The sequence below is a fragment of the Eurytemora carolleeae genome, unplaced genomic scaffold (genome assembly GCF_000591075.1).
Source record: "Eurytemora carolleeae unplaced genomic scaffold, Eaff_2.0 scaffold606, whole genome shotgun sequence".
NCBI lineage: Eukaryota > Metazoa > Arthropoda > Copepoda > Calanoida > Temoridae > Eurytemora > Eurytemora carolleeae.
The window spans coordinates 1-126,793 of NW_019396513.1; the positions used below are offsets into that span (position 1 = coordinate 1).

Sequence of the window (126,793 nt, forward strand, 5' to 3'; positions counted from 1 at the left end):
CAATTTATTGTTTGAGGCAGAAGGTCTTATCAAGATTTGGGAATTTCTAAATTTATTAGATTTATTGTAACCTTTCCTGATTTCTTTTATGTGAGAGTACAAGTATGAAGGCCATTCCACAACTACTTTCTTCGATGCGGCCCTAAGAGCTTTTTCGATCGAGATTTTTTTGTCTTTGTCAAGTATGTCATTTCAATATTAGATTTATTTAAGATCTTAACATACTACATTCACAACATGAAAATTTTAGAAATAAAAAATAAAAAATAAAACAAAGGATGGAGTTTGTAAATGCTAGAAATGAGTGGAAAATGCAAATCAAACCCAATTAAAACCAATAATTTGATATACATCATGATATTTTTCTAGGGGGGGGTCATGAAAAAAATTTTTACCCCCCTACCTGAAAAGTGGATTTTTTATTCCTAAAAGAAAAAAACTTACAAAACTCAGAATTTTCTAAGAGAAAAATGTGTGTAAAAATGTGTGATCAATGTTTGTTTTCAGATGAAAATGTTATTCTTAAAGTTGGCTTTGATTCCTCTCATCTTTCAGCCGGCAACCAGCAAACTAATTCGTGAGTGAACAAAATCTAATTTTTAAGCAAATAAATTTTGATGTCTTGCCTCTTATCGTTTTAAGATTATTTGGCACTTACTAACAATAGATAAGGTTCAGTAACTATATAAGAATATCAAGAAATAAAAAAACTAAAATAAACTGTAATAGTAAAAGTGGCATTTTGAATTGAAAGATTAGGGTAAAGAGCAGAAAGTGGAAAACTATTTAAATTCAGAAAAAACTTTCTTTTACATTATACAATTACAATATATTTTCTAAAAAATCCTAATTGATCAGTCAACTGTATGGTCGGCAACATTACAGTTTAACTAACAGACTGTCTGTGCAGTGTTTAAAGATGTTTTTATTTTTGCCATGAATGGTATTTTACAAAAGTACAATATGTGGAAATAAAATAATTTTTCTTATAAGTGGGTTTAGATGCTCATAAATTGGATAAAACTGAACTAAACTAAATTTTATCATGCCTATACACACAATTAATAAATTGAACAAGTAGTAGGATACATGAGATACATTTATGTAAAACTCTCAATTTCATTTTTTAACAAACCGAATTACCATCACTTTAAGTACCCTAACATAATAATTTTTGTTGCATTAAATAATGCATTTTAGACCCAGAACAATACTAAATATCAGTAAAAATAAATTAATTTTAATAAGGTAGAAAAAAGTTAAACAATTTTAAGGTCACAACATTCTACTTAAATTTATGATTTTGAATGCATATTTTACATTTATAGATTTTAAATTACATGTACAAAGTTAGTTCAATATTTATTAAATAAAAAAGTCAAATTTAATTAACTTATAAATGTTTTTTATTCTTCAAGAAACAAGGTTTAAAGTAAGATATTCAGATTTTAAGGTACAAGAAAAGTAGATCTTGAACTAGAAAAACTCATCAAAAAATCTCTACATCTTTCCATAGACCTTGATATTTAAGACTTAAGAATTATGTTAATTAAATGCTAAACCATCTGACTTCAAATACTATATGCTATGCTTGGTAGTTGAACTGAGTATGAAGTATTGTAAACAAATTCTTTAGGATTCATTTGAGACATGTAAAACTATTCTATGATGAATACTCTATTTTACTTTAATTTTCGTTGTCATCATTTATTAATTTAAAAAAACCAATTCTGAAAACATATCCACCCAAAAATATGATTTGAAAAGTCGACTTTTTGATCAAACTCAATTATTATACATTGTAGAAATGCTTTTATGTCTTTAATGAATCCTAAAGGTCCACAATACTGGGTACTCAGTTCAACTACCATACATAGCCGGTCACTCCCTTTAAACACTAATCAAAACTATGCTTAAATGAAACACATAAAAAAACAAATAATGTTAAAGAATTCTCCTAGCAATAGTTAAAATACATCTGAAGTTGCAGCCATCTTTTGCAAATAATAAATAAATACAAACAGTATTGTCGGGATCGATTCCTATTTAAGATCTGCTGACCAGGATATAAACAGTGATGTGTGCTATAAGAGGTTACTAGACGAGCCTGCGCGCTGCATAGAGAGCACGGAAGAATGAAGCCCCAGTTACCAATGAATGCTTCCAAAGAAAAGACTATATAAGATGTCAAATTGTAACTTATTAATTATCATAATCTATTTATCCAGTTTCCAAACATATGTTATTGTATTCTGAGAAAACATTAACTTTTCTTCCTTATTTTATGTGCCTCTTTAGGCGCATTCTTGTTTGTTAAAAGCTAAACTGTTTTTGGTAGCAAATGATAATAATTAATCCTCATTTTTAATCCATTTAGAGCTTATTTCCAGAATTAGATTTCTCAGCTCATTTGCAAAGAAATCCACAAATTAATTTAGTTGTCTTTTCTTAGGCCCAATTCAGGTCTATTCTATAAATTTGCCTTTTTTCAATATAGGCTGGTACTGACTGTTTAGAATCCCTGAGTTAAGTAAGATGCTTTCATATTTCCAAGCATAAAATGAATTATCTAATTTGTGCTCTTAACTCTACTCAAAGATTTGTGCTGTGTAAAATGTGACATGAAGAATATTTTCTAAAATACTCCCAAAATGTTCAACCTCCACTATATTCACTGTTTATTGATAATCTAAATTGTTTCTATGACAAAAAAGGGAATGCAGTACAATTACATACAATGCAGTAAAATTACATACAATGCTGTACAATTACATAAAATGCAGTAAAATTACATACAATGCAGTACAATTATACACAATGCAGTACACTTTACAATTATATACAATGCTTTCAAATTACATACAATACAGTACAATTACCATCAATGCAGTACAATAAATACAATGCAGTACAATTATTTACAATGCAGTACAATTACATTCAATGCAGTACAATTACATACAATGCAGTACAATTAAATACTATGCTGTACAATTACATAAAATTCAGTACAATTACAGACAATGCAGTACAATTATACACAATGCAGTACACTTTACAATTATATACAATGCTTTCAAATTACATACAATACAGTACAATTACCATCAATGCAGTATAATAAATACAATGCAGTACAATTACTTACAATGCAGTACAATTATTTACAATGTAGTACAATTACTTAAAATGCAGTACTGTTGCATACAATGCTGTACAATTTCATAAAAAGCAGGAAAATTGCAAATGTACTAAGCAGGACAATTACATACAATTCCTACATAAAGTAGAATACAATTAATAACAATTCAGTACAATTACATAAGACGCAGTACAATTTCACTCAATTCAGAACAATTAAAAACACTGCAGTACAATTACATACGATGTTGAACATTAAGCATTCTATACCATCTTGATGAAAGTAAGCATAACATTTCTTTGTTTTCAGCAACGGTGACTGTGCTTAGCACTGACAAGGGTGATAAAAGTTTTTTGATTGATGGGGACTGGACTACTAGTTCTTTTTGGAGATCCAGAAACTCTTATGAGTAAGTTTGAAGGAACTGTAAGCACAAGTTCAAGTGCTCTCTCATCGAAGGATGAGAATGCCAGATTAAGAACTTCACCCTTGAAAAATCAGATCAATAATGTGGAAAATATTGTTGACATATTGGGTTAAAAGTGTTTAATTCCTCCATTATTTCTTATATGGAAGAAAGTCGCAAGCTGCTTTTTCAGAGTAACTGCAAAAAATAGACAGAAGTATAGCTATCTAATCCATACTTGATCAGACGACTTCACTTTCGAGGGTACTTTTTTTATACTTTTTACTAGATCTTAATCAAAGTGAATTTAAATTTGATATAATCTGTATGCAAGAAGTTTGGTAGGGTTTCCATCGTAATAGATTATTCTCTTACGGGTAATTACGTGCAGTTACGCGTAATAATTTTCATTTCGTGTAATTTCGCAGGATTACGCGTAATTGGGGAAATATCCATTTCGCGAAATTACGGCGTAATTTCACGTAATTTCTACAACGGAACTTCGTGAAATTTTGTAATGATTAGGCGTAATAAGCAAAACTATAATTACGGGTAATTACGGCCTAATTTCACCTAATTTCACGAAATTTTGTATTAATTACGCGTAATTAGCGAAACTTCAATTTCGCGTAATTTCTACAAAGTAATTTTGCGAAATTTTGCAATAATTATGTCTATGAAATTTTGAAGTTTTAACTTTTAATTTAAATAAAACAACTAACTTACAAAGGAAAATAATGTCAAGCAAGTTGAATCAGAATTTCAGCCAATACTATGTTGATGTAATTTTCACGTTCGACAACTAAAAAGTTAAACAAAGGGCCAACAATTTATTTTTATCAAAAAATACATAATCTATAAAATTTTTGATTTTCAACGACTTTTTAATATTTCAACCTACTTTCTCAAGTTTACCTTGCTTGTTTGAAAAAAAATGTCAATAAAATCGTCAAAATATGTTTGACATGCTTGTAGCGGGCATATCCTTGAGTACATACTGTGTCACTATAATTATTTCTGAGAATTAATATGTACTTTATTTATTACGGAATTGTTTCGTATCACGTAATTTCGCGTAATTACGCCTTAATTACGCGAAACTAGACTTTCTTTCATAAACGTAATAAACATGTAATTACGCGTAATGCTCCTGCGTAAGTGAAAGAAAGTGTTACGCGTAACATAATTACGACTGGAAACCCTAAAGTTTGGTCTTTACCTAAATATTTCAAGTCAAATATACCTGAATCAAAAGGATATTTTGAGTTCCTTTGTAGGGGAAGGGGTAGGCTGTTGGGTAAAAAATCAACATGATTTTTAGGTCTTAGAAAATATATCTGTCTTTGAGGAAAGAGTTTTTGAATCTATCTTTTTAAAAGTCGAAGTTTCTTCAAAGAAATTTTGAATTATTGGTAATGTATATAGACCTCCTATCTCTGATATCATTAAGTTTACTGAAATTATGGAATCTATATTTAAAAAAATGAAAAAATTCTACTTATTTTAACAATTCTACCCCGGTTAAATCAAATTTTACACATTTTCGATCTAATTATACAATTTGTTTATCTTATTATATAAATTCCTCACTGTTTGGTAAAATTCTAAACCTTTTGAGAAACAAATTTGTTAGAATTCTCCATCATTATCATGTTGATTTGAAAAGCTTCTGGACATGATGTGATCGGTGAACAACTGACCACTATCTGATTTTATTTTTATGAAATTTACATATTTGTTTAGTTTCTGTAACTGATGCGAAAAACAACCTGTTTTCAATAAATAAAATTGTCTTTTGACTAGAGGTTTTCTTATGTTTAGGTGGGCTCAATTGACATACAGCTCTCCTGTCACAGTTAGATGGATCTATATGCTGGGAACTAATGAGGGTCAAAGCAGTCAAAGCTTCCCTAAATTGAAATATATGGTTTCCGGATCTTGGTCTAGCTGGACAGGTAATCCCCTCTTGATTTGTCAAATGAAATAAAAACTCAATAAATAGAGTAAAAAAAGAAACAGCAAAGCTATTCTTTGACTTTTATTTCTTCTTCAAAATGATAAACTATTATGTATTAACTATAGTGTATTTTATACTGTTAAGCTCAGTTTTGATTCCATAATATAACAGAATTAAAAAAATATCAAATCCCAACAGTCAAAAGGAAAAAAGTTCTTGAAAATTGTAAAATCTGTAGGTTAAGAGCAAAAGTAACTCTGTAAAAATATTTAATGCATAAAAGTTCTAAATACACATTTTTCCAGCAGTACATTGTTCATTGTACGTAGTAGTTTATATCACTTAAGTCTCAATTTAACCCCTGATTATTCTACAAATTATTTTTTTTTAATTCTTGCATAACTTCTGAACCTAGAAAATAAGTTCTAGCATTTTTTGCTTGTTTTTGTTGTATTCAGAATAGATCTTTACAGATATTAAGACGATACACAAAAATTCGACCAAAATTTGAGACCCTCTTCACTTTTTTATTAAGTTAATGTTTACCTGATTTTCATTCAATAAAATATGTCTAAAGTAATTACTTTTTATGTAATTAACATTGTTATTAATTTTTAACTTTATTAATTTATTTATTTTTAATTGTTTTTATGAAACAAATTCTTTGATACATGTATTAAATGCAGAATGCAGATAATCATTTTTCCAATCTTCTTGTTTCCTGGCTGTCCTGTTTTGCTCATTCAATTAGCTGCATACCCCCGCCCNCTCTTGAGTTTCTGTATTTATTCCAGTTATTTTTGATATCAGCCATCTATGCAAATGTATTGCTGACATTTTTGTAATTAGAACTTCCCTTTGTCAGCTGCATTGCATGTATCAGTGTCTTGCAGTAATTTAGAAAGGAATAAGACCTCCTAGCCTTAACTGCATTCGGCTAGGTTCAAGGTGATTTGGGTGTACCCTCTAGGAAAGGAACACCCTATGAAACCAATGATGATCTCTCTCAGAAAGTTTTGATTAACATTCCACCGCAAAGCAGTTTCAGAGTTCCACTATATCTGCTCGTGAAGTAGGATAAGGTTGGAATTTAGGAGGTAGATGGATGAGGATGGGGGTGTAAAGGTAACAGGTATGAGAAATACCATAGTCCTCACTTTTAACGTATACTCCCATGTGGTCAGATTTTGAAAAGAAAAAATAACTTGCAAAGCATGCTGTCCCTTCGCTTTAAAACATGGGGAGTGTGTCCTTTACCTATCATTGTCAGATGTCTGCCATGAGTAATCCAGTTTCCATTGTGAGGAGAGTGAAAAACCAGTTATGGTATTTGATTTAAAGTCTTGAAGGCTCTGTTCACCCTTAAAACCTGTACTTCATCCCTGATGTTTTGAGTTTCTGTATACCTTCTGTATTCATCTTTATTACTATATCTTGTTCAGGATTAGTCACGCTTTCCACTCGGTTGTGGAGAGAAGTGTCCTTGCTATCTAGACTTCTATACAAGTACAATGCACATAGCGCCCTTTCTCTCAACAGACTTAGAAAGCTCTGCTAACATCCTTCCTCTGGGAGATTCGGATACACACTGACATTGTAAAATTATTGTTTTAGTAAATTGTGGCAGCTTTTTTGCACTGTTGTTATTTTGTCATATATCATTGAATCATAAAATAATGATGATCCCAGAAGAAAATCTGCCCTACTTTTTTATGCATGGTGACACAGGTCTCCTAACTTCAGGTTTAATTGGAACTTGATCTTTTTAAATCTAAATATTTAATCATGGTTTATAAAATTCGAATTACAATTTAAAAAAAGCATGTATTAATCACATTATGACTTTTTACTATTTATTTCACTTGAAGTCGTCTGCCGTAGCTTGTAGACATTGGTTATTTTTTTAGAGTGCAAATGAATAAGTTGACAACTAGCTCTCATAACATCCTTTTGGGGGAAGCAAGTAAAAAATTCACCAATTTTTACTGTAGATTTTGTTGGACACAAAAAACAGTTTTTATCCTGACAATACCCGAATATTGGATTGATTAAATTAGGTGGAGGAATGGGTGGTTTATGATCAGATTCTTGTTCTTCCTTATCAAGCTTAAATTCGGGTTCAGTCAGGAAGAGTGTACCAGGAGTAGGAACATGTATGTCTGGCGTGCAACCTCCATCCAACTGGGGATTAAGTTCCAAATATTTCACTACAGGGTGTCCCACATCAAATTAGACCATGTCAATGGGTCCAAATTACAATTTGAGGGACAAATCAGAAAATTTAAGAAGAATGAATCATTTTGAAAAATTTAATAAGGCTAACAGAAATTATTTTTTTACGCGAAAAGATATTTTCAAGATTAAATAATTCTCCTGGCTACACTTCACAACGTCTAACAACTTGTATGGTAATTGAGACTTAATTAATATTGCTACGCCACGACTAGCCTTAGTAGAGTTGATGTATGTATCATAGGATCCATATTTATTGAATTCTAACCTTTTTCTAAGAATATTTCCCCCTTCCTGACCTAGCCTAACGTCTTGAAGTAAAATTATCTCTACCTTCTTATCTAATATGGATTCTAATTTTTGGTCAAATCTATTAAGGTTGTTATTCAACTGAAAACGTGTTGATAGGTTCAAAGAATTGACGTTCTGTGATAGAAAACGTATACCATTTAGATCCTTAAATACCGTCATTACTGGAATGCTGAGTACTGTGTCGAGTATTACTAAATATATAGGTAGTAATGCGTGAGTAAAGAGTGAGAGCGCTTTTGATAAAAGGAAGTGGAAAGTGAATTTTTAAAAGAATTTTAAATTTTTCATTGATTATGTTTGAGTAAAGCGGATAAAAGCATACAAGTTTGAGGTTTAATAATTGAGGAGGATCAGAAAAGACACAAGCAGTCTGATCCTCAACGATTATTTGAAAAGATAAATAATTAAATTGTTTCATAGTTTTAAAAGCTTCAAAAAATGTTGGAGAGAGTATACTGTTAAGTTTAATATAATGTCGACCGAGGTCTCTTAAGGTTTCACTTATACTGAGATGTAATTTTAAACGTGTTTCAGTCTGTACCGTGACAGAACTGGTTCCTGGAGAGTGCAGTACGTGTATGTTCATGGAATTTTCCCGCGTACACAACGTATGCAGAAAGGAAAATATACCCTGAAGTGTGGCCGGAGCTGATGGAGAGATTGGCGCAGACGTACAAGAATCTTGGACATTTTTAATCCAGCGAGAGTCAAGGGACATAAGGTGGACGAATAGAATTACCATCAACAGTATGATGTTAAAGAATAATCTGATGGATGTTACTATTAGACTGTTTTTAACAATAAATTTTTTGAGAACCTTTTTTTCATCGACTTGTTTTTCTGTTTGACAAGACATTTTATTTTTAAATATTGAAATCGTTAATATATTTGGTGGGGATTTTACTAATTTGATCTTGCTTTGGTAAATTTTAAGAATTGATTCTTTACTTATTCCAAGTGCAAAAAAAATGAAATAATTGGATTTTTTCATAGAATTAAAGCCAATGATTTTTAATTTGTATAATGTATGTAACATTATGCTTGTGATTCTCCGAGTCCATCGAATCTATTCCTGGTTGGTGTAGTAGCTCTAGATGTTCCTGGTTGTGGTACCAAAGGTACACCATTCTTTGCTGGTTGGAATGAGTTACTCAGAGGGTCAATATTACTACTAGGGATGTTCTTATAATATTCTTTGGCATCAACGAAATTAAACAAGACATCTTCAAGGGTGGATTTACAACATTTATTAAAACTAGATGCAGGGTGTCCCATGAAACATAATGCAGTCAATATTAAACCGGAGTTATCCAAAATTTATTAAATAAAACCAAAACTGTCTAAATCTGAACAATATTCTTAATATCTCCAGTAATGTTGAAAGCAGAAAAAAGGCAGGCCATATTGTGGAAATGTCAGATCTAAGAATTTTTGTGATTATTAATCCTAGAATTTTATTCCTAAAACTAGGTTGACAAATAAATGCTGTTAATTATTTTCTAGATCAAAATGACATGCAAGTCCTCATGTTTCATAAGACAACCTGTATTAGAAATAATAACATCTAATTAAAAGTTTGCAAAGCAATTATGTAGTGCTCACACAGTGCTCCGTACATCTTTGCAACCTTGGGGTGCAAATTATGTATGGATTAAAATTAGTTTGTGAAAGAGAATCCATTCTTTTGGGATTTTTCTATAAAAAAGGAGATACGTAACAAAATCTTGATTTTATCTTTATTTTAAATCTTTATTTAAACTATTTAATAAATAATTGAACAAGTTTCAAAGTGTCGTAGACGTACCTTTTATACTATTAACTATGAGTTAATTTGGATCAAATCATTTAAGTTTAAAATATCAAAGATTTACACCATCAGATTGCAAAGATACAGGGATAGAGAAAATTTAAGTTTTGTTGCATAAGATCAGTTCCTTTCCAACAATATGTCTTGTTTTTATATGTTTTTATATGATGGAAGTTTCTGAATTGTATTATCTGACAAGATTAGATTTTTCAACCGCACAAAATGTGTTCACATAGAAGCCAATTTTTAAATTTAAATTAAAAATTTTTAAATAAAACTTTTATTTGAACTGAAAACATTTTGATGTTTTGCGTATGATCATTTCTGCATAGCGGAGGCTCGGTCTGCCTAGCAAATCTGGGAGGCTGGGGTTCCCTCCCTCGACAGACAATTCATATTCATATTCATATATTCATATATTTATTCAACTACAAAGCATGAGATATTACAAATAAGCAATCACAATTTGCTATGCAGTTTGGACCCGCCTAACCAGGGTTGGTTGTTTTGAGTGGTTGGCCCGAAGTTAATTAACGATACTGAATATAATTTGTTACACATATCAAGATATGTTTTTGGATAGGTAAGGAGTTAATTCATGTGTTAAATCCAGAATTTCATTTCTCGGCCATATTCTAAACTGAAACAGTTTCAATTGAACAAATAGTTCCATATCTCATCAAGTGTACAAAGAAGGGGGTATTTTTCAGTGGAAGAGGGAAGCATGTTAAGTGATGGGGGATATATATTTATTAGGAGGAAAAAAAAACTAATATCACGGGGGGTGAGGAAGGAGGGGAGGGGGGGCCCTGTGTTGTCGTGAGAGGAATTTATTAGTAAACGAAAAAAATAAATTATTTAGTGTAGTGAGGGGAGAGAAGGAAGGACCCTGTAAATTAGATAGAGAAGGAGAAGGTAAAACTTTTGCGACATCACTAGTTCGACTTTGTGACCGTGTAGATATGTCCTCTAGTGTTGATTTTACGTAGATACATATAATAATATTTAAACATTTATGTTCTTTTCAAAACTTCACTAATAAGAAGAGTTTTGATTTAAAAAATATAAAACGTGAAGTTGTGTTTATGCAGGGGGGGGGGGGCAATATATATTTAAAATAGGGAGGATTTGGTTGCGGAGAAAAATATATAATTTAAAAATCTGGCATGCAATCTTAAACTTTAATTCAACGAAGTAAATTGTAGAAACGCTTTTATCAGATTAAATAAAAAGTAAGATTTATAATCTTAAACTGTGAATTTAATCTAAAATTTTCAAAACAAGATTTTTTTGCGAACTTCAACCTCATCTTATATTTTAAAGTACAGTGAAAAATACAATAAATAGTAAGTTGTTGTAAACTGTATTAAAGGGAGTGTTAGCGAAAAATGAAAGGGGGTAAAGGCTTAATGCGATAAAAAAAAACGCTTTTGATCGCTACTAACCTTACTTCTATCTGTTGCGTCTATAAGGAGAAAAATGTTAAAGACGTCTCATAACGAAAAACTAAAATTGCAACATAATACAACTTAGACTGTAAAAAATCAATTTAATTTCAAACAAATCATTCAGATATTACAACCTATAGTCATCGATTATCTTTCGCTACATTTGTATATAGTTTATACTTTAACATATTTTATTTTTTTAGAAAACGTTTCAACGGATTTCGAAAAATGTGAGTGGTGCGCGGCATTCTTAGATAATTGCGCAAGCGACAAGAGAAATAATCAAATACAAAACAAATTAATTAAAAAATATTATAGAATATAAACTATATACAAATGTGGCGAAAGATAATCGATGACTATAGGTTGTAATATCTGAATGATTTGTTTTAAATTAAATTGATTTTTTTACGGTTTAAGTCATATGTTGCAATTTTCTGAATTTGTATGGGCGCTAAGTCATTCAGTATGAGACGTCTTTAACAATTTTCTCCTTATAGACCCAACAGATAGAAGTAAGATTATTAACGATTAAAAGCGTTTTTTATCGCATTAAGCCTATACCTCCTTTAATTTTTCGCGAACACTCCCTTTAATATGTACGCCTACCGTTTTAAACGCAGTTAGTGGTTAATGAGACCCGTAAACTGTATTAATATGTACGCCTACCGTTTTAGACGCAGTTAGAGGTACAATGAGACCCGTGAACTGTATTAATATGTACGCCTACTGTTTTAGACGCAGTTAGAGGTACAATGAGACCCGTAAACTGTATTAATATGTACGCCTACCGTTTTAGACACAGTTAGAGGTACAATGAGACCCATAAACTGAATTAATATGTACGCCTACCGTTTTATAGACGCAGTTAGAGGTACAATGAGACCCGTAAACTGTATTAATATGTACGGCTACCGTTTTAGACGCAGTTAGAGGTACAATGAGACCNATAATAATTAAAATAATTATAATAATAATTATAATAATAATAATAAAAATAATCATAATAATCATAATAATAATGATAATGATAATAACAACAGATATTGTAAACATGTCTTGTTATTCCTGAGAACTGTGCTAGGACCAAAGCAAATTATGATGTATATTTACATATGTTTGGAAGAATTGATTTTAACAATTGAATTCAACATAATATTTGAAGCCTCCATTGTATAAATATTTACTGGCAAGTATTCAGAGTTTCTTCATGTTTTCTTCTTTATTATTTTTATCATTTGAAAAGTATAAATAGCGAAGCCATATGAATCTATCTTCAATGATATTTTTAAATTTCCAAAAATAATTCGAAACATGAAACGTATTTTAATCTTAGAAGAGTTGATGATTTTTGTGGTTTATCTTTCTAGTAAGTTTATAGGCTTCATCAAAAGTATGACGGCATTCAGATTGCAGAGGTTAGACTATACTAACGAACCCTGGCAAAATAGAAATCTGAGTCTTGGACTGAATTTTTAATTTTTTAATTAAATTTGGTAGGCACCAATGAGTACATATGGTTGAACGAATCTTAGAAGCTTAATTTTTTGAGTCTACATTTGTACATTTGTGCAATTTTCAAAAATCTCGGAAATAAAAAATAAAAAGAAATCATATTTATTAGTATTGCCAAACTTTAGATTTAATAACAAAACTTGAGGGTTTTGTAGAAAATTATCAATATTTTGCAAACATGAACTCAAGTTTTGTAGAAAATTATCAATATTTTGCTAACATGAAATCAAGTTTTGTATAAAAGTTGCACTTGATTCATGAAACGTGAGATAGTGTATGATTTCTTGAAACTCAACTGTATATATGGCAAATATATCATGGCAAATATCTTTTAATTAACGTCTTATGGAAAATGTATTATATCAAATGTACTATGGCAAATGTATTATAGCAAATATCTTATGGTTAATGTCTTATGGAAAATGTATTATAGCAAATGTACTATGGCAAATGTATTATAGCAAATATCTTATGGTTAAAGTCTTATGGAAAATGTATTATGGGAATTTCTTATCGGAAATGTATCATATCAAATGTATTAAAGCAAATGTACTGTAGCAAATGTATTGTAGCAAATGTATTATGGCAGATATATTTTGGCAAATGCATTATATCAAATGTACTATGGCAAATGTATTATAGCAAATATATAATAGCGAATGTAGTGTAGCACATGTAGTATAGCAGTTGTATTATAGCACATGAATTATGACAAATGTATTATGATAAATGTATTAAAACAAATGTAGTATAAAAAATGTATTATAGCAAATGTATTATGATAATTGTATTAAAGAAAATGGGTCATATAAAATGTACTATAGAAAATGTATTATAGAAAATGTTTTATAGCAAATGTAGTATAGAAAATGTGTTATATGAAATGTACTATAGCAAATGTATTATAGCAAATGTTTTATAGCAAATATAGTATAGAAATCTGTTATATTAAATGTACTATAGCAAATGTATTATAGCAAATGTTTTATAGCAAATGTAGTATAGAAAATCTGTTATATTAAATGTGCTGTAGGAAATGTATGAGAGCAAATGTTCTTTAGCAAATGTAGTATGGAAAATGTTATATAAAATGTACTATAGCAAATATATTATAACAAATGTTCTCTAGCAAATGTAGTATAGAAAATGTAGTATTGTAAATGATACAGCTAGCTGTACGTGTGTAGTCTCTCATGTACAGAACAACGTCCGACTATTATTTCCTTTATCTCCAATTTTACTAAAACACATAAATTTTTCAATAATTGATCAAATTTTTCTAAAATTTCTATTCTCTGATAAATATATAGGTTTAACTGTCATCATATTTCAAAGTTATTTAACGAAACATACCTTTAAACTGTTGAAAACATTAAAAAAAATGCGAATGTTTAGAATTATTTTTCTTAAATAAGATTAATCTGGAGATGTAGATCAATAATTGATATCGAGATATAGATCAATAATTGATCCCGAGATGTAGATCAATAATTGATCTCGAGATGTAGATCAATAATTAATCTCGAGATGGAGGTCAATAATTGATTTCGAGATGTAGATCAATAATTGATATCGAGATATAGATCAATAATTGATCCCGAGATGTAGATCAATAATTGATCTCGAGATGTAGATCAATAATTGATCTCGAGATGGAGATCAATAATTGATTTCGAGATGTAGATCAATAATTGATCTCGAAATTCATTACACAAAAGTTCTGACGCTCTACGTAAATAAATAATTTTTCAATCATAAACATAAATAAATTTAAATTAAGAGGTATTTATTAAATCTGTTTTACTATTCATGTACCACAATATAGCACTAATAGCACTAGTTTACTCAATAGTACATCAATATTTATACACTTTTGTACAAACAAAAATTAAATTATTACATAATTTTTGTATTTTTTGTATTTCAAAATATATTTAAGGATTTAAAACTATTTTTTTAACATTGATATGTTCAATCCCTTAGTCTTCATATAAATTAAACGCTTTAAATTTAGATAATTTCCTAAAAATCATATTTCAAGAAAACATAGCTGTAGTAAACAAACGACCTTAGAATTTTAAATTGAAATTACATTAAGAATGATTTAAAACATTAAAACAAAGTTAATTCAATGTATTTTCTACTCTCTTTACACTTGTTGATATGATGAATACTATTTTAAAATCTTTAATTGGAAAAAAGAGGCAGCATGGGGTTTCCTGCATTAAAGGGACTGACGTCATAGTTTCAAGTCTCAACATTTAACTTGAAGTGTTTTATACCCGATTCACAACGGTACACTTTAGCTTTAATCTAAGTAATAATTAATAAAGTATTCCTGTTTTTAGCTTTCATTTTCAGTTCTCTGTGGTGGTAGCAACATACACATTGAAGAAAAGCGGGAAAACTTTAATCTCTTTTAGAACGAAAAACGACAATATCTTCATCATTGTTAATAAATGTTACTGTTGTGAATATAACGGCAGTTCCTTTAAACTTAATGAATTCAAGTAGTGAATACAAAATTTTAATTTCAAAATATTCCATCATATTTAAAGATTACTTTAAAATAAGCTTAAAATATCTGTTTGAAATTGTGTAAAACAATCTAATGTTAGAATATCAAAAAAGATTTTCTCAAACAAATTTAAAAATTAGTGGAATTAAATTTATTTTTCCACTTCTCTTCGATTTATTATTATCTTAGCACAAGTTTTATTGAAAATATTTTGGCGAGCTGACTTGCATGAATTAGGATAATAATTATGATATTAAGGATTTTATTTAATTTTAATTAATTTTAGAAAGTCTTTATCTTATAACAGAGCACCCTCTAAATTACAAAAGTTTATTTCATTAACGTGAACATAAACGTGGATAGATCCCAACTAATATACTAATTGATTGATATGGTTTAAGCACTAAACTATCATATTATTGGCTCAACTACCACCACACAGCTAATAATAAAAATATAATTTGAATTAACTAAAAATTTGTTTTATACATTTTTAATCTTTGTATCTTTACAACCTTATATACCCTTGAAAATTAAAAGTTTGACTTTTTGATCTAAGATAGCATCAATAGCTAATTTGACATATCAAAGCTAGGTTTGAGATATCAGTTAATAAAGGAAGTCTTTGCAACAAACACTAATTTTCTAATCCCTAATCCCAATGTCGGAGAACTTAGATATTTCAAACTATTTATTCTGTTATGATAAAATAATCTAAGTCTAAAATAGCTAACGCTTAGACCATCTGGTTGCAAAAATATAGGAATTGCATAATTCAAGTTTATGGCTAAGACTTAATTCATTTCATGAATAGCCAGTTATAGATTCAAAAAGTAATTTATTACACGGTTACCCACAAAGGATGCGACTTCAGAGAATTCTGTACGAAATAAGTCAATATTTTCTTACTTACATTTGTGTTTTCTGTAACTGTAACTTTAATATTATTATTTTCTTACAAAAAATCATAGAAGACTATCTATATATCTTCATATTTAAAGTTTTTTAGGTCAAAACTGAAGTCTCATCTTTGTGTGTAACCCTGTAGATACTTCTATATCAGCTCTGTGGTATAAGTATAGCCTAGAAAGCAAGTGAGGCAAAATCATATCTTCCTATAAAAGCTCTATGGTTAGATTAGTCTAGAAAGCAAGTGAGGCAAAGGAATATTTCGTCAATGATGCGAAGTTTTTCTTTTGGAACCAGGATAGGGTTCAGTCTCACTTTCCTGTGTTCAGGGGAACCTGGAGAACCTGGAGAACCAGAGACTAGCAGGCTAGAAGAGGAATCTTTTCGGGAACTTCTACACAACCAACACACTTTATTAGAAAAAAAACTCAAAGGGACTGTTAAGGTAAAATGAAGTGGGATACAGACTGAAGCCTAAATTTTAGGAGTTTTATAAGAATTTCCCGAGAGAGGGACATCAGATAGAACTAATATTGGTCGCGATCAACTCCAAAAATGTTTTGGCTTTAGTCTATCTGCCCTTTTATTTTACCTTAACAGTCCCTTTAAAGAGAAATTAAAAGTAATTTAAAGTGGTTCTACTGTTTTAGATAGGAAAGTCCGATTAACAATGGTACCCTTTAAATCTTAGTCTTTGAAAAGTGATGGAGTAATCCCTGTTTTTCCTTCGCAAAATTAACAATTTGTATAGCGTTTACAGTCCCTTTAAAATATTGCTTCTAACCAATATTTTTGAGTGGCATCATCAAATTTATAATAATAAATTTTTGATCAAAATAGGAAAATAAGATTATTTTCTTTATAAAGGAACTGAGTTTCTGTCACAAACTCTGATTTTCTAATAACTAATATATCTTTGCAACCTATAAATGTCTTAAACCTTTGATATTTCAACCTATAAATTTTGTTAGATTAAGTATAAGATTGAAATATTAAAGATTTACACCAAAAGTTACAAAGATATAAGGATTAGAAAATTTTTGTTTGTGCCAAAGTCTCAATTCCTTTGTTTTTAAAATAATAAAAGATAAAAATATTTTATGTACAGTAATTTTTATTTATATGTAAATTTTGTATTGAGTTCTACTTAATGAAATTAACACACGCAATAGTAATTATGCAGTATTAAAGTGAAAGTGGTACATAAGGGGGGTGTTACGCGAGCCATGTCGCGTCTCTGGAGTCTATGAAATGCCCCTGCTCAATGGGGAAAATTTGTTCACCCCTGCAATGAGAGAGCGGTCTGTACAGATGTTTCTGGAAGGAGTTGAATACGGAGACCGGTTTTATTCGTATATTTTGATTTTACTGCGCAGGCGCAGTTTTGTGTCTTGGACAGATTTCATATTCAAAAACGTTTTTCTAGTGTATCGTCGATTAGTAAAAATCTGCTAGTATTTTGTGCTGAAACCCTGGGAATGACTGTGGTAAATATGTTTTTTAAATGTTCTTTTCGTTATATTCAATCTCCATGAGAAATTAGTCTAAAAGTATTAAGAAAATCTTTTATATTGGATATACATGAGAAAATGTCTTTTTGAAGTATAAATAGTTTTCTGTATTAAATAGATGTATAATAAATATTGGGCAGTTCATGGTTTTTTAATGCTGAGGGGTATATTGTTTGTTCATATGCCCTTTTCCTTGAAATTTTTCCATGAAATTAACGTATGTCATTTTTTGTACCTGACTGAAGCTGGGAACCTGTAAATAAAGTTCACGCCTATCCCTGTGTTTTATTCAACATGAGGAAAAGAGAACAACGGGGTGCTTACGGTTCGGTTCCAAGGAGTTCGACACGGTACTATATCTTTATACAAACTAGGGCAACGCCCGTTGCGAAACAGGGGGGAGAGGCACAAAGACACTTTCAGAAATTCTTTCCTTCAATTTGTATGTGTATCTAATAGTTTAAAATATTAAATTTACATTCTTTTATTAATCCATTTTCTTAGGAGAGTCCGATCATTTTTACATCGGTAATTATTTGAATTCTATACATTTAAAAAATCTATAATCAATGATTATTTTCTATTCTTCTAATCTTTTCATTAAATCAATAAAGAACAAAACCAATTCTACAATGTTCAATAGTTCTAATATGAGGAGGGTAAAAAACAATAAATGGGTTAATTTGCTTCAAGAGACAAGTTTGGAGAATATATAGAGTATACAGTATACACTACGCACAAGGAGAAGGAGAATATAGAGAGTATACACTCAACTACACATAAGGAGAAGGAGAATATAGAGAGTATACACTCAACTACACATAAGGAGAAGGAGAATATAGAGAGTATACACTCAACTACACACAAGGAGAAGGAGAATATAGAGAGTATACACTCAACTACACATAAGGAGAAGGAGAATATAGAGAGTATACACTCAACTACACACAAGGAGAAGTAAAATATAGAGAGTATACACTCAACTACACACAAGGAGAAGGAGAATATAGAGAGTATACACTCAACTACACACAAAAGAAGGAGAATATAGAGAGTATACACTCAACTACACATAAGGAGAAGGAGAATATAGAGAGTATACACTCAACTACACACAAGGAGAATGAGAATATAGAGAGTATACGCTCAACTACACACAAGGAGACGGAGAATATAGAGAGTACACACTCAACTACACACAAGGAGAAGGAGAATATAGAGAGTATACACTTAACTACACACAAGGAGAAGGAGAATATAGAGAGTATACACTCAACTACACACAAGGAGAAGGAGAATATAGAGAGTACACACTCAACTACACACAAGGAGAAGGAGAATATAGAGAGTACACACTCAACTACACACAAGGAGACGGAGAATATAGAGAGTACACACTCAACTACACACAAAAGAAGGAGAATATAGAGTATACACTCAACTACACACAAGGAGAAGGAGAATATAGAGAGTACACGCTCAACTACACATAAGGAGAAGGAGAATATAGAGAGTATACACTCAACTACACACAAGGAGAAGGTCAAAATGACATAACGGGTGCGACTTTGCACGTGACACAGAAGCTTTTGATAATTTTACATATTCTTATATTCTTATATTCTTATATTCTTATATACTTATATTCTTATATTCTTATATTCTTATATTCTTATATTCTTATATTTTTATATTCTTATATTCTTATATTCTTATATTCTCATATTCTTATATTCTTATCTATTTTTGTTTTATGAATATTGAGAGGATTGACTAAGCCTGGAATAGGTTTAAAGGAAGGTTTTCAAGGATTTTCTCTGATTTAAGACTTGTTCAAGCCAACTTAGTAAAATACCAGGGTTTAACTTAATATACTTTTCTGTTCTTTTAAACTGTGGTACAGGAGTTTCAACTGGAATATAATCAAAATGAAAAATATCTCTATAGAACTGTACACGTAATTTTTATAGGACTGTACACAGATTTTCAGATGACTTTCCATTTTAAGGGAGGATGTATAATTTAAACCCTATCCCTTTAAAATTTATCTAAGATAAATTGAGGAGATATCGTAGTTTTACCAACTTAAAAGAGTGGAACTCAGTTGATTTTCTCATTCACAGAAATAAAATCAAAATTAAAATTGATCCATATCTAGCCAGAAAATCGAGGATGTCTCATTCATTATTAATCAGACAAATGTTAAAAGTATGATTGTGAAGGAATCAGGAGGTCACTTAAAATTAAGACTATGGAGCTAACCTTTAGCTTATTGCTTAATGTAGGAAGGGTTCATAGATAAATAAATAAACATAGATAGCTTATGTACACAAAATCACCAAGAATTGTACAGTCCGCGAACTCATACTTCTAGGGGTCAAAGTGTATAACTTCAATGATAAGCGGGGTGGTTTGGTGTTTTAATGGATTTCATAATAGAGTGTAAAATAACTCCGGGAATGGAACTATTTGAACAACAATATTTCACTGAGCAATAAATCATATTGACGAGAACTAAAGAAGGACATGAGAAGGACTAAACTAACTTAAATTTCTCTCTACAGAACTCATGTACACCACAAGTACTCAATGACATAAGAACAGCCAATGTTCACAACCGACCTAGGTAATCTATATAATAGGAATATCTTTAAAACATCTTTGTACATTTAGATCTTTCAAGATGAAAAATGTCGTCTAATACGCAATCTATTTTTATCTATGGTTGGGTGGATAATCTGTCTAAAGAACGATCGAATAAAACTTTCTTTTTTTGTTTCGTTTGTCGTTTTTTAGAAAAAAAACTATGGGCTTTAACGAAAGAACAATTCGTGTTGAATTCAAAAACAAAAAAACAAAACAATTGGTTTGTAAAAACGATCGTTTTTGAAAACATTGAAAACGGTCCATTGCTTTGTACAGGTAATCTATTAAAGTTATCATGTCCTGAAGGTTAACTATATAATCGTAGGATTTACAATGAAAAATTATTAACAAAGCTAAAGTTATTACAAGAGAAAGGATCCTTAGTACCATGGACGCCTAGAATATGAATATGATGTCTTTATATACAATTGAAGTATAATGAGCCACTAAGGTCTGTTTATACAGGGTTACCCATAAAAGATGAGACTCTAACTACTACCTAATACTTGAAGACTGTAACGATCTAAAGTCAGATTTAAACAATTTTACTTTATAATTTGACAAAGAAAGAAACAAGCTAAAAGTTGCAGAGAACTGAGAATGTTAGAAAAGGAGGAATTCCATGAATTAATCTCTTGTCTAATCTTTTATGAGTAAACCTGTATTGTACATTGTCCCAATTTATGTGCATTTACAATACCTTGTAAATTGTTCCACTGAGCACTGTATGTATAAATCATATATATTTATAATACCCTTTACTGTATTCAGGGAGTGTCTTGCATTACACCAGCTGAAATGAAGCCTTTCAGTGTCCTAAATCCTACACTTAGTCATTCAGGATACTAATATATCCTGTATTTAATCATCCAGGATACTAATATATCCTGTATTTAGTCATTCAGGATACTAATATATCCTGTATTTAGTCATTCAGGATACTAATATATCCTATACTTAGTCATCCAGGATACTAATATATCCTGTATTTAGTTATTCAGGATACTAATATATCCTGTATTTAGTCATTCAGGATACTAATATATCCTATACTTAGTCATCCAGGATACTAATACATCCTTAAACTTAGTCATCCAGGATGCTAATATATCATAACTTTTCCAGCATATATACTAAACTAATATATACTTTGCAGCGTTTATGCTAATATATCATATTTAGTAGCTTATATACTAATATATTATATGCTTATAGTCTTCCAGAATATTAATATGTCACATACTTATCAGCTTATATACTAATATTTCATATATTTAGCAGCTTATATATTTGGATTAAGGAACTCGGTAGAACCACGGGATTATTGTTAGTTTAAAATTTTAAGACAAGTGGAATTACTTTTTATAAGAAAGTTTAGTTACAGGGATAGCTGGGTTCCAAAGCTAGTACATCATATATTAAAAGCTAGATATATACAAAATAGCTTGGAAACCCAGCTTTGCCTGGTAACTAAATTTCTTTATAGAGTCCAACCCACCCTTGACTAAGAACTACTTCTAAACCAAGCTAAGCCCTTTATAACATTACTGTGGTTTATTTATTTATGAGCTTACTAATTTATTGTATATTTAAGGGCTGTATATCAAAATATCATATATCCAATTCATAATTGATAATATGATAATATGTAACATTGTAGAATGGATAAAGATGCGTGAGCTACTTGCTAATATTCTAAATATTGTAGTGGATGAAATCCCCGAAAGAGGATTATAATATCTGCAAATCAGTAGCGTCGGATCCTGGAACCAGAGAAGACCTACTCATCTTCCTCTCCTTTATACACTGGTTATTTATCATGTATTTACATTTAGAAGTAATAAATGTACTTCTAAAGTGGTGACCCCAGACATCAATGAACCATGGCCGAAAACACAGCTTTCTGGTCAGAAACAGCTCAAGAATTAAACGAGGCTGACAATCTCAAGCTTTTACTACTTAATCACAAATTCACTATTCCTTCATCCTAAAATTAGCTTCTCCTGGACTTAATAAGCTAAACCTTAGCTATCAGGAGCTAATCAGCAAAACAGCTACTTTTGGAGCTATCAAGCAACTCAGCTATCCATCTTTAACCTACTCGTAGATATTCTTGAAGCCTGTTCTCTACAAGGTTGATCATGACGTGAGGAGGGGGGCAGATCAGAAATTCACAAACAACTATCTATCATCATCAAAACTCCTTCTACTTCTTTTCCGTAAACACTTACAAGGAGATAAGTATCAGTCTCGACTCCCTCCAAGGACTTAAGGGGGACTTCTGTAGTGGATGAAATCCCCAAAAGAGGATTATAATATCTGCAAATCAATAGTGTCGGATCCTGGAACCAGAGAAGACCTACTCATCTTCCTCCTTTTATACACTCGTTATTTATCATGTATTTATGTATCATGTATTATTGTAGAAGCAATTAATGTACTTCTAAAATATTTTATTTATGTGTATAATTTTTTATATATTTAGGTTTTTTTATCTACTGATACTCAAATTGATTGAATTCAAAGTTTTATTTTGACAGTTTTCAATTTTGAAATTTCTAGGAACAGACTACATTTTTGAATAAAAATAGAATTCAACGTTCCTGCATAAACTCAATAAATTTTGATTTTCCAGTTTTTTTTGTAAAATATCATGTTATACAGAAAATCATTTATTAAAATAATTTCTTTTTTTATAGATATTTAAGCAAAATAAAAAATGTTTAAACTTCCTTCCGTCGTACTTCAAATCATAAACTTCAAAGAAAACATGATTGTCTAAGTTTTTTTAATATTCGATATGCACTCTTAGTAATTTTTGTCTTTAATTTAAACTTCCTTAAATTAATATTAATAATAAAGTGTGTTGCTTGAATGCCACGTATGACTCCTGCCTAAAATTCTTAAATCGTCGTCTTCGTTTCTGTTTCGTCTGTGGTTGTCGAGGCGAAGACATCAAGTATCTGAAATTTTTCAATCAATCATGTCTTTATTATGTTATATTAGCAAAGAAGTTAAATAAAAATTATATTCATGTTTTTAAAAACGTTCGCACAAATAGTAAACATCAAACTGACTTAAAGGGACTGTGAGCGTAATTTCTAGTGAACCTCCAGCGCTTTCGAAGATTAAATTTAAATCCAACAACTTGATCAGTCAAAGGTTTTAAGAAAGCCATTGTGAATCCACGCAAATCTGCCCCTTTAGAAAAAGTAAGTTCAGCCCATATGAAGCATAAAGTCTGACCGCGTCAACCTTGTTGCACCGGCAAGTCCTGTCCATAGAGCTAAGTACGGTACAAACTGGGAACGGAAAGGTTGACCCGGCTTGGAAATTCAAATGTACCACGGCTGCCCGTGAATCATACATTGTCATCTTTGTAAGGAAAGTCACTCGAAAATCCGCTTACTGTCCCTTTAAAGAAAAAGAGAAAAATGAGAAAGATGTTTCTTGAGGGAAACCGAAAATAACGGAATAACTTGAGAAGTGTAGTGTATGCCAATCTTAATCTACTAGACATGTAAAGTATGAGATAAGTACTTTTCTTTTCAGTATAATATTGAAACATCATCATATTGTCAACACAAAGAAGTCTCTTTACATAATTTACAGTTTCTGAATAATTCAGAGGAAAGAAATAATATATTTAAAATAAAAACTTCATTAATTCGAATGTAAAAAGCAGAATTGTTGTTGTTCTAAAAAAGTCCACAACAAGAAAAACTAAAGTGTAAATAAAGTTTTTTTTTATAATTTTAAGAGACTCCCCAAAAACTGCAAGGTCTTACAATTCCTGAAATAATTTTCCCACTAGCTTACTTCTTATACATTATCCAAATTTTGACTATAAATAGTAGATAAAATTCTGTGTGAAGCAAAACCAATCGTGAGGCTTAAAAATAATTTGCATAGAGTAATAAATGCAAACTTTTAGAGGAAAAAATTTTGAAGTACAGAAACTTTTTAAAACCTTATGAAGCCTACCAAAAAAATAAAATTTCTAATTTTTTACTATTACCAAGGGTTCCCTAAGCCAATATTACCTACAAAGCATCCAGATCGAAGGCAAAATTGGTCGAGAGAATCAGGGGTTAAGTAAAATTTTAATATTTTCCGAACAAAGTAGGTGTCCATAATTTCATGGTCTTAAAAGATGAACATGCGCAACTTCGCAGAGTGGGAGGTTAATTTACTTATTTTTCTCCTGGGACGTTAGGTACAGGGGATATTAGTTCCAAAACTAACACTTGGCTCATTTCTAAAACTGGGTGTTAGAAATGGGCCAAATCTGTAAAGTTCTATTTTTCAAAAGTATATATCTTTAAATCCAGGTCGAGTGGAACAAAATTACACCATATATTTGTAAAAATAATGGCTAAGACTATACATTGAAACAATAAATGTCAATTTTAAACTAATAATAAGTTGAGAGAATTAGTTTTTGTTGATTCTTGATTTCATTTTCGAACATATCCCTATTTTGAAACAATTACCGGATTTCAGCTAATGCGACATTAGCTTTTTCGGAACATATCCTGGTTTTGAGACAATTACCGGAATTTCATATCAATGTCAATTTTCAAGCATTTACGCACTTATTAAACAAAACAAGATGTTTTGATAAGGTAAAATCAGTGGCGTAAATAAGGGGGGTTATTGGGGTTATTTAAAAAAAAAATTCGGCGCGCTTCGCGCGCCAAATTAAAAATATTTACCCCCCCCTACAGAATCCTTATATCCGCCCCTGGGTAAAATATAAACAAAATAGAAAATAAAAACAAACTGTTCTTTTATAATTTAAAAATCATTACAGCATTGAGAAATCAAAATATTAATATCATTTATTCTTACAATATAGATTTAACTAGAAATGCGGGAAACTGCTTATTTAAAATGCTTGAAAATAAATCATCCATATTCTCTAATTTAACAGATAAAATGTGAAAACTTAGATTCTAGAAATAATTCAGAGGTTAATTTAGTCTTCATAAGATATTTTTTGTTTTCAGAGATTCATTTTTGTAAGTTATGAACGTGAGTTTTGTTTTGAATTGTGGATTATACTCAAAAACGGAAAAGTGGGTTTTGTATCAAAAACGCGACAATGTTTCAAATTCAGGATATGTTCGAAAATGGAAAACCTAACATTGTCTTGAAAACGGTCAAGAGCTTTAATATAAGAATTAAGAACTCCTATTATAATTTTGATTTTAAAGAAAGTTTAAGATTGATAATTATTGTACTAGTCATGTTTAATAAAATGTTAGTTATAGTTTTTAATATCGAATTTTACTCTGAATATATGGGACGGGATCCCAAAAACCCAGTCTTTCAATTTGTGCCCATTTCTAGAACTCAGTGTTAGAAATGGGCAAAGTGTTAGTTTTGGAACTAATGTCCCCTGAAGTAACCTAACATCCCACTATTTGGGGAATCAAGGGCCGGTAATGTTGGTCAAAAGGCAGTTAGAAAGAATACTATTTATATTTCATAGTACCTTAATTGTGTTAGGTGATCTGGCAGTTTACCCTGACCCTGCAGGGTGGTTAGTATACTTTCTTCTTCACTAGATGGTAGTAAACCCTTTCCAACAACACACTTTTCAAACTCATCAGCTGACAGTGTAAGGAAGCGGACTAGGTACTGGGCACCATTTAAAGATGAGGCACCGTTAACCTTAGCCCAGCCAAGCAGGGCATTCACAATATCTATTTCAGATTTCACACGCAAGGTGTCTCTACTTACAATCATATTAACAACACTAATGTCAAGTTTTTTAAACTGTTCACTGCCAAACACTTGTTTAGCATTTCTATCTACAAACCTGAGACAACTTGACATAAGTTCATGACAGCTGTCACTACAGCTGTCTGTTGAACTGCTGTTAAAAGCTGGCTTTGACTGATCACTGGATTTTACTAAGGCACTGGATTGGGAAGCAAGTAAAGGGCGTCTAGAGGGAGAAGAATATGGAGAAATAAACCTAGTCTCAGCTGAGTCCGGCGGGACTTTTTCCTTAGCGGGAGCTTTTGTTATTGTTGGAGCTTCAAGCTCCCGCTCCCGACACAGCTGACATGCTTGAAGGAGCAGCAGAGAAGATTGATATGAGAGTTGTGAGGAGAGGAGAGGGGTAGCAGCAGCAACGAGGTCGGGAACATTGTATCTAGTTTACATTTCAAATATAATTCTTCACGTCTTTTCTCAAATTTCTCATTTAAGGATTTTTAGAAAATCTAAACATTCCTGCAATTGTCTTTAAAGATCTCTATCTCTGCAGTCTTGGGCCGAATTCAATGAATTTGAACTAGATCGCTGAAGTACCAATACAACTGATCAAATCTTTAACTAAGCGATTCAGAGTTCAGGTGTTATGAGGATTTGAATCGGTGATTCAAAAGTTTAATCGCCAGTTGGTAGTTAAGCAACTTCAAGGATATTATTGATTCAAAGGAATTTAGACATTGTCCTCAAATCCAATTTTCTAATTCCCATATCTTTGCAACCTGATGGTGTAAACCTTTTTTATTTTAAACTTTTTAATCCAACAAAATTTATAGTTTGAAATATATCTAAGGTCTCTGACATTTTGCTGCAAAGATTTAAAGATCAAACAATGGAATTAGCTGGCACGGAACGAAACCTTATTTAAGTTTATTATTTACACAACTTGAAACTTGGGAAATTAAAGGAATTAAATGAAAATTATTAATTAACAAAAAAAAACATTTTTTTCCTGAGAACTAAATCTCTGTTTTCAAAAGTTCACTAACTTGGAAAGGCTTAGTTTCATTCTTGTTATCAGCTTAGTTGATTATTTTCTACTGGGGGTTCTCTATAAAACTGACTTGCAAATTTATGCATCATGAGAAAAAAAAAGAAATTGCCAAAACTTAAAATGATGTTTCTTTCTGTCCCTTTTAAGTGGTATAATAATTAATTAGATTTAAAATAGATTTAATATATATTATCCAGTAAACATCCATATCAACCCAGATTATGAATATTTATAAAAACAAATTAGCTAATATCAAGGTCACTAGGAAGCCCTGCAAGTGACAGTTAATTTCCATATTTAGACGCTAGTGAAAAATTGTTCAAAAAAAATTCAAAAGGATAATTTTCTTGTAGCTCTCTTCTTAATAAAACGTAAAATTTTTAGTTGATTGAAGAACACAAAGTCGTCTTTGGCCTTAGAAATTGTTTGCGGCATTCTTTTAGGAATATAAATTATTTCGTTCAGAATGCGCGCAACCTGTTTCTAAGTCTTCAATCAATTAAGCTTATTCCGATTTATTTAGAATGGGAATGTATAAAAACGTTCCAAGGTACATTTTTTAAGACAATTGAATCTGATGATTCCTTTTTCTCACTTTAGGGCCCTGGTCACGTGGATTTAACGGTTCTGTCAATATTCCAGAAAGCTGTGACTTTTGATCACAATTTGACCTCTTAAACGTAATTTTTAGCCTTTTATCTTTTATACTTTTTTGTCAGCATATACGTTTTGAATGAAAAGTATAAAACAAAAAAATCATAAGTTTAAAGATTGTTTAATCATAAACCAAAACGCGTATGATTTAAAATAGAAGAAACCGACTGCCTCTCACACTGGTTAGTCTGATGTGTGGTATATCTTTTAAAACTACACATGATGAATGACCTGTTAGCTTCATTTTATGTTCATAAAACTTTATGAACAAAAATTCAAATAAAAAGAATAATAAATTTTCAAGAGTAAACTGTTGAATTATATTTGAAGTTCCTGTGTCCGGCCCGAAAGGCAGCAAAGGCAGATTCAAAGTTTTCAAGGTGAAGATTGTTGGAGAGGAATCTAAAAAAGTGTTTTTTGAAAACGAGTTTCCATAACACCGAATAGGCATGAAAGGAATTGAGTCTTTGTCACAAACTCATATTTTCTAATCCCTTTATCTTTGTTGTAGACCTTTGATATTTCAAACTACAATTTCTGTCAGATTAAATAATCTAAGTTTTAAAAACACCTTTACACCTTTAAGCTGCAAAGATGAAGGAATTAGAAAATTTAGAATTGTGACAAAAACTCAATTCCTTTATTCAACTTGTAGCATGATTTCTTAGTAAAGATTTGTTACATATATATGTCTGCAAGGTTCAGGGTTAACTGATTTTTTGAATTTCCAAAATGGAGGATCATATTTATCAAATTTATGAAAATCCCTAAGAGCACCCCCCCCCCCCCACCTCTAAAAACACACACTCTGTGTCTAGAAGAGAAAGAATAAAATGTTGAACACATTTAATTAAGAGTTTTGGCAAGAGAACACTGATTCCCACCAGGAATATTTGTAGGATATATTACACGACAATATATTCTCAATTTTTTTATGAAACTATTGTGTAATTTATCATTCTTCCTTATTTCATCTTGAATTTCATAATGAACGTGATATAAAGTTAAATTAGCACGTTTGCTATAAAGTTTTGATTGGTTCCCGGATTTTCTTCAATTAGGAAATTAGGATATTTCCAAAATATTTTTTTTTTTTTAATTGAAATGAAAATAAAATTGAAATCAACTTTATTATTTTGACTTCAGATTTTTTTCAAAGCTTATTTAACCTAGAAATAGCCATTGAAATAGGGCAACTACACAAGCGTTTCATAAAATTACCCATAACACTGATATTTTGTCCCGTACTAAAGCCCGGGACAAAATTAAATCTGAAAAGGCTTGAACCTTATCGATAAAGAGAAAATTTCTGTCCAAAAACTTTATATCACTGCGAACCAAAATAACAGTGTTATAAATAGCTATTCTTTTTAGTGTAAAATATATTTTCTAATGTAACAGTATTTTATTTGCATAAATTGCACGTCGCAATGAATTTAGCTCTAAAAGGTGTTCAGAGCTTAAAATTTTAGAATTGTGGATATCGAGATTAATGCTTGATCTCCTCTTTTTCTTAATCTCCAGATTAAATAATGCTAGCTTGTTATCCTCTTGTTATCAATCTCCAGATTAATTAACCGATCGGGATTAAGGACATTTCATTCTAAAGTTTTCAGCTCTGTATATTTTTTTAAAAACCAAAATGTTATCTAGTTTCGCGGATTTTTCGGGTTTAAATTGAGGTTTCAAATATTTTTGATAATACAAATTTTGATGAGACAACTGACAAACTTTTATATTATGTTGTTATGTGTTTGAAAAACATAATTGGGCGTTATTGGTTCTGTTGTTTTTATGTTTAAAAGTATAAAAAGTATAAAAAGATGTCTGCAGTAAAGAAATTAAATGCTCTGAAAGCAGTGCTCCCATGGTTTAAACAAGACATAAAACAAAATAATTCCGTGAATTTGGATTTTCTCCAAAGGCAGAGATTTCACGAGAATCATCAACATTTATCCGATTTCTACAGAACTTTATCTGTATTCCTTGTTTAGTGAAGGTTTTAGATATACAACAGTTGGGAGGGGGNGGGGCTTTTTTATTTTATTTGCAGGATAGCTCAGTATTTTTGTGACTCCCAGTACAAAACAGTTTTATCTTAATTGAACAAGAAACGTAGTTACTAATTACCCTATAATTATAAAAAAAATGTAAGAAAAAAATTTGCAACAACAACAAAATATGCAATCTGTGTTAGAAGTTTATCTGGAAATATGCAAATATTACCGTGCAATATTGGTTTGGATAGCGCTTATAGTCGATATACACAATTCGTCAACTTTTTAATTGAAGAAGTTTTTAGACGATTTACTGAAATTGAATTAAAATTAATGCTATGGATGACCCGACTAATGACTGACTGCCATTTTAATATTATTTACTTCCAACATGATTTTCAAACTGAACATAAATATAGATCGAATATTAGTTGACATTTAAAAAATAAAACTATTTTTAATTCTATATTTAATAGATGAAATTTGCTAATGCATTTATTATTATTTTTCAAATGGTTGATAACGTTTAATTTTATTTTCTACATGACAATACTGAATAAAATGTTATCAGCATCAGTAATAATAAATAATCGTAACCAAGACACTTCACAGAGACGACTGTATACAAATTTACTAATTTTAAAGGGACCGTTCACTTATTTGGGTAATTTTAGGGTAAACTAAACAGTCTATTCGCTGTTGATTGGTAATAGTCTTACTTTTCAAAGACAAAGATTCCATATAACTCTCAAACTTCAGAATTATGATTCCTGCACCCTTATCACAAGGTTTTACAGTGATCACCCGGTTTCTCTGAAGACTGATCAACTCTTTAAGAGCTTTTAATTCTCCAGGAGGTAGGTTAGGTCTGATTTTATTTCTATTCTCTGGGTCTAGGATTTCTGATAAAATATAATAAATTTAGATGTTATTGGGCTGCTGTTACTGAAAAAAAAACAATCAAATGTGTTTATAGAGAGAGACCGTCCCTTTCCGCTAAAATTCTGAACGAAAAATCGGCGTTTTCTCCGGCCACAGTTGTTTTTGAAAAGTAAGACTATTACCAATCAACAGCGAATAGACTGTTTAGTTTACCCTAAAATTACTCAAATAAGTGAACGGTCCCTTTAAGTTTAAGGACGTCGACTTTAATTATTGGGTAATTGTCTGTATCATGTTTGGTTTTAGGACCAAAGTTTTTGTGTCTCAATAATTATAATCTTAAAGGGACTGTAAACGTAGTTTTAAATGAGCCTCATTCAAAAATAACAGTGCCCGATTCACAACGATACCCTTGAAACGTTCATCTGATCAGTAATGCGGAAGATATTGTTGTTTGACTAACTTAATAAGTTTTTAATTCTGATAGTTCATATACATGTTTCTGCAGTAGAAATGCGCAAATCACTTTTGTTAAGAAACCCAACAGAAAATAATCAATTTCCAAAGTTATAAATTAACATGGATAACTAATTCATGGAGGTTACTTTAAATTTCGGATACAGTCCCTTTATGATGTGAAAATATTACCGTAAAACAATCTCAAAACTGACACAGCCTGTCATTTTTAGCACGCACTCAAATCATGTTTCTGAAATATAAAAGCTAAATTATTAAAATAAACACTGTTAGAAAAGAAAACTATTGTATCCATAATATCTTACTGTGGAAAATATTTCTAACTTGAGAACTTTTTTGAAATTACAAACTGAATATTAGGATAAATATCACAAAGTTTTAATGTTTTGATTTTATTAAAATTGTAAAAATTAAAATATTCGGAAGACTACTGTTACATCAAATAAATGTTACACAGTAAATAATAATGGTCATACAAATACTAACGTTTAAAGCTTTAATAAATTCCTGTTTTCCTCTGGCTTTTACTCAGAGGGCTGAAGCAACGTCTTCTAAATTTAAATTTTGCTGTTTTTTTTTGTAGAAAAGTCAAAACAATGGAACCTGCACTTTTTAGAATAGAACCTCACATGACTACAAGAATTGTTAATCATAAATGTTCCCTCTAAAAATACTTATTTCAAAAATTTGTTTCTGAAAATACACTTATTAACAAGAAAATCTAACATTTCTTGTTAAAATATTTGTTAAAAAAGGGTCAGCTAAAGTTAAAATTAAAAACAATAATTTGTATCCAAAAAAAAAACGCGCAATGTGTTCTGGAACAAAAGTCTAGAATTGAATCCGTTTCTTACTCTTATTTGAACCCCCGCTCCCTAAATCATTTTCAATTTGACAAAACATTTTCATTCGAAAAAAAATGGAGGATATATAGAATTAAGAAGATGAGATGTTCAATGTATAAGATGGAAGATTAAAGAATATGAATAATTCATGTTCTTTAGATTAATTCAATCTGAATATGTTTCGAATATATTTGCCCGATATTCAAAATATGCATATTAAAAACATTTAGATATTAAATTAAATAGATAAATGATTTGGCATAAAACAATATTGTAAATTGTGACTAAGTTTTCTTTTTCAACAATTTCATCGAATTTTCTCTTTTTCCTTTCCTTCGTGTAGTCTGTGTTCTAAATTAATTCATTTGTTTGCTCACCAAACAAAGGTATTGAAAAATAAATTTTATTTTCTAGCAGCTCCTTCCAATCCTTTCAGCTAGGCTTGATGAGATGGGGGAAGGCGGGAAGGGGGAAGGGGATGCAGGGGAGATTGGAAAATCTAGAGTCTGTATACTAGGGATATAAGTTCTTCAAACAACAAGAATCAAACAAACAAAACCTATTAGAATCTAGAGTCTGTATACTAGGTATACAAGTTCTTCTAACAACAAGAATCAAACAAACAAAACCTATTAGAGTCTAGAGTCTGTATACTAGGTATACAAGTTCTTCAAACAACAAGAATCAAACAAACAAAAGTTGGTGATTGAACACATGTAAATAGGTATTGCTTTAGCCTACGTAACGTACTGCAGCATGGGTAGGATCAAGGTACTAATGCAAGGAAAGTTAATTGTGGTTTTGTTTACTCTGCGTACATATTGAAATCAGTTTTCTCTAGGCTGAATTTGTAACTTAAGAATAAATGCATCAGGGTTCGTCTAGTATCCGAGGAGGTAAAAAGCATTTAATTTTGATAATTTTGATAATTCATGCAATAGTTTCCTATAACCAGAATATTTCATAGATTATTTTTGTGAAAATGGATTCCATGTCAGGCTGTGACATCCGTCTTGTGCTTACTTCTCCGCCCAAAGTCAGTACACTGCAGTACAAAAAATGCGTACATTTCTGAAATAACTTTCCTTACATTAGTACCTTGGATATGGAAACAAGAAATGTAAGAAATTTGAATGTCTTAATATTGTACAAAAAAAGTTTAGCATGTAAAAGAAACAAGAGAAATTACAAAGTGGCGACGTAATATTTATGTAAAGTAGTAATAACTCCGAGTCTGTTTGTCTGTCTGTCTGTTTGTCTGTTTGTTTGCATGTCCGAGCCTACCTATAAAACTTATGAACTCGGTATAACCACGGGAATGTTCTTTGATTAAACATTAAAGAAGAGTGGGACGACTTTTAAAGAGAAAAATTAGTTTTCAGACAAATGTGGGTTTCCAAGCCAGTATATAATATTTCTTATTGATTTTTTCCGCTTATTACTTATTAATGTATAATATTATTAATCATAAAAAGAAATATTACTTATTAATCTAGTTTATATAATATAAAAATAAATATTCTTTCTTTCTCAAGGAATTATATTCAGGTGTGGAATAATATATCGGTTTTTTTCTTTTTTGCAATATATCTTGCATTCATAAAACCTTTAATTCTTGCTTTTATCTACGAAAAGTTTTTATCGTATATTATCAAAAAATTTCGTACAATAACTTTAATTGATCTGTAAATATTTAAAAAAGAGATATTTCAGTGAAAATGTTACAATCCTGGCCGGCTTATCATAAATTATCCTTTTTCATCCCGACCCTAATCCTTTTAACTATAAAACCGTCTCAGGTATCGAATTAAATTTTGGGTCAAATTGGTTCAGCCGTTTTTACTGTTATTGGAATTTAGATAATTCTAGGCTTTTAGGGCGCTTCTCGCCCATCTTCTATTTCAACTTTTAACTGTGGCTTTATCTGTATAAAACAAAAACAAAAAAGTTTGCGGATTTCATTATATTTTTTTCGCGCATTTTCAAAATCTTACAAAAATAAAAAACTTTTAAACACAAATTTTTAAAATTTTGATCATTCATAAACCTTCCCTAGATGTCCCACAACAAATTTGGGCCCGATCGGTTCAGCCGTTTTGACATTTATTGGATACAAACAGACAGACAAACAGACAAACAGACAAACAGACAAGCCAAATTTATATATAGATGATAAGCACTTTTTAATAGATTAATGTATAGCAACACTAACAAAATATCATAAAGATCTTTTAATTAATACCAACCAACCGTCCTGCCTCAATAAACGTTGATTACAAACAGAAGAGTTTACTTGAAAGACTGATTAATGACTATAATGAAACCAAGAATAGAACTTCTCTTCAGGATAGATCTAGAATGATGCTACCCACAATACAGATATTGCATTTTCATTGAAACCTGAAAGATACCAAAGTCACTCTAAAACTGGCCAGAGAGAGAAGGTAGAATTATGTAACATATCTGGTACGACATTGTGACCTCTTAGCTCCTCTATGTTTTCGTTTAATACAAAGCTATAATAAAATCTAATTTATCCGGTTACATGTTAAAAATTTAAAACATTTTTATTCTCCCCAATATCTCTTAAATACGATTATTTTTCTCTTTACGCATAAAAATAAAAAGAAAGAATTTAGATATAAATTCAACATATTGTAATGAAATATTGTTTTGCCAAGATGAAAACCTTTCAACAGTGGTTGTATAATTCTAAACAGTTGCTGATATTGAACCCTAAACCCGTAATTCTAAACATTTTCTGATATTGAACGCTAAACCCGTAATTCTAAACATTTGCTGATATTGAAGGCTAAACCCGTAATTCTAAACATTTGCTGATATTGAACACTAAACCTGTAATTCTAAACATTTGCTGATATTGAACGCTAAACTTGTAATTTTAAACATTTGCTGATATTGAACGCTAAACCTATAATTCTAAACATTTGCTGATATTGAACACTAAACCCGTAATTCTAAACATTTGCTGATATTAAACGTTAAACTTGTAATTCTTAACATTTGCTAATATTGAATGCTAAACCTATAATTCTAAACATTTACTGATATTGAACGCTTAACTTAAAATTTTAAACATTTGCTGATATTGAACGCTAAACCTGTAATTCTAAACATTTGCTGATGTTGAACGCTAAACTTGTAATTTTAAACATTTCCTGATATTGAACGCTAAACCCGTAATTCAAAACATTTGCTGATATTGAACGCTAAACCCGTAATTCCAAACATTTGCTGATATTGAACGCTAAACCCGTAATTCTAAACAGTTGCTGATATTGAACGCTAAACCCGTAATTCTAAACATTTGCTGATATTGAACACTAAACCTGTAATTCTAAACATTTTCTGATATTGAACGCTAAACCTGTAATTCCTAAACATTTGCTGATATTGAACGCTAAACCTGTAATTCTAAACATTTTCTGATATTGAACGCTAAACCTGTAATTCTAAACATTTGCTGATATTGAACGCTAAACCTTTAATTCTAAAAAAGAGCTAGCGCCAAATCTAGCGGACTGACGTAAAAAATTGTGTAACGTAAAATTTATTTATGTGCTTTCGAAGCTTAAAAACGGAGAGACACTTTTAAACAAATTTACAAAACTATAGATTTAGCATTTCTCTGAGTAGGCTGCACAAATATTATTGAATTAATTAAATATTTTTGGCACATCAATATCAATCTTTCTTAGCAAAGAAACCACAAATAATTCCTTTGATTAATTAAAAATGTTGGAATTTATCATCTCAGATATATCAGAACTAATGTAAATAACAATTAAAGTCAGATCTGTGACATTTAATGAAAAAGTTTAAAAAATAAAATAAAAGTCATGAAGGAAGTCCAACTAAAGAGTGGATGAACATTGTTTTATACAAAAAATAGAAAAACAAGAATAAAGAAATACTGACTTATAAGAGAAGATTATATAAAAACAAAAGTATTTTTCATAATCTTAAATAAAATAATGTAAAAACAATGTGAAAAGATAATACTGAATAAGTATTCAGAAAATGAAAAAAATAACAAGTCTAAAAATAGAATAGCATAAATATAAATCAGGGTGAGCTAGAAAAACGGGTACAAAAATATATTTCTGTTATGAAAAAAAATGTAAATATGTTAACAAAAAAATAAGTTTTTTATAAAATCTTTTTTTTTTGTCAAAAGCAAAGCAAAATTTTCCTATGTACGTAGTCACTACGTAGTCAGTACGTAAATAAATAAAATATTTATAGAAAAAAAATAAGATTTTTCTTGCCATTGTAAATATAATGAGAGAAAACAGAATTTAATTTTGACAAATTAAAATCTATTAATGTGTGTTCCCCATAGGAAGGACAGATATATCTCCACTCTACAAATTTTACACATTTTACATATTTTTTACGTTTTATTACACGTTTTGCACATTTTACACATTTTACACATTTTTCACATTTTACACATTTTACACGTTTTACACATTTTTCACATTTTACACATTTTACATATTTTACACATTCTACACATTTTGCACATTTTGCACATTTTACGTATTTTACACATTTTACACATTTGCACTCCAAACCCAGGAAAATAAATCTTTTGTTGATTTGAAAATCTGGTTTACTTATTCAGCAATTTTGCTTCTTTCATCTCTGATTCAGAATCTGGTTTAGGACAGTGTGAACCGAAATACAAAACTTTTAATGTAATTATTATTCCTTATGTCTTGTGTTTCATGTTGATAATGGACAAAATGAATATATTCTGATAATCTTTTCATTTACAAACATTGATTTATAATCATTTCAATTTATAATTACTTTTCCCGTTCATATATTTATCCTTGAATGTATCCTGCAAACCCGCAATATATTTAGATGTCGTCTTTGTTATAGCTAAGTATTTTGAAGAAAAAAAAACATATACTTTAAAGGGACAGTAAAGGAAAAATAAAAGTGGGTATAGGCTGAAAGCTAATCACTTTAGCTCTAGATCGCGACCCATGAAAGTTTTATCTGATGTTCCTGTCTCGAGAAATTGATATAAAACTGTGTTAAAATTATACGAAAACTCATATAAGTAAAATTTTGAAACTCTGAAACTTAAATCACGTGACCAGAACTATCACCAATGGCAGAACAGTATACTGGTCACGCGTCTCCGCCTGTATCACGTGACCACTTTACTGCACTGCCATTGGTGGAATTTCTGGTCAAGTAATACGGACGTAAAAATAATATTATGAATGAAATCTATTGAAAATAGAAATAACAAATATAAAAGTAAACCTAATTTACAATTAGCTTTCTCTGGGATATCATCGTTTTCAGATTGGTTGCTTATTTGCTGAATATGATCTGTTTAAACATACTACTTTTATACAAAATTGTTTATATATTAATTTTCGTATATATTTGACACAGTTTTATATCAATTACTCGAGACATGAACATCAGATATGACTTTCATGGGTCGCGATCAAGAGCTAAAGTGATTAGCTTTCAGCCTATACCCCCTTTCATTTTTCCTTTACTGTTCCTTTAATATCTTTTCTACACAAAAATACAACGGATACAAGAAAATCTAGATATACATATAAATATGTAGATTCTAACAGCAATTAATAAAAGATGTAGGGGCACCACAAGCCCGCCCAAGTATTGTTTTGGTATCTGATTCCTAAATAAGATTTCCGTTTTCCGTCATATTTTAGAACTTCAACAAACATTACTCTGACTCAGAGACTTCTTTCAAAATGAATTACCGAGTATCCCCCCCTCTCTTCATGATTAATGAGTTCCTGAATTAGAAACATGTGTTTTCACTAGATATTTAATTCCTCGGCTTAATGATGTTAATTAATTTAGGTAATTAGTAGAGACAGGAGAGCTTGGGATGAGCACACTTACTAGTTTTATATCTAGAAATTCGGACGCTTCTTATCCTTACAGTTTGATTAGAATCAATGTTTTTTGTACTGTAGTTCATTCCACAATCGCGCATTTCATTGTTTATATAAAAAAAAAAAATTACCATTTCTTTAATGACACATTTTTAGTTTTAGACAAGACTCTAGATTCTAAAGATGTTAATAATAAACATCCCTTGGGACTAAAGAGACTTGGTGCTAAAGAGAAATAAGAGAAATCTATCCTACACACGGTGGCTTGGGTCAATTCGAATTCGTACTGGACTGACTCCTTGTACCAACCTTACTGAATGTACCGACCCGACCCCATCCTATAATCGATCCCGTTTCAACTTTGATGTCGATGACGGACTTTTACTGTATGCTATTAGGCCTAATTGACCTAAACCCCACTATCTTAGAACCCCCTTTTCTAGTAATACAATAAATCCTGGGCAACCCTCCTTCCAGTAATAAGCTTAAGGTCTTACTGTTGTATTTATCCTTGACCATTTTCTCCTTCTAGAATAATAAACAATAACATTTAAAGATTTTCATGTTTTCGTTGGTGGATTTTTTCAATGTTAAAAAAATAACCATTTTTAAATATTGACCAGCCATAAATCAATCCATGTCAAGTTCACACAAAATATAAAATTAAAAATGTTTTCATCTCTGTTTAATATTTTTGATGCAAATTTGTATACTCTTATAACAAAAAATTTAATCCAATCGGCCACTCCTGAACTTCAAGTTTTAAAATGGTTAAATTTTTCCAAACTGTTTAAGTTAATTAAGTCTTTGTTTTGTTTTGAGAAAAGTGAACCTAGTCTAGTTGAGTCAACAGTGCCCAGTCTTATATTTGTTTATTTTAAAAATAGACAAACTGTAATCTTTATAATAAAACAAGAATAAGGTTGGATGAGAGGATGAACTAGGAAAGGTTGGATGAGAGGATGGTTGAATGAGAGGATGAACTAGGAAAGGATGAATGAGAGGATGAACTAGAACTAAGGATAGTCTGGTCTAATGAGAGAATGAACTAGAACTAAGGATAGTCTGGTATAATAGAGGATGAACTAGAACTAAGGATAGTCTGGTATAATGAGAGAATGAACTAGAACCAAGGATACTCTGGTTTAATAAGAGAATGAACTAGAACTAAGGATGGTCTGGTCTAATGAGAAGATAAGCTAGGAAAGGATGTATTAGAGGATGAACTAGAACTAAGGATTGTCTGCTCTGATGAGAGGATGAAGTATAACTGAGGATGGTCCGGCTCTGGCCTCTCTGGGACCAGGAACTCACCTCTATGTATAGTATTGTCTAGATATGTCCCATGAGCCAAAAAACCGTCTAGAATCTAAACTTCAGGTCATTATACACAAGGTCAAGTTTAACTTTTAATCAATTAAATGAAAAACAAGATAGAAATCTGAGATACCATTATTCAAATATTTTAGTCTTTACAATTCTCACAATTTTCCAATAGAATTAGTATTTAACCCTTTTCTTTTTCTCTTTTATCCTTCTCATTTTAAACCTCATCCTCCTGCAGTCCTGTAATTTAAACTATCGTACCATGAATTAAAAGTTTCTAGTACAGAAGAGAAGAGAAAGGTCTCTATAAACTATACTAGCTAATACCTGCTTTCTAGTATTAGACCTAAATATTCATTATTGACCTTCATCTTCATAACAAATTACAAGCTATTTACCTGTTTTCCATGGGTAGATTCTTTTTTCAAATCCTACAATTTTAGAGGTTTATTCGCTTTAACTTTTATTCGACACAAATAAACAGACATGATATCACTGATAATGGTTAAAATGATACAGTTGTGAATCCGACATGGCCCTCTATAAACGGAAGGTCCCTAGAAATTACGTCTGTATCCAAAAAAACATTGGAACAGCTGAACCGATCAGGCCCAATTTTTGTTGTGGCACTTCCAACGACTTAAGGGAAGGTTTATAAAAAGTAAAAAAAAGACGAAGAAAAAATGGCCTCTTGAAAAACAACAATTAAACGCTTAAATTATTTTTATAAAACTTCCTTATTTACCAACTCTCCTCTCATACATCTAAATAATTCAATTATTTCTTCTCGTTCAATGTTCTTTTATTTACTTTCTACCTTCGCAATTCAAAACTTCCTTTAGTTTTATCTAAAAACTTTAAACATTTTGTGTTTCTATTTCCCTTCTTTTCCTCTATTTTCTTATCCCGATTACACAACAAAGTATTGTTTACTATTTGTAAACTTGTACCAACTCTACACTCTACACTCTACACTTTACACTCTACACTCCACACTTTACACTCTACACTCTACACTCTACACTCTACACTCTACACTCCATGCACTCTACACTCTACACTCTACACACTAATCATCTAATTTAAAAAAAACTTTAAAATGCGTTTCTTTTTATTTTTTTTAACTTCTCAAAACTTTCTAGTCTTTACTTTTCAATCCACCATGCAATCTATTTAAGAATGCTAGTCCTTTCATTTTCTTATGCAAAGAAAACCTTTTTACCTTCCCCAACCTTCCCCTTCACCATATTTTTCTATATTAGATAAATACATATATATATTACAGATATATATTCGTATATATATAAAAATATATTGATAAATAATGGGCTAAGAATTAGAGAATAGTATACAGAGCCTAAATAAACAAGAGTATTGATAAACACGACAGGATTACATGGTAACCAAATACTAGTTCTTATCAGAACAATAACCAGGGATCAGCAGAACGATGTTAGGTACTTTCCAAAGGCATTTTCCCAAGCGGCAATTTCCCAAGGGTATTTTGCCAAATGGTAACTTCCCAAATGTGCAGTTTCTCAAGTGGCAACTTCGCAAGTCTGTCCTAGTCGCAGCGCTCGTCAGCAGCCTGTTCTAACCGCGGCGCTCGGCCCTCTAGCCCGTCCTAGCTGCAGTGCTCGTCCCCATTTCAGCCTGCGGTGCCTCAGAAGTTGTCGCTTGAGAAATAGCACATTTGGGGGAAGTTTCCACTTGGGAAATTGATACTTGGGAAGACGCCTTTTGGAAAGTACCTAAACCCCACTATTTGTTCGGTTATAATATTGCAGATCACAGCAGTAAGCACCGAAAGCTTAGTTTGGGGTGCAAAACTATTTTAGGCATGGTTAAAAATTAAAATGGTCCGAACATGGTCTAACATAGTTCTAACATGGTATAACTTAGTCCTAACATGGTCTAACATGGTCCTGACATGGTATAACATAGTCCTAACATGGTCTAACATAGTCCTAACATGGTCTAACATAGTTCTAACATGGTCTAACATAGTCCGAACATGGTCTAACATAGTCCTAACATGGTCTAATATAGTCCTAACATGGTCTAACATAGTCATAACATGGTCTAACATAGTTCTAGCGTGAACCTACTACCATGATTCTAACTGGTTATAAAATATTCCTATTATGAATAAAATATGGTCCTTATACAGTCCTAACATGGACCTACAATGGTCCTAATATTGTCTTACGATGGTCCTAACTGGATAAAATTTTCTATTATGGAAATAATATGGTCCTAACATGGTCCTAACATGGACCTACCATGGTCAGGGCTGGAGCTGGGCAATCCGTTCGTTGACGATTAGAAGATGAACGAAACGAACAGTAGAGCAGGTTTTTACCATTTAGAACAGAACTTTCAGTTCTGGGGGTTTAAGTTAGTTAATCATATTTCCGTTAGTTAACGGGTGATGGGGGTTTAAGTTAGTTAATCATATTTCCGTTTGTTAATGGGTGATGGGGTTTAAGTTAGTTAATCATATTTCCGTTTGTTAACGGGTGATGGGGTTTAAGTTAGTTAATCATAGTTCCGTTTGTTAATGGGTGATGGGGGTTTAAGTTAGTTAATCATATTTCCGTTAGTTAACGGGTGATGGGGTTTAAGTTAGTTAATCATATTTCCGTTAGTTAACGGGTGATGGGGTTTAAGTTAGTTAATCATATTTCCGTTAGTTAACGGGTGATGGGGTTTAAGTTAGTTAATCATATTTCCGTTAGTTAACGGGTGATGGGGTTTAAGTAAGTTAATCATATTTCCGTTTGTTAACGGGTGATGGGGTTTAAGTTAGTTAATCATATTTCCGTTAGTTAACGGGTGATGGGGTTTAAGTTAGTTAATCATATTTCCGTTAGTTAACGGGTGATGGGGGTTTAAGTTAGTTAATCATATTTCCGTTAGTTAACGGGTGATGGGGTTTAAGTTAGTTAATCATGTTTCCGTTAGTTAACGGGTGATGGGGTTTAAGTTAGTTAATCATATTTCCGTTTGTTAACGGGTGATGGGGTTTAAGTTAGTTAATCATATTTCCGTTAATTAACGGGTGATGGGGGTTTAAGTTAGTTAATCATATTTCCGTTAGTTAACGGGTAATGGGGGTTTAAGTTAGTCAATAAACTTCCTTCCGCTACCGCAGTGATAAACTTCCGGTTTATCACTGCGGTAGCGGTAAATGATACTTTAACTGCCTTCACGGTTAATGGTTGCTACTTAGATTTTTTATTAAATACTCAAGTTGGCACTCCTAAGCTGTGGAGTAGAATACTTATTCTTTGTCCACAATATCTCATTTGTTAACTAGATGAATAGCAATGCTTTTTCTGTTCGTGTAAAAAAAATATTCAGTTAATAGGCCTAACACAGTAATAACCAGAAAACTCTGGAATAGGAAGACGACTTTAAAACTCAAGTTGTGACTTTAAATAGTCCAATGAACATGAGACTAGGGTTTTTAATCGTTTTTGTAAACGATCGTTAAACGATCGTTTTTTGTTTCGTTTTCAAAAACGATCGTTTCGTTTTCAGAAAAAACGATCGTTTTTAAAAACGACCCACTCGTTTTGAACTTTTAGAAAACGAAAAGCGATCGCTTTTGAAAACGATCGTTTTTATTAAAACGATTTGCGATCGTTTTTTATACGATTGTTTTTAAAAAACGATCGTTTTTGAAAAAATGATCGTTTTTGAAATTTTTTTTATTGACAATTATGTTAACGATCGTTAACGAAGGATCGTCGTTAACGAAACGACGAACTTTATCAAAACGGTTGTTTTTGGAAAAAAATTACATGCAACTTTATTGAATGTCGTCTTACATGAAGTTTAACAGTTGTGGGAGAGTTAAAACGAAGGGTCGTCGTTAACGATCGTTAACGAAGGTCCGTCAATAACGATCGTTTTAAAAACGACCATTTTTAAAAAAACGAACTTTTTAAAAAACGATCGTTTTTAAAAACGATCGTTTCGTTTTCGATTTTTCGTCGTCGTTATCATAACGAAACGATCGTTTTTCTGAAAAATGAAAACGTTAACATCCATACATGAGACACAGTAATTGTGCAATTTTAACAGACCCATTTCACTAATCTAATAAAACTATTTGCATTGTAACAACATCAATTACACTTCAGTATGTCGTCTTCCTATTCCACAGTTTTCTGATCACTGTATCGTTGTATCAACCTTGTATAGTTCTAATCATGGTACCAACATAGTCCTAACATTATCCTGACTATTTGCAAAACAGTTTCTTTCAGTAATATTTCCTTTCTTCATTAGAAGCATTAGTACACAACTGTATTCATCAGCGATCCAGACTATTAGATTCTTAGGGACTTAGGATTACAGGGACCATTTAATATTTAAACTATTAGACTTTTAGGGACTGAGGATTACAGGGACCATTTAATATTTAAACTATTAATTTTCATGGACGTAGGATTACTGAACTATTAGATTTTCTGGGGCTAAGGATTACAGGGACTATTTAGTATTTAAACCAATAGATTTTCAGGGACTTTGGATTACAGGGACCATAGATCCAGACTATTAGATTTTCAGGGACTTAGGATTACAGGGACCATAGATCCAGACTATTAGATTTTCAGGGACTTTGGATTACAAGGACCATAGATCAAGACTATTAGATTTTCAGGGACTTTGGATTATATGGATCATAGATCTAGACTATTAGATTTTCAGGGACTTTGGATTATATGGACCATAGATCTAGACTATTAGATTTTCAGGGACTTTGGATTATAGGGACCATAGATCCAGACTATTAGATTTTCAGGGACTTTGGATTACAGGGACCCAAGATCCAGACTATTAGATTTTCAGGATCTTAGGATAACAAGGACCATTCAGTATGTAAACCATTAGATTTTCAGGGGCTTAGGATTACGTAGATCCAGACTTAAGATTTTTAGGTCCTAAGGAGTTTAAGGAATACATGGCTTGTAGATAATGATACTACGATCAAAATATTAAAGTACTTCTTAAAAAATTATCTGATTTTAATACTTTAAATAATAAAAAAGATTTTATAAGTACTAAGCTATAATTTAAGCTATATTAAAGCCGATCATGTGGTAAAATAACTTGCTATTGCAATAAGAAATCTTTGAAAGTAGAAAAATACCTCTTTGCGTTAATTAAAAATTCCTATATTTTAAAATCCATGACCTTCATAGTACACAGTACACAGTACACAGTACACAGTACACAGTACACAGTACACAGTACATAGTACACAGTACACAGTACACAGTACACAGTTCACAGTACACAGTACACAATACACATACATACACTATGCAAAATACCAAGGTATAGTACAGAAGCACCACACACGCTAGATAGTGGATACTCTACTAATGTGTTTAGGAAAAGTGGGAATCATTATTTTGTGTCGAATGGTAAAAGGGGGAGTGGTAGCTTATATATTTTTCCTTTAGAGGGGGGGGGGGAGGTTACATAGTCCATGATCGAGTATGATATCTGCATATTTATGGCTCTGAACATTTGCGTATTTTCTCTTCAGAAACAATGGAGAAATTACCAGAATTAAACACATTTTTAAACCAGAAAAATTAATTGTTGATCAGATTTAGGTTTCCATGATACCGTTGGGTCTTCTGGACCATGGGTAACTTTAATTTACGACAATAGTCCCTTGAAGTATTAAATAGCTAAATGTCTCCAGCATTAAATGTAAATAAACTGTTTTTGTGTCATAAATTCTAATTAGAAACTTGCTTAATTGAGGCATTTTATTTTGTTCTAAGCAATGTTTAACAAAACTTTATATTTAACTTGAAACTATCCAGTTCCTTCATTTCAAGTTGAAGTTGTATACAGGATACTATACTACAGGGTGGTATACTGGATACTGTACTACAGGGTGGTATACTGGATACTGTACTACAGGGTGGTATACAGGATACTATACTACAGGGTGGTATACAGGGTACTATACTACAGGGTGGTATACAGGATACTATACTACAGGGTGGTATACAGGGTACTATACTACAGGTTGGTATACTGGATACTATACTACAGGGTGGTATACAGGATACTATACTAACGGGTGGGTGGTATACAGGGTACTATACTACAGGGTGGTATACTGGATACTATTCTACAGGGTAGTATGCAGGATATTATACTACAGGGTGGTATACAGAATACTATTTATTCTACAGGGTGGTATACAGGATCCTATTCTGCAGGGTGGTGTACAGGATACTATTTTACAGGGTGGTAACAGGATACTTTACTACAGGGTGGTATACAGGATACTATACTACAGAGTGGTATACATGATACTATACTACAGGGCGGTATACAGGATATCATACTACAGGGTGGTATACTGGATACTATACTACAGGGTGGTATACAGGATACTATAATACAGGGTGGTATACAGGATACTGTACTACAGGGTGGTATACAGGATACTATACTACAGGGTGCTAATCAGGATACTATACTACAGGGTGGTATACAGGATACTATACTACAGGGTGGGTGCTAATACAGGATACTATACTACAGGGTGGTATACAGGATACTATACTACAGGGGGGTATACAGGATACTATACTACAGGGTGGTACACAGGATACAATACTACAGGGTGGTATACAGGATACTATACTACAGGTTGGTATACAGGATACTATACTACAGGGCCGGGTAGTATACAGGATATTATACTACAGGGTGGTATACAGGATACTGTACTACAGGGTGGTATACAGGATACTATACTACAGGTTGGTTATACAGGATACTATACTACAGGGTGGTATACAGGATACTATACTACAGGTTGGTATACAGGATACTATACTACAGGGGGGTATACAGGATACTATACTACAGGGTGGTGTACAGGATACTTTACTACAGGGTGGTATACAGGATACTGTACTACAGGGTGGTATACAGGATACTATACAACAGGATGGTATACAGGATACTATAATACAGAGTGGTATACAGGATACTGTACTACAGGGTGGTATAACAGAATACTATACTACAGGGTGGTATACAGGATACTGTACTACAGGGTGGTGTACTGGATACTATACTACAGGGTGGTATACAGGATACTATACTACAGGGTGGTATACAGGGTACTATACTACAGGGTGGTCTTAGTCACAGTGTGGTATACAGGGTACTATACTACAGGGTGGTATACATGATACTATACTACATGGTTGTGTTCAGGATACTATACTACAGGGTGCTAATCAGGATACTATACTACAGGGTGGTATACAGGATACTATACTACAGTGTGGTATACATGATACTATACTACAGGGTGCTAATCAGGATACTATACTACAGGGTGGTATACCGGATACTATACTACAGGGTGGTATACAGGATACTGTACTACATGGTGGTATACAGGATACTATACTACAGGGTGCTAATCAGGATACTATACTACAGGGTGGTATACAGGATACTATAATACAGTGTGGTATACATGATACTATACTACAGGGTGGTATACAGGATACTATACTACAGGGTGGTATACAGGATACTGTACTACTGGGTGGTCTTAGTCACAGTGTGGTATACATGATACTATACTACAGGGTGGTATACATGATACTATACTACATGGTTGTGTTCAGGATACTATACTACAGGGTGCTAATCAGGATACTATACTACAGGGTGGTATACAGGATACTATACTACAGTGTGGTATACATGATACTATACTACAGGGTGCTAATCAGGATACTATACTACAGGGTGGTATACAGGATACTATACTACAGGGTGGTATACAGGATACTATACTACAGTGTGGTATACATGATACTATACTACAGGGTGGTATATAGGATACTATTCTACAGGTTGGTATTAGTCACAGTGTGGTAAAAAGTACTTAAGTACTTCTGTACAGAATTGAATGGTATAAAAAATTGTCCTTGGAATAAAAATGAATAAAAGATTAGTTTGTTAAATACAATGCATTGAAATAAAACAAAAAACTATCTGCTAAGTGTCTGCATTGTCTACTGTATATTAATTATGAAAATAATAATAAATGTTATTTTACATTTGTACTTGATCGTTGCTGGGTTAGAAAATAAGGATTATTTAATATGATTTTTTTGGGGGTCAGTATTTATGAAGATCAGCTTTAAACCATGATAAAGATAGTTGGATATAAAATATAAAAATAAAAAATTATTTTGAAGGAACTGCAGACACAATTTCAAGTGACCCTAAGTGCACACAATTTAAACCTTTGACTGATATAACATGGTGATGCTATCCTTATATAATCCTTAGAATCGCTTGTAATTGGTGTTGATAATTCTTTGTTTTGAGAAATATTTTTTATTTTTGTCTTTGTTTGTAATGGTATGCTATGTTATATTTAAGAAATATTACTATGTTTTTTTTTGTTTGCAGGCTGTGTTATATTTAAGAAATATCATTTTGTTTTACTTTGATTGCAGGCTGTGCTATATTTAAGAAATATTATTTTGTTTTAAATTTGTTTGCAGGCTGTGTTATATTTAAGAGATATTATTTTGTTTTAACTTTGTTTACAGGCTGTGTTATATTTAAGAAATATTATTTTGTTTTACTTTGATTGCAGGCTGTGTTATATTTAATAAATATTATTTTGTTGTACTTTGATTGCAGGCTGTGCTATATTTAAGAAATATTATTTTGTTTTAAATTTGTTTGCTGGCTGTGTTATATTTAAGAAATATTATTTTGTTTTAACTTTGTTTGTAAACTGTGTTATATTTAAGAAATATTATTTGTTTTAACTTTGTTTGTAAACTGTGTTATATTTAAGAAATATTATTTGTTTTAACTTTGTTTGTAAACTGTGTTATATTTAAGAAATATTGTTTTGTTTTAACTTTGTTTGCAGGCTGTGTTATATTTAAGAAATATCATTTTGTTTTACTTTGATTGCAGGCTGTGTTATATTTAAGAAATATCATTTTGTTTTCTGAAAGTCACAGGGAATAAAGATTTTCACTCAATTTTTAAAAACCCGTATTGGACACATGACAATGGACATAGATTATTCTGGATTTTCGAAAAATATTTAAACTCATTTACGCGGAGTTTACGCTTTGTACTGTATGCAGTGTAAAACACGGAAAGGGTTGGGAAACGAAGACGCCACTCTATAAAATGCGGATCATTTTAAAAAACGTCTATAGTCCCTTTCAGTTGAACTAAAATCTGAAAGGAAATGTTCCCCATATTTAATGGTAAAGGGAATATATATACTGAAAAGGGACTGTACTCTGAATTAAATATTTAAAGGGAGTATGCACTATGTTGATGCATGTGTACTTAATATATCCTGCAACGTCTGATCAAGATAAATCTGTATTATACAAGAACACACGTTACACTGTATATATTCTTCATCTATCAACATTTGACAGGGGATTAGAGAGGGGAGAAAACCAGATTAGGGAGGGAAGAAAACTAGATTAGGATGTGGAGAAAACTAGATTAGGGAGGGGAGACAACTAGATTAGAAAGGGGAGAAAACTAGATTTGAAAGGGGGGAAAACTAGATTAGGAAGAAGAAAAAACTAGATAAGGAAGTGGAGAAAACTGGATAAGGGATGGGAGAAAGCTAGATTAGGAAGAGGAGAAAACTAGATTAGGAATAAGAGAAAACCATATTCGGGAGGGAAGGAGACTAGATTAGGAAGGGGATAAAACTAGATTAGGAAGGGAAGAAAACTAAATTAGAGAGGGGAGAAAAATAGATTAGGAAGGGGAGAAATCTAGATTAGGAAGGGGATAAAACTAGATTAGAAAGGGGAGAAAACTAGATTAGAAAGGGGAGAAAATTAGATTAGGAATGAGAGAAAACTATATAAGAGATGGGGAGAAAACTAGATTAGGAAGGGGAGAAAAATAGATTAGATTTGGGAGAAAACTAGATTAGGAAGGGGAGGAAACTAGATTAGGGAGAGGAGAAAACTAGATTAGGAAGGGGAGAAAACTAGATAAGGGAGAAAACTAGATTAGGAAGGGAGAAAACTAGATTAGGAAGTGGAGAAAACTGGATAAGGGATGGGAGAAAGCTAGATTAGGAAGAGGAGAAAACTAGATTAGGAATGAGAGAAAACCATATTCGGGAGGGAAGGAGACTAGATTAGGAAGGAAGAAAACTAAATTAGAGAGGGGAGAAAAATAGATTAGGAAGGGGAGAAAATTACATTATTTTTATAGCTGAAAAACCAAGTTGCTGAAATAACTTTTTTTTTAAATAGAAAATAATATTAATTATGCCCGAATCTTTCTTTCCCAAACCGAATACAATTTGAATGTTTTCAACTAAAGATTGTTATTTTACTCAAACTTTTCCTATCAACTTTTTACTTGGGTTTCACGATACATCTGTATGATAAAAGTCTAGATAGGAAAATGAATATGAATATAAGATAAAATAGAAAAGTTTGAAGACTTTCCTTCTATTGTATAAAATATCTTAAATATTACAAGGAACCAAGGAACATGTAATTCTACGGCATGGAGTAAATATAATGCCAGTGTTTTAAATTCTAGATTCTCCCTTCTTAAAGAGACTGTAAGCGTAATTGTAGATTCTACCTTCATAAAGGGACTGTAAACGTAATGGTAATTCTACCTCTTTAAAGGGCCTGTAAACGTAATTGTAGATTCTACCTTCTTAAAGGGAATGCAAATGTAATTGTAGATTCTACCTTCTCAAAGGGACTGTAAGCGTACAATTGTAGATTCTACCTTCTTAAAGGGACTGTAAGCGTAATTGTAGATTCTACCTTCTTAAAGAACCTGTAAACGTAATTGTAGATTCTACATTCTTAAAGGGACTGTAAGCGTAATTGTAGATTCTACCTTCTATAAAGGGCCTGTAAACGTAATTGTAGATTCTGTACCTTCTTAAAGGGACTGTACACGTAATTGTTGATTCTATCTGTAAGCTTAATTGTAGATTCTACCATCTTCAAGGGACTGTAAGTGTAATTGTAGATTCTACCTTCTTAAAGGGACTGTAAACGTAATTGTAGATTCTACCTTCTTAAAGTAACTGTAAACGACAATATCTTTCACATTATTGATCAGCTAAAGCTTTCAAGGGTACCGTTGTGAATCAAGCATCTTCCTCTTTTATGAAGGGTCACTTAAATTTGCGCTTATCAGTCCCTTTAAATTCCACATTATTGATTAAATTGAGGTTTGGGTACTGTTGTGAATCGGGTATGCTCTTCTTTAAGTGGAAAGTCTCTTAAAACCGACAACGACAGTGCCTTTAGATATATTAATCTCTGTACATTATGCTTTTCATTTTTTTTCTCTTTCAATTAAAGAATTTTCAAAACATTATATAAGGGGAAATATTTAATCCTGGTTAGCTTAGTCATTACACAATACACAGATAATGTAATTACTTATATAACATATAGATCTAGACTGCAATGAGAAGATACATCAATTTTTAAGACCGGGTCGAATTTTAAGTGTCGCAATGCATTGACCTTTAATTTTCATCCCTAACATAGTTTAGTAATTAAGAAGAAATGGGTAAAACTCTCATCAATTTCTGCTTGAAAGCGTGCAACCTTCGGATCACTGGGATTTGATAATTTGTTGAAATGAACAAAAAATATTAAACCCTTTCTTGAGATTTAAAAAAAGAGTTTATTTGTTGATAAATGCGTGAACGAAAATATTAGAATTTTTTTAGAAACATTAAAATATGTTGTTTATGCATAAGAGGCATTTTTTTGTCGAGTTTAGGAAAAATTAATTCTATTCAAACATTTTTCAAAGAATAGAATTAAAGTAAAATATTCTCTTTCATGTTAACTTTGAAGAATGTATTGAGTGTAAAGGGAGTAGAGGGCGGGGTAAATAAAAATGGTAAATGGTCGGAGATTGAAAAAGTACGTGGAAAAATCCTCATAAAGGGACTGAAGGCGTTATTTCAATTGGCCCTTTATTTATAAAGTGGAATGTATGATTCACAAGGATACAATTTAAGCTTTTGTCTGATCTAAGATGAGTGAGAAATCCTTATTTAACAGATTAAATTTATTATTTTCAAATGTGGTTTCTCTATTAAAGTAAATTGCGCATTTGCGCAACTCAAATAAAGGTTTAACTAGGGTACCATTGTTGTTTAGACATGCCACTCGATTATATAGAGGCACACTTCTAGTCCACAGTCTACGGGTCCCTTTAGACAAGATTATATAGAGGCTCACTTCTAGTCCACGGTCTACGGGTCCCTTTAAACAAGATTATATAGAGGCTCACTTCTAGTTAACGGTCTTCGGGTCCCTTTAAACAAGATTATATAATAGAGGCTCACTTCTAGTCCAAGGTCTACGGGTCCCTTTAAACAAGATTATATAGAGGCTCACTTCTAGTCCACGGTCTACGGGTCCCTTTAAACAAGATTATATAGAGGCTTACTTCTAGTCCACGGTCTACGGGTCCCTTTAAACAAGATTATATAGAGGCTCACTTCTAATCCACGGTCTACGGTCCCTTTAAACAAGATTATATAGAGGCTCACTTCTAGTCCATGGTCTACGGTCCCTTTAAACAAGATTATATAGAGGCTCACTTCTAGTCAACGGTCTATGGTCCCTTTAAACAAGAACTTCTGCAAAGAATGTCGTTGACATTTTTTCTTACTGCAATTGACACTAATTACTTTTCCAATTAATTAAAAACATTTTTATTTTGTAAAGTTTTCAAATGAATAAAAATGAAAAGTACAGGGTTACCCACAAAGGATGAGACTTCAGGGACGACTGTACGGAAATGTATACTGTCTGTTTCCTTATATTCATGATTCCCTGCAACTATACCTTTCTTTCTTTGCCAAATCATTAAATAAGTCGGCATTTACAGACCATGTTCAGCAGAAGATCTAGTATAAACTTGTAATCCTCATATGTGAAGAGTTTCAAGTCGTCTTTACAATCTCATCCTTTTCGGGAAACCCTGTGGCTTCTAATCGTATCGTAATCTTTTGGCGTAAAGGGGGGATTGTCTTGAAGGGAGGTAAGGTTGTGGAAGGGGAGATGGGAGGGGGGAGAATGGTTGTCTAGTAAGCAAGAGAAAGCTATCTGTTAGACAGGGTTGGGAGTAATGAGAGTGGGTATAGGAGTAATTCGTCCCATAGGAGTTTATCTTTTACATATTGTTTTATCCACCAACAATACTTAATCATACAGTTAGACATCGGCCAGGAGCTGACAACATTTTTCAGGAGCTGACAACATTATTCAGAAGCTGAGAACTTTATTTATGAGCTTATAACATTATTTAGGAGCGGAATATATCATTCATTAGCAGACAACTTTATTCAGGAGCTGATAACATTATTCAGAATTCTGAACGAAAAAATTGGTTTTTTCTCCGGCCACAGTTGTCTTTGAAAAGTAAGGCTAATACCAATTAACAGCTAATAGGCTGCTTCGTTTACCATGAAATTACCAAAATAAGTGAACGGTCCCTTATGAAATCGTAAAGATTGTATCTTCTTAAAAATGTTATATTGTTGTTTTAATATCTTATTTTCAGTTAAACTATCAACCAACCTATAACTGCCCTTTCTTCAAAGATGAAACCAAAGAGTTTTAAACTTGTCATAAGAGAATATTTTTAAAAGAATTTGTTAATGCCTATTTTATTCACCAAAACCATAGTTAGAAAATATCAAAGGTCTTCGACACCAGTTTGCAAAGTTGTAAGAATTTGAAAATATAATTTTAAGAAACTAATCAGTTCCTTTTATCAGATCCGTTTAATCTGTAATATTAATTCAAAGAGACATGACATTTACGAGTAAAAAACGTTAAAGCATTTTTTAATGATAAGATGATGAGTTATGGTGGGGATGGTGAGTTGATGATGCTAGGGCCTGGGGGGGAGCTGATGTTACTGAGGGGAGGGGGGGAGCTGATGTTGCTGAGGGGAGGGGGAGCTGATGATGCATAATTAATAAGACGAGACATTATCAGAATAGAATATAGATATTATACAGACTATTAACCATTTACTGTTTTTTAGGGAACCATACAATACATTGATGTACATTTCATGTCGGATTCAGGGATTTAATAATATATTTATTTGGTGAATTCATCAAATTTGAAAAATGTAGATTTTATATAAAAAGCAGAACAGAATTCTAATTCTTTAAAATTAGTTATTAAAATTTTAAAAATTACTTAAGAAAAATGTAAGAAAAGATTTAGTTTAATGTTTATATTTTCTAAAGCTTTTCAAATATGTTAATCTTAGATCGCATAGCTTCCGGCAATGTTGCTGGGTCAGCTCCAAACTTGGTCCACAGACGGGCTTGTACGACTAAATGTGTATTTGCAGAGGGGGAAGTTTAAACATTCTAGTACGTGCAAGTCGTTTTAAAATTATGAAGAAAATAAAACCTATAACCACGGGACAGAGTCAAATAAAAACTATAACCACGGGACAGAGTCAAATAAAAACTTTAACCACGGGACAGAGAGTTAAATAAAAACTTTAACCACGGGACAGAGTCAAATAAAAACTATAACCACGGGACAGAGTCAAATAAAAACTATAACCACGGGACAGAGTCAAATAAAAATATAGGGATGAGCTTTGTTTTATTTCTAATAAAAAACGAAAGTGCCAATCCCTAGAATCCCTAGAATCCCTGGAATCCCTAGAATCCTTAGAATCCCTAGAATCCCTAGAATCCCTAGAATCCCTAGAATCCCTAGAATCCCTAGAATCCCTAGAATCCCTAGGTTGATTATCTTTCAGTGTTTATCCATAAAGATGTCGCTTTCTGCCAAGCATCGGAACTTTTTGAAATACTTCACTCAACAGGCAACGCCCATATGAATTGGAAACAACCTTTTCTGAACAATGAAACCTAAAAATGTGGAAGTTGTGGAAGTCTAAAGATAAAATAACGTTTAATTGCTGTAATCCACACATAAAAATTATACAATGTTCATATTTACCAGTAAATAAATTACTAAGAAAAGTTTTTAAAATAAAAGATTTATGACTAAAATTTCACTTCTTTTTATGCATCAGAATTAGTAAATTCGACCAATAGTGAGTTATGCAAAGCTTTAATTGGGGAAACTAAAAAAAAACAGTCAATATTTGAAGTCTCTCGGTTTTCATGATGAGTCGAGTTTAAAATCAGCAAACCAAAACAAATCCTCCCTCCTCTCACCAACACAAACTACTGCAAATTAGACAAAAGGAGAAGGTAAAATTTATGCGACATTACTGCCATACTGCAGGTACTGCTAGCTGTGTGACCCCGTCGCTCCTCAAATCTTGATTTTACAATTAAGCATAAGAAAACCAAATGTATTCGGTTACATTTTCAAAATTAAGTACATTTTTTCTTCTCCTCAATAGCTCTTCAACACGAGACGTTTTAATAAAAAACATATAAAATTTTAATCTTACATTCTATTTACTTTAGTTTCACGTGATAAACTTACATTCTATTTACTTTAGTTTCACGTGATAAACTTACATTCTATTTACTTTAGTTTCACGTGATAAACTTACATTCTATTTACCTTAGTTTCACGTGATAAACTTACATTCTATTTACCTTAGTTTCACGTGATAAACTTACATTCTATTTACTTTAGTTTCACGTGATAAACTTACATTCTATTTACTTTAGTTTCACGTGATAAACTTTCTATTCCAGATAATATTGAAAATAAGGAATGATTTAGCATAATTCTATTTTCTAAAAGTCAGGTGCAAACTTAGATTCCAATTATTTTTAATGAGTTTGTAGAGAATATTTCTGTATTATTTGGAGGGAAGAGGGGCCACAGTGGTCTATGAGGGGGTTATCAAGGAGGCGAACACAGAGTGGTTCAAAAACATGGAAACATTGAAAAATGAACAAATCACATTCACTTTTGATATTCGAGTTTTCTAATCCTTATCTTCGCCACTGTATGTTGAAAACCTTTAATAGTACAAACCATGAATTCTGTAGATCGTTATTTTCTTTTGTGGTTTCTTTACAAAAGCGCATTTCTTCTGCAGGAAAACATATTTTAACCATACATAATTAAACACTTTAAACCTAGAAGAACGAAAATATCATTTACATTATAGATCAGATAAAGGTTTCAAGGGTACCGATGTGAATTGGGCATTGTCTTATAAGCATGGAGGTTTACGCGTACATTCCCTTTAGGTTACGCGATATTGCTTTCCTGAAGATAGAAACTGATATGTGGTCTAGCTCTTTCTTTCTTCTTGTTTATGCACATTTTTGACACACTCTTTTATTCTTTATGGACTTTAAAAAATCAGAGACGTTTTTAAAGTCATGATTTCTGTTGGAACCTGCATCATAAGTAAAAAAGCTGAGAAACTCAATTAAATTTGATAAAGTTCAACTTCAAATATAGAAATTCAATCAAAACATTTTTGAAAGAAGATAATTGGAAAGATTGATTTTGCTCTAAAATTTGTTGACTGGATTGATTGATTGATTGAATTAAAATTACTTCAAGTTTGGAAGTGAATAAAAACTTTAACCACGGGACAGAGTCAAATAAAAACTATAACCACGGGACAGAGTCAAATAAAAACTATAACCACGGGACAGAGTCAAATAAAGTCAGTCAATTTTTCAAATCAATCTTTATATGAGAAAATCTGCCAAACTACTAAAAATGTTTTTCTAAAACTATTTTAAAAAATATACTGTCTCTTCTCTGAAAGAGTTTTTCTTGAAATAATTTATAAATAACTAGGCTTTGAGGGAACTTCGCGCCCATTTTCTATTTAAATTGTGAACATGTTCTTTTTGTTTACATTTTAAAATTACAAAATTAAAAACCTTTAAAACACATTTTTTTTATTTTTTTATCATTCATAAACCTTCTCTGTGGTCACGTGATGTCCAACAAAAAAATTTGGGCCTGATCGGTTCAGCCGTTTTGACGTTTATTGGATACAAACAGAGAGACAGACAGAAAAACAAACAGACAAGCCAAATTTATATATAGATTTAAAATTTATAATTTTTCTTAATCCAGTTTTGCTACAATGAACAATATCCAAGAACGTCAACTTGTAACTTTGAATCTTCAACTTAAAGGGAGTTACCGGCTATGTAAGGTAGTTTAACTGAGAACGCAGTGTTGTGGAAAACTTCTTTAGGATTCATTTGAGACATATTTCACTTTTTAAAAGTCTGTAAATCCTGAGTTTGAGTGCAATTCGACGTTCAAAACTCCTGATTTGGGAGTGGATACGCTTTAATTAGTTTTTTTTAAATTATTAATTAACGACGACATAAAATGTAAAAAATATTCTACAATAAACTACAGACGTCATGTTTAGGAACATTTAGAGAAAATAAAAATTAATCTTATCATCGAAAATAAGTAATCTTGTTCAATTATTAGTTTCTATTATCTCTTTATTCTAGTTTCTCGTTATTCACAAAGATGTTCGCAGATTTTCTATGATTATTATTGAAAAGACGACATTTAAAGAATTTGAAGAAATCTGCGAATGAATTTAAAGAAAATTAGAAATTCAATATAATAATGAAAACGAATTAATTGATTTTAGCATTGATTTGTTGACAAATTTCTTTTGTGAAATATGTTCCTAGCCATCTAATTAGATTACTGTAAAATTTTTACTTTATTTTTCGTTGTCGTTATTTAATAATTAAAAAAAAACTAATTCTGAAAGCGTATCCACCCCCAAATCAGGAGTTTTGAACGTCGAATTTGCGCTCAAACTCAGGATTTACAGATCTTTAAAAAGTGAAATATGTCTCAAATGAATCCTAAAGAAGTTTTCGACAACACTGCATACTCAGTTCAATTTCCTTACATAGCCAGTCACTCCCTTTAAAGGGACTGTCAATGTAATTTCAAGTGCTTCTCCATTTAAAGAGGTGTTTGCCATCAAACGCTTTAATTATTTATTTGGAGAAGACATCTTATCTTCGTTTTTCGAGTCTGAAAAGTGTTTAATTATCAAAATTGCTTTCATTGGGTCTGATGAATAATCTTTAAATCGATTTTATAGAGAAACCACGGTCAAATATTTTCTATTTTATGGCGAAACCACGGTCGAATATTTTATATTTTATAAAGAAACCAAGGTCGAATATATTCTGTTTTATAGGGAAACCATCGTCGAATATATTCTATTTTATATTCTTGATCAGACAAAGCTTTCAAGGGTACTCAAATATGAATCTATAAATAAAGGGTCACTTAAAATTATGGCTACAGTCCCTTTAAGTTTAAAGCCAGACCATCATGATTTACCTATAACACTCTACATTATAGTCTACAGCAGGATTCAAGGAACCCTGAATAGAACATGTCTTGTCTAGTTAGAAACTATATTATTTTAATTGACGCGATCATTCTCAGATTGAGTTTATATGTTTTTCTTAATACCCCTCGGAGACTTTAGAAAGTTATGTTGTTTAGAAGGTGAATGGATAAATTAATTAAAATTGAATGGATTTGTGGAGACTCGGAGTTTGATTAAACTATCAACCTCAGGAGAACAAACTTTATTCTTATACAATACAGAAGGAATAGCTTAGAGGTTAGAGAAGGTTATATACTCCCGTTGGAGGGGGGGGGGGACTGGTGGACTCGGAGGAGGGGGAGGAGGAGAAATTTAAGTACTGCACGCGCGGCCGGCTGAATGTTACATTTTCATGTAAAACCTCTTTTAGATAGCAGATGAGCATTGATAGCAGTTGAGACTGGAGAGAAAACGTTTTGATAGCAAGTGAGGCCTAATAGCAAGTGAATTGATAGCAAATGATCGTGCTCCGACAGAAAGGAGAATAAGGGAGTAGATAGAAAGGAGAAGAAGGGAGAGGATAGAAAGGAGAAGGAGGGAGTGGATAGAAAGGAGAAGGAGGGAATGGATAGAAAGGAGAAGCAAGGAGTGGATAGAAAAGATAAAGGGGGAGTGGATAGAAAGGAGAAGCAGGGAGTGGATAGAAAGGATAAGGGGGGAGTGGATAGAAAGGGGAAGGAGGGAGTGGATAGAAAGTAGAAGGAGGGAATGGATAGAAAGGATAAGGAGGGAGTGGATAGAAAGGAGAAGGAGGGAGTGGATAGAAAGGAGAAGCAAGGAGTGGATAGAAAGGATAAGGGGGGAGTGGATAGAAAGGAGAAGCAGGGAGTGGATAGAAAGGATAAGGGGGGAGTGGATAGAAAGGGGAAGGAGGGAGTGGATAGAAAAAAGAAGGAGGGAGTGGATAGAAAGGAGAAGCAGGGAGTGGATAGAAAGGAGAAGCAGGGAGTGGATAGAAAGGAGAAAAAATAAGTTGAAAAGAATTGAATATAGAGGGAAAGGGGAAATGGTTGAAAGGATAATTAATCGAATTAAAAAGTTAATTGTTCTCCTAATCCAATTCTAACCTGTCTGTGTGAGTTGGAATACTTCTTGAATTCATTTTCAAATATTTCTATCACAGAAGTTCAGAATTTCCAATATTTCGATTTTTCTCGGAACAGATTTTAGGAAATGTCAAAGAGACACGAAAGATCAGTGTTGCAAACAATAAAATATTGTCTACAGTGTGTCCCAATAAACATCGGAATTAAGTAAAGACTTTTAGTTCGATCGTCAGAAGCAACTTTAAAAAACTATATTACTTTTTCAACTCTTAAAGTGTGGTCTGCGTGTTTTGTGCCTTTAATATTGACAATATGAAAATAAGATATCAAATAAAGAAGTCAAATCATAGTAATGTTAAACGTTTAAAGAAGATTAACTTTTTGAAATTGAAACCTGTTAAGGCCTTTAAAGATTTTTAATTCACTTTTTGGTCATTCGTTTACTTAAACAACTACGTCTCTATAGTGTTAAATTCTTTTTGCAATTATTTCTGGACGAAATGAAAAAAAAATTCTTCTATTCTCTATTTATCCGAGGTGTCCGAGGAGAAAGTTTTTGATTTAGTTTTGTTTGCCAGGGTATACACTTTGTTTGGCATCCACCATGCAATATCAGGGGACATTAGTTCCAAAACTAACACTTGGCCCATTTCTAACACAGAGTGTTAGGTTAGAAATGGGCACAAATTGAAAGACTGAGGTCTTGGGATAATAATTCCACTGGGAAGATTCAGATATCTATCTAGAGGGTTTATATTTCCACTGGAGGGTTTCAGATATCTTTCCAGGATTTTATAATTCCCTATAGTGGTAATATAAACCCCCTGAAAGATATCTGAATCCCTCCAGTGGAATTTAAAACCCCTAGGCAGGATATCTGAATCCCTCCAGTGGATTTATAAACCCCTAGGAAGGATAGTCTGAATCCCTCCAGTGGAATTATAAACCCCTAGGCAGGATATCTGAATCCCTTCAGTGGAATTATAAACCCCTAGGCTGGATATCTGAATCCCTCCAGTGGAATTATAAACCCCTTATTAAAGTTTAAAGTTGACATTTCTTGTTTCAATAAATAGTTTTATCCATTTCTTATAAATTATTTTCTTTGACTGGACTTGGATTTAAAGATATAAACGTTTGAAATAATAACCTTGCAGATTTGGTCCATTTCTAACACTCAGTGTTAGAAATTGGCCAAGCTTCAGTTTTGGAACTAATTTCCCCTGAATATACAACAGCAAGTTTGCAAATAGGTATAAGATGAGCATCGTTTTGTGAACGAACGAAATTGTTGAGATCGAACAAAAACGGTCGTTTTTTACTGAACGAACGAATTTTCCGAGAGATTTTGAAAAAAAAGATAGTTTTTTAAATTAAAAATCGATTTTACTTAACTATCGTACACTGAGAAAACAAACGAAATAGATAGAAAATAAACGATAATTTTGAGAATCAAAATAATTTTTTTAAACGAAATCGATTAAAAAACGAGCGAAATAGGTCATTCACGAATGATGAACGAACAGATTGTATTAAATCCGTCTAAGTTACATTAGTCCTTACAATACCTACCCGAACGTGGTTTATCAATAATTCTTCAAGCTGCTGATGGTCCTATGTACTGTAGGGCGGATACACACTTCATTAAAAAGAATTTAGTGTATCCGACCTACTGTAGGTCGGTAGAGCTTTCTTAAGTTGATTGCACTCTTCTGTAGGTCGGATGCACAATATTTGTAGGTCGGATGAACAACTCTTTTTAAGTTATCTTATTTTAAAGTTTTTTTCTTCAGAAAAATCCAATTTTCGCCATAAAAAACTTTAATTGATTGGTTCCGTTCAAAAATGCGCTTTTACTTAAGTCACAATATAAAAATATTAAATTTAGAGATGGCCCGCATTATACCAAAAGTCCTCAAATTTTCGAGATATCTGAGGAAAACTAAGAAAAGGACTTTTCATAAAAGGTCGGATAAATTTTCCCATTTTACTCCAAAACCCTGGGAGCAACTCCAAAATCCTGGGAGCAGCCACCCCTCCCTCGACGAAGTCGTCACTTAATTACTACGCTTTTTGTATAACCCTGTAATAAAGTGTTTAACTATGTATATATATATATTTATATATTAAACAACTATATTTTCTAAATATTGTTTTTTTCTCTCATAGTAAAATATAAATATAAATTCAGTATAAATATTTTAATCACATGGTTTATATCCCGACACGCATTAGAAAGTCGCCTTCCATGTGATTTTTGTTACATTTTCAGAGATTGTATTTTATTTCTACAATTAGTGCTTACTTTTTTCAAAAGAAATTGCAAAATTAAATCGTTTCTTTAAGTGTTGTTTTATATAAAAATTGTGTCTGATTTTTAACTTATAAATTGGATTACTCTTCGTAATTCTGATAAACAATGCTTTTCTGTTTCTGGGTTTCAGGTTTAGAATAGAAATCTTTATTTCGTAGAATAGGAGCCAGATCCCTCTCAAACCAACCAACAGCTACATCAACATCAACTTCATCACCGCTTCTGAAAACAAACAAATAACATCAATATCAACACAAACATTAACATTAGCATCCTCAACCTCAACCTCAACCTCAACCTCAACCTCAACCTCAACCTCAACCTCAACCTCAACCTCAACCTCAACCTCAACCTCAACCTCAACATCAACATCAACATCAACATCAACATCAACATCAACATCAACATCAACATCAACATCAACATCAACTCAACATCAACATCAACATCAACATCAACATCAACATCAACATCAACATCAACATCAACATCAACATCAACATCAACATCAACATCAACATCAACCTCAACCTCAACATCATTATCATCAGCATCATCATCAACATCGACATCAACATCATCATCATCATCAGCATCATCAAATTCATTATCAACATCAACATCAACAACAAAATCAACATCAACATGATTTCTGCTCTGCCCCGAACCTGTGAGCGTGTTCCAACAAAAGAGCAGAAATATAAGTGTGCGCCAGAGTAACTGCTAGATCTCGTCCGCACTGCTCCAAGATTTGAGGTTGCTCTGAGAGAAGTCGGAGCATCTTAGCCACTGTATCCTTTAGAAGCAGTCCAGGTTTACTCAACTTAGAATGCTCTTCTACCTAAAATAATATTTCTACAAATATAAGTTCCAGGAAAAAAAATAAGTTTTCTAATCCAATTTGTCTATAGTTTGTTATCCAGGATAAAAACATGTAGTTTATTATCCAGGATAAAAACATATAGTTTATTATCCAGGATAAAAACATATAGTTTATTATCCAGGATAAAAACATATAGTTTATTATCCAGGATAAAAACATATAGTTAATTATCCAGGATAAAAAACATATAGTTTATTATCCAGGATAAAAACATATAGTTTATTATCCAGGATAAAAAAACATATAGTTTATTATCCAGGATAAAAAACATATAGTTTATTATCCAGGATAAAAAAACATATAGTTTATTATCCAGGATAAAAAACATATAGCTCAATGGTGTCAGAGATGGAGAACTTTCCCAGATTTAGCGCGTTAAACTCAATTCAAAAGTTTTTTCAGTTGAGTTTAAGCTAAGCGCTTTCGCAATCAAAAGTTTTGTTCTCTAATGTCTAAGACATCTTGTACCCCCCCCCCCCCGCCCCCCCCTATTAATCTTCCGAGTAGAATAAAAACCCTTATTACCTTGTCTACTATATTATTAACCCGAGCACTGAATGCCCTGAGCACCTCCCCCCTTGTCTTGGTAATTGCCCGGACAACGTCCAAGCTCATCAAGCTTGAGGTCCCCTCCCAGATAGGCAGAACCTGGGCATCCCTAGATATATGTAACAAAGAATAATTTTGCCAATTACTTCTTGAAAACTTAAGCTAAAAACACGTGAACTATAATCATTTTTAGGGCTACAAACAACTTTAAGTGAAAATTGGTGCAACTTTTCATAGAAGCCAAGATCTAAGTGAATGACTGATATATAAATAAGTTAATTTAATATTGGTAGCGACTACAGAAATAAAAAAAAATATCACTGAAAACACATTAATAAACAGAGGCAGAATTTAAAGAATTTGAACCGCGGCTCAAATATGGTTGATTCCACCTAAAATTGTATTCAATGTTTCAAGATTTAATCCGGCGCTAAATTGAAACCGTTTTTTTGGCGGATTTTAGACACGGCTCAAATTCATTTAATTCGGACTCAGAACTAACATAAATTAAGCTAAATTAAATCAGCTGACTAACTGGGTCATCTTTACCTAAGCATAGACGGTAGACCTGTATCCTCTATATATCCCTGGCCCCCGAAACATTCAAGACCTGAACACTATCAGTCAACACACCAAAATAAAAAACAAGATCTTTAATGAGCTTGTAGCGACCCTCCGTTAATGGCTCTGGTATACCAGATGAACAATGATACCCTTTAAACCGTATCTGATCAAGGATACATGATATTTATATCCTTATTTTTCTATCTGGTTTTTCTGCTAAAGTGAATAAAGGATTCTAAAATAAAATACATCTTCGAAGTTACTTGGCTAGAGGTTTAAAGGGTACTCGGTACAGTTGTGTATCAGAAATGCCATTTTCTCTCAATAAAGGGTCAATTGAAATTGAACAGAACTCAACATCAATGAAATTTGCTTCCAGATAATAACCCGCCCTGAGTCCGAATTTAATGAATTTGAGCCGCGTCTCAAATCCGTCAAAAGCCGGTTTCAATTGAGCGCTGGCTTAAGACTTGAAACATTGAATACGATTTCAAGTGGAACAAACCATTTTTTAGCAGCGTCTCAAATTCAAGCCGCGGCTCAAATTCTTTAAATTCGTGCTCTGGGCAGATCAATAAAAATTTTTAAAAAAATGTTGAGATTTGATTGTAAAACCCCGATCTTGTTTTTAGTAATAAAAAATAAAATTATTTTACCTTCAGATATTACTGAAACTGCCATCTTCCCTGTATAGAACTTAGCAACCGGGGTCATTAAACGCATTAGGAGTAAATCCTTGAAATATTATTATATCATCATTAATTGTCAATGTTAACCTTGTTTTAAGGGACTGTAAATGAAATTTTAAGTTTCACTTACCGATTCACCACGGTACCCTTTAAACCTTTATCTAATTAATAATGTGGAGGATGTTTTTTTCGGTTTTAAAAAATTTAATTCTGATGATTCCTATCTTTTCCTGTCCTCCAACAGAAATGCGCAAGTCATTTCTGTAGAAAAAAAAACACAGTTAAAAGTAATTAGTTTTTCAAATTCTTAACATACCTGAGGCCGAATTTAAAGAATTTGAGCCGCGGCTTAATTATGGTTGGTTTCACTTAAAATTGTATCAAATGTTTCAAGATTTAAACCGGGTTTTGGCGGATTTAAGCCGCGACTTAAATTCTTTAAATTCGGTCTCTTATTGACAAAGGTTACCGTAGTGTATCGGGCATTGCCATATTTTCATGAAAGGTCACCAGAAATTACGCTAACGCTGAAAGTGGGCTGAATGTCACAAATAAACTTAAAGTTCAAAGCACACTTTCCAGTCGTCTTGCTACTGTCAAATTTCGTGGAACACTCTATATTAAAATCTCTGGATGCAAATATAAAACCTGATCGTTGATGGTATTTGTATCATGTTGACCCATCTGTCTAGCCAGGTCAAGCATCAGAATACAACAACCTCGTGTCTCAATCTTAAATACAGTGGGACCCGTAAAGCTGTGGAGTAAGAAGAAGTGGCCCAACAATCATAAAACACAGCAATAGACAATGTGCAGTGTGCACAGACCTTTTTCACTTAAAAAGTTGATTTTCATTCTACCATAGTAAAATTATTTGCTTTATAACAATATAGAAATCACATAAGATTGCTGAAATGTCTTACATTTCACAATTTTGTTTCGTTTCATTTACAAAGTTAATCAAGAGGAGAATCTTTATTAGTTATTGTTCATTAAATAACGAGATTTGTTTACAAAGGTTGCATCCACTTTCAGCATCTCAGTGTGGTCTGACAAATTTACTTTAAAAATCAAAATAATTCCACCTTCAGCCTTCATTATAGTTTCTTGATAAGCTACCTCCATTTTGCATAGTTAATGAATAGCATATCTTCATTCTGCCTAATTAATGGATTTCCTACCTCCTTTTTGCATAGTTAATGAATATTCTACCTCCATTCTGCATAGTTAATGAATATTCTGCATAGTTTGTGAATATCATCCTTCCATTCTGCATAGCTTCTGGATATTTTACCTACATTCTGCATAGTTTATGAACATCCCATTCTCCATAGATACTGGTTATCCTACCTCCATTCTACATAGTTTATAAATATCATATTCTGCATAGCTTTAGGGTATTCTACCTACATTCTACAAAGTTTATGAATATCCTACCTCCATTCCGCATAGTTTCTGGATATTCAATTTACATTCTGCATAGTTTCTGGACATCTTACCTCCATTCTGTACGGTGTTAGAATATCCTACCTCCATTCTGCAGAGTTTCGGGATATATTACCTCCATTCTGTAAAGTGTTTGAATATGTAGAGGAAGTGAGTCAATTCTGAAGATGTCAAAAATAGAAGCATTTTGAAATAATTGTTAGAATATTTAAATTTGTAATGTCAAGATTCCTAATCCAAAGCAAAAAGATCTAAATATAATACTATTGAACATTCCTAGCTCCGACTAAAAAATGAAATTATATTTCTGAACATCCCTAGCTCCGATTAAAAAATAAAATTATATTTATAAACATCCCTAGCTACGATTAAAAGATAAAATTATATTTATATACAATTTAACATCCCTACCTCCGATGAAAAAATAAAATCATAATATTTATATACAATTAAACATCCGATTAAAAAATAAAATTGTAATTCTGAGCATCCCTAGCTCCGATTAAAAAATGAAATTATGTTTATATACATTTAAACATCCCTAGCTCCAATTAAAAAATTAAATTGTATTTCTGAATTAATTAAAAAATTAATTAAAAAATGAAATTATATATCTGAACATCCCTAGCTCCGATAAAAAAATTAAATTATATTTCTCAACATCCCTGGCTCGAATAAAAAATGAAATCATATTTCTGAACATCCCTAGCTCCGATTAAAAAATGAAATTATATTTCTGAAAATCCCTAGCTCCGATTAAAAAATGAAATTATATTTCTGAACATCCCTAGCTCCAATTAAAAGATAAAATTATATTTATAAACAATTAAACATCCCAAGTTCCGATTAAAAAAAAATTATATTTATAAACAATTTAACATCCCTAACTACGATTAAAAGATAAAATTATATTTTTATACAATTAAACATGTCTAGCTCCGATTAAAAGATAAAACTATATTTATATACAATTAAACATCCCTAGCTCGAATAAAAAATGAAATTATATTTCTGAACATCCCTAGCTCCGATAAAAACATGAAATTATATTTCTGGACATCCCTAGCTCCGAAGGCAGTTCTCCTGGTTGCATAATCTCGAGCTAAGCTTAATATTTTCCTCATAGCTCCCACACTCGAGATAGTGTTATGTAATCTAAATTTTAAAATTTTAGATTTTCAAATAATTGAATGGAGGTGGTTTGTGTGGGGGGGATTAGTTATAAGCAAATATGTAGAATATAGTCAAAATACAGAATAAAAGAAGAAGAGTACTTATCTATCTGGACAACATCAACATAATTTCCTGTAAATTCACAATAGTTTAAATTTTTTAAAGCTTTTTTACATCAAAGATTTATTTAATGGAAAAAAAAGTCAAATTTTTTAACAGTAACACCCCCATCAACCTTCTTGAAAATATAACGTAAATACCATTTTTTTCTTTAACAAATTTTTCGGAATCATCATAAATAAGATTTACCTTATTTCGTTTGAAACTAATCAATCTTTGTTTAAAAAAAAACCTTTAAAAATTAACCCCCACCCCCTGAATGAATTTTAATGATATTGTTTTATAAATTCTACCAGTTTTTTTTTAATTAACCTAAACTTTCCTATTTAACTTTTATGCTATAGGAGTACCTTGTAACAGTGAGCATACTAGATATTGAAGCTATTCCACGTCCCTCCTCACTCACTAGCTCAGCAGTAGTTCCATCTGAAAGGGAGTGTTCACTTAATTTTTAATTAACCCTCTTCTTAAAGAGTGCCTTTACCGATACAAAGGTACCCATTCAAACAAAATTTATGAAAAAATCGTTGTTTTTCATAATTTCCAAATTTTAGTTTCTCAATACAAGTGACGGTATCTTTCTATCTTTCTCATAGCTTTCGGAAAAATGGTTAAAGGGAAGGCATTGTGAATCAGGCATGCAGCTCTGAAATTGGGGGTCATTTAAATTAATTTAGACATTTAATAAAAATAGTTAATCAATTGATATAGAACACGTGGAACGTTTTAATTTGTTCAATCTCAAATATTAGATGAATCTAAGCTTTGGAACCTTACATTATATTAAACTAATCTTTCTGAACATTTAAAATTGTTCCATTTTTAATGTTTAATTAATCAAATAAAACATTAAGAACATTTAAAAGTATTTGTTCCATCCTTTTTTTTAATTATCCATGAAGAATCGTTCTTAGAACTAGGGAACATGAAATAAAAAACTGACTTTATAGATAGAACTATAAAAAAAACTAAAAAGATCTGAAAAAACCTAATAAAAGTTCAGCTGTTGGAAGTTGTCTGGTTCCAAGTTTGTTCTTCATTTTCACAACCTAGAATATTGTATAGTACACACAGCAGAATATTTTATTATACTTTACAATAAAGATTTTTTTAACTTAACCAAATTGTATGTACTGCAAACATATTAAACATTACAATTATAATTCTTCGATCTTATTTCAAATTTTTATAAATATACTGAAATAAATTAATTTTTTTCTTTAGATTTAAATTTTTATTATTCAAAAATAATTTAAGGTTTAATGTTGCAATGTTAGGAATAATGTCTACATACTCGTTTTCAGTATTTAGGTTTTTTGTTAAAAAAGTGCATTTTCTGACTATTTAAGTATCTCATTTTTACAAGTTAAACGGAAAAGGAAACAAATTAAATTGATAGTTCTATTTAATTAAGACGTAATTTAGTTGTTGTTTATGCTATAAAGGGAATGACCGGCAATGTATGGTAGTCGAACTGAGAATGTAGTATTGTAGAGTAATTTTATAGGATTAATTTGAGACCTATCGGACGGTGCATATTTGTTCAGTAAGAGCATAAATTCAATCTTTAAAATACTCATAGATTGTCCATTTTGGAGGGATGATTTTGAGAATCTGTATTCTATAAATTAATAAATGACGACCACAAAAAATGTAACAAAAATTCGACAGTAAACTAATAAGTTGTTTAGGAACAGATTGAGAAAACAAAAATTAACTCTTATCATCGAAAATATGATAATCTTATGAGGAAAAAAATGTAATAATGGAAATTCTTAAACGAGATGAACTAATCTTGATGTATTCTTTAACGAAGGCCACAGGCCTGAGTTAAAGAATGCATCAAGATTAGTTCATCGAGTTTATATCATACTTGTGAGGTTCTATGGGCACATACCCAAGAAATTATAGTAAAAGATAATTCTGGTGAAATCCGACTATTTCAAGTTGGAACAGTTAACATTATGAAAGGTTGCAAATAAGTTTGTTAACACAAATTCGAAATATAAGGAAGACAATTTTACCGACTCAAATGCCGTCACCTATTCTCAAGACGTGTGTATCCATTTCCGCCATGAAGCACCCACATGTCACCCTCGCCCCTCTAAACATCCCATCCCCAGCCCTCAGTCAGGTTAGGAGAGTTGAGCTAGTAACAGCTCTGACACAGGGAGCCTCTTGACTCCTTTATGATGATGACGCAGATACTCAGCTAGCAGCAGATGTGTTTACCCGAAGGGTTACCAGTTTATCATGCGTTCCAGAGACAACATAATCGCTCAATCGGATCATGATAAATCCGCGATCTCTGCCTACTAGGTTGGATAAGCCCTGTTGTTCCAGTTCCTGTTGATCTGCTCCACCAACATGAAGCTCTACATCACTCCCATGAAGTACCCACAAATATTCATCATTAATTCCTTTGTTAATTTCTAAATCAACCAATTTTAACTCCGCCTTATGTGCAAATATTTCAAAACTTTCGTTTTTTTAAATAAATGTTAGAAATATCCATTATAGATCTCTTTATTTTACTATAGTGACTTTTAAAGTCAACAAAGTTGTATGCTCTTGTTCTGACTATCACTGTTTTTTATTTTTCAAATGTTAAAATGTTAAAAACCAATTTATAAGTAAAAATTGGTTCTTAATTTGAAAGTAATGCATGTGGTGCGATTGTTTCCTTAGTTTAGTCTGTTTGTTGATTTTGCTTGTTTTTTCAAGTTGATACTACCTTAGACACAGCATGTTGAATGTGCTCTGAGTTTTTTTAGATGGAGAGAAGGTATAGTAGTAGGTTGTCTGATGAAGATCTTTGTCTTTTATTTATGAAGCACGATTTATTGGTTTGTTTTCTTTGATATGGAGTGCTAAGACCCCAATAAAAGTTTGTGACACTAGTATTTCAATGATTAGTTTTTATAGAATTAACTTTTTTTTGGTTTTGATTGTGGTTTCACTTCATCATCTCGAGCTATGCGAGATATGGTGACGACTGACTCAGACTGAGATACTTTAGAACTAGTTTTAGCTGTGGGGTGGGGGACAAATCGACCTTTTCATTCTGTCTAATTTTTTAATAATTACAAATGAATTTGGAATTTTGGAGACCCTTTTTAATAAAAAGTGAAAAAAACAATTGATTGAAATTTTGAAGACATGACAACCTTTCCTTTTTTGAAAAGCTCTGACTGTACTATTACAAGTATGCAGAGATTTGTAAAATAGTCGGCAGTCTTTGAGACTCGGCAGTTGGATGAAAATGTCCAATGTAAGGCTTAAAGCATTGTCCATTTTTTGGAAAGGTCAGAATTTCAGAAAATGTTAATTATACACAGAACTAGGGTTGAGATTTAAATGAATATTACTGAATTAAGGTATATCAATACTTACAAAAACGAAAAAGGTAAGTGAGCATGATATTTAAGGTAAGTGAGCATGTTTTACTAAAGTATAAAAAGGTAAGTTTGCATGTTTTAATATAAAAGAAAAAGGTAATTGAGCATGTTGTTTTAAAGTATAAAAGGTAAGTTTGCATGTATTAATATAAAGGAAAAGGGTTAGTTTGCCCTGTGCATATTGTCAGTACAAAATAATTAAGTTAATATCAATATTGATCTATGTTGAAAAGATCAATATAAGGAGCGTGTAAGAATGAATATTCTTCAACTAGTGTAAGAATTTCCATTCGTTAATGCATGGAGCGTGTAAGAATATACATTCTTTCACGCTCTGACCATGTAATAATTTCCATTCTTACACGGTCTGAGCGTTAAAGAATGAAAATTCTACACCTACTGTGAAAGAATAAGCATTCTTAAACGTTAGAAAGCGAACAATACTAAAATTGTTCCTCCTGAACAGTGTAATAATGGGAATTCTTACATGATAGGTTTACTACTATGGAACCAAACAGATGTGATATAATAGTTAATCTTATTCAGTTATTAGTTTCTGTAATTTCTCATTGTTCACAAAGATTTCTGTAGATTTCCTGAAATTTTTTTTGAAAAGGTAAAGGTGACATTTAAAGAATTTGAAGAAATCTGTGAACAAATTTGTAAAGAATAAGAAATTCAATATAATGATGAAAAGGAGTGATTTTTAACTTTGATTTATTGACAAATTTCTATTGAGCAATATGTTCCTAAACATCCAATTATTTTACTTAAGAATTTTTGTTTCATTATTCGTCGTTGTTATTGAATAATTAAAAAAAATGATTCTCAAAATCATTTCTCCGGAATGGACATTGGACAATGAAGGAGGGTTTAAAAAATTGAATTTGCACTCTTGTTAATCAACTATGCACCGTAAAAACGTCTGATAAGTCTCAAATGAATCCTAAAGAATTTCTTTACAAAACAACATTCTCAGTTTAACTTCAATTGCCAGTTGCTCCCTTTAATAAGCATAGGTTAATAGTGCAGGTTTTGCAGAAGTGTTTATACAGAAGTACTGAAAGTAGAGAGCTTCTAAGGTTTGTTTGGTTTGTATCCCCTCACATATTTACAGAAATGCTGTAAGTAAACGTTAAATTTGTCATATCTATTATTTAACTAGCTGAAGAGCCCGGCGTTGCCCGTGAATTTTTTTTCCCAGGGCATGTGTTTCCTTAAAAAATTTCAGTCAATTTATACCAGCCGTTTGGCCAGCTATAGCTAACATATAAATAAATATATTTGAACGAAGAGCTTTATTATATAGAAGATTTCATTTATTTTACTAATTAACATTTATTTTGTTACCTGAATATTGTTCAGTTGTCCATCATCATTTCTTAATTTTAGGTAGAACATACTTAATCCCCTGCTACCTTTAGTAGCACCATCCTTAAACATTATTTAGGTAGAACATACTTAATCCCCTGCTACCTTTAGTAGCACCATCCTTAAAAATTATTTAAGTAGAACATACTAAATCCCCTGCTACCTTTAGTAGCACCATCCTTAAACATTATTTAGGTAGAACATACTTAATCTCCTGCCACCTTTAGTAACACCATCCTTAAACATTATTTAGGTAGAACATACTTAATCTCCTGCTACCTCTAGTAGCAACATCCTTAAACATTATTTAGGTATAACATACTTAATCTCCTGCTACCTTTAGTAACACCATCCTTAAACATTATTTAGGTAGAACATACTTAATTTCCTGCTACCTCTAGTAGCACCATCTTTAAACATTATTTAGGTAGAACATACTTAATCTCCTGCTACCTCTGGTAGCACCATTCTTAAAAATTATTTTGTTAGAACATACTTAATCCCCTGCCACCTTTTGTAGCACTATCCTTAAACATTATTTAGGTAGAACGTACTTAATCCCCTGCTACCTCTAGTAGCACCATCCTTAAACATTATTTAGGTAGAACCAAATAGATTATCAAGTACAATAGGTGGCAACAGAGAAATGAACCAATTATACACGACGTCATAAGTGTGAAATATAACAAGAAAATAAATTTTCTCACATTAGTTGACATGTTTTTCAAGATTTAATATAAAAGTGCAAAAATAGAAAATAAAGAATACATTTAATTGCATTTATTTTACTGTAACATAAGCCACTTTATTCTAAAATTATCACTATTATTAATAATTTTGTTGGATACAAAAAGTGAATTGGCACTTAAGACGTCAGAATACTGTTGTACTGAGAGTGTACACATTCTACGTTGCCATCTATTGTACTAGAATCTATTTGGGTAGAACATGCTTAATCCCCTGCTACCTTTAGTAGTACAATTCTTAAACATAATTGTAGGTAGAACGAGATTTAGTATTTATAGAGGGGGTTGACGAAATTTCTTCAAGTCCCATCTCGCAGGACTCAAAATTGGCCATGTTTATTTTGAACATTTACAAGACAATAAAATATGCGATAGTTTCTTAGTTTAGTATCATTATTCAGTATCGTTAATTAACTTCAGGCCAACCACTCAAAATAACCAACCCTGGTTAGGCGGGTCCAAACTGCATAGTAAATTGTGATTGCTTATTTGTAATATCTCATCCTTTGTAGTTGAATAAATATATGAATGAATAAATGAGTTCAGTGGTAGATACTTCCCATTTATCTGACTTGTTTGCATAAAACAGCGCTACGTGACCCTTTGATAAAGACCCAATAAAAACAAAAATCACTATCATCAATTAATAACTAGTTGTATCTAGGAGTTAACACTTTTGTTACATGATGGCAGATTTATTTTACTACCTGATCATCCACTATCCTAGCCAGGGTTAGCACCATATTTGAGTCTGTAGCAGAAGAAAACCATTTATATCCATGAAGATTAAACAAACCAGTTTCCTGTAAATACATTTGAAATGATTTTTAACAAATTTATCCCTCATTAAACAGTTTAAAATTCCAATACATTTGTATCTCTAAAAATAGTTTGTCTAAATGTTGGCTTTTGTTTTGATCCCATAAACGTTAGAATATCTGACCCTATCATGTATTAAGGAACCAAACCCTGAGTACAGCATTACAGAATGTCAGGATTAAATAAATCTATTTTTCTGAATTTTGAAATTATATCAATAGAATGAATTAAATCGTCCATTTTTGTTTTATTGTTTTATCTGATATGCAAAGATATAAAAACATTTTGTAAAAACCACAAAATACGGACCAGAGCAACAAGATAAGAATTTATCGCGATGTAATAAATTTTAAAAATGGAATTAGCGAAAGATCTGACCTGATGGAAAGCTAGGGTTTCTGTTCCTGAACCAACATCAGATCCTCCTCTTTTCTCAGTCATCCATTGTCCTTTATAAATAAAAGATTTTAATCAATTAAAGAATGCATTTTAAGGCTTTGGGGAAAAAACTTCTTGTGTATAATTACAATTTCTAAGATTTTATTTCTACTTTTCTACATAAATTCATTAATATTTCCAAATATATGATTAAATTTGCTAAAAAATAATTATTTCTTCTTAAGGACATAATTCATCAATAAAAGCCACGCAAAAAAAACATATTGAGTAAACAAATTTATTTAAAAAATTATCTTGAAAAATACAAAAAAAAAACATCGGAATTGTGAAACTTACAACTATGTCTACCTGAAGTCCTGAATTTCGAAACTATGTCTATATGAAGTCCAGAGTTTAGAAACTATGTCTACCTGAAGTCCAGAATTTAGAAACTATGTCTATATGAAGTCCAGAATTGTTAGAAACTATGTCTATATGAAGTCCAGAATTTATAAACTATGCCTAACTGAAGTCCAGAATTTAGAAACTATGTCTACCCGAAGTCCATAATTTAGAAACTATGTCTACCAGAAGTCCAGAATTTAGAAACTATGTTTTCCTGAAGTCCAGAATTAAGAAACTATGTTTTCCTGAAGTCCAGAATTTAGAAACTATGTCTACATGAAGTTCAGAATTTAGAAACTATGTTTTCCTGAGGTCCAGAATTTAGAAACTATGTCTGCTTGAAGTCCAGAAATTAGAAACTTTGTCTACCTGAACTGCAGAATTTAGAAACTTGTCTAACTGAAGTCCAGAATTTATCAACTATGTCTACCCGAAGTCCAGAATTTAGAAACTATTTCTACCAGAAGTCCAGAATTTAGAAACTATGTTTTCCTGAAGTCCAGAATTTAGAAACTATGTTTTCCTGAAGTCCAGAATATAGAAACTATGTCTACATGAAGTGCAGAATTTAGAAACTATGTCTATCTGAAGTCCTAAATTTAGAAACTATGTCTACCTGAAGTCCAGAATTGATCCGGGTTCCTTGATATCAAGTGTTCCCAAGCTTCTTCTGGAATTTTAACAATCTTTTAAAAATCCATTTTATCAAAAACATTTACGAAATATCAAACAAAATTTAAAACGGTACCTAGCGGGAGTTTTAAACTATGAATCGTCTTTGCTGCACCGTCTGTCATGGCCAGAGGGCAACTGTACAGACCAGACGAAGGGCTGTACATGTACAGCTTAGCACACTGGTACAATCTGCTGAACTCACCCTGGTTCATTAAATTAATTTTATTTCTTTATATATGTGATTTTTATTGAATATTAAAGGGTCTGTAAATTTAATTCAAAGGAACCCTCATTTTTTAGGACAGACATTTCCGATTCAAAACGATACTCTTTAAATCTCGTAGCAAATATTCATTCTAGAAAACTTGATTATTCATGGGTTCAATGTCAGCAGCTAAGATATTGAATTTAGAAACATTTACATATATGATGAGCTAAACTTCCTTGCAACAAACCAGAAATATCAGACTGAATTAAAAAAGAAGCAGAGATTGGCAGAATTCTGAACCAATGAATAGATAAAAAGAGAAAAAAATTGATAAAAAAAACTCTTTAAAATCTTGGTCGGATCAAGAATGAGTGGGATTATTTTTAATTGTCGCTACTATGTAGAAGAGATTCGTGAATTTATTTTAAAGAAAAAATGAAGAAAATTAACAGAATTGATCTCTTTTTGATATAAAAATGACGAGACATTCCTTGTAATACCGTGAGTGATGTCAAATTACTTTACAAAATTCAAAATTACTTGTTAAAATATTTGACCTGTTTGTTTTCGTATGGAATTGCGATTAATCCTTCTACAGCTGATATTCTCTTCTGTTCCTTCCAGGCATTACAGGTTATAATATCATCCACTCTTTTTCCCCAGGCAGTCGTCTGCCTGTAGGAATACATTATATGTGCATGAGCTTTTTGCATGTTTAAAGGAAATTAATCAAAGAGGCTTATTTTATGCCTCGTAAATCAGCAAGCTTCAAAAATTTTTAAATTTTGAGAAAATCTGTGGCAGGGGAGTATGTCGAAAGTGCTGGGCATGCATTCTAAAAAAACACAACTTTTAAACATATTAGGAGTGGGGGGTTTATCAAGATATTTAGTTAGTTTAACCTGAGATAAGGGGGGTTCTCCTCACACTCTCTTCCTAGCTTCCAGATATCATCAGCACATCTACCCCCAAACCTTAAGATCCACATATCTAGTAGATCTAACTGGATTTATATATGCCCTCTTTTATACATAACTGGTTAAGGTTCTAACTAATTATGACTGGTTTTGACTGGGTCTGACTGGTTCTAATTGATTCTAGCGGGTTCTAAATAGTTAGAAATGGTTCTAATTAATGCTAACTGCAGGTCTTACTGGTACTAATTGATTCTTTTTAACTGGTTATTACTGGTTCTTAATGGTTCTACCTGGTTCTGCCTGGTTCTACCTGGTTCTAACTGTTTTTAATTGATTCTAACTGATTCAAATTGATTTTAACTGGTTTTAACTGGTTCTAACTGGTTCTAACTGGTTCTAACTGTTCCTAACGGGTTCTTACTGATTCTAACTGGTTCTACCTGGTCAAGTCTGGTTCAATCTGGTTAAAAATTTCCTTAGGAAGATTCAGCTTGAAATAGGACTGTAAGAATCCGTCTGATTAAAATGCAGATATAATTTTCTAGTTAACTTTAAAAATAAATTATGCACTGTTTTTATTTAATAATACCTGAAGTCCACGAGTTTTGGTGTTGAGGTTCAGCCTGAACAAAATCTCCATGCTTAGCGAACGCAAATCCACATTTTGATTTGTCTTGCCCTAAAATCAACAAACACGTTTACTCTAGCATTCGATTTACTAAGAATACCAAGAACTTTAACTGATTCAAAAAAGTAAAATTTCAATATAATTATTACCCTGATTTGACTGTTCTGTATTGGATTTGAGAACTGGAAGGTTCAGTTTACTTGAAGAATATAACAATCTAATTCTACTCAATCCATTTCCTGTAAACATAATCTTAAAATATATCGATTAAGTAAGATTCATAGGAAAAATGTTTTTCGAGTTCCCCAAACAAACCCATGCCTCAGGGGAAAGATGGTCGAAATTTTGTTTCCCAATTACGAGGAAGAGAAAACTATATCCCCCCCTCCCGTAGTATATATATGGTTTTATAAATAACTAAATTAAGGTGATAAAATTAATATATTAAATTACCTGCTCCAAGTAATTGAAGATTTGTGAAAATAAATGAACTGTGCTTGTAGCTTGTTGACAGTTTCATTTTAAACCTTGATCTGAACTCTCTGAATTAATTGAAGACTAAGAACTCTAAGAACTTTTCTACTTTCTTCTTAACACACTGTTAATGAGATATAATCAATGTTCATACAATTACAAATAAGGTAATTTCCTAGAGAACGATTTTTGGACCCCAGAATTGAACCAGGTCTGCAAGCCTTACTTTGAGTTTGAATTGAATGAACTAATAACTTGTTTATTTTGACGATCAGCTGTTTTGTTCACAGCTGAGAAAGGTGCAATGGGAACGAACTTTCAGGAAACTACACGACAGGTTAGCCGACGTTATATGTTTAAGGGTATATTGATAGCATTCCGTTGAGAAACTACCCGGTGGAACCACATTTAGACATACTGCCGTTTAAACTTTTGATCATTTGAACATATAATTCTTCATATCTTAAATAAATCAATAATGATACAGGTCCCACGAAACATATGACATAATTTTAAGAAATAGTTATTTTAGTAAACAAATCTTTTGCCTAATTATACTTTACTTTGAAATCAATTGTAATATAACATGACTCCCATATCATACTTTCAGTGATCTTTGGTATCAAACAATTCTGAACAAAGGATAAAGACATTTTAAGTTATGATCATGTCTGTCATGTTTCGTGGGACGATCCTTGTATATACATATATGTTCAAATGAGGAACACTTAAGATAGCGATCATTTGAACATTTCAGTTGAAATATTCTTTCGGTCATTTGAACTATGTTTTTTGCTAATTTGAACTATTATTTGGCTCATTTGAACAATTTTTGCCATATTTTTAACTTTTTTTTGGCTCATTTGTTGAACTATTTAATTGGGCAGCTGTCCAGTATACAATTTTTGGACCCCCCCCCCCCTTAATATCAATTTTGTACATATTTATATTGTATATTATTTCAGGGTTATATATTCATGGGTTAGGTTAAGACACTTTCTGGGCCAAGCACTTTCGCTAAGAACTTGCTAGGGGGCCGAGCCTGCGGCCAATTAATATGCAAGATCTTGCACTACGTGTACATCATGTGAAATATAACGACAAGAATTTTCAAAGAATATTTTCCCGTTTTTTACCCGTGCTGTACACAGGAGAAATCTTCAAGATTGTGAAAAGTAGATTTACCCCGAGTACACAAGGATCGGGTCCGTGAATTAATCACGTGAATTATCAACTAGTTCTCCATCATGCTAATCTCGTGAAAACCTGTGTTTTGTTTGTTCGGTATTTACTGGCTCATTTGCACTATGTTTTTGCACATTTATGAACTATTTTTTGCTCATTTAAACTATATTTTGCTCATTTGAGCTATTATTTGGCTAATTGGAACAATTTTTGGCTCAATTAAGACTATTTTTTTGTTCATTTGAACAATTTTTTGCTCATTTGAACTATTTTTTGCTCATTTGAACTATTTTTTTCATTTGAACTTTTTTTTTGCTCAGTTGAACTAAATTTTGGCTCATAATTAAACTATGTTTTTGCTCATTTGAACTATTTTGTTTGCAATTATATTTTTCGGCTCTTGAACTATATTTTTTATAGTTCAAATGAGCACCAAAATAGTTCAAATGCTTACAGAATGTTATTGTTTGAACTACTACACGTGGTACCACATGCAATCGTTCAAACGACCAATAGTTCAAAAAGTCAATAGCTCAAATTGTAGTAGTTCTATCATAAAAGCACCGAGACTACAATCATCCTAAAAATGTCGTCTTTAAAATTGATTTTTATATAATAAGAACGTACGTGTAATGCGGCAATTTGAACATCTAGTGCAAAAGCGTAAATAGTAATACACGCAATCAGGCAGAAAATTAAAATAGTTTTTTAAACAAAATGAAAGGCTTGGAGGAAGTTATTTCCGTGAAAAAGAAAATAGAAAAAATATTAGAAGACGCAGCTCTTCTAGAAGCTGAAGCCCCAGAAATGATTCGAACCCTGTCCAAGCTAACCCTGGATATAGATATTCTTCGGAAATCTAAGATTGGATTCACTCTCGACAAATTGAGGAAATCCACGAAAGATGAATCGATCAAGAAATCTGCCAAAGACTTGTTAAAATCTTGGAAGAAAATGGAATCTGTTAACGACAAAGATGATAATTCAAAGAAAGAAAAGAAGGCAGGGGTTTATTTTATCATTATGGATTAAAATTGTAAATCTTACATCGGTCCCGACCAAGTCCCAAGTAAATTCTAAGATTTTGTTTTGCCGTAAAATTGTGGATAGCCTTCTTCAAATTAAGTCGATATTTTCAACGTTAACTTTCGTTCCAGCAGAATTAACCAAAGTATCTTTAATTATTCCCTTAATAAGGACAATTCCAAAATACGGTTTCTCCTTAAATTAACTTGTGTATTTAGTCAGCAGATAAAGGGTCCGACAAAATCGTTCTTTAGGACAGATCTCATGCATTTAAAGATATCGATATTTTGTGCTTATATCAAGGTGAAAAGGGTGCTGTTGTGAATCGAAAAATGCTAGGGGTCAATTAAAAGTTTGCAGTTCCTTTAGTAAACTTATCATATATATAAACCCTGTGCAGAAGGAAAGTAGTTCAAGTGTATCGGGTCAATCTAACCCTGGGTTCGAGATATCTGCACCCCTTCCTACAAGACACAAGAACGGATATCTTGTATTTCCGGACCAAGATGATTTCAAACCTAACTTAACTCCTAAAGAAGTTCTGCAAGCCGGAAGTTTCGGAGGAACCTACTTCAGACCAATATACTCAAGCGTCACAAAGCAGAAGTACGGAAAAGAAGTTTGGGAGGAACTCCCTAAGGATTGGTTAGAAGGACTCAATATTAGAACTCAAGTCTCGAGTTCCATCTATGACGAATCTAAGAACAAGTACAAAGTAAAGTGTGGAGCAAGCCTAGAGGAATGGGAGAGCTCCGGGTGGATGCGAGAACAGGATCCGTATGGCTGGTTCCAATGGTACTGCAGGTTCTATCAGGGTAGGAGAACAGAAGATGATGAAAGACAGATCAGCAGGTGGAAGAAGTGTGCGGGAGAAAAGGGAAGATGGAAGAATAACCTGATCTCGAAGATTGCCAAAGCGGGAGTTGCGTTTGATAACTACGGTGTATCTCCTGTGGTTCGTCAGACCCTTCAACACTGGGCGTATTGTCTTACAAAGCCTGATTATGAGAAGAATGCTAAACGCTTCAAGTAGCGCCTCATGCTCAACTCTAACTTACTACACTATTGTTAAGACCAGTTTTAAAGATATTTTTCATAGATAAACTTATTAATATTATGTATGGTATTAAAGTTATTGTGTTTAAAGACTGAATTATAATCTCATGTATTAACAGTAAAATAATTTCAGATGTGGAAGTGATTGTTTCCTGTATAAGATGTTTTAGAAAGTCCAACCATGAATAAAATTTTGGTTTTGATTTTTGCACAATTTGTTTTGGGAGATTTTGATATTGACGACTCTGTTCTGTACAAAGTAAACTTTCCTGGCTTCAAAGATGTTTCAGAAACAGGGGGTAATAACTTAATATAATTAAAATATCGATTTGTTTAATAAATTATGATTTTATAATTATAGTCTTTTTGGAATAAACTGAAGGTAAAGAGGTGTTTTGCGTCCCCATTCCTAATTTTCGCTGGCTTTTCGGTTTAAATTGGCGCATTTTGTAATTAAGTAATATTGACAATTTTAAGGACAACATTTTTATCTTTGACGGTCCATAAATCTTACTTGATGTCATTTGAGTTGCCACAAAAAATGAACCTGATTGGTTCAGAAGTTTAGACGTTTATACATACAAACAAACAAACAGTCAAATATATAGTTGTCTAAAGTGTAAAATCTAATATTTATTTATTAAATTAAAGGAAATGATGCCGTTAAAGAAGATATATTCTCTGAAGAAACAGAAACTTACACAATGATAACAAAAAATAAGGTTGGTACTCACTAAACAATGGGAATAATATTGTTCCGTTTCTTTTCATTAACTTACTATACTCACTTCAGTTGGATTGAATTAATTATTATTATTATTAAATCTATATTTGGTTTATTATGCAGTAAATGTTGTTTTTGTAACGTACACGCCTTAAAACTAAGTCCTAGATTTTTAAAAGAAAAAAAAATTTATGAAGAAAACGGATGGTTTTTTATCATGAATATTTATCAGGAGAAGTATGAGTGTCGGATCCCTAGGGTAAAGATAGGATCTGGAGATGGTGGAGAAGAATACTCTGGACCCTCCCCCCTCGGCATCATGGAGAAGTTATTCATAGAGATGTCCTGCACCTACAGGCTCGAGGCTTATTGGACATACGAGCTTTGTCACGGCAGGTAATCAATCATTATTACAACTACTTTTTTTAAAAACTAATAGAAAAGAGCTCAATTATATATATTATATATAATACTGCGAGTTTGTAAGGTTTCCTTTTTTATAATTCAAATTCTGAAAATACTATGAAACACTTTAAACTTAAAAACTCAAAGATTATTTCCCGTAAAAACGGTAGGTTTATGGTTTTAATTTTTTAAAAACTTTTATTATTTGCTAAATTAGTAAGGGACTCTAAGTGGAACTACTCCATGCAAAGATGGCAATACCTGAGGCTCAATGGCACCTTTAAAACCTTAATCTGATTAATAATGTGTTAGATATTGTCGTTTTCTAGGTGTAAAGGTGTTCAATTGTTTGGTTACTCTTATACTAGTTAATTGGTTACTCATAAGGTATCATGTCTTAGAAACAATTGTCCAGAACGGAAATAGAGGACTGTCTTGGAACTGTGATCTGCATGGGCATCGCCGGTACGAACGATCAAACACGTTCAGTAGGGAACCTATTGATCTGGGTTCAATACACAATTATGATTAGTCACTTATGGAGAGAAACTGGACAACCTACTTGCTTACAATGTTTACTTGAAGTCTTGAATCAAGCGCCCCACTGATAGGGACATTCTAGATACATCTTTCAGAAAATAATCAGTTTTCAAAGTTATTGAAAATGATAACTAATTCGTATTTGATCAGACAAAGCTTTTAAGGGTACCGTTGTGAATCGTGCATTGTTATCTTTGCATGGTGGTCTATTTAAAATGACGCTTTAACTTCCCATCAATAGAACTGAAAGAGTGAAGAGTGGGAGATAAATCTTTAAATAATTTCTGATGTTTAGATTTCTCCGTCAGTATCATGAGGAACGTGATGGAAAAGATGTCAAAATTCAAGAATATTTCCTCGGGAAATTCTCTAAGGTTGGCAACTCGGCTCGCATGATTTCATTTGATATAGAAATAAGGGGTTATATTTATTTTCTTCAATGTTTAAGACCAAAGAGAAAGAACAAATTGCAGTTGAAATAGAGAATTAATTTTATCGACGCCTTAAAAAAAAGTTTCATTGAATTTTGCTTTAGAGGAAAAGAATTTATTTTGTGTGAAACTATTTGAATATTTTTGGTAATAAGTATAAAGAAGAAGTTTTCTTCCCATTTTTCAGCAGAGACATCAGTGTTAGAAATACTGAATTATGTGGCCGGGTCCTAGCTTACAGGATCCAACTTGATAAATGCTCCATAATTGGTGGCAAAGAGAAGGGAAGGGGGATTTAGGCGTTGATAAGACAAATTCGTTTAAGCTGAAAGTGAGAATTTACTCCATCGAAAGTTTTACTGAATCATGTCTGGTTTGAACCATGTATTCAGAAATCAAAGATGTTATCCTGTTTAGGAACGTCTAGATGAACTAGTAAAAGAAGCGGAGAGGGATAAAGAGAATGATATTACAAGACATCCACCAACTAAGGTAACCCTGGTTTAGTACAAGTTCCTATTTAGATATTCTGTAATTAACATTATCAGCTGCAGCTTCGAATTTTGAATTACACACATCATATTGAATGTCCCTGTCAGGAAGATTAAAAATTAAATATTATCTCAAATGCTATGTATGATATCAACTGGTCACAAAACATTGAAGAAAATTTAGTCGCAAAATATTTAGAAGTTAAGTTACTACTAAGAGGAAGAAATATAATTGGCCAGTATGAATAGATAATGATTTAAAGAGCTAGAATCTAACTAGGAATAGATAGGGCGTTAGGGGTCTAGATAGGGCGCCATACCAGAAATCTTGTACTCTGCTGAAGCTTTAACTATTATAAAAAGTACAGTAATGGAACTTGAACGAATCCAAAATATGACTGGTAGGTTTATACTTTAGGTTTCATCTTTAACATCAAGAGCGCTGGCTTGGATTTATGCAGGACCTATGCCAATGTCGTATATGATCCTTAACAAATAAGCTTTGTTTATTATTTTTTAATATTATAAAGTCAAAAAAGAATTGAGACAATTATTAGAACACCTCGTGGATCCTTACACTATATCATGAATGAAAATTCAGTCTCAAGTAGGTTTAATTTCCAATTTTAAAAGAAACCCCTTTTGCAAGCTGCTATGACACTAAAAGCGGTAGCATTTGTATTGAGTGTTAAATGGCAACATTCTACTTTAAATACAACACCCCAGCCTTGGAAATGGTTTAAAATGCAAGAACACGTTAGTGATTCTCAAGCAAGTAAAATTGTATTCCAAGTCAGGGGAGGAAATGCTCAATTCGGCAACCGGTACAAAAACCGATATGAATTTAAATATGATTATTGCCAACACTGCAAAACATTTGGAATCCATATCAAGCTAGTAGAATCAAATGTTATTTTTGAATGCCTAATGGTAGCCACGCTCAGACGGGAGCTAAAAATATCTAATTATATGGCTACACAATGAACACATGAAGGCCAAGGGACCAATATCAAATGTTAGAACCTTTGCGGAGATGGTTCAAATGGGAAATCCCTAATGGGAAGAGGTAGAAAACTGGGAACCTTAATTGAAAAATGGCTTTTCAATGGCTAACAGCTGTGCATGAACCAACTCAGTAAAATACAGGAACTAAACTAGACAACTATATAATATTTATTTTCTTTAAATAACAAATAACAAAAACTGTTTTCTTTTCCCTGGCAGAGGTGTAAACTGCTTTTCAAAAAATGCTAACCGAGGCCGAATTTAAAGAACTTGAGCGCGCGCGGCTTAAATTTAAGCCGCGGCTGAAATATGGTCGGTTTCACTTAAAATTGTATTAAATTTTTCAAGATTTAAGCCGGCGCTCAATTGAAACCGGTTTTTGGGGAATTTAAGAGGCGGCTTAAATTCATTAAATTCGGACACTGGTTGGCTATTTATATGCCTCCTTACATATTCTGGCAAAATGCACTGAATCCTAAAAATTCACCGTCAGATATGATCCACTAGAAGTAGAACCCATGTAGACAAGAGTAAGTGGTTGGAGCTTGACCCTGGAGCTCAACGTAACATAGTCTACTGGACATGATACTTTAACTCTAGGTTGAATGTTAATAATAATAATAATATTGATGAATAATAAGGAAAACAATATCTAAAATAAACACTAGGTGTAGCAATTTTAAGACATTTTATAGTACAAAAATACAGATATATCTTTATTGTAGAAGATAGAGTCCTTAAACCTTCCATACTTCGAAATAACAATGGAGGATGGAACCCTCTGTGATCTGAATAATGCTCCTCGTAGAACCAGGGTTCTATATATCTGCTATCCAACAGGTACTTGAATACTCCATTAAGAACCAGGGTTCTTTATATCTGCTATCCAACAGGAACTTGAATACTCCATGAAGAACCAGGGTTCTTTATATCTGCTATCAAGGAAACAGGTGAATACTCCACGTAGAACCACGGTTATATATTTCTGCTATCCAGCAGGCACTTGAATACTCCACGTAGAATCAGGGTTATATATATCTGCTATCCAGCAGGTACTTGAATACTCCACGTAGAACCAGGGTTATATATATACTGCTTTCCTGCAGGTACGTGAATACTCCACGTAGAACCAGGGTTATATATATCTGCTTTCCTGCAGGTACGTGAATACTCAACATAGAACCAGGGTTCTTTATATCTGCTATCCAACAGGTACTTGAATACTCCACGTAGAACCAGGGTTATATATCTGCTATCCAGCAGGTACGTGAATCCTCCACGTAGAACCAGGGTTATATATATCTGATATCCAGCAAGTACGTGAATACTCCACGTAGATCCAAGGTTCCATATATTTACTCAGGGGTGAATATTTTTCAGACGGGGAAGGGGGGGGTGAACAAAATCTCTAAAGGCAACTTTTTTCATTCTTTTTGATACTTTTTAACCAAAATTTATTGATATTCCCACAAAATTCACTTATTTTCCCTAATTCAGCGAATTAAACAAATATAAGCAAGCCTATATTAGAAGGTATATTTTATATAACTCCTGGCCAAAATATATTTTTTCAAAAGGGGGGGAATATTTTCGAGAAAATATACACCCCTGTAGCTGCTATCTAAAATGCACTTAAATTTAGAATAATTTTTTTCAATTTAATTTCATTTGAGGTTTTAAAATTAGACTTGTTTAGGCAGAAATGAGATTTATCAATTGAAGGAAACTTCCACCTGTGAATATGAGGTCATAATTCTAACCTCTACTCTCTGCAGTCATCCATCCTTTAAACCTTCGGAGGTCAGCGAACACGGGATCTCCTGTAGACCAGTCAACAAAGAAAGGTCAGTTTTATTGTCAATTGATTTTTCAGAACAATTTAGGTTTATTTTTATTTAAATAACTCTTCTTCTACCCCATCGTATTTTTGTGATAACTCAAAAAGTATTTGAGCTAGGAAGCTCAAATTTTCTGACTTTTCTAACTAACACTTGCCCATCACCTAAGGCTAAAAGCTGGGCTTTTATACCCCTGCTGCCTGAAGTCCTCAGACATACTGCCTAAATGCCTTATTTACCTATACCAGACAAAATCTATATTTAGACCTACTTCAAGTTATTGGATTTCAACATTTCATAGGTCTTTGGAAAGCCTATAACAAAAGCAACCAGATTGCACAATTTTTGAGAAGAAATTTTGCACAGATTTTTGCACAGACGCCTTTAAAGAGAATTTGCACATTTTCACTTTTTCTTAAATACACATTTAGGTTTTAAAAATTCTGAAAATATTTTTGCAGATTTAAATTTTAATTTGTTGCAATTTGCGCAATTTCTTTTATCGCACAATTTTGCTTAATACCCCGATTTCGCAATAAATATTTTAATTTTTAAAAATTTGCCATTTTTTTCAGATTATTGAAGTAAAGCCCAAGGGCTTTCCTAAAACGTCTCTAATGTTCTAGATTTGTATCACAAAAGGAAAAAAAGAGGTGGGGGGGGGGGCAATTTTTCCCCCCCCCCCCCCCGGGAAACAGTGAAATTAGACGTCAGGGTAAATAGGGTTAAGGCTCTCTCATTTTATCTCCACAATTCTAAATTCTGTTCTCAGTGGCTGAATTTAAGAAAAGATGTTATCTGTTTAAGAGACGAAATGTGAAGTGTCCCTCAAATAATTGAATAGAATGGCATGTACAATTGTACATTGTTTAATTCACAACAAACCCCTTGAAAGCTTTGTCTGTATAAGAAATAATTAGACAGACGATTTTTTTTACAGAATGCCGCTTGAAAATAACAACTGACAGTCCCTTTTACATTATTTTGTATTCAGTGGGGACAAGCCGTCTGATCTGATAAGTATGGAAGCACAGAGCTCTAAGTTACGGAGTGAGAAAATGTGGGAAGCGCATATGCACGGGGGAGATAAACCTGGACAGGTAAAAATAGTCTCTTTTTTTGCGAATCAGTTAAAAATATAAGATTAATTCTCAAAATGATGGACTTCTTGAAAATATGTAATTCTTCGTCTTATTTTTTTGCAATACAACACACAATTTAAAAACTTCTGAAATTCCAATATTTCATTTTTTAAAAATTCACTCATTTTGCACCAAAATTCTCCGGTATCAAGCATTTAACTTTTTAATTACAGGTGAAGATCGAGATCCGACCTCTGGATCCAACCTCAGGAACCTCGGAGATAGATTTAGATTCCTTAGAGGAGGATATATCCTCAAGCAAGGTTAGATTTTAATCATACCATTTATTTGATTGATTTTATTGATTTGATTGATTTGATTGATTTAATTGATTTGATTGATTTGATTGATTTGATTGATTTGATTTTTGATTGATTTGATTGATTTGATTGTGATTTGATTGATTTGATTGATTTAATTGATTTGATTGATTTGATTTTTGATTGATTTGATTGTGATTTGATTGATTTGATTGTGATTTTATTGTGATTTGATTCATTTGATTGTGATTTGTTTGGTTTGATTGATTTGATTGTGATTTGATTGATTTGATTGTGATTTGATTGTGATTTGATTGATTTGATTGTGATTTGATTGATTTGATTTTGATTTGTTTGGTTTGATTGATTTGATTGATTTGATTGTGATTTGTTTGATTTGATTTGATTGATTTGATTGATTTGATTGTGATTTGATTGATTTGATTGATTTGATTGATTTGATTGATTTGATTGATTTGATTGATTTGATTGATTTGATTGTATAAATATTTAGAGTGCTAACTGGAGGGAGACAGTAAGGGAACCAATTAAACCTTTAATGGATCCTGAAGTAGTTAAACAGTTTCTCAGGTTTATTTGTAATTCTTTTTTCTTTAGACAGGGACCGGGGTTGTATGTATGGTTATGAATTTAAATTTAATTTTATTGGGCGGGAATTTTTTTGGAGGGTTTTGTTTCCTGAATCAGGGGAAATAATTTAAATAAATAATGTGTAGGCTTAAGTTTCGGGTTAAAGTATCAAAAAGGATTTTAAAAAATTGCTTTTTTTCATTCTTTTTAGGGTGACCAACTGCCCAGTTAAAAGGGGTTGTTGTACTGAATTATTTAAAACTGTTATATAGAATAATAAGGACATAAGAGAAATACGTTCGTTAGAGCGGAGTTCCGTGAGTGAACCCGCCTTGATGAAAGTTGATTACATAGCGTTTGCGCTTATACTCGGCATTTATACAAGCATCAAATGAATCTAAATATTTAATTCTACAATTTGGTGCTTTCAGCTCAACCATTTCTCTGTCTGGTCACTTAAAAATTTATTATGATATCTGAAATATATATATATATATGAAAGAAGTTTGAAATTCAGGGGTGAATACTGTCTGTATGGTGGATCAGGATGGTGGAAGTATGAGTTCTGTTACGGGAAGAAGGTTGATCAATACCATCAGGGGGAGTCGGTAAATAGTAATTAGACATCATGAAATTTTATGAAAATATTTTGTGTTTATTTGAAGAAATACTCATTTAGAATTATTCCCAGATAAGGACCGTCAATGGATCGAAATTGTCCCATTTTGATTTTGATTTTGATTTTGATTTTGATTTTGATTTTGATTTTGATTTTGATTTTGATTTTGATTTTGATTTTGATTTTGATTTTGATTTTGATTTTGATTTTGATTTTGATTTTGATTTTGATTTTGATTTTGATTTTTAAGAAATTTGAAGGTGCTCCTTTTATTGTCTGATAAAAAGATATCGGACGGAATAATGAGTGGAATGTTACTGCAACTCCTATTTTATCCAAATATTTTAGGGATCTAGAACCGTTATAAAGCTGGGAGTATTTGAATTGGAGAAACATTTAGATTGGATTCAAGAACATCCAAATAAGGTAAAATATAATGTTGTATATCTTTTTCCGGTGCTATTTTTTTTTTAAATAAAGAAAAAATAAAATTCACCTTTGTGTTATTATTGATAGAAAAAATTGTGTTTATTAAGAGGAAGGGGTCATCACTAGGGGTGTAAAGTTTTCGGTCTAGGCCCCTCAAATTTTCTGACTTTTCTAACTAACACTTGCCCATCACCTAAGGCTAAAAGCTGGGCTTTTATACCCCTGCTGCCTGAAGTCCTCAGACATAATAGGGAAAAAATTAAAAAAAGGGAAAAGGGGGAAGAAGGAAGGATTAAACCCACAAAAGTAAACTTAAATTTATCAAAAAACCGTATCAGAAATGCCTAAAAATAAAGTCAGGGGGGACCTTGAAGTTGACCTGTTTAGGGCACCTATACGTTCAAATATGCTACTAAAATACTAAAAAGTTCTTCGAAGTTTGCGCGAGCTTCAAAACCTGTAAAATATACCAGTTTTTTATGAGTCTGACAACTAGTATACACCCTGGTCATCACTAATATTTGTTTTGCTTAGAAGCCTAAGATGGGGGATGCTAGGAAACATGTCAGTCATTTTTACAGTTCAGGAGATATCTGTGATCTTACAGGGAACCCTCGTCATATAGAGGTATAATTACATGGAACCCTCGTCATATAGAGGTATAATTACAGGGAACCCTCGTCATATAGAGGTATAATTACAGGGAACCCTCGTCATATAGAGGTATAATTACAGGGAACCCTCGTCATATAGAGGTATAATTACAGGGAACCCTCGTCATATAGAGGTATAATTACAGGGAACCCTCGTCATATAGAGGTATAATTACAGGGAACCCTTGTCATATAGAGGTATGATTACAGGGAACCCTCGTCATATAGAGGTATGATTACAGGGAACCCTTGTCATATAGAGGTATAATTACAAGGAACCCTTGTCAAATAGAGGTACTTACTTAGGTATACACTCAGGGAACCCTCTCCCTTTTTATAAAGAAGAGACATGTATATTGTCTAAGACAGAATTGAAGTTTATGAAAAATTAGGATTTTTCACAATCATGTACACTTCAAATAGGATTTGTATGATTGTATTAATAATATGTTAGTAAGATTTCCTGCAGCAATTTTCTTTTTTAGTTTCATAATCACCATTTATAATTCACCGGGACATTCTGTTAAAAGTTGAATCGAAAAATATTAAGCTGGTTGTTTAGGTAAAACTTAAATGTAAGAAAGCTGATTCTCCCTCAGCTGTAACCCTCTACCTTCTAGAACCTAAACCCTGTGAATATGTTCTAGGTAGGTTCAAGTCAATCTTTAACCAGCAGCTTGATAACCCGTTCTTTTTAAAGTTCCCAGCTCAATTCTACTGACTTCGTGAAATAAATTAATTTTAATTTGGAAACTTTTCTCGAAATAAAAGTTCGTGAGCGAAAAATCTTTCAAAGAAATATCATCTGTCAAAGTCAGCCTTTAACAAAGTGTAAACAACGTAACATTTTATATTTTAACTCTAAGATTTATTAAACATTGCGGAATTTTTGAGGTTCCTTTTGAAAACCCCCCAAAAAACTTTGATGTTAAGAATGTGTAGAAAGAAAAGAAAAAAAAGCAATGATTAACACTAACTGTAAATAGGTGTTGAGAGTCCTCTTGTCTGTGATATCCTACCTCTAGCAGATCCTGAAACTGGTCTTATACCCCAGGGAGCTCTTGATAGATTAGGTAGCAGTTCACTCTTTCATCTTCTCCTGTTAATTAATTTTTCGGAAACTACATTGTTTTCAGCTGTGCTTAGAATCCGGATCCAATGGGCAAAATTCCAACGAAAACCTTTGAAAAATTTACTTTTAGAAATGAAAACACAAAGTTTAACACAAATGTTTTAAAAATCTTTAAATTTTGAGGAAATGTTCATGACCTGCGTCCGAATCATTTTTTTTCCCCAGGCGGATCCAGGATCCAGGTCCGCATAAAAATAAAATGGACCCTGAGCACTAAATGTAGGGGGGATTATGAAAATAACAAATGCCATGAAATCGACCGAAATGTAGATAATGTTTTTAATTCTAAGTTTTTTAGATAACCGTGATGATAGCTCTTTTGCTGACAGGTAATAGATCTTCACATACAAGCTTTTTATACAGAATTCATTTGATCAATATTCTTCCTTCTCCGACTCCTCTTTTCTTCCACTTATTCTTCTACTTAATAATCTTCCTTCTCCGAACAACTCCTCTTTTCTTTCACTTATTCTTCTTAATATTCTTTCTTCTCCAGATGACTTCTCTTTTTCACTTTTTCTTAGTATTCTTCCTTCTCCGGATGACTCCTCCTTTCTTTCACTTTTTCTTCTTATTTTCTTTTTTATTTCGTTCTATGAATTTCAGTTTGTTTTCTTTTCATACTGAACTTTTTCTTTCTTCAAACAAAGAATTTTATGGAAATACCAACTTGCAATTCCTCGAACTTTGATATTTTTCCTTATTTAATTTGCACAAATTTTTGTCTATCTATAGTTTACGTGATGGTGACCAAGCGAACGATGAAGTAGAAGATGACGAAGGACATGTTCTGACTAAAGAAGAACGGAAAAGATTGGGTTAGTATAGATTTGATAGATTTTCTATTTTTTTTTTTTTTTTGAAGAAAACTGGAATAACAAATATTGTTAAAAAAAATAGACCAGTAAAATTTTATTTTTATTAATTCGAATTTTCCTTGGATCTCCATCCAATAACAAATAATTATATTTTAGCTGATCTAAAACAAAGAATTCGACAGAAGCAGTCGGCTCACAAACTTGAAGAAAAGGGGAATACCCCTAAGAGCTCATCCAGCTTCTCCTCCTCCCAAAGTTCATCTGTGTCTGAGAAAACTGAAACCAAGGGAGGTAAATCAACGACAGTGCGTGAAGAGATTATGATCATAAACGGTGTGAAAACGACTATACGTGAGGTTCTAGTTGATGGTGTCGTTGATTCTAGGCAAGAACTTTAAACCTTAACAACTTTTTAAACTTTAAATTACTTTGAATCTTTGAACTTTGGGAAATGCCCCCCCCCCCTCCCTCCCAGCTCTAGGATTCAGTAAAAAAAAAGAGGGCGTATAGCTGGGTCGGACATATACCAGGGCCCGAGTGTAAGGTGTATTCTGTAAACGTATATAAAAATCTTCCCCCTTTCATCACATCAATTTTTTTTAAAGGTTAAAAAACTGTAGAAAAGTTTCCCCTTCAAAATAATGTCTTATCGCGTGGTTTTACAGTTTTTGAATTCAGTGAGATAGTTGAGGAAGAAGTTGTCCATTTTGTACCAGAAGAGGATAAAATGAAACCAGTAGAAGAAGAATCACCAAGCACCTCACACGAAGATAAATCGTCGAAAGACGAACTTTAAGCACCAACATTGCATTTAATTATTACATTTAAAGATAATATAATTGTTTACGAAAAACATAATTACAGAACACAACATTATATTCATAATGTTTAAAAAATGGATGTTTTGAGCAGTAGTTCCCTCAATTGTTATTTTTACAGTTTCAAAATGGTTTTAGTTGATATTTACACTAAACAAAACAGTTAGTTGTTTGACTTGAAACCCTGTGATATTTAGAACTGTTAAGTGTTTATCGATCTTGCACTGCGAAAATGTAAAGTTTCATTTCTTTTATAATTTGTAAAAAAAAAACAAGACACACATTTTTGCTTAAATCTCTTTCAAATCAATGTTATTAATGCACAGTACATTATCCTTATCGTTTATCGTATATGTACATGTATTTTTTTTGGTTTGGTTGCACAGTGTACACAAATATTGAAAACAACGAATTTATCAAATACCAGTACAGTGCTGTAAGTACAGTACAGTACAGTACAGTACAGTACAGTACAGTACAGTACAGTACAGTACAGACTAATCTACTAAATTTACATAAATTATATCTTATCAATAAATAATGTTGAATATCAAAAAGTTGTGATGAATATCTGATGTTTTAATTTTATATTTTCACTTTTCAGATTTATAATTTCTAGACATTATTAAACAAATGCAGAATTAAGTCCTGTCATGGTTGCCACCAAAAACAGAAAGGTAGGTGGAACACAGGGGTGAGATTTTGTTAAAAAATCATTTCCTCGCCATTTTGTAAATCATTTTACCCAAGATGATGAGCGGAGCGGAGCGCCAACATTGCTGACATTAATGAAGATAACTAAAATATTTTTAGTGGAAAATAAACGAATTTTTTGGTTACAAGTAACAGAAAGGATAAAAAAATCGGCCTTTTGATGTCTTATTTTCTTTTCGAGAGCATCAAAATACAAAATCATTCCCTCTCGGAGTATTTCTTTAAAATATATAACACTGGTGGAACAATAGTTCCAGGGAAAGCAGAGTTATATGATAAACATTCAAATTACCTCCTCCATCCCCTAATTAATTTTAAAGATTTTAACCTAATCGTTTCCCCTTCTCATGATGTGTTTTAATCAAAAAATCTTCTAAGAAATAATCAAAAATTAGAGCCAGATAATTTTCCATCTCTTTATGATACAGGGTGTCCGATCGTCGTTTTATGAGAAGCTTTTTTAGTATGGTGATAACTACTGAGAAAGCTGTATTTCGTCAAATTTTGGTTTGCTAGAAATATTACAGACACAGCATACAATATATCAAATTAAAGTAAACTAGTCCGTCTTCACTATAATAAACTCTAATAGACACAGAATACAAGATATCAAAATAAAGTAAACTAGTCCGTCTTCACTGTTAATAAACTCTAATAGACATAAATGAATATCACTTTAATAATGAGGAATTACATTGTTATTTCTTAACAAATACTGTCGCTTAACTCCCATGTTTATTTGGACACCCTTAACCTGGAATTTTCAAGCATAGTAAAAAAGTACGCCCTTGAAGTGATGTTTATCGTAAAACATGAAACGAGTTTAAAATTATTTATTAAAACTAGACTTTTAGGGCGCTTTGCGCCCATCATCTATTTCAACTTTTTATGGTGTTGTGTGAGCATCTTCTCTTTTTACAGTATAAAACAAAAACAAACAAAAAAAGTTTACGGATTTCATAATATTTTTCGCGCATTTTCAAAATTTTACTAAAATAAAAAACTTTTAAACGCAATTTTTTAAAATTTTGATTATTCATAAACCTTCCCTGGGGTTACGTAAGGTCCCACCAAAAATTTGGCCCGATCGGTTCAGCCGTTTTGACGTTTATTGGATACAAACAAACAGACAGACAGACAAGCCAAATTTATATATAGATAGATATCAAGTCCACAAATTTATATAAACTAGCCTTAGAGGGCGCTTCGCGCCCATCTTCTAAATTAATTGTGAACAATGTTCTCTTTGTGTACATCGTAAAACAAAACAAAAATAATTCGCGGATTTTCACAAAAATTTCGTGGATTTTCAAAATTTTAAAAAATTTAATGAAGATCGAATTTTGATTGAGACGAATGTTTGAAATTTTGATCATTCATAAACCTTCCCTGGGGTCCCTAGATGTCCCACAAAAAATTTGGGCCCGATCGGTTCAGCCGTTTTGACGTTTATTGGATACAAACAAACAGACAGACAAGCAAAATTTATATATAGATTGTTGACGAGAAAATTGCCAGGTTGTAAATACAATACATTGTTTAATGTTGATTTATAACTCTAAGATTAAATATGAGAAAAATAACACAGATTCCCAACAGTGATCCATTTATCATGACTTGAAAAATAATAAATGTCCAAGAAATTAAATACTTCACCATTCCTTACTATGAAGTTGTTTTGTTTAAAGTTTTAAAAACCTATTTTTTTTGCTTTTCTCAACATTTTTAAAAAAGCAATCCGCCCTCAACTCCCCCCCCCCCCCCATTGGTGGTTTTTTTAATTTTCAACGTTTTTAACATGTATTAAATCGTTTATCACAAGCTGTAAGGCTAAAAATCATTCTAAATTTATTTAGGTCATCTTGAGGTTGGATTGTGGTTAGTTGGACCTCCCTAATACTCTGATTTGATTTGATTTGATTTGATTTGATTTGATTTGATTTGATTTGAGATTTGATTTGAGATTTGATTTGATTTGATTTGATTTGATTTGATTTGATTTGATTTGATTTGATTTGATTTGATTTGATTTGATTTGATGCACGCTGAAGTATTTAATTCTAATTCTTATTTTTGATATTCTGTATAGGTTGGTCCGAATGGGACGCTGACAAGGAGAAAAAGATCCACACCGATGGTGTCGACATCTTCTGATACCGGTCAACCGGCGGTAACTAACCAATCTTCTGATACCAGAATGTCAGCTGATTCAAGCCAAGCATCAGAAACTGATACTAGTCAACCTACCGAAACATCTCAAACAGTAGGAAGCAAACCGTCCGAAAGTTCTGGAAACAGTACTCTAGCTGAAATCTCTGAAAGTGACCCCACTGATGTTATAGATGATAAGGCCTCCGAGTCTGAAATTGTTGATCTTGAAGCTGTCGAAACTGTTGATTTGGACGCCTCTGAAATTGTTGACCTTGATGCCTCTGAAACTGTTGACCTTGAAACCTCCGAAGCTGGAAATATTGATCTTGATGCCTCCGAGGTCATTGATATATGTAGTACCCAAGGTTAGCTTCTTCTTTTTTTCCGGGGTATCCTTCTTTAACTAATTAGAATATTCGGGGTTAAATGTTGACTTACGCGCGCAAGCAATTTCTTCCCCTTTTGACTTATTTACTTATTCCTTCTAATGCAGCAAATTTTTTCCCCTGCATTTGATACTTCCTAAAAAATATTCATCAATGATTCTTTCAACATATTTATTTTATTTTTGAAATTTATTAATTTTTTGAACGATAATATTTCTGTATTATAAATCTTTTTCCTGAAAGGGACTGAAAGCGTAATTTAAATTGACCATCCATGCAAAGATCGCAATGTCTAATTTACAACTGTACCTTTAAAATTGTTATCTGATCAAGTTTGAATTATATATGCATGTTATTGTTTCTTTAAACTGTTAGTTTTCATTTGTGGTTTCTCTGCTAAGTTGCACATTTCTTACTTATAATAAACATCAAACAATGGAGAAAATACTAGAATAACACTTTTCAAGTCAGAAAAACGCCATTTTCTCCCACATTTTTTGTCATATTAGCCCAGTAAAGGCTGAGGGGTCTGAATCTATGTATATATGGCGTCCCACGCCCCCCCACCCCCATAAAAATGGGCCTTAGAGAATAGGTATAGGGTGGTCCCACATAACGCATGTTCAAAGCCCCAATTTAAAAAAAAAGATTAGATCGATAACTTTAATAATTTGGGGCAAGGGAGGGTTGAAAAAAATGCCAAAAATTAGTTGCTTTGTTTCAAACAAATATCAAGTTGTGACACATGTTTCAAAGGTTTTCAAAATTATAGTTAGATCTGTAGCTTTAGTCACAAAAAAGATATGGGCTATTTTAGAATTTTTATACGGACCAGACTTTTTACAGCCCTGTACCCGGTACCCTATGCATAAAAAAAAAAAATTAAACTTCAAATTTCTATTCATTTAAAGTCAAAAAATTTCAAAAAACTTGAGGGGGGCGGTAAGGTTTCAAGAGTTCCATTGTAAATCGGACATTGTGATCTTTCCATGGAGGATCGCTTAAAATCACACTTACAGTCCCTTTAATATCAAATTATGTTTTTTGGTAAGCAAAGGATATAATCTAGGAAGCCTGGGTTTGAACTCCCCGAGGTCTAGGCTGAATGATCTTGATAACCTGGAGGACGACGAGGACGAGGAGATGTTGGAGTTGAATAGAAGCCTCGATGCTGACTGTTTACTAAGTCTAGATCACGATGAATCTGATATTATTAGAGCTGATGTAGAAGCTAATGAACTGGTAAATGAAATATATGCATATTGCGTATTTAAGTTGATGTGATTCTCCGTAAGTTTTCTTTTATCGAATTATGCAATATTTTCACTCTGTCAGAAGATATGAGATATTAACTCTATTCTGACTGACGTCTGGTTTACTCAAAATAGACGGGGGGGGGGGGTCACTTTGGAAAGCCCTTGGGGTCTAATTTGAAGAAAAAATGCAAATTTGCACAAATGAAATCACTTATTGCAAAATCTAGTAATTTAGCGAAGTATGTATAAAAAAAACTAGAGGGAAATATGACAAAATACACACTTTTGAAAAGCCCCTAAACACATATATATATATATATATATATATGCAAGAAAAACTGAAAATGTCCAAATTCTCTTTAAAGACGTCTGTGCAAAATTCTACGGAAAACTTCTTTGCAAAAATTGTGCAATCTGGTTCCTTTTGTATAAGCTTTCAAAAGCTATAAAATGTTGAAATCCAATGAATGGAAGTAGGTCTAAATATAAATTTAGTCTGTTAAAGGTAATATATGGCATTTAAGCAGTATGTCTGAGGACTAAGGCAGTAGGTATTTAAGCCAAGATTTTAGCCTAAATGTCAGAAAAGTAAAAAAATTTGAACAGTCTCAGGCTAATACTTTTTGAGTTATCGCAAAAAAAAACTATAGCGGGGAGGGGTCATAGTGACTCTCATTCGTAATAGGGTTAACGGAAACAAATAAAACCGTTGACGAACAGCTGATTATTAATTATTAATTGCAAACCATTGATATTTCTTAATTTATTTTGTTCATGGTTTCCTACTTCATTTTATTTTAGTCAAAGATTATCTTGACCAGTATTTAAGTCCAATCCAGTAGGTCCTCTAAATTTTGATAAGATGTTTGTTCAGGCTTTTAAGTTTTTAATGATTTTCTACACTTCTATATACAGTGAAGTTAAAGTTAATTTGGTTTATGACAGGTTAATAAAAAACAAGGTTTTTATTCCAGAAACAGAGGAAGGGTTACTTTGGAAAAATATTATGGGCACAGGGCAGGTCTTCTAATTTTACCTAAAGTTCTGGTAAAGAAATTAAATATTGTCAGTCTAAGCTAGATTTGAAAACAAATTGCAAGAAATAGTTTAAATAGATACGGCAAGTTTAACTTTTTCTTATTTGTTGGTTCTTGATGATTTCGGCTGCATTTTAGGTCTAGTTGAAAAGGGTTTAGGTATTTTAACTACTTTAAGTAATTCAACCATCACTTATTCATAAATCCCCATCTCTGATGTTCTGATTTAGGTTCAGCTGAGCAGTTTAACTTCAGATGTGATCATCCCAAGTATAGAAACCAACACCAGTATTATTGATATAGTTGATTATAACGACGAGGTAGGATATTTATCACGTTAATTAGGATTTTCTTTTTGAGAGAGCTTGAGATCCGGATCCGATGGATCCTCAACATTTTGACTTCCTGGATTAGGATCCGCCAAAAGATTGTAGATCTACGAATCATCTTTTTGCTCTCTAAACACAAATCTCAACTGATGAAAAATGAGATATTATTAAAAATTTCCTTAAATCTCAAATGTTCATCAAGTTTTGGCATAAATAAGCGGGGAAAAGAAATAGGAAAATTTTGTGAATTCTTGATTCTTTCGAAAACTTTTAAGAAATGTTTTTGAGGATTGATTTAAAATGAAAAAAAAAATATTGAAAACGAATTTTGCTAAGATTGAGAATGAGATAGAACTATCTAGTGATGAAGAAGAAGAGCAGGAGGAGGGAGAGATCAGCTTGGTAAATATTTAATGCAACTGTCCGCGTAGTTTGGAGTGACCCTGGATTTAAAAACTTACATGTCCGATTCACAATGCTATCCCAAAATCCTTTGTCTGACCAATATTCTTGTTTTCATTATTCATAATTTATAAATTTCAATAAAATGATTTTTGAATATATTCAGTAAAAAGTAAGGAAATAAACACAATTTTCAAACTTTAAACTCTGATGCTCTGATCAATCTTTAAATGATGTGATTCACATCCTTTAAACATTGTTGGATCACTGGAAATAACATCGACAACCCCTGTAGGTGCAATTTATCTTTATAATCCTAAATTGATTTGTAAAAAATGTAAAAATGACAATATTTCTTTGAAAAGATTCCCGCAATTGAGACTAGTTTGTAATGTCTGAAAATACTTTTTATTATTTTATGAACTTCCTAGTATTATTAATGTACTGTGGTATAAAGCAACTCCTTCTCATGTACTGTACTGTACTGTTCTGTCATCTGTGTGTCTAGGTTTGCTTAAAGCGACCTCTTCCCGTTGAAACCACTGTGGAGTGTCTAGAGATACTAGGTAACAACTAACAAGATATTTGGATTATTTACAACTACTCTGTTAATAAAATTGATTGGTTGATTGATTGCTTGATTTGGTTGTACTTGTTCGTTGGTTGGTTGGTTGCTTGGTTTATGTTATATTGGTTGATGAATAGGTTAATTGATAAATGATGAGTTTTTTGATAAATTGATTGACTGGTAGATTGATTGATTAGTTGATTGAGAGATTGACTTATAAATGAACTTATAAATTAAATGCTTGATTGATTGCGAATTTGATGGATAAGAAATCAATTGATTGAATGATTAGATTCTGACGAAGAGTTCCCTGTCTGCTTGGGTCCCCCTGCTCATATTGATACCGTAAATATAGAAGAGAAAAAGGGAACTATCAAGGTTAGGAACTACTTTTACTCCTTTATTCATTAACTAAGCAATATTAACTGATGTGTGAAGTGGGTGCTGTACACTCAGTGTACAGTGTACAGTTGTAATATATTTCAAATTACATTATATTTTTAAAGTTTGAATAATTAATTAATGTTTAAATATTTTATTAGGAGTATATTGAGAATGAAGGACTAGGAATTATACACTCAGAGGTAGGGGGATTTTATTATTTAAGAATATTCATAAATTTTAGAATAATGAATTCGATGTTAAATTATGATTTATCGGTACTATTTTTAAATCAATCTGATTTTATTATGAACTTTATGAACCGTTCAGAGATAAAGAAATTTTTTAACAATCTCTTTTTTTCAACAATTAAGATTTGGGTTTTTTCGGATCCGGATCCAGTAAGCCAAAATATTGCGGATCTAAAATTAAATCCAATTTGGAGAAATGTTTGAATTTAGTTTGGTTTGGTTCTGTTCCATCTTGAGAACGTGTGGGTTAATGGAGAGAAATATGCCAGGACAAAAACAAGGTATTTAGAATAAATACAAATAGTATATAAAACATCTGATTAAAGGGACTCTGAGCGTAATGTCAAGTGACCCTTTGTGCAAATAGGGAAATGCCCGATTCTAAACGATACCCTTGAAACCTTTATCGGATCAATATAATAATAATGTAGAAGATTTATTAGTTTTTCCTGGATTATATGTGCTTTATTCTGAAATCAGTTGAAATGCTCAAGTCACTTTTGAAAAGAACCAACAGTTGAAAATTAGGTTTTCAAAATTATAAACATTCATATCTATTTTATACTTTATCAGACAGAGGTTTTTAGGGTATCGTTGTGAATCAGTCATAGCCATCTTTTAATGGATATTTGCGTGAAATTACGCTTACATCCCTTTTAATTTTCAAATCCTTATGGATGGAAGAGGGAAGGGAAAAGGAGCAAAATTAAAGGGAAGGGAAAAGGTGGAAGAGGGAAAGGAAAAAACCACACCAAAAAAAAAATTTAAGTATCAGAAATGCTTAAAAAAACTCAAGGGGACCTTGAAGTTGAAATTTTTAGGTCACCAATACGCTCCATTATTATATTAAAATCCAAAGAACTTACTTCGAAAGGGTTTGCGCGGGTTGCATAAAAATATGATTCTGAAAAGGGGGGGGGGCAAAAATATGATTTTGAAAGGGGGGGGGGGGAAAATATGAGTTTGACAACTAATATACACCCCTGGTTTACGCCATCAAGTTGCACACTGGATTAAACACTTCGCGTTTGATGTTAGTTATCGGTTCCTCTTGGTTGTTTTCTTAGAACTAACAGTTTTGAATTTTCTTAATGCTTATCAATGAAAAAATTATCCGAACATTTAAGATCTATTAGTTAAGTAAGCAAGATTAACAATAGATAGAATAGAAAACTATTATTAAATATATCGTGTATGTATATCTCAGAAAATAAAATTATAATTGTCTCTTTTAGGAAACTATTACCGGTGGGAACAATCATTTCCTTCTATGATAGAGATTATGAAGGTAAGCATTGCTTAAACAGTCATTGCAGTGCGCTTCGCGCCCCATCATTTAGTTTTAAATGTTTATTATTGCTTTTATCGTAGAGCATTTTAAATGTTAAACAAGACAAAAAATGCACTTATTTTATATTCCTGAATGATTCCAAATTAAGGAAATAAATCTGAAACCTTCAGACCATTTTAAGTCAAAATTGAAAGGTCTCATCAGTATCAAATCAAGAAATAAATAAACAATTAACTTTGATCATGAAGTCTGTTAGTGCATTTACATCAGTTTACTGTAGTATACTGTGATATACTGTTCTATAGTATACTTCTCTGCATTGTATTGTACTGTACAGTGTACGACCATGTACTGTTTAGGCCCCGAGTACAGAATACTGACTAAAGAGGAGGTTTTACTTCAAGCTGTTGTTATCTGGGCAGGTACTAAAGCACAATCATTTTTAAACTAATTGTTATCATTTCATTTGATCATTAATTTCTAGGGGCGTACTCAAGAATTTGTCCATGGGGGGGCTTACATTAGTTTTCGATCCTGGCCTGAAAACCCCCTGGAAACTATCATATTAGACCAGTGCAGGGATGGGGGGTTGAGCCCCCATAGCCCCCCCCCCATGAGTAGGCCTCTGTTAATTTCTAATGTTGTAGGTCCAAGACCCAAGCATTTGATGAAAATAGTTGATAATCTAGATCAGACATTTTGGTAAGTTTATATTCAGAATAGTTTTTTTGTAAAAATATATTTTAATGAAAAAAAGCAAATTATATCCTAAATTAAAGGGACTGTAAATCTGATTTCAAGCGACCCTCCATTGATAGAGTGGCATATCCGATTAGGAACGGTATCTTTAAAAGCTTTGTCTTATCAAGCATGAATCCATAATCCATGTTTTTGTTTATTAAAACATTTTATTTTCATTTGGGTTTCTCTGTATAAGTGACTGGCGCATGTTTTGCTTTAGAAACACTGGAGAGTTTATCAGAATTAAATACTTTTCAAGGTATCATCCTTATTTTTGATCAGATTAAAGTTTCAAGGGTACCACAGGGAATCGGGCATGCCTCTGTATTTTCAAAAATGAGGATCACTTTATATTACGTGGACAGTCCCTTTAATTTTAATATTTTAGGGATACTCTTGAAGAGCACAGGAAAACTTTTCTTCTGTATCTTAGGGGCGAGGTAGGAGTTAAATTAATCGATAATTGATTTCCTGGAACATTTTAGCAGTGTTTGAGATATTTATTGATCATGACAACTATTTTTATTTATGTTCAGAGGCCCATTGATTGATCACTCTTTAATTTGATTGATCAATGATTCCTCACTATTATTTGATTTTAATCTAGTTTATTATTTAGGTTTTCTTACCGCTGTCGTTTGTCAGAATAAAGGGAACTGTAAAGGGATATTTGAACCAAGAGATTGGAATTATCGAGGTAAAGAATAAAGGGACTGTAAAGGGGTATTTGAACCAAGAAATTGGAATTATTGAGGTAAAGGATAAAGGGAATTGTAAAGAGATATTTGATCCAAGAGATTGTAATTATTGAGGTAAAGAATAAAGGGAACTGTAAAGGGATATTTAAACCAAGAGATTGGAATTATTGAGGTAAAGAATAAAGGGAACTGTAAAGGGATATTTGAACCAAAAGATTGGAATTATTGAGGTAAATGATAAAGGGAACTGTAAAGGGATATTTGAACCAGAAGATTGGAATTATTGAGGTAAAAAATAAAGGGAACTGTAAAGGGATATTTGAACCAAGAGATTGGAATTATTGAGGTAAAGAATAAAGGGAACTGTAAAGGGCTATTTGAACCAAGAGATTGGAATTATTGAGGTGACGAATAATGGAACTTAAAAGGGATATTTTGAACCATTGATAAAAGTATTATTGGAACACTTTCATTTGCAATTAAACTTTGTTTCAATCAACTCAGTTGCAATCAAATTACTTGGAATCAGTAACAATTGGAAACAATATCAGGGTGCAATCAAAATCAAATCCATTTTAAAATAAAGTAAATTTAATTTTGGTTTTTCTATAAAATTCACTTTGGGATTCATACAGCAGAGCCAATTGATTTTTATTGCAACTAAATTTGAGTGCCAACTAGTATGGATTTAAATGATTTTGAATGCATCTGATTGGATTACTGATTTTGACTACAATCGGCATTTATTGCAGCTGATTTTGATTGCAATCGTAGCGGATTGCAATTACGTTTGATTGCAACTAAGATGAATGAAACGAAGTTTGATTACAATTGAATTATTATTGAGGTTCAGAATTTAAGGATATTTGAACCAAGATTAAGATAAAGAATAAAGGGATATATTTGTTTAGATAGTTGATGAGGAAAGAGTGAGACAGAATGTTGTTTTCCATTCAGATGATGTTTGGATATTCAGGTTTATTTTAAGAACATGAGACCTAATTTCAACTGACCCGCCATTTATAGAGTGGCAAGTCCGATACACAACGGTACCATTTAAAACGTTGTCTAAGCAACAATGATAGCATTATCTATTTTTCTTCCTAAGATTTTATTGCATTTTCTGTATAAAAGGGAGAATGTGAATAGGGCATTTACTTCTATAAATGGAGATTCACTAATTATTCTTCTTTTCACAAGTTCTTTTAAATTAAGCACTTTTGATTTTTTATAATCCTTGTTATCATAATATGTTCTAATCTTTATAAATAACTTTTTATTAATCTGCATGTACACTGGTTCAGTGATAACCAGAAAACCATATGGAATAGGAAGACGACATTATATCAATAATTCAGTGTTTTTGATGTTGTCACAAAGCAAATACTTTTGCTAGACACTGATCAAATCATAATTTAGTAAAGAGTTTTTTAGTTATCACAGTAAGAGAATTAATATTCTTCTAAGAAAATAATTTTTTAATGTTTTCTGAGTTGGGGAAAATAGATAATTTTTAGGCTGATATAAATGAAATTTTTCACGTATTGAAAATCTATTGATTGATTAATATTTTTATAAACCACCGGTTTTGTGAGCTGATAAATTTCACATCAAGATAAAGATGATAAATCAGTTTATTTAAAAAAAGATTTAATAGATAAATAGTAAACTATTCTGTTTTTCTCAGTTGGACTGAATGTATCTGTAGATACCAGACGGATCCATATTCCAGGGGTAAATAGTCCTTAGTTTATAAATATATATATATTAGGCACTTTATTTGGTTTTAAAACCAAAGTTTTTTTTTAAGTTTTTCTGTCTGATTCTTTTGATCCATAACTTTCTAGTTTCTTAGTTCCAAATAGAACTATGATTTATATGTAGTAATTATGTTTAGTATTCACTTGTCTACAAGGCGATGATAAAGGTTCTTTCCAAGGTCGACTACAAAAGTAGTAAATTAACTATATATATTAGTATATTTTTTAAAGAATTTTCAATTATAATGCATCCAGAGATAGAATAAATAGTAATTAATAACAGACATTGTTTGGTAATGTAATGGTAGATACTAGAAATTAGAATTATTAGAAACAAGTTGACTTGTCTTTAAACCGTCTAAACAATGTTCGGTCTAGTGTCTAATCAAACTAATGTCTAAACAATGTTCGGTCTAGTGTCTAATCAAACTAATGTCTAAACAATGTTCGGTCTAGTGTCTAATCAATCAAACTAATGTCTAAACAATGTTCGGTCTAGTGTCTAATCAAACTAATGTCTAAACAATGTTCGGTCTAGTGTAATTGGCAAAAGTGTAATCTATTTAAGGCCTAAGACGAGATAGTCAACTATAAAAACAAGTCTAAAAATTAGCCTACATAATAAATTACAATTAGTTGTCTCATAAATCATTGCAAGGAACTTTTCAAGTCTTTGGGTTCAGATTGTGGTAGTAGGACATTCCTAAATTTATGATATGTACTCTTGTTTACATCCTGGAGTACTCAATACTTTTTTATCCTGACAATATATTGAAAAAACATGTTTACAAGATGGAGATAGAGGGTTAATCACAAATGATGAGACGACTGAACGAATTTTTTGCAGTCTTGCTACTTACATTATTTACCCCTTGCAGTTGTTTACCATAGTTCCTTTCTTTGCCAAATCATTTAGTATATTATCGACCCCTTGCAGTTGTTTATCATAGTTCCTTTCTTTGCCAAATCATTTAGTTTATTATTAAAAGCTTAAGACGAGGCAAAATTAACCCTCAGCTCGTCATATTTAAAGAGTTTAGGTCGTCATTAACCCTCAGCTCGTCATATTTAAAGAGGTCGTCATTAACCCTCAGCTCGTCATATTTAAAGAGTTTAGGTCGTCATTAAAGAGTTTAGGTCGTCATCAAAGAGTTTAGGTCGTCATTAAACTCTTATTCTTTGTGGTCAAACATGTAGATTCAGTCAACATTTCAAGATAGCCAAGTTTTATTTCAAATACACTCACTCAGGACAGACTCCTGCAAAACATGGAAAAATATAAAAATATAAAAATAACACCGGTTTAGATGTACTTAAAGTCCTCAAATTACTCAAAATATAGAATTTATTGACTACTCTACACCACAAAATATTTCGAAGATTGTACACTGAATACTATACAGTGTACAGTGTACAGTTCAGTATACTATAGAATACTTATTTTGTATGAATATTAAAATTTTGTATATTTTGTCTATAATTACAATTGTGGGAAGTAATTGTGAAAACATGTAAATCCGGGAATAAGGAGATAGGAGTTGAATTGATATAGAGCTCATTCTTGAGCTTAAACATGCGAAAAATTTCGTCTCAAAAAATATGCTTTTATGAGAACAAAACCAAACGGCATCGGCTTAGATCCAATAGTTCGTTAACTATAAAGCATGTGATGGAACAAGAAGGAGTTTTTATTTATATAATGTTATCTTAATTAATATGCACAAACAGTAACTACGATTATTTTTGATAAAGACGCAGCCCTTACTTCTGAGTGATAGTTGATGGTTTGTTTGTTTTGCAAAATATATTGTTTAGGTGAAAGATTTGGTTTATCAAGCTGTCTGTGTGTTTGCTGGAACCTGGCCGAAGTTTCCTCATCCTACTCTTATACCGGGTACGTTCCAGGTTCTTTGGTAGGTTCCAGGTTTCTGGGTAGGTTCCAGGTTCCTGGGTAAGTTCCAGGTTCCTGGGTAGGTTCCAGGTTTCTGGGTATGTTCCAGGTTCTTGGGTAGGTTCCCGCTTCCTGGGTAGGCTCCAGGTTCTTAGGTAGGTTCCTTGGGGGGGGGGGTTAAATCATAATGGGTTTCTGGATAGGTCCTAGGATCTTAGGTTCGTGGGTTCTAAATTCCTTGTTTGGTTGCTGATATATGATGTTTCAGAATTAATTGTATAGGTGGTCCTGGTAGCTATGCCCCTACATATGAGCCCCCTGAGGAGAAATCAACTTATTATTATCTGGAGCTAGCACTAGAGTCAACTCTAAAGAGAAAAGGTAAAATACAGATTTACTAAGGAATCGAATGCGTGTCACAAAATATAAATTTCTCTTTCTTATTTTCTTGCAACCTAATGTCTCGGACTTTTATTTCTGATAGATCCTTTATACAGATATGAAGATTAGAAAATAAGACTTTGAGTCGAGTAATCATTTCTTTTATAACGTTGCGGGATTATATATGAAAACGTACAAGCAATTAAACGTAACAGTTTTTTCCCTTCCTTTTTTTAATGCAACAGCTTGTAGATTGAAAATTTGCATGAAATTAACTTTTTTAGAAAGCTTCCTTCAGATTTTGTTATATTATATATACTCATCAATAGATATACTTCTGTTCGATTAGAACATAATAATTGATTGATTTAATTATACATGGTGAAGGAGTTCCTGTCTAAATATGGTGGACACCTTCTCTATGATTGGGAGTTAATTATTGATTGTTTAAGTATACATGGTGAAGGAGTTCCTGTCTAAATATGGTGGACAACTACTCTATGATTGGGAGTTAATTATTGATTGTTTAAGTATACATGGTGAAAGAGTTCCTGTCTAAGTATGGCGTACAACTTCTCTATGATTGGGAGTTAATTATTGATTGTTTAAGTATACATGGTGAAGGAGTTCCTGTCTAAATATGGTGGACAACTTCTCTATGATTGAAAGTTAATCATTGATTGTTTTTAATTAAATGTATGTGGTGAAGGAGTTCCTGTCTAAATATGGTGGACACCTTCTCTATGACTGAGAGTTAATTATTGATTGTTTAAGTATACATGGTGAAGGAGTTCCTGTCTAAATATGGTGGACAACTTCTTTATGATTGGGAAGGAGTTTGTGTTGTTAATAATCAGGTACTAAAATATTAATGATTTTTCCGTTTAAAAACAATATTAATATCCTTAACTTCAGCTTAAGAAATACATATTTAAATAGAAAAAGTTAAATACCGAATGCATTAGGTTTCTCAAAACATGGGGAAATATTCAGTTCTGAAGGTGAAGTGAAAGGAAATGTTTATTTGTCCAATATGACATAATTGTCTGAATTTATTGATAGCAAGATGTATGGCTAGTTCAATTAAAGGCAGGTAGTTAACTAACCTGTCTAAATCAAGCACTGCTCGCCAGGGGGTATAAAATTCTGCCCCCCCCCCCCCTCCTGGGGGGAAAATTGATGGAAGGTTGGCAAATAAGGAAGGAAAGGGGAATTTAGGGAAGTGAAGGGTTGGAGCGAGGCTCTTTACCTCTTCATATCTAACTTTTTCTGTAACTAGACAGTTTTTTACAAATATAGTTTTCCCCGATAGTTCTAATGCATTATGAAAAAACGTTATGAAAAGTTTTCGCGCTCCGCGCACAAACTCATTAAAAATTACGATTAAAGAATACTCCTTACTCAATCATCTTTCCCAAATCTCAAACATATTTAAAAAAATAAGAACAAGCAATATTTTTTGAGGACTTCAGAGAAAACACCAGCATTAAAATGATGGGAAATGATTTAAAGAAAAAAATACTCCTGGACTGACAAATAATCAATCAAAACTTCTTTGCCAGTAACACCATACCAAAAGTTTTAAAAAAATTGACTCCGGCGCCATTTATGCAAAATGTATCCTTATGGGGTTTAATATGCGCTGCATTACAATTCTTAAAAAATGATGTCTTTTTAATCGAATTTGGGGAAGGAAATTAAAAAAAAATAGAGGGGGGGGGGGGGAATGAATACCCCTGCTGCTCGCTTAAATATAACTTCAACTTTGGTATCAAGAAACGATGAAGGATGCTGAATATTTTTTTCATACATTTTACACTCGGCGTTGGGATTTGATCTTCATTAGTGAAGTAACTCAACTACATAGTTGGTCTGTTTTACCAACTTTAATTACTTTTCTTTTTTCATTAATTGAAAGGATATATTTATTAAAGTAATACAAGAACATAAGGAACAGTCATTAAATAATGTGTACGGTAGTTTCTGGGAGGAATGTAAACAAAGGTTAGTCTTGGCAGCACTACGTATGTTTACATATTCCGCCCAGAATCTATTGGCACACCCTTGCTTGTATGCATATATCCTAGGCGGATAAGGATGCTTGGAGAGAGACCATACAACCAGGAAGAAGGAGAAATACAAACAGAACCAGACCTCAACATAAGTAAGTTCTTTTTTATGACTTATAGTCCCACTTAACTTTAGAATATGAAGACGACCCTAGCCTAATATTAAACATGCATTGTTGCATTTGGGCCACATCCTAAATCAAACTGTTTATAGAAAATGGAATGAGGCCTGTTCATTTTTGAGAGGGTATTTTTAGTTTGTTTGAAGGTTGCTCAGTATCCATATAGATCCAGACTGCTAAGACAATGTGCATACATTTTTAAGACTGGGTCAACTTTAAAGTTTTGCAACACCTTGGCCTTTGCTTTTAAGTCCCTTTTTTGTAGCCCTATGAATTTTCAAAACAATTAAGCACTTGCTTTTAGCCTTTGTTTTTAAGAAGTAGTTGGCAATACTTTCAAGGTTTTTTTTCGGGGAAGCCTACAACATTTGGACCGGTGTGAGACTGCCCTTAATTAAATGAATAATTCTTGGATTCTATATCTTAAAGTTTTTCAAAACAGCTCTGAATTCAATAAAACAGTGTATGAAGAAAATTGGTTCCAAATCCTAATTAAAATATGAATCTAACGAAACTTGTCTCGAGTCTGTAGAGTGTGTGTAGACCCTTAATTCCTGTTCTTTTCATCCTCAACCTTTAAGTTATTCCAAGTTTTTGAACTCAGAAAAATATTTTTGCATTTTGATATTGGCAGAATGAATTTAAAGGTTTCTTAATGTTTTCAGGAATTGGGATGAGAAAAGACCGAATACTCATGCTTTCAAGGCTCCTCCTATTCGGAGATTCAAGGTTAATATATGCTTCTTTGTAATCAATGATATTAGAGTTTTTGTATTGATTAATTTTGTTGTATTGAATATTGATAGATGAGAAAATACTTATATTTTTGAATCGCAATCAACTCACATTGGCCATTAACATTTCATTTTCATGCACCATCCAACTCATACAACTCAATCTTCATTACAGAAATAATATGAAGATTTATCCCACTCACAGTTTTATTATAGCTGTTCATATTTAAATTTAAATTTAACTTGGGAACCCTAGTTTTAGTATTTTTCTACTATTATTGTTTTTATTATTTAATTGATGAAATATTTAGACTAAAGATGAGATGGATACAGGAAGTGAGATTGCTAACTGTGGAGGTAGTACAGCGGGCAGGTAACAAGATAATAATTATTTACAGCTACTTTACAGAGAAGTTAAAGGAATTTTAAGTAAAATTTTATACTACCCGAAAAATTAGAATTGTTTCCAAATGCGCTAATTTTTATCCGAAAACTTCGCAGAGCGGGTGTTTATTTTACCTTACTGTCCCAAGGAACGTTAGGTAACTTAACCTCTGTTGGGGTAATCAAAGGTCGGTAATGTTGGTAAAAAGACGGTAAAATATTTGTTCCTTTATAAAAAAAAGTTGTTATTTTTGGTGCGCAAAAATTTTCATTGAAACCAGCTAATCTAAAAACTTATTTATTCATCTTTTCCTTGTTAAAACCAGTTCTTTACAAAGGAATTTTATTTACTCTGAGAGTTAATGATACAAATAAAGGATTTTCTGTTACGGCAACTTAAAGGAAGTATCAACGCAATTTTAACTTAAAGGGAGTATCAACGCAATTTTAAGAGACCATTTATTAGGATAGTGACGTGCACCCTTATCTGAGTAGAAACTAGCAAGATGTTCTAATCTCAAATAGTAATTTCTGGCAAATGTTTTAATGGTACCAATGTAACTAGTTGAATTTACAGTTATTTGAATTTGAGTCGCCAGTCCCTTTAATACTGTTTTTAAAGAAACAATGAATTGATCATCAGATTATTTGACAGACAGGCGCGCGACTAGGGGGCATGCCTTAAGAAGGATTTCCCCCCTCCCCTTTAGGGGGGGGCAAGAAGATCTTAACAGGGGTTCATATAGTTCCAAATATAACTAATTTTCTTGAAAATTTGAAGAAAAAAATAGGCCCCTCACAGTAATTTTTTTATAACCTACACTCATTTATGGTCCCAACCCTTAAAGCAAACTCAAATTCCACCTTAACATTTTTCAATATAAGCTTAGATTCTTTCAATTTTTTCCCCTTACTTAAAAAAATGCCCCAAATTGGATTTTTAAAATTATACTCACACATTCTGATTGCTTGTGTCACGTGATTGACAGCTGCGAGATCTTAGGCTCGACTTAAGGAGTTAGGCCCAATGAAAATAAAACCGACCTTGGTTGGATTTAATGGAGAATAAGGCTCAATGTGGAATCTTGTTCTCTTAAAAACCCGGAATGTGCCAATTCCTACCATGACAATCCGCTAAATACATTATTAAACCGGTTTTATGAACTCAACTCTTTGGAAAATTAGATGCAACTTTAATCTAGAGTTTTTGAAATCGCCGGCTCATTTTAGGAATGTACAATATAAAAATAATGATGATTGAAATCAATATCAAATTTGACGAACCCTCTAAAGGGGATGGTGGAGATGTCCTATTTTTGGTTCTAATCTTCCAATTTTTAGGCTGCACGTCTAATTTGTGTTCGCAGTTCCTAAAATAAAATTAAATTGGAATCTAATTACATCGACAAATAGAAAATGTATTAATTATGGCATATAAAACGAAAGCTAGAAACCCAAGGAATACAGTATCAGTAACAAATCCAGTATTTGACCTTCTATCAACTTACTAATGACCTCTAACGACCTATAATGACCTTGAAAATTTTAACTACTGCTTCTAGATATAGATACATAATGAATAACGAGGAGAAGAGAGGAGAGGAAGATGAGTAGGTCTTCTCTGGTTCCAGAATCTAACGCTACTGATTTGTGGATTTTATAATCCTCTTTCGGGGATTTCATCCCCTACAGAACTTAATCTGTTTCAAAAGGCACATGAAAATATTTTTCGAAATACAATGGTGTCCCAAGCTTTCTAATGTAAATCTTACATTTGATGGCGGTTTTTGTTTTCTCTCACGCTGATCCAAATGTTTGTTAGGGTTTTATCAGGTTTCAAGTTCTTCCTGTGTCAGAATAATTTCTCCTGCGAATGTAAAAACTATAAGCAACTAGTTTTCATTGTGGTTATTTCAGAGTTAATTAAGATTAGGTTTATTAGATAATAACCCTTTAAGTGTGTCCCGTGAACACTGCGGACTGCAATTCTTCCTTGATTCTGTAGAATGATTGCATGTAGATCAGTATATTCCTAAATTAGTTAGAAGTCAGGTCAGGAACGATCTTATTCTTTTGAAGAATAATTATTGAAATGTCATAAGTATTCACCTTTTGGAATTGATCTTGATACAATCCCTTAAGAGCAACAGTGATACGTAGCACAGAAACGATACGTACAGTCGTCTTTAGATACTTTCTGCCTGCATAGGAATTATTGTTAATCTAACGTTTAACAAAAGTTATATTTAAACAATACCTGGAAGGTTTTCCAGACTAGCTGTGTGCTGTAGATCACCGTATGATCCCGTTAGATCGGCCGTGAGATCTTTGTTAAAGCTGAGTGAGATGTAGATGTATCAAACTAGATAGGAAGCCATGGTAAAGATGTCTGGTATCAGTCCAGTTCCGTATCTAAAGATAAATCAGTTAAAATCATGTTTCAACATCAAGTATCTTCTTCAAATGGTTATTTGTATTAAGCCAAAACAGTTTCCACTTTCTTTCGCCATGACGAGGTGGCATATCAATAAGTTCTGTTTATTGACCTGCTTGTGTTTGTGAGACAACCCTAGCCTCATTTGGAGCCTCAAGAACTCTGGGTTATACTGATCACTCTTGATGATCAACTAGATTAAACAACTGCAATACAATTATTGAATCTAATGCTTTATATGATCTCCAAACAAAGTTTTGATAACTATTTTGTACCTTGAATGTCATTTGAATTAACGGATCACTTATTGAGAGAGGATTAAGGAGCAAGTCTTTACTGATCTTGATCTTTCATGATCATCTGCGACATGAGGATCATTATTTACCATGAAAGCTTGGGATTAAATATTACATGTTCACAGTTTTAACATTTAAAATGTGCCAATATTAGTTTCCTTTAAGATGCTCGATAAAAATCTAGTTTATAATATATCTTTGTTGACTTTAAAAGTCACTATATTAAAACAAAGCGATCTAAAATGGATATTTCTTAACATTTATTTTTTAAAAAAAAAATTGTTTTGAAATATTTGCATAAGACATGGTTAAAATTGGTTAGTTTAGAAATTAACAAAGAAATTATTGACGAACAGCAGTAGTAACATCATGGGAGTTTTGTAGAACTTCATGTTGGTGGTGCAGATCGACAGGAACTGGAACAACAGGTTTCCACTCACCCCAGGCTTTGGATAAGGAGGGGGAGAGATCGCGGTTTTATCATGCTGGATTTGAGCGATTATGTAGTCTCTGGAATGCATGATAATTTTGGAACTCTTGGAACATAATTGGGCTGGATGTAAGCATCGCCTGTTGCTAGCTAGGTATCTGTATCATCATCATGAAGGAGCCAGGGTTGCTCCCTGAGACAGAGTTGTGATCATCTCAAGTGTTTCAATCTGACTGCCGGGCCGGGAAGTGTAGAGGGGACGGAAGGGCGAGGGTGACATGTGGGCGGAAAAGGATTCATATGTCTTGAAACAAGCAACGGCATCAGAGTCAGTAAAATCGTCTTCCTTATATTTCGAATTTGTGTTAACAATCTTAGTTTTTAAAATACAGAATAAAATAACATTTTGATATTCTTTTAACTTGAAAATTGACAGGATTAAAGGCAATATTCTTTCTTTTAACTTGAAAATTGACAGAATTAAAGGCAATATTCTTTATTATTTAATCATCCTGCATATATAGTTCTTGAGTGGATCCCACTGGTATAGCCTTCTTCTTTCAGGCTGTAGTTTATCCTAAAATAATAGTTTAGACCTTACAAAACCATAGTTAAAACATTTTTATTTTAGAGGTCATTAGAAGATCATTAGAAGGTCAAACACTGGATTTGTTGCTACTACTGTATTCCCTGGAATCCTATCTTTCGTTTGATATGCATACAGCCATAATTTCTAATTTTCGAGGTCATTAAAGGTTATTAGAGGACATTAGTGTCCAATTTTATTTTAGGAAATTCGAACACAAATTAGGCGTGCAAGCCTTCACTTTTGGTTCAAATCTTCCAATTTTTTTGGCTGCAACCTAAATTGTGTTGGAATTTCCTAAAATAAAATAAATTGGATACTAATGACCTCTCATGACCTCTAATGACCTCTAATGACCTTGACAAATAGAAAAGTTTCAACTATGGCATTATGCATATCAAAAGAAAGCTAGGAACCCAGGGAATTCAGTAGCAGCAACAAATCCAGTGTTTGACCTTCTAATGACCTCTAACAACCTATAATGACCTCTAAAATGAAATTTTAACTATGGCTTCATGCATATCAAACAAAAGCTAAGACTAGTAGTAGTAATGAACCCAGTGTTTGGCCTTCTAATTATCTCTGATGGCCTATAACGACCTTTAATGACATCTAAATTGAAAATATTTTAATAATGCTTTATGCATATCAAAGAAAGCTATGAACCAAGGTTATACAGTAGCAGCAATGAATCCAGGTTTTGACCTTCTAATCACCTCTAACGACCTATAAAGACCTCCAAAATGAAAATTTTTCAACTATAACTTGATGTATCTCAAATAAAAGCTAGGTACCAAGGCAATACAGTAGTAGCAATGACCCCAGTGTTTGACCTCCTAAAGACCACTAATGACCTTCTAAATACCTCTAACGACCTTCTATGAATTGAAAATGTTTTAACTATGGCTTTATGCATATCAAACAAAATTTAGGAACCAAGGCAATACAGTAGCAGCATTGAATCCAGTGTTTGACCTTCTAGTCACCTCTAACGACCTACAATGAGCTGTTATTTCCCTCCTCCTTCCCCTCCCCCTAAAATCATTTTACCCTCTTATCCCTCCTCTGTAAAGTTACATGAACATGTTTGTTGTCAACATTGATCTATTTTGATTGCTTATAAAAAAAAAAACATATTTATTGGATACAAATGTTACCAGTGTTATAATTATTGTAACACAATTTGATTTATTTGTTTTAATTTTTTCATGTTTTCACCGATTCCTCAATTTATTTTGACAAAATTGCATACACATTTACAATGAAAAGAGTTATGAATTTAGAGTATTTACTCAATTGCCTTGTTCCAAGCTTACATTTGATAAGCATGATGCCATAGTTTTAACATATTTATTTTAAAGGTCATTATAGGACGTTAGAGGTGATTAGAAGTTAAAAACACTGGATTCATTGCTGCTACTGTATTGGCTTGGTTCATAGCTTTCGTTTGATGTGCATAAAGCCATTGTTAAAACATTTACAATTTGGAGGTCATTAAAGGTCATTAGAAGTCTTCAGTTTCCAATTTTATTTTAGGAAATTTGAACACAAATTAGGCGTGCAGCCAAAAAATTGGAAGATTTGAACCAAAAATGAAGGCAGGGCCCCCCCCCCCTCATCAAATAGGACAGCTCCACCAGTTTAAAAATCCTAAATCAGTGTTGACGCCTTTTTATTTTAATTTTGAGCAAGAAAATCTGAACATTAATCAAACTTTTATTTTAGTATTTCTGGAGTGAGTTCATTGTGTTCTAGAACACACAGTAGAAGTTCAGGATATTCGGATGCAAGTAGGTTCTTTTACATCGATCTAACCCCCCCCATACCACTTTAAATATTGCCTTTTTTAAATGCAGGGTTACACAAACAAGATAAGACATTAATGACGACCTACTACTAATTGAATTTAATCGTCTTCTGCTTTGATATTAGTATTATGGTTTCCTCAATAGTTCTAGCAAGTTTACAGTGTCTGGGTACCAAGTATCTATATAGATAAAGGTTCTATTTCCGTTTGTCTATTTGTATGTGAGATCATAACACCTGATTCCCTGGACTGATTTGTCTCAAATTGTTCTGGGGAACTCGGAAGAACCACATGAATGTTCTTACCTTGCTTTAAACATTCTAATTTAAGTTTTTTGACTTGCATAGCGAAGGTAGACAATGCTGGGCTTCTAAGCTAGTATAAAAAGAAATTAATATATAGAATAAAAACTTAGTAAGCTCCCAAGAGATTTCTCTGCAGTCTTGTCATTTGTGGGTAACCCTGTAGCTAAACAAAGTATTCATCCCTATTTCGCATTTCATTTTTTTGGTTAAAATTAAAAATGTTTCATGAAAATTAACTAAATTTTTTGTTTATGCAGAAACGTCTTATCTTCTCAAAGGTAAGCGTAAATGAGTACAAGTCTATGTACAGTTGTAATTTATGTAATATTCTTAAGTGCATGTCTAGTTTATCTGCAATCTGTATGTTTAGTTGCACTAAGTTGTTTTTTGTATTTTTTTAGAATTAGCAAGTTAGTTAATATCAAATCTAAATGACGTTTATAGAAATGTTGCATCTGCTAGAGTATATTTAAATTATGTTATTTATACATGCTTGAGACAAATGTATATATTTGATTGGTTTTGATTTTGCAAGATAAACAGTGAATAGAAGCAATTGTATTTTTTTGTTAACAGGAGTTTTCTTATTTCATTATATTGCACTAATAGTATGCAATCAAAATATTAAGAAAAAAATCTAAATTCTAGCAGATAAAATAATTATGGATACAGCTCTCCTGGTAGGTATCTCAATAATAAATCAAAAATTCTCTACAAAGATGTCCCCAAAATCGGCACTCTATTCCTGATTTTCTGCTTATTATATATTTCTTGAAAGAATGAATATGAATAAAAACCAGTTTTTTAAACGGTAAATGTAAATTTAAAAAAGTTAAACATAATCCAAGTGCATGAAAAGTTCTATCTTGCACTATATTGTTTATTTTGTGACGCTTTATTCTTCATTTTTGATTTAGCAAAGTCACTTCGAGTTTTGAGACCTCCAGAAATGCTTGATTTGATTTGATTTGATTTGATTTGATTTGATTTGATTTGATTTGATTTGATTTGATTTGATTTGATTTGATTTGATTTATTCGATTCGATTCGATTCGATTCGATTCGATTCGATTCGATTCGATTCGATTTGATTTGATTTGATTTGATTTGATTTGATTTGATTTGATTTGATTTGATTTGATTTGATTTGATTTGATTTGATTCGATTCGATTCGATTCGATTCGATTCGATTCGATTCGATTCGATTCGATTCGATTCGATTCGATTCGATTCGATTTGATTTGATTTGATTTGAGGGTCTTTTTTATTATATATTTCATGATCAAGTTTTCTAACTGTTATCTTTATTAAAATGATTTTAAAAACTTTTTTATGAAATGATTTGCCAGAAAAAAAAACATTTTTCTTCAGATAATCTTCTTCCTTTTATTAACATTTATTATCTAAGATTAAAATGAATGATTCTCAAAGTGGATCTGAAAAAAAGTTTTATTTTTCTTGATATTTCTTATATCATTGATTATTTTTATTTTATTTGTTAGTAAATTTCAATTTGAATGAAATTAAATAAAATTAAATTAAAATTATAATCTTCTTAGTTTTATCTTTGATTTGATTATGATAAATAAGATTAAAAATATAATATCTGTAGGTGGGTCTGCTCTGAAAAGAACCTGGTTTAATTCTGCTCACGGCGGACTAAGGTGAAAAAATTTCTATTCACTCAAATAACGTCAAAATTTTTCTCAAAATAAATTTGCTGAAACACCGAAACCAAATTCAGCTAATAGCATTATTCTCAAAATTTTGTTGAAAGACATTTATCATTCATCAACCATTTGAAGTCCTGTTAAATTAATAAATGTTAAAATTTAAATGTTACATCATTGTAACAATAAAATACTAAAAGAATTAAAATGAATTTAATTATTGTCTTTTTATTTTCATGTCAATTGTATTTTAGGGTTAAAACTGAGATAAAGACTGAGTACAATGAGTTTGATGAGAGTGGTGGATTTATTTCTAAACGGATTAAATTCGAAAGTTAAATCGAAGAAGAAGATCTCCTCTAGAAGACAGATACAGTGAGACTCGTTAATCACTCAGCTGCCAAAATAATGCTGTCCAAAGAATAATGCTCAATTTTTTAGAATCCTGTTCAATATGGAAACATTATTATTATTTTTTGTGTATTTTAAAAGTTCAGTACCATGAACTTAATCGCGTTCAATGTTCAAAAGCTAACAATATCTACTGTACACTACACTGTGCAGTACAACTGTACAATGTTGTACGCACCAAAACGACCTTATCTGTACTGTACACACATTTTTTTATCATTTTTAGACACTATCCACTGATACAGGCAGCTTGGTCCTGAGAAAGAAAATTTATGTTGGTTACGTCTTCAGTGTACATTCTTTCAGAAAAAAGTTTCCATTTTTTTCAACTTTTTGTAGTTTTTGCATTTATTTAAATTTCAATTAGCCTTTTCCCCTTCCTATTATAGATGTGAGAAGAAAAACGAGGTACAAAATATTACATGCAGATTGCAGATTGCAGATTACAAAATATTACATGCAGATTGCAGATTGCAGATAAATTACAAAATATTACATGCAGATTGCAGATTGCAGATAAATTACAAAATATTCATGCAGGTTACATACTTTTGATTTCGATGTCAAAGCATGTGTTAAAGAAAATACTAAGTCAGTTATGTTAAATTTCAGTGATCATATATATTTAAAAATGTGAATTTTTGTTGTTGAAATAAATGTTTACTGAGCAATGTCTCTGTGTTTCTTAATTTGTTCAGAGCTGGGAACTTTAGAATGGTGGATATCAGGATTAATGCTTAATCCTCTGTTTTTGCTAATCTCGAGACTAACATAATCTTGAAATTATGTAAGTCTCAAGATTAAATATTTAAATCAACAAATTGGAGTCTAAGAAAGCCAGATTGGTTCGTTTTGCTTGACTAGAAGGACCTTTTTTATTTCTTACCCTTTTATTTATTAATATACGAGTTAAAATGTGTTACAAAAGAATCTCAAACGTATTATTAAATATTTTTCTTCACCGATTAATTTACAAAATGGCCGACAACAAATTCTTCATTTGTCAGAAATTGCGGATTTCTCTCATATGATAGAATTTATTTTCAAGGCTGTCATTGGTAAATACAATTTACGAACTATACGCCTGCACTCACATTGGAGAAAACAATGTACGGATATCCAAATAGAGAGAAAAAGAGTGGATTAAGCTCTAAAATTAAAAGTTCCCACAATGGATATTCGGATTAAGTAGTTTGTATTAATGGTATCCCATTCTAAAGTTCCCAGCTCAGTATTATTATGTCATGTTTAGTAGTTTAGCGACATCTTTCTCAATATGCTCAATATCAAATTCTAGGATGATCATTTTAGGAAAGTTTTTGAGGAGTTGAATGCTTGTAATAAAGGTTTGGTAATCTACCAGTTGTGAGCCTTAAATTTAGTTCAATAATACTTTTTTTAATGTGTTCAATATTATATTCTTCAACATATGTGCGTTGGTTCAATAATATTTTTTTTTAAATCTTCAATAAAATATTCTTCAACATATGTGCGTTGGTTCAATAATATTTTTTTCCTCAAATCTTCAATAACATATGTGCGTTGGTTCAATAATACTTTCTTCCTCAAATCTTCAATAACATATGTGCGTTGGTTCAATAATACTTTCTTCCTCAAATCTTCAATAACATATGTGCGTTGGTTCAATAATACTTTTTTCCTCAAATCTTCAATAACATATGTGCGTTGGTTCAATAATACTTTTTTTTCTCAAATCTTCAATAACATATGTGCATTGGTTCAATAATACTTTTTTCCTCAAATCTTCAATAAAATATTCTTTAACATATAATGTGCGTTGGTTCAATAATACTTTTTTTCTTAAATCTTCAGTAAATGTGGCGCATGTTCAACAATACTTTTTCAACGTGTCAAATAACATATTTCTCAATTTGGTTCTATATTACTTTTTTAATGTGTCCAATAACACAGTCTTCCTTATATGTGCGTTGGTGGAATAATACTTGTGTTCAATTATATCCAAACTGAAGATTATCTGAGTATAGTTTGTCTCTAAAAAGTGACATGTTCACAAGTTCCATGACTTTGAAGATCAGGGAGGACATAGGAATAGCACAATAATTTTCAGAGCTTGTATCTTCCTTCAAGGGTCCTTTAAGCAGTACATCAGGAGCATATATCAGTGAATCAGATTTAAATTGTTCAGATACATCATTCTTGCTAGATTTCAAACTTTTTTGCAGCAGTTTTCACAATATAATGGATTGATAACTGACAATTGATTTTCATTAACTGTTCCTTGTAATCTTTGCTTCAGAGAAAGAATATCTTCTTTATCATCAGCTGAGTTGTAAATATATTTAGTATGTACAGTAGTAATCAGAAAAATTTAGAATAGGAAGACGACATAACAGCAATACTTAAGCGTATTTTATTTTGTTTCAAAGCAAATAGTTTCATTAGTAACTTATTAAAAAAAAATATAAGGGGAAGAGTCTTTTAGCGCTGCAAAATTACTGTATTTCATGCTAATCGTGCTTTTAAAGTTATAACTTTAGTCTTAAAGTCGTCTTTCAATTCCAAAGTTTTCTGGTTCTCACTGTATATACCAGAAGCTGCATCCACATTGTTTGGAGCTGCTTTATGGTGAGCAGATTTGACTTTTTTCAATCTTGAAGAAGCTGCTTATTTCCCGAAAGAGCAGCATCAGAAAGTTTGCTGGATCTTATAGTATCAGCCAGATTCTTGACTCTTCTTACTGAGTAGTGATACTGGTTTTTAGATCAACTCAATACATTGTGAAGCTCAGAATTAACTGGTCTGCCTGCACTCATCCAGACAGAACTATTCCTGTATGGTTCAACATGTTCTTTCCATCCTGGAATATTTTTATCTATAACATCTCATTAGGTCTTGTTTTGTGGACGAGTAAGCGGTATACATTCCTGTCCAGATCACCTCACCTTCACCTCCTCCTATACTTGGAGAAGTCCCAATGGAAACATCTTCTCTGTTTCTATAATCCAGGACTGCTGCTACTGAGCAGATAAAAGTGAAGATTAAATACGAAACTTCTCTCAAGATTGAGGTCTACTCAGGTCTAGTTTATAACTTAATCTTTTTTGTTTGATCCTCTCTAACCACACTGAGAACGTGGACGAGCCCTTCTTTTCTTCATGATGATTATATAAGTACCAACTGGACCCAAGCTACTGATGGGATTCATGAAGGTATAATGATTTAATCAAGTTTCCTGTGATCAGTGTGAATTACTAATGAAAGAACTTTTTGTTTGTTTTCACTGGTTGGCTGGATGATAAGTACTATCCCGAATGGATCAAGGGCCTTACCTGGATAGAATATAACGTGTGTTTGTATCTTGCACTTAAATCTAAGCTGCAATAAAAAGTTGTATCAAATTTATATCACTTACTCAATATACTTTTTTGTAGCCCTGAATATGTTCATTTTAGGATTATAAAAGCATTTTATTTAAACGTTAATTATCAAGAAGTAAATGGAAAATTTCTTACCGATTCTAAGTAAGGGCCAGCTAGCATTTACTGCCTTTGGATTGCTGATAATCATGTTTTAGGAAATTCTCTCCTTTTCAATCAAGCGCACTCCTTTTTCTCTCTACTAATTTTGAATTGAATGTGTTATGTAAGAATAATAGAATTACTTATTCCTAAAATTTTAATGCCAGGATAATCTTTATACCTGCTGACAATCAAATTTTATTACAAGTTCTCTTAGTAAACTCTGCTCCCGCCACTGCCCTACCAATCACAGAAGGAGTTCAGGATTGTTGAGTTCTCATTGGTAAAAGCTGGCGGCACTAATAGAAGTATTAAGGTCGGAAGAAATATTCAAGAGTTGTCGTATAAGTCATTAATACAGCGACCNTCTCATTTATCTTTCAGAGTATTCCTTTATAATCCATTCTTCTTCTCTTTCCTCTCTATTATAGCAACATTTTTTATCTTTTTTATTTTCTGTCAGCTACATTTAGCTTTTCATCTATTTACTCTCAGCTGCTTCTAGCTTATCATTTATTTACGTTCAGCTACTTGTAGCTTTTCATCTATTTACTTTCAGCTACTTCTAGCTTTTCATCTATTTACTTTCAGTTACTTCTAGCTTTTCATATATCATCTATTTACTTACAGCTACTTCTAGCTTTTCATCTATTTACTGTCAGCAACTTCTAGCTTTTCATCTATTTACTTTCAGCTTTATCTAGCTTTTCATCTATTTACTTTCAGCTACTTATAGCTTTTCATCTATTTACTTACAGCTACTTCTAGCTTTTCATCTATTTACTGTCAGCAACTTCTAGCTTTTCATCTATTTACTTTCAGCCTTATCTAGCTTTTCATCTATCTACTTTCAGCTACTTCTAGCTTTTCATCTATTAACTTTCAGCAACTACTTTTAGCTTTACATCTATTTACTTTCAGCGTTATCTAGCTTTTCATCTATTACTTATCTATATTCCTTTTCTCGCTTTCCCCCCCCCCCTTATATCTTCTCCCCCTTTTTCTATGTTTTGCCTTTATCTGCTCTCCTGCCTCTCTCAAACCCCAAATGATTAAAATCTATTAATCACAATTCTTCCTTTATGCCTATTCTCCCATCAATTATTTTCTACTTTACTTGCTAAATATTTTTAGGAGTCAAACTTTATATAAAAAATACTTTAGAAACAGGAAGTAATATCAGCATGGTGAGGTTTAATTGTGTTTACACATTTTGTAGATTTGACAATGCTGTGTTTTTATATAAAAAATAGTAGTTTATTATAGTAAATCATACTCTTATTGAATCAGTGTATTTCAAGGATTTTATAAAATCTTTAACAAAATTGCAAACATGATCTTTTGGTCTCTTTTTCTTATCTGTGTTCTCTGTGCAGCAGATTTTGTTTCCTAACTGTTTTTTGTCTTTTGTCTTTCCCTATATTTCTTCTGTTTGTGTATCTCTATCCATTGTGTTTTATCCTCTGTAACATCTTCTCTCTTCATCAAAATGGCATGATACCTCCTAATTTAGCAATACATAAGATGAAAATGTCTTAAGACAGTTTCATTTTATTATAACTATAATGCATGAATGTCAAAACACAAAAAGGACGCTTTTTTATCATTCTATTATAGCTGCCAAATAATACAATTATATTATGATTCTATTCGACTGTAATATTGAAATACTTCTTTTTCTGAATTTTCAAATTCCTCAACCATGGACTGAATTTCATTAATTGGAGAGGTCGCTGAACTACCACAACCGGTTCAAATCTTAAATCTCCTGGTCAAATCCTCATGAATCTTTAACTTTGAATCTGTTATTTAATTTTGAATCGGTAGTAGGGAATTCAGCGACTTAGCTCAAATTCATCAAATTCGGACCCAGGATGCATTCATATAAATGATATTTACCCCTCGCTGCAAATTTAAAGAATATTTCTCTAGTCTAGATATTTTATTTTTGAGTCCGTTTTAGTCAATTCCTAACCTCCCTGTAATACCCTCACGTTTACCATAAAATTATATATCAAAGGAACTGAGTTTTTGCCACAAACTCAAATTTTACTATTTTTATATTTTTGCAACCTGATGGTGTAAACCTTTGATATTTCCAACTTAGATAATTTGGTAAATATGATTCATTGTTTGAAATATCAAGGGCCTACTACATTCAGTTGTAAAGCTATAGGGATGGGAAAATCAGAGTTTGTGGGAAAACTCAAATCCTTTGATCTGATATTGTGCAGGAATGTGTACAATATTATCTATTGTATGTATATACAATAAACTGTTAATAAATATAATTATCAAATTAAAATAATTTATTTAAAGAGCTTGGTAATGTAAAGAGTAGTTATTGGGATTTATACTTAAAACCAGGTTTAATTAAAAAGCTACAGAATGTCGTCCTTCCTATCTTAAAAAGATTTTAGGACTTTTTAAGCATCTATCACCAAAACTTAGTTGTTGTTTTTTTACATAATTTCTCGTTAGAAATGCATAACTTTAACAGTTTTGTGGATAAACTTTATTTTAAGACAATTTTAATGTTTGGTTTGAAACTTTTTGGCCTATTAACTTTACCGGCCTAAAATTCTGCTTTAAACTAATAGAAAATTTTACTTCTTGACATCTAACAAATTTGTTCTAAAATATTTGGTATTTTTCATACAAATGAGATGCGTAACAAAATCACAATTTTAGCTTTATTTTAGCAGGAGAGCATCCTATTCTATACCTGATAAAACAAATTTAGAAGTTTACAACCGTGTCATTAATTTCCGAAGATTTTTAGCACCTACAAATGACTAATTTATTTGATAACTAGAGTTTTAATGTTGATTGTTTGAATACAGACGTCATAAACAAGTGTACTCACTGTACGGATAAATTCCTAATCGGAGAAAGGGTAGTTCCTAATACATTATCTTACAATTGAACTTTGGATTTATTTAAAGAACAAATAATAGGGCACGTACAAGATATGTACAGTGTACATGCTGATGAATAAAAAATTATTAAAAGATAACCCTAAACAGGCTGGAAGGGGAGGATGAACAGATGGGTTAAAGAATATATCTAGTTATCTAGAGATTAAAATAGATAAGTTTAAACTAAGAAACTAAGGAAATGAACTGGCTGGTGGCACCTGCCTATTAAGAGTTATCTGCAGAGAAAAGTTCTAAAATGTTTATTTATCTTTATATTAATCAACATCCACAACATATACGGACTTTTTATTAAATACTAAATTTCAAGCAAACATTTGTTAACTTTCTCTCTGAACTTAAATGGAAACTTATTATCTCATCGGAGACACCTATATCTTCATTAGAGACCCCTTAGATTTTCATCGGAGAACCCTATGATTTTCATTGGAGACCCCCAGCTTTACATCGGAGATCAATAGATTTTCATTGGAGACCCCAAGCTTTTCATCGGAGACCCCTAGATTTTCATTGGAGTTCCCAAGCTTTTCATCTAAGACCCCTAAATTTTCATTGGAGCCCTCAAGCTTTTCATTGGAGCCTCCTAGATTTCCACTGGAGACCCAATTTTCATTGGAGACCCTAAGAATTTCATCGTCGACCCCTAGATATAGTCATTGGATGTGTAAAACTTTACATCGGAGTCCTCATATGTTTTAATTTGAGACCCCCACATTTTTTCACGAAATCTCCATTAATTGTTGGTGACCACCAAATTTACATTGTGGACCCCTCAGATTTCACTCCGATTGAAATATAGTGGTCTCATTCAAATGAGAGGACCTCCTTTGAAATCTCGAGGTCTGCGATGAGATGGCAGTGGAGATTCTCTATGATAAAGGTCTTCGGTTGAAAAATTTGGGTTATCTAATGTAAACCTAGGGGACTACATTTTTATAGCTTTAAATCTTTTTCCATTGCTATAACAGTCTGCGCGCATTTTAAACTTTTTTCTATTTACTTGAAACGCAGGATTTTAGAAAATGGTAGATAATATTAAACTTTTCGCTCTTTAGCCCTTTTTTACGACCCAGATGTTTTTTTGATGGTTAATGAATATATTTGTCATTTTCTTTTCCAAAAGATTGTATTTGGTCACAAGATGATTTGTGATTGATTTTACTCCAAGTTTTGTTAGTTTTCAATCTAGAATGATTTGTGAAAAGCTTCGCTAAATATTTAATTATAGAGATAATGAAAGAACACTTCCTGGCGGATAATTGAGCACATGCGCGGCATTAAACCTTGCTTGCGCGCATCCATTACGCGCATAATATCCACTAATAAAATGAATTCGTTTATCTTTCCACAAACAAAAATACAAAAACTATTTAAATACTATTATATATTGTATATATATATAATGGTACGATGTCCGAATGTATGCATGTATGTAAGGGGTGTTTGTATGTATGTATGTATGCATGTCACTCTTTGTGCGTCCTAAATAGTGTCCTTACTGTTCGTTCTAATTATTAGTGCGTCCTTATACCCAATAAGTCCGTCCTCTTTTGCAACAAAGTATTTGGCAAATGTTGTTAGCCAATATAATGTTGCCAGCCAATATAATGTTGCCAAGCAATATAATGTTGCCAGCCAATATAATGTTGCCAAGCAATATAATGTTGCCAGCCAATATAATGTTGCCAGCCAATATAATGTTGCCAGCCAATATAATGTTGCCAGCCAATATAATGTTGCCAGCCAATATAATGTTGTTAGCCAATATAATGTTGCCAGCCAATATAATGTTGCCAGCAAATATAATGTTGCCAGCCAATATAATGTTGCCAGCCAATATAATGTTGCCAAGCAATATAATGTTGCCAGCCAATATAATGTTGCCAAGCTACAAAATGTTGCCAGCCAATATAATGTTGCCAGCCAATATAATGTTGCCAGCCAATACAATGTTGCCAGCCAATATAATGTTGCCAGCCAATATAATGTTGCCAAGCAATATAATGTTGCTGTCTGTCTGTTTATCTGTCCTGGATTTTTATTGTTTATATTTGTCAACATTTTATTTACGTTTAACGACAGTCTGAAGAACAGGCACAAAGCGACACATTTACCATATTTCTCTAAGAAAGAATACTTAATTCGATGAACCATTGATTTGAAATCAAACTTTTTCCATTTCTAAACATATTAATGCTTAGATGAAACTTACAAATACAGATCCTGGTTTTACATTTTAAACATATTAATTCTTAGATGAAACTTAATCTAAATACAGATCCTGGTTTTCCATTTATAAACATATTAATTCTTAGATGAAACTTGATCTAAATACAGATCCTGGTTTTCCATTTATAAACATATTAATGCTTAGATGAAACTTAATCTAAATACAGATCCTGGTTTTCCATTTCTAAACATATTAATGCTTAGATGAAACTTAATCTAAATACATATCCTAGTTTTCCATTTCTAAACATATTAATGCTTAGATGAAACTTGATCTAAATACAGATCCTGGTTTTCCATTTTATAAACATATTAATTCTTATATGAAACTTGATCTAAATACAAATCCTGGTTTTCTATTTATAAACAAATTAATTCTTAGATGAAACTTGATCTAAATACAGATCCTGGTTTTCCATTTTATAAACATATTAATTCTTAGATGAAAATTAATCTAAATACAGATCCTGGTTTTCCATTTATAAACATATTAATTCTTAGATGAAACTTGATCTAAATACAGATCCTGATTTTCCATTTTATGAACATAATAATTCTTAGATGAAACTTGATCTAAATACAGATCCTGGTTTTCCATTTCTAAACATATTAATGCTTAGATGAAACATGATCTAAATACAGATCCTGGTTTTCCATTTATAAACATATTAATGCTTAGATGAAACTTAATCTAAATACAGATCCTGGTTTTCCATTTATAAACATATTAATGCTTAGTTGAAACATGATCTAAATACAGATCCTGGTTTTCCATTTATAAACATATTAATTCTTAGATGAAGCATGATCTAAATACAGATCCTGGTTTTCTATTTTGTAAAAAATCTAATTACCCTTTATTATCTAATACGCGGTCATAAATTAGTCGCTCCCCTTTTCCTTTAACATTCGATTTTACCCCTTCTGTTATCCATATCCTTTCTCCCCCCCC

At 32.1% G+C, this 126,793-nt stretch overlaps 6 protein-coding genes across 7 annotated transcripts; 4 read left to right on the plus strand and 2 right to left on the minus strand.

The window, feature by feature from the left end:
- Positions 1-16,153: 16,153 nt before the first annotated feature.
- Positions 16,154-31,422, minus strand: LOC111704682 (uncharacterized). Its single transcript, XM_023476995.1, has 5 exons — positions 31,360-31,422; positions 28,166-28,234; positions 25,901-26,566; positions 23,298-23,366; positions 16,154-16,640 (listed from the first exon to the last, which is right to left on the minus strand). Exons 1-5 carry the CDS (start codon positions 31,392-31,394, stop codon positions 16,475-16,477), a joined length of 1,005 nt encoding a protein of 334 aa, XP_023332763.1. The 5' UTR covers positions 31,395-31,422; the 3' UTR covers positions 16,154-16,474.
- A 29,480-nt stretch (positions 31,423-60,902) lies between these two features.
- Positions 60,903-76,698, minus strand: LOC111704678 (acyl-CoA dehydrogenase family member 11). Its single transcript, XM_023476992.1, has 21 exons — positions 76,507-76,698; positions 76,203-76,292; positions 76,015-76,104; positions 75,866-75,941; positions 75,411-75,482; positions 75,066-75,183; positions 74,374-74,503; positions 74,242-74,295; positions 73,221-73,291; positions 72,731-72,826; positions 71,257-71,340; positions 67,497-67,557; positions 66,859-66,934; positions 66,278-66,370; positions 65,331-65,376; positions 64,418-64,501; positions 63,737-63,815; positions 63,066-63,126; positions 62,493-62,625; positions 61,753-61,925; positions 60,903-61,306 (listed from the first exon to the last, which is right to left on the minus strand). The coding sequence occupies exons 1-21, from the start codon at positions 76,571-76,573 to the stop codon at positions 61,165-61,167; spliced, it is 1,896 nt and encodes a 631-aa protein (XP_023332760.1). The 5' UTR covers positions 76,574-76,698; the 3' UTR covers positions 60,903-61,164.
- Positions 76,699-78,323: 1,625 nt separating this feature from the next.
- On the plus strand, positions 78,324-79,928 carry LOC111704676 (uncharacterized). The gene is made up of 2 exons (XM_023476989.1): positions 78,324-78,714; positions 79,139-79,928. The coding sequence occupies exons 1-2, from the start codon at positions 78,430-78,432 to the stop codon at positions 79,769-79,771; spliced, it is 918 nt and encodes a 305-aa protein (XP_023332757.1). The 5' UTR covers positions 78,324-78,429; the 3' UTR covers positions 79,772-79,928.
- Positions 79,929-79,933: 5 nt separating this feature from the next.
- LOC111704674 (endoplasmic reticulum lectin 1) lies at positions 79,934-92,295 on the plus strand. 2 transcript variants are annotated; one of them, XM_023476987.1, is made up of 20 exons: positions 79,934-80,093; positions 80,446-80,516; positions 80,751-80,914; positions 81,759-81,837; positions 82,312-82,386; positions 84,116-84,230; positions 85,087-85,234; positions 86,223-86,328; positions 86,544-86,633; positions 87,145-87,221; positions 87,739-87,829; positions 88,189-88,266; positions 88,804-88,890; positions 89,147-89,152; positions 89,485-89,569; positions 89,909-89,995; positions 90,353-90,383; positions 90,790-90,872; positions 91,029-91,257; positions 91,551-92,295. In XM_023476987.1, exons 1-20 carry the CDS (start codon positions 79,976-79,978, stop codon positions 91,666-91,668), a joined length of 1,938 nt encoding a protein of 645 aa, XP_023332755.1. In that variant the 5' UTR covers positions 79,934-79,975; the 3' UTR covers positions 91,669-92,295. The 2 variants fall into 2 exon arrangements, with proteins under 2 accessions (XP_023332755.1, XP_023332754.1); XM_023476986.1 differs by lacking the exon at positions 89,147-89,152 and having other exon boundaries at positions 88,804-88,896.
- Positions 92,274-102,909, plus strand: LOC111704675 (uncharacterized). The gene is made up of 15 exons (XM_023476988.1): positions 92,274-92,367; positions 94,494-94,920; positions 96,011-96,183; positions 97,465-97,554; positions 97,900-97,965; positions 98,474-98,531; positions 98,826-98,911; positions 99,076-99,117; positions 99,376-99,446; positions 100,401-100,453; positions 100,816-100,878; positions 101,104-101,158; positions 101,586-101,637; positions 101,817-101,894; positions 102,807-102,909. The coding sequence occupies exons 1-15, from the start codon at positions 92,344-92,346 to the stop codon at positions 102,888-102,890; spliced, it is 1,422 nt and encodes a 473-aa protein (XP_023332756.1). The 5' UTR covers positions 92,274-92,343; the 3' UTR covers positions 102,891-102,909.
- A 627-nt stretch (positions 102,910-103,536) lies between these two features.
- On the plus strand, positions 103,537-117,851 carry LOC111704677 (uncharacterized). Its single transcript, XM_023476991.1, has 10 exons — positions 103,537-103,629; positions 105,471-105,549; positions 105,829-105,927; positions 106,702-106,784; positions 108,015-108,091; positions 108,784-108,847; positions 109,164-109,225; positions 114,708-114,772; positions 116,708-116,759; positions 117,020-117,851. Exons 4-10 carry the CDS (start codon positions 106,707-106,709, stop codon positions 117,102-117,104), a joined length of 483 nt encoding a protein of 160 aa, XP_023332759.1. The 5' UTR covers positions 103,537-103,629; positions 105,471-105,549; positions 105,829-105,927; positions 106,702-106,706; the 3' UTR covers positions 117,105-117,851.
- The last annotated feature ends 8,942 nt before the right edge of the window (positions 117,852-126,793 follow it).

Excerpts from the sequence above, each read along its gene's own strand:
- LOC111704675 (XM_023476988.1), top strand. The coding sequence starts at position 92,344 with ATGGTTGCCACCAAAAACAGAAAG. Across the intron at positions 94,921-96,010 it reads TGATATATGTAGTACCCAAG|GAAGCCTGGGTTTGAACTCC; the intron begins GTTAGCTTCTTC and ends GATATAATCTAG. Across the intron at positions 100,454-100,815 it reads CTATGATAGAGATTATGAAG|GCCCCGAGTACAGAATACTG; the intron begins GTAAGCATTGCT and ends TGTACTGTTTAG.
- LOC111704682 (XM_023476995.1), bottom strand. The coding sequence starts at position 31,394 with ATGACAGGCTGTGTCAGTTTTGAGATTGTTTTACG. Across the intron at positions 26,567-28,165 it reads GCCTTTCGGGCCGGACACAG|ATACAATGTTCCCGACCTCG; the intron begins GAACTTCAAATA and ends AATGTAAACTAG. Across the intron at positions 23,367-25,900 it reads GATCACCTAACACAATTAAG|ATACTTGATGTCTTCGCCTC; the intron begins GTACTATGAAAT and ends GAAAAATTTCAG.
- LOC111704678 (XM_023476992.1), bottom strand. The coding sequence starts at position 76,573 with ATGAAACTGTCAACAAGCTACAAGCACAGTTCATTTATTTTCACAAAT. Across the intron at positions 67,558-71,256 it reads GACAACTGAACAATATTCAG|GTTGTGAAAATGAAGAACAA; the intron begins GTAACAAAATAA and ends ACAATATTCTAG. Across the intron at positions 65,377-66,277 it reads AGAACTGCCTTCGGAGCTAG|AATTGACTCACTTCCTCTAC; the intron begins GGATGTCCAGAA and ends TGACATCTTCAG.
- LOC111704674 (XM_023476986.1), top strand. The coding sequence starts at position 79,976 with ATGAATAAAATTTTGGTTTTGATTTTTGCACAATTTGTTTTGGGAGAT. Across the intron at positions 87,222-87,738 it reads GTAGTTAAACAGTTTCTCAG|GGGTGAATACTGTCTGTATG; the intron begins GTTTATTTGTAA and ends TTTGAAATTCAG. Across the intron at positions 88,897-89,484 it reads GGAACCCTCGTCATATAGAG|GTAAAACTTAAATGTAAGAA; the intron begins GTATAATTACAT and ends CTGGTTGTTTAG.
- LOC111704676 (XM_023476989.1), top strand. The coding sequence starts at position 78,430 with ATGAAAGGCTTGGAGGAAGTTATTTCCGTGAAAAAGAAAATAGAAAAA. Across the intron at positions 78,715-79,138 it reads ATTCAAAGAAAGAAAAGAAG|AAGGAAAGTAGTTCAAGTGT; the intron begins GCAGGGGTTTAT and ends AACCCTGTGCAG.
- LOC111704677 (XM_023476991.1), top strand. The coding sequence starts at position 106,707 with ATGGTGAAGGAGTTCCTGTCTAAATATGGTGGACAACTTCTTTATGAT. Across the intron at positions 108,092-108,783 it reads AGAACCAGACCTCAACATAA|GAATTGGGATGAGAAAAGAC; the intron begins GTAAGTTCTTTT and ends TAATGTTTTCAG. Across the intron at positions 116,760-117,019 it reads TCTGCTCACGGCGGACTAAG|GGTTAAAACTGAGATAAAGA; the intron begins GTGAAAAAATTT and ends ATTGTATTTTAG.